The 144,179-nt window shown below is 40.3% G+C and overlaps 1 protein-coding gene across 1 annotated transcript; it reads right to left on the bottom strand.

Moving 5' to 3' along the window:
- Window positions 1–23,926: 23,926 nt before the first annotated feature.
- PRDM1 (PR/SET domain 1) lies at window positions 23,927–129,471 on the bottom strand. Its single transcript, XM_074946888.1, has 7 exons — window positions 129,444–129,471; window positions 50,201–50,449; window positions 42,937–43,056; window positions 37,847–38,096; window positions 25,843–26,948; window positions 25,331–25,459; window positions 23,927–25,054 (listed from the first exon to the last, which is right to left on the bottom strand). The coding sequence occupies exons 1-7, from the start codon at window positions 129,459–129,461 to the stop codon at window positions 24,479–24,481; spliced, it is 2,448 nt and encodes an 815-aa protein (XP_074802989.1). The 5' UTR covers window positions 129,462–129,471; the 3' UTR covers window positions 23,927–24,478.
- Between the last annotated feature and the right edge of the window lie 14,708 nt (window positions 129,472–144,179).

The following is a 144,179-nucleotide window of genomic DNA, read 5'->3' as shown; positions in this document are numbered from 1 at the left end:
TAGGGGTTTCTGCCCTGCAGGAAGGGGAATCTAAGGGCCTTAACCCCATGGGGGTGGGGCAGAAGCCCTGTGCTGCGGCAGATGCTGCACCACAGGGCAGGCTGTGTGTGTCTTGTGGCTCTCGAACTTCTGAAGATTATTGTATGTGACTCAGAGAGTCAGTAAGTTTGGCCACTCCTGGTATATGCTGACAGGGACCACCCACAAGTCTGGGTCTTGAAGCACCAACCCTATCATCCTCTTACAGGAGATGGAGGAAGGGCTTGATGGTGATGGCATACAGGTGGCTGGACAGTGGGCCTGATGTACTCCCCAAATGAAGGTGATAGGTTCAGTCAAGGTCCAGTTGAGCTTCATCAGACACTCTGCACAGGTGTACAGCATCTGGAGAACCCCTACAAAGTGGGAACCCAAGCCAAATGCCTGAAGAGTGCCCATGAGATACCCATGATCCACCCTGTTGAACGTCTTCTCCCAGTCGAGGAACAGGAGGGTGAGTGACAGACCATCCCTATATGCTATCTGGAGAGGGTCCCAGACCAGACAGAGATTATCAAGATGGTCTGGACTGGGATGATAAAGGTTTGGTCAGCTGCAGCTAGTTGGCTTTCACTATGACTGAGATGGCCAGTACTATGTGCCGAGGATCAATACTGGGTGCCAATTCCTCAGAATGCAGCAGGGTAAGCACAGCCCACCTGCACAACAGAGGTAATATCCCATTCCCAAAGGACTAGGTCCACATAGGGGCATGGTCTGGATGAAGGATGTCCCAGAATGTGCAGGAGAACTCCAGGGTCAGCCTGTTTATCCCCAGAGATTTGTTGGTGGGCAACCAAAAACTCAGCCTGAGTGAGGGGATGCTCTAGTTCAGAGGTGGGCAAACTACAGCCTGTGGGCCACATCTGGCCTGCGGGACCCGCTGGCCCGGCCCCTGAGCTCCTGGCCCTGGAGGTTAGCCCCTGGCCCCTCCTCCTGTGTTCCCCCTCCCGGGCAGCCTCACCTCACTGCGCCACAGGCGCAATGCTCTGGGGGGGGGGAGGGCTGCGAGCTCCTGGAGCAGCGCAGCTGCAGAGCCTGGCCTGACCCGGTGCTCTGTGCTGCACGGCGCGGTTGTAGCACCACCAGCCACTGGCGCTCCAGGCAGCGTGGTAAGGGGGCTGTTGGGGGTTGGATAGAGGGCAGGGGAGTTCAAGCGGGTGATCAGGGGCTGGGGGTGTGGATAGGTTCAGGGCGGTCAGGGGGCATGAAACAGGAGGGTTGTATGGGGGTAGGGGTCCCGGGAGGGCAGTCAGGAAGGAGAGGAGGGGTTGGATGGGGCGGTGGGGGGCAGTCGGGGCGGGGAGTCTGGAGCGGTCAGGGGATAGGGAGCAGGGGGTGTTGGATGGGGTAGAAATCCTGGGGGGGGGCCGTCAGGGAGCGAGAAGGGGGGGGTCGGATAGAGGTCTGGGGCCAGGCCATGCCTGGCTGTTTGGGGAGGCATAGCCTCCCCAACTAGCCTTCCATACAATTTTGGAAACTCGATGTGTCCCTCAGGCCAAAAAAGTTTGCCCACCCCTGCTCTAGTTGGTCCCAGACACCCACATTGACCTTATGGAGTTCATCCCACAGGACTTTGCCCACTTCAGTGTCAGTCAGGTCTGGAGAGAAGAGGCTGGAGTAGAAAGCCTTGGCCCTTTCCCACATCGCCACTGGATCCGTAAGAGGTGTGCCATCTGCTTCCAAGAAGCAAGTAATGTGCTTTTTGGCACCCCTCTTTTTCTCTGCCTCTGCCAGGTCAGCCAGAACTCTTGGAAAGACACCACAAAGCCCACATCCTCCAATCAGCTGCTGTTAAAATGCCAGTAGGCCAGCCCGGGCCGCTCGGGCATCAATGAGACTGTTGTGGTCACCAGGTGGTGGTTAGATAATGGGTATGGGCTGATGATGGAGGAGTGCACCAGCAAAATGCTAAATTGAGAAATGCTGAGTGTGGCATGACTGAGTGTCTTCCACCTGGATGTAAATAAACGTGGCAGAGTCATCTAGGGGGTGGCCATGCCAGATGTTCACCAGGGAGTGATGGTCCAGTGATCTCCCTGAGGACATCTGCAGCAGCCTGGCACTTCTCTCTCCCAATGCCGTCCCGCATGTTCAGGATGGTGTTTAAGTCCTTGTACAGGACTAGGCACTTGTGGGGATCCAAGATGCTTAGGAAGGCATATACCTGCCATTAGAACTTCATCCACTCTGGGCCTGGTATTGGGACATAGATGTTAAAAGGGTAAAGGATCAGCCTGTCCACACAGATCTAGCGGTGCAGCCAGCGACCAGGCACAAGCTCAGCAACCTTTGGTACTTCGGGCCATAGGTCCAGGGAGAACAGGGTCGCCACTCTGCCCAAGAACTCAGTGATGTGGCTGAAGTACATCCAGTCCCCCGACTCCAGCCACCAGCTGGCTTCAATGGCCTGGATTGGAGTGAGTCTTCTGCAGGAAGATCACAGAGTATCCCTCCACCCTAAGGAAGGAGGGTACCTGGCATCTGCAGAGACTCACTTTAAAGCTGCTGATGTTTTGAGATACACTGGTGGTAGGTCTCACTTGGGGTTTGACAATCCTCCCAGCTGGTGACAGCGCCACTCACCCCAGCAAGCCATGGTCGATCCCAAAGTTGACAAGGGAATTGTGGAAGCTGTGAGCCCATTGATAGGCTGCGGAACACCACCCGTGGGTCTCTTTTTCCTTCCACAAAAAAGTCCTCCCACCCTGGAGGATGAGATCAAAATCCCCCACTGCTGGAGAGCAAGTTTCACCTTCCTTCTGAAGCCTCAAGAGTCATCCAGGAACTGGCACAGCTCATCCCACAGTGCAGTGTGGGCCAAAAGGGCCATAGACTTGAATGAGCCCACAGGCTCCCAGGCATCCTCCAGCTGGCCTCCATCAGCATCCCCATGGCCTTTGGGCAGGGGTGTAGTTTCCTCTCTTTCAACGGTGACAGAACCCTGGTGCAGCACGACCCACTTTCCATGGTTTACTTTTCCCCCAATAGAGGAGTGAGCGGCAGAAGGAGCATAGCAGCCCCTGATGGAGCAGGGAAGGGAAACACAAATACCACCTCCTGAGGGTCACCGCATCAGGAAGGGAGGATGACAGCCCCAGTGGTTGGAAGGGGAAAAAGGAGGGGTTGGGAGTGGTATTAGCATCCACAGTGACTGAGCTGCCAAGGTGCAGCACTATCTCATGGGTCGAATGGGCAGGGGACCTCTTGATAATGCTGGACTTGGGCACCAAGTTGGGCTCGGCACTCCTAGCCTTGAAATCAGACAGAAGATTGAGGGTGTTGGGTGTCCCCCAAAAGCTCGAGGAACTACAGCTCCATTACAGGTGGGGGCACCCCAGAAAGCTTTGAGCCCAGATGCTTGGCTCTGGCCTTTGCCTCAATGGACTCAGCACCTTTGAACTTGGCACCATCCACAGCTGGGGAGGATGGAAAGGGCATGGGCACCCTAGAAGTAAGAGCAGCAGCAGCAGCATCCCAGGCAGTAGGCTGGGAAAGGGAATGAGGAAAAGGGGGAGCTGTGATGGACTGGCAAAGCATCATTCTCCCCTGGGCTAGAGGGATCACTCTCAGGGCCTTAGTCTCCACGAAGATGGCTGGAAAGCCTACACCTTCTGAAATGGGCACCCTGCAGAGCTTGTGGTGGGGACAGCAGAAGGAGCCTTGTGGGCAGGGCTCTTGCCCTTTTTCCTGCCTTGGCCCTTTTTGCTGACTGAACGGGGTACGTTGGCAGTGGTTGGAGACTTGGCAGCAAAGTCCCTACCTATGCCTTTTGCTACTGCCCTAGTGGGGGTGCTGAGCTGCCAGCAGAGGTGTTGGTAGCTATGGGGATGGATGAAGGAGAAAGCTGAGCTGGGGTGACGACAGCGGCTGGGGATCCTTCTCCTTCAGTGTCCCTTCCCTTTTCCTCATGGAAAAAGCTGTTGGAGAAGAAGCCTAGCAAGCGGCTGGGTTGGGGGGTCTGCCATCGAGGGCTGGTGATGCGGACAGCCACAAGAGGAGCCTGGTGTAGGGGATAGAAATGATAAAGGGGTGGGGGGAAAGAGAGGCTAACCATAACCATTCTTACCCTCTGGGCTGTGTGTGTGGGGGGAAGAGGGTGTAAACAGAAACTGAGGAGAATTAATGGAGCAAATAAAGGAAGGTGGGGAGTCCCAGGAGGCAGTTTTTTTTGGGGGGGGGGAACTACCTCCTTCACTTGCACTGGGATTGAGGGACCGATATAAGTGTGCGTGGCGGGGGAGGTGCAGTGAATGGTGGATCAGACGAAATGGCGGGATCAAAAGTGCAAGGAGTACGCAGGTGCACGGCGCAAGTGGGGCCAGGCAGGGCAGAGGAGGCAAGCAACAAGCAGTGAAGGGGAGGGGCCCCGGCTGGGCAGGAGATGCAGGCAACAAACAGCAAGGGGGAAGGCAGGGGAATCAGGCAAGGAACAATGAGGGAGGGCAGGCAGAGGAGGGGAGGCAGGCAACAAATACAAAGGAAGGGGTCCTTGGGAGGGGCAGAGGAGACAGGTAACAACCAACCAGGGGGAAGCTCCGCTGCAGCAAGGGAAGCAGGTGACAAAATATAGGAATGAGGATAATGAGGGGACCACATGAAACAGGGGAAGAGCAATAACCTGCAAGGGAGTGGGGGGACCACATTAAATGGGTGAAGCAGCGAACTGCAAAAGAGAGGCAGACCAGGCAAGACTGGTGGGGAGTTAGGAGTGGTGAACTGTAAGGGAAAGGGGGACCAGGCAAAGCTATGAGGGACAGCAAACTGCAAGGGAAAGGGGAGGTGGTCTACCAGTCCAATGCAAACTGAGGGGAAGAGGAAGGAAAGCCCAAGGGGGTATATGTATCCACATATGCTTGTGGTAGAATGCAGCTGCAATCCCCAAGTGGGCAGGTGGAGGCAGGCAGCCTACCAGGCCAAAGGCAGGTGAATAGTTACGAGCAACAAGAAGTCCTGGCAACAGAGTCAGAGGTATCAGGGAAGGGAACTGTAGGAAGTAAAAATCAGGGTCACATGGTTAAGGCAGCTGAACGCTGTCCTGGAGGATTGGATTCTGTCCCTGCTTCTGTTGAAGAGTTCCTATTTGATATTGTCATAAATATAAAGGGAAGGGTAAACACCTTTAAATCCCTCCTGGCCAGAGGAAAAACCTTTTCACCTGTAAAGGGTTAAGAAGCTAAGATAACCTTGCTGGCACCTGACCAAAATGACCAATGAGGAGACAAGATACTTTCAAAGCGGGGGAGGGGACAAAGGGTTCTCTCTGTCTGTGTGATGCTTTTGCTGGGACCAGAGCAAGAATGCAGGTCAGAACTCCAGTAAAGAGTTAGTAACCAATCTAGTTAGATATGCGTTGGACTCTGTTTTGTTTAAATGGCTGATAAAATAAGTTGTGCTGAATGGGATGTATATTCTTGTTTTTGTGTCTTTTTGTAACTTAAGGTTTTGTCTTGAGGGATTCTCTATGTTTTGAATCTGATTACCCTGCAAGGTATTTACCATCCTGATTTTACAGAGGTGATTCTTTTACTTTTTCTTTAATTAAAATTCTCTTTTAAGAACCTGATTGCTTTTTCATTGTTCTTAAGATCCAAGGGTTTGGGTCTGTGTTCACCTATGCAAATTGGTGAGGATTTTTATCAAGCCTTCCCCAGGAAAGGGGGTGTAGTGCTTGGGGGAATATTTTTTGGGGGGAGACGTTTCCAAGTGGGTACTTCCCCTGTTCTTTGTGTAACACTTTGGTGGTGGCAGCGTTTAACCTAAGCTGGTAAGAATAAGTTTTGGGGGTCTTTCATGCAGGTCCCCACACCTGTACCATAGAGTTCAGAGTGAGGAAGGAACCTTGATAGATGTTCCAAAAGTAACTTAAACCAAACTTTTCATGGGTGTTTTCTAATTTTCTGGGTGCCTGCATTAAGATGGGGGTGGTGGTGGTGGTGGTCTGATTTGCACCAGTTGAGCACCTGTAACTGTAACTGCAGTCAGTGGGAGCTGTGCTTTGAACATATAAAGTGCTGCATAATAATAAATATTTATTCTTAATCTCTGGACTTCAGTTTCCCAAATGTATAATGTGGATAATACCACCACTTCACCCCACGGGGGTGTTGGGAAGATAAATTAATTCATGTCTGTGAAGCATTCAGGCAAGGTGGATTGATTTTAATCATGATTTAAATTGGCAAGCAGGAAACCTTTATTTTAATACAAGCTTTTTATCTTGTTTTGTGTTTGTATTTTTTAGTTCTTTTCCTAAAGAAAGGTTGATTGTCATTGGTAAGTGACCACTAAAACATGTTGGTTTGCAACTAAATGTAGCTTTTACACTGTTTGGTTAGTCTTTTTGCTAGCCAGGAGGATACACTATATCTCTTCATTTATTTTAGCAATTATTATATGTCTTAATTTACATTTATTCAGATTCCTAATATTTATAACTTTTATTGTTAGAAAATGAGTGATGCATTTCTTATTTAGTAGCTTAAATTTTAAAATTCTGAATTGTGTCAAGGTCTATGTGGATGGAAATTCAAATTTAGTTAAAATGCACAAAACTATCAATTAAAATATTTTATTAGGTTTTATTTAACTATCTTAACTGTGCTGGAAAAGGGAAAAATTATCAGAAAGTTTATCACAACATGTATTGCATTTAAAACTCATAGATTTATTAAATAGAGAAAGTATCTGTAGTTAGTGAATTGAACAGATTGTTTCTGGTTACCATGTCCTTCAAGATTTTAGAACTAGTAGATCTCACTTTCTCACAAATTTTTATTTTGCAATTGGAAGAGAAAAACAAGCTTTTCTGCTTTTTCAAGTCCCATTGGCTTCTTAACTTTGAATCAACTAGTCACTGAACTGAACTAGTTGAATAAACTCAAATGAAGAAAATATCTCTCTGCACCTGCAGAAGAAGCTATTGCTATCCAAAGCTGATTTAGCATTTCAGCAAACTCTGGTTCCAGGTGCTTAGCCAGCGACTTCCACTGGGTGGGTGGTTTCAATTTCCTTAAAACTTGGCAGCAAACATGTACTGCTTAATATTATTTTTTTATTTAAGTCAAATGATTTTAATAGATAATAAATTTAGGACTTAACATAGGTTGTCATCATTTCAAATTTAATTTTTTTAAAAATAAACCTGTGTTTAATTTAATTTAAATTTAAAAAAAATCAATGTAGATAAAAAATGTGATATAAATTATTTTTTTAAAAGCCAGCATTCTTTTTATCTATATCTATCCATCCTGCATTCAGATACTATAGTGATGAATGGGCCATAGAAAAGCTCAAGAGGAAATGAACAATTCTGTCTTCAAAAAAGGTTTGAATAGTGTGCCATAAATAAAGCTTAAGGCCAAGCACTGAACAATGAGGATAAAACAAAATATTGAATAGCTCCCTCTGTTTTGTGCACTAAATGAGGCAGGGATCCTGGGGTGGAAAATAGTATTTGTTCATATAATTAAAAACTATATCATAATGCATATGCACAGGCAACCTTAACTCTGGCATTTTCTGATTATTGAGTGCTTGATTTTTCAACCTTATGTTCTTTTAACTGTGTGTGTGTGTAACAATTTTCGCTCTCTGCATTCGATATCTAGAGAGGAACATCTTTTCCAGTGTCAGTTTGCTTCTAAGCTAAGTGAAGTGACGGCCCACTCAGTTTTAGCACATTTTCTGGGGGCCCAGCCTTTCAATAGTGTGTAATATTTCTGGCAACAGATGAGAGATAATATATTATGTTTAAAGCTGGGATTAGTTGTTGACCAGCTGTAGTTTATATGAAAAGATATTGAATGCTTTTCTTTAGATAATGTCAGTTTTTGCCTGGAACCCACATGTAGATCAGACCAAAGAAGATGAACACTATACTATCAGTCCAGTCCCACAAAACTATAAATCTCTTGTAATGTTTGTTACTATCATCCTCTAACAGGAGACTGTATTTAAAAGGTTCAAAAAATTCTAGTGGAGTCTGTTCAGTACTGAGCTTTCATTGTTTTTATAAAAAGATAAAAACTGAACTGCCATTTCTTACCTTCTATCTGCATTTAAGTTGTAGATTAGTTAAGCTCCTGCAGAAGTTATTTGCATGCAGCCTAAGTGGTAAATGTTGTTTGAGCTGCAGAAAAGGAAACTGCTCTCCACAACTTATTAGTTTCTGCAAAAGCAAAGATATCTCTTTAGCTTCCCACACCATCAACATGAGTCCTAAGTAGATATGGGCAAATACCACCAAAAAAAAAAAGTCCTGTAAGTATTCTTTTGAAATTTACATTAATCTCCATGAACTGGACTTATGTCCCTCCTATGTTTCAAAACTGCAGGCCAGAACAATTAATTAATCAGGCAAGATCTGACTGTCTTTGCAACTGGAAGTGTTACCTCATACAAAATAACTTTTGGGGAATGTGAGGAGAGAAAATTGATATTTAAGCTCTGCACCCAGCCAATGGATTTTTCAGTACCCTATTTTTGCTAGGAATAGTAAAACTATTTGCAATTACGTGGCATATTACATCAGAGGATCTCAAAGCCTGGTTAGTTTAGCCTCACACTAGAACTTGCATGAATCGTCATACCCATGCTACAGAGGAGTACAGTAATGCACAGGGAAATTAATTGACTTGTTCAAGACTACACCGCAAGTTAATGGTGTTGCTGATGACAGAACCTAGCCGTCATGAGTGTTTCCTCCTGACCCCTGTCTTACCTCTAATTATTGAATTTTCCATTAAAATGTTTAAGCCTATAAATCCACAATATTGTACAAATTTGGACTACAGGTATACTCAGATGTAATCAGTAAATTACTGCATAAATGTTCCGGTTCAGTGGTGATGTGAACTAGAGATAGCACTGACTGAAAATCCCAGATCTGAACTCTCTAACCTTTGGGGAAATTCAGATCTGGATCTGAACTTTGTGGCTTGGGGCTGTGCCTACTAGTATTTATGGATTTAAAGTTCTCACGTGTTTGAGATGTTCCCTTTTTCATGTTTAGAACCTTTTACAAAGTGTGAGTGTGTGGGAGGGAGGCTGATCCTGTTAACAAGGTACCAAAGTAGGACTTGGGACAGCTATGTTTAACTGGAGGCTTTACCACAGACTTCTTGGGTGAATGTAGGCAAGTGATTTAGGCTGGTATTTTCAAAGGAGCCGAAAGGTGTTCGGTGGCTGGGTATCTGTGAATTTGAATGTGTTTTGGGCATCAAAATCCCAGCCTTAACCTCTGCCTGAGTTCCTCCTCTGCAAAGTTGGGGATATTTGTCCCCTACTTAACAAGGGTGTTGTGATGGTAAATTCATTTCTATAGCTGAAGAGCTCAGATGGTGTACTGACAGAGCCCATATAAATACATACGGAGACTGTGTTTGTTGGGGGAAAACAATAACTGAATGCTCGATACAATTCTCCAGGAAGCACAGGCAACAAAAGCGATTGTTCAGCAAATCATATGTCAGTTCTGACCTCTTTTTTTTTTGGCAGCAGGATGGGGGAACTTCAACTAACTCTATCTAAATCAGGGGTGGACAAACTTTTTGGCCCGAGGGCCACATCAGGGTTGCGGAAAGGTATGGAGGGCCGGGTAGGGAAGGCTGTGCCTCCACAAACAGCCTGGCCCCCGCCCCCTCCCACTTCCCAGCCCCTGACTGCCCACCTCAGAACCCCCAATCCATCCAACCCCCCCCCACTCCTTGTCCCCTGACCGCCCCCTCCCAGAACCCCCTGTCCCCTGACTGCCCTGACCCCTATCCACACACCTGCCCCCTGACAGGCCCCCAGGGACCCCCAACCCCTCCACACACACCCCCACTTCTTGTCCCCTGACTGCTCCCTCCCAGGACCCCACCCCTTATCGGACCCCCCCCTGCTCCCTGTCTCCTGGCCGCTTCCCTCCCTGAACCTCCACCCCATCTGACTGTCCCCTGACTGCCCCCTGGGACCTCCTTCCCCCCACCCCCTTACCATGCTGCTCAGAGTGGCAGGACAGGCTTATTGGAAAGCCTGGGAGGTGGGTGGGCGCAAGCCGTGCTGCCCGCATGGCTGCGGAGGAGGGGGGACAGCGGGGGAGGGGTCTGGGGCCAGCCTCCCCAGCTGGGAGCTCAGGAGCCTGGCAGGATGGTCCCATGGACTGGATGTGGCCCATGGGCCATAGTTTGCCCACCTCTGATCTAAATATTGCTGTTAGCTGTTGATTTTTATTTCTATGAAGTGTGCATTTTTACTTGAGAAAGAACATATTTTATTAGTGGGCCTCCTGATGTATTACAATATCTGGCATTAAAGACCTAAAGTCAAGTCAGGTAGAATATGGGAGAAAAAATCCCCATAGATTTTGGTTAAATCCCCTCAGTCTGCTGCAGATTGTGGAGGAAATTCCCTGAAGATTTCTATCATCCCTACATAAAACTGCTCTGGGCCCTCCTTCAACGTGGCACTTAGTTCCCATTGACGTTAATGGGACTACAGATGGAAGTAACGGTTTCCAGTCTTGAGCTCTTTTACTGTAAACACTTCAGGGTAGGGACCTTTCATTTCAAGAGTCAAGCTCATATATGCAGGAAACAGAGCTTTCTCAAAGGTGACTGGAATCAAGTCCCACAGGAACAAAGGACCATTCCAAACCTCACCACCTTCCGCTCCAAGTGCAAGATGTGTGTCTTCCTCCTTGCCTTCTCTAACCTAAACATAGCGAAGCATGTACAGTTAACCCCCCCCAAACCGTATAATAACAGAAGACTCCTCTGCACACAGAGTTCTCCCCCTAGGGAGTGTGAGTGAATGAACCACTTTTGACAGATGCTAGTCACACCACATAATGCACGGCTGGAAGGCACTCTGTGATCTGCTTGTGATGATGAGGGTGGTACAATAGTTTACAAAAAGAGGTTAGTATTTCCATAAAGCACTATGCATACCTCTAGTGCTATATTTTAAAAATGTAGTTTATTTTGGATACAAATATATAAGCAGAGAGCTAACGTTTGGGATAATAAAACCCTGGAGATGGATTGTGCCAGGCCCTGAAGAGAGTGGAAGTGTGCGCAAGAGCCCCTCTCCCCCTCCCCCGACATTCCCTGCACAGAGGCCAGATATCCTTTCAGTTCCTGTAATCTCCCAAGTGCCAGGACTGCTCCAGGCTAGCATCTGTAGGTGGAGTGACACACTCTCTCTCTCTCTCACAAGGGGGTGAGGAGATGCATGAGCCTTCCTCCTCTTGTTCTGGTCTACAGGGTTTCCTCTCCTTGCAAATGGCACCTGAGCTCCTCAGGTCTAATGTCTCCTGGAGAACCCATTGCACCCATGCAAAGCTATGGCTTAAAGCCACAATTTATCCCTTGATTGCTCTGGGAATTCATGACAGGAAAGTATCTGGTTTCCCTTGCCATTGGCTTGGAGTGGCCTGCCAGGAAATTTCTTGGGAGGCCCACAAACTCCACCTAACCATGGCAGTCTAAACAAAGATCCTATTTCTCTGTGGATCCTAACTGGCAGGGGCTAAAATGCTCAACAGAACACAGATCCACCACACAGCCTCCACTGCTGGGGAAAAAAAGAGCTCAGGAGGAGGTGGGGCTGGTGTCCTCTTTCCCCTCTTGTGTCTGAATTTAGCAAACTACTGTGCTATGCATCATGAGGTGGGATCTGAGACACCATACTACATTCAAACCCAAACTGCAGCAAACAGTTGGAAGGCAGCAGGCCAAGTGTAGACATACCCTCAGTGTTTGGCCTGCTGCCTTCCAACTGTTTGCTGCAGTTTGGGTTTGAATGTAGTATGGTGTCTCAGATTCCACCGCATGATGCATAGTACTGGCTCAGGAGAATCACAGTGAAAAGCGGCAGTAATGCATTTCTAACTCCTTTATTTGAAGGGAGAAAAGACCAATTCTGGCTCCTGGGGAAGGTGGTGGGGAGTTAAAGCATAGATCACTGCTGCCCTGCCCTCCTTTGGCGGCTCCTCTTCTCTGCTCTTCCTAGAGCTCTTCCCTCCCAGTGCAGCATTGCCCAGCTATCTTTTATGTTTAGGTGGCTCTTCTCCTCAGATGTACACATGGCTATTGTGAGGTTTCCTGTGGGGATGTAAAGTAGAACTGAAATGTCATTGGTGGAGACAGAAGGATCTTTCAGATCCTGAACGGAGAAATTGGAAGGAAGACCTTTAAATATTGGTAAGTGTAAGTTATAATTTCTGATCCCCTGGGTGGGGGGAAGGGGAGGGGCGGCGGGAAGAGAAACAGTTTGGTTGTTACTTGGGTCACTTTTATGTTTAAAGAGAGTTGTATCTGTTTTGCAGTGTCAATAGGCAGGGTACGTTATAAAGTCATGCTATTTGTGTTCTGAAGTGATAAGACAAGTGCAGAATGCCCCCACATCTTTCTGAAAGAGAATCAAATTGAAACTTACCAGTAAAGTAGAAAATACATAACACCCACAGCTACAGACGTGTACTAATTGTTGCAATATAGGTTAGATGAGGAGCCTCATTCTGCAGCTCTTGGGTCCCATGAACAAAAAGATTTCTCTAAATGACTTGAAGCCCATGCGCTTTTTCCCTCTCGAACACTCAACTAATTTTTAACAGCTTAGTTAAAAGACGAATTTTCACTTTTCATGTATCTGTGCCCCTTTCACACCTGGTTACAGTTTCCACAGAATGTTTAACTTTTTTTTTTTTATCATCAGATGCAAATAAAGTGAAAAACACCACCATCATTAGGAAGCCTCCTGCCTTAAGTGACTTCCCCAAACGTACCCAGAACACGATGAACAGAAATCTTACTTTTTACTAAAGGTCCATCTTTATTAATGATTATTAATTGTAGTATGGTTGGGGCCTCAAGGCCCCAACTGAGATAGGGGCCTCTTTGTGCTAGTCCCTGTGAACACACAGAGTGAGAGAGAGAATCTGTCCCAAAGAGCATATAGTCTACGTTCACAAGACAGGCAAAGGGTGGGAGACAACAAGTATTATCCCTATTTTAAAGCTGGGGAATCGAGGCACAGAATGCTTTGCTGACTTGCTTAAAGTCATACAGAAAGTCTGTGGTAAAGTTGGGAACTGAACCCAGCTCTCTAGAGTCCGGTGCTCAGCCTTAACCACCACCTTCTCATTGCTAAGAAACTGCTTGCTGTTAGTCCCTTGAATGCTCATTTAAGCAAGGTTTCGATATACTTAAATACATCATCATATCTGGCAAATGCACTGCATGCTGCAAAGATTAAAGGCATAACCTTTCCTAGCTAAATTTTGTGCTCTATTTCTAAACCCTGTGTCCCATTGCTACAACTAATTCCCAGCCCCGTAGCCACTAATGGATTGGAATGCTGTAAGGAATCTCACTCAGTACTTGGATGAGGAAATTAAGCAAGGCTATTCACAATTAATGGAAAAAGACACAGAGCCCTGGGTTCAGGTTCCATAGTGGGATGCCTTTTCTACTCATTGCACAAAAAGGAAGTCCTACTGGTTTGGCTTCCTTAGGAATGATTATTTGGTCACACCTAGTTAGGTGGCCTGGAATCCCAACTATCTTCCCAAGTCCAACAAAAGAATGAGGGGAAGAGAGACTGCTCCTTGCTTGAGGTCTTCCTGCCTCTGTCCTAGAGGTGAAGACTCCTACCACAAGTGTGAAGTTGCAACACCCAGCTTCCTTGTAAAAAAGGCCAGTCCAGACAAAATCACCTTGATCCTCAAAACAAAACAGTTTAGGAAAGGAAGTGAAGAAGAATGGTGTATCCAACTGAAATTACATGCAGGTACTTAGGGAGACAGAATTACAGACACTGGAATTTGGCCAGAACCCCGGGAGTAACAGCTCTACTCCTCAAGCAAGTGCCACAGGACTTGTATAGTTATGATCCCAAGTGGTCAGGACCTTGATTTGACAGAAAGAACCTTCAGCAGCACAGTGACCCAAACACCAACCTAGTGCTTTAATTTAGTGGGCAGTGAAGTACTGTATCTACCAGTGAATACTGCGTGCAGATGTGGTCGCCCCATCTCAAAAAAGATCTATTGGAATTGGAAAAGGTACAGAAAAGGGCAACAAAAATAATTAGGGGTATGGAACAGCTGCCATATGAGGAGAGATTAATAATACTGGGACTTTTCAGATTGGAAAAAAAGACGACTAAGAGCAGATATGACAGAGGTCTATAAAATCATGACTGGATTGGAGAAAGTAAATAAGGAAGTGTTATTTACTCCTTCTCATAACACAAGAACTAGGGGTCACCAAATGAAATTAATAGGCAGCAGTATTTAAAACAAACAAAAGGAAGTATTTTTTTCACACAATGCACAGTCAACCTGTGGAACTCCTTGCCAGAAGATGTGGTGAAGGCCAAGACTATAACAGGGTTCAAAAAAGAACTAGATAAGTTCATGGAGGATAGGTCCATCAATGGCTATTAGCCAGGATGGGCAGAGATGGTGTCCCTAGCCTCAGTTTGCCAGAAGCTGGGAATGGGCAACAGGGGATGGATCACTTGATGATTACCTGTTCTGTTCATTCCCTCTGGGGCACCTGGCATTGGCCACTGTTGGAAGACAGGATACTGGGCTATATGGACCTTTGGCCTGACCCAGTATGGCCATTCTTATGCTCTTACCAAATTAACACCAAACTTCCTGAAGTACACAGAGTTTCCCATCCAAACACTGACCGGCCCTGACCCTGCTTAAGTTCTGTTAAAAGTCATAGGCCCAAGTGGCATTACTAAGACGATTTACAGAAGCACAGATATACCGATACAGCTGTTCTGCTGTCATAGCGCTCATGTAGCTATGGTATGTCTCCCATCGACATAATAAAACCAGCTCAATGAACAGTGGTACACATGAGCGTTTATGCTGGCAAAACTTATGTCAGAGGGGTGTTTTTTTTCACACCCCTGAGTGACAAAAGTTTTGCCGACATAAGTGCTAGTGTAGACGTGGCCTTATTCTCTTTGGAGAAATAAACATCCAGAAAGTTTCAATTTTTTCCTACTTCGTTTTTAAACTCACCCGACAAAGGTTTATTATATATCAGAAAACCATAGACTAGGGCTTCAGTTGTTTTTTCCAATAACTAGTTTCCATAATTGCGGAGTCATTTTGCTTTCATGTTATTTTTTTAATCCAGTTTATGATTTCCTCATCCACACTCTTGATAAATACAATTGGAAAGGAACTAATGGCTTTGCCCAATGCACCACAGGAACAATAGCATGTATTATTGAGTCACCCTTATTTTTATTGATGTTTTCTCTCTTATTTTTAAGAGATTTTAATGGTACTGAAAGCAGATAGACAGCCCTGGAAAATGAAGTCTTCTCTTAATCCAGGGGCAGCAGTAATGCAAGATTCCTACCACATTCCACCTCTAGGTGGTGACAGGGTAGTTTATGTTCTGTGCCACTTAGGTCACTTGCCTCTCTGCTGAGCCCAGGTATAATAATTTGTGGATGGCCTCCCTTGAGCAAAACTGGGAGTGGTCCCCTCCCCATCCTTAGAACACACAACTTCAAGGTGCCCTTTCCTACATTCTGCTCTCTCTCAGTGAAGATAAGTGTTTTCTTTCTTTAATTCGGTCACAGGAAGCCAGGCAGGAGAAGAGCAAGGTTCTAGGCTGAAGCTCTACAGCTAAATGGAAAGAGAGAATTTTAGGAATAATCTTTTCCTTATTATAGGTGGAACAGGCAGCAACACCTATAGTTAAGGATGCTTTCCAGTATAAGACCCTGTTTTCAGTTTAACCAATTGGACTGATATTTTCCATGCTGGGTGTCTGTCTCAGGCTGCATTTTTTATGGAAAATTTCAGCTGAAATAGTTCTGGGAATGAGGTTGTATTTCATGCTGAAAAATTGACACCCACTTTAATGAGAAGCTCTAGCAACTCTGTGCTATAAAGCAGAGACTTGAAATTTGCCAGGGGATTCTCCTGGTGTCAGGGATGTGCCTTTTTAACATTGCCATGGAAAACTAGCCACATTTTGCCAACTTATATGCCTTTGAAAAATCTCAGTTTGTACAAGCTCAGTAGAGACTTGTTAGAGATAAGCAGCTAAATTCTCTGAAGATTCCATTTACACTGAGCATGCTGCACTGAGGACTTCCACTGTGGTTGCCCCTCCTGATAACCAAGGGCTGTTGTGGCAGAGAGACTGACTCGCCTATGCCCTCAATATTCCCACTCCTCGTGGCCAGGCAGCAAAGAGGAGGTGGAAAAAACAGTCTGATTGGAGTGCAGAGGAGTGAGGAGCAGAGGTGGGCGAGGGAGATGATGGGTGCAGAAGATAACTGCGCAGGGGATGCGGTAGGGACAGGGTGTGTGGGTAGTATTTCATAGAATGAGGCAGCGGTCCTGTGGAAAATATAGTATGTTATCATTTAAATAAGCCCTGCATCATTATCCATATGCACAAGAGGGCTGAATTAAGGTCACACAGGCAACCTTAATAATGGCATTTCTTAACTTCAATACTTGACTTGGCAACCTTATCGTTCTTTTAACACAGTTTCTATTCATGTCATTCTAATAAAAGTATCTTCCTTGTTCAGTGACTGAAGAAAAGTGACTTTCTGATATTGCCATTATTATTATTATCACCATCATCATCACAGTGATACTTCCTGTCATCTCTCCCCTCTTCAGAATTAAAAATGGGTACATTACATTAAAGGTTGAAAGGAGGGGCACACGTGGTACCTCTTCATGCCTGCTTACTGTTTTGCCCAGTTCTTTTGTTGTATCGTCTTGCGGGCCACCTACTTTCTTTTAAAAGAAAAACTTCTCTGTCCCATACCCCCATCCTTCCAACTTCTAAGTGTGCCTTGGGGAAGAGGAAACAACCCCCAAATGAAAACATCAACTCCCTAGCCTCACCAACCAAGCCAAGATCCCATTATCGAAGCTATGCTCTAATTGCTTGGCATTAGTCCCAGTAGAAGCTCTGTTTTGCTCCATCTCTTGGGCTTCCCTGTGCTTCTCAGTTTCACTTCTCACCTCCCCGCTTCCCAACTGCAGGTCTTTCTCTGATTTTTCTCACTTGGTTGATGGCTTGAGGGATATTTTCCTTCTCTCTTTCCACACTCCCTGCTGTATGTCTGGCTCTTTTAGAGGTGGGAGGTGCTCAGATGACCTGCAGAGAAGTAACGTGTAGCTCCTTGCATAAAGGGAGACTGCAGCATTGGGTGGCAGCAGTTGTGCCTAAGAATGGCTTGGCTCCAACTTTGTCTTCTGTCAAAAGCACTAACTAGTAATCCTCCCTAGCCCTAATGTCATTCTCATGGCTCTTGTTGCCCAGCAGCCAATCCAGTTTCTTCCTCCCATTTGGTTGGTAAAGTTAACCGAGGCAGGCACTCGGTGCCTTTTATGAAATCACCAGTTTGAGCCAGCGGCCTTCTGAGTAGCAGAAACATGAGGCATGGTTGAGTAGTTAGAACTGTGCTTAGAGTCTGACATCTGGCTTCTATACCATTCTGCCTCTGATTTGCAGTTTAACCATGGGCAAGTCACTTCACCTCTCAGGGCTTCAGTTCCCCATTGTAAGAATGAGTATAATTACGCTAACCAGCTATGCTAAAGGAACTGCTAACAACATCCAGTATGCTCTTTTGAAGGACTTTTCCCTTAGCCTGGTGTACACACAGTTTTTGTACTGCTTTACAGGTCAGGTTCTTTTGAAACAGTTAATACTTTTGTTTAATTCCTAGTTTCTCAATGCTCTGGCCCTTATATTTGTCCACACTCTGGTCAAGGGAAATGGCACTTATGTAAAATTGCAGGCAAAATTGTAGCACACAATTGCTCCCCTCTTTAAAATGGCTTCAGTTCCTCTTTCAGCTAGCCCCTTCGTAGGCCCCACTATGGCTACCAAAAAATGGTTCTCTCCAGCCTCAGTCGCTGAGTAGACGAGTGTTTATAGTAATCTCTCTCTTCAGCAGAGAGCATACTTAGGCCTGCACTAGGGTCACCAGATGCCCTGATTTTATAGGGGCAGTCCCGATATTCAGGGCTTTTTCTTATATAGGTGCCTATTACCCCCCACCTCCTGTTCTGATTTGTCACTAGGGTTGCCAACTTTATACTCGCACAAAACCGAACACCCTTGCTCTGCCCTTTCTCTGAGGCCCCACCCCTGCTCACTCCATCCCCCCTCCCTCTGTCGCTCGCTCTCCTCACCCTCACTCATTTTCACCAGGCTGGCTCAGGGGGTTGGGGTGTGGGCTCCGGCTGGGGGTGCAGGCTCTGGGGTGGGGCTGGGGATGAGGGGTTTAGGGTGCAGGAGGGGGCTCTGGGCTGAGGCTGAGAGGTTTGAGGTACAGGAGGAGGCTCCGGGCTGGGGCAGGGGTTTGGGGTGAGGGGGGGCAGTGTGAGGGCTCCAGCTGGAGGTGCAGACTCTGGGGTGGGGTTGAGACTGAGAGGTTTGGGGTGCAGGAGGGTGATCTGAGCTGGGACTGAGGGGTTTGGAAGATGGGAGGGGGATTAGGGCTGGGGCAGGGGATTGGGGTGCAGGAGTGGGGCAAGGGTGCAGGCTCCGGGTAGCGCTTAATTCAGGATGCTCCTGGAAGCAACGGCATGTCCCTCCTCCGATCCCTATGCAGAGGCACAGCCAGGCAGCTCTGCACACTGTCCCATCTGCAGGCGCCACCCCCGCAGCTCCCATTGGTCATGGTTCCTGGCCAATGGGAGCTGCGAAGCTGGCACTGGGGGCAGGGCATTGCACGGTACATCGAGCCCCCCTGACTGCCCCTATGTGTAGGAGCCAGAGAGGGGATATGCTGCTGCTTCTGGGAGCTGTGCAACACAAAGGCAGGCAGAGAACTTGCCTTAGCACCACTGTGCCACCAGCTTGACTTTTAAAGGCCCGGTCAGCAGTGCTGACCGAAGCCACCAGGGTCCCTTTTTGATTGGGTGTTCTGGTCAAAAACCAGACACCTGGAAACTCTATTTGTCACGCTTGCTATCTGGTCACCCTGGCCTCCACCCCACAACTGCTACTGTTCTGATCTGTCATCTACTGGCTTTCAATCAACCATAGCAACTCACAGCAAAGGATGGTCTAGAGAGAGCAAGTGGTCTCCAGCATGGGGGAGGTGAGGCCAGCTGTGACTTGTTCCTTTTTCCAGTGCACATTTCCTTGTACTTGCCTATATTTATCTTCACCTGTGTTTGGGTTACTCAATTTCCTGGGTATTTAGGACCTTCTAGAGTTCCTCACAGCCTTGACCTACAACCGTGCCATCACTGTATTTTGCTACTTAGCAATTCACTTCCTCTTGCAAGTTGTAAAATATTGAACCCCACCCCTCCCTTCTTTCCACATTAGGAATTAGCCAATCATTCTTTATATTTTCCCCATCTCCTACTCATTTTAAGAGCCATCACTAGACCTTATCACAGCACAGTTGTATTTCCCTCATTGTCTCTTGTGCCTTGTATTATAATTATTTTATTATTCTGTGATTCTAAATAAATTAATCATGGAGCAAGGACAATACATTGATATGTGTTTGATTTTTTAAGCATTCTAGCAAGTTATAGAGACACAATTTACCTGTATAGCCTCCATTCTGGTTTATCATACGCAGTACTGAGCTGAATGTTTCATGGCTAAAAATAATTAGATAGTTTTATATACATAAAAAAAACTATTTTCCACTTTAATGCCTCTAAACAACAATCCTGGAATGACCACTGTGCCTGTGGACCCCCTATATCTGCATGGTGGCCCACTGACTTCAAACTAATAACTTACACCTGAAAGGCTTTATAGCCTAATGATAACTCATGGGGTCACTCTTCCCTTTTTCATTTCTCTAGTTCAGCATTGCCAGCAGTAGAGGATTAATTCATTTCTGTCCTAGAGTCTAGCCCTAAACTACAAGTCTCTACAACTCAGTAGTGATGGAAAATACTTTTTAAGGATTTATTTGGATTGATTTTAGATATAGTTTGCTCTTGTGTCAAGCATTACGGAGTTAGGTGCCTAAATCTAACTTAGACATGTCTGAGATCCTTAAAATCACTGCTCAACTGCTGCCTAACTGTAGGCCCCTGAAGTACCTCGGCATCTACATTTTTGCCATCCGGGCCCCTAAGCACCTACTTTTTGGTGGCCGGCCATGTGGACAGCTGCCTCAGTCCTGCTTCCACCCAGCAGCTTAGCGCCTGCCTTACTGCTTAGACCCAGCAGCCCCTCCAACTAGGCAGTGCCTCATCTACCCTGTCTACAGGGCATGAGCTAGTGGGTGTGCTCAGAGCAAGCTTCCCTTGCCACACAGGAGAAGGTGGCTTCTTCCCTTACAGCCTTTAACCCGGTAGGTTGGGTACTTACCTCAGATGTGGGAGACCCTGGTTCAATTCTTCCCTCTGCCTGATGTGGAGCAGGCATTTGAACATGGGTCTCCCCTCTCCCAGGTTGCAAGGCCTATGTTCTTTCGTGGTGTTAGCCCAAGACCAGCTGGCAAAACCATTGGAAATCAGAGTTTTTTCCTCCTATAATATTTAAAATTGAATTTCAAATTAAGCCTTCTGTAAGGACTTTAACTAAGAACGTACAGTAAACAAGCATCCCACTTCTTCAGTGGGAGTTGTAGGTACTGAGCATCTTGCTAGGAAGCACTAAATACCTTGCAGGATTGGGTCCCTATGAAGCAATAGGAAGGAAAAATGTCTTACCTGCACAGTTTGCTTCTTACACAGTTAATAACCCCATTTTTTTTTTTTTAAAGCCCGTTGTATTTCTGGTCACAATATGCTCTCTTTAATGCCTGCTAACTAGCTTCAGTTTCACCAAAACCAAATGCAACAGCTGCTGACTTCAGGCTAATGAGGCTGCGAGGTATAATGTGCATTGTCTTTTTATGTAATGTGGTTTATTAAACATCTTCTAAAGCTTACCAGTGTCCCCAGGACATAACTCTCCCGCACAAAGCAATGCCTTGCCAAGTAATGAACTATGATTTATGGTGGTAACGGTTATCCTACTTTAAAAAAAAAATTACAGCAATTGCTCTGTAGAATAAAAGAGTATAACATGCACCATTTGGCACATTTATGACAACAGTGCTCTGGTTTTCTTAACTCCACAGTTCGCTGTTGGCAATATTTCAAATTCTTGAGACAGATGTTTAAATGAATTTAAAGAGGACAGTGAAATACTTTTAAAACATCATACAGTGTTGAGTGTAAGGAACATTATTTCTTTAACGTTCAGGTAAGAAAGGACGCCACATGGCCTATTCTGTTTTAGATCTAATAGTGGATGATGTAAGTAGCAAACACGGAATTCACTTTGTGAAGGATCCCCCTGTTGTTGTTCAGTTTTGGCTGAGCGAGCTCAAACTTTTTCTAGAATTAGCTCATAAGCACATCTATTTTGTGAGATCCACATTTGTTTTGAATGTAGTTCCTACCATCTTAATACAGGATTAAGTGGTCTCACGCAAACAGTGTGATTGTCTCATTGTGGTCCCAGTGGTTACAGTTTCAGGCCAGAAATGATAAGCATTTGGAAAAAAATGTAATATTAAAACCCTGGTCATGTCTCCGAAAGGCAGATATTGTAAAAATGTTTTCATCATAACTTGTGAAATTCTAAAGAAAAGAAAGACAGTGTTATAGGCTAAAAACCAAGAGAGTGATTTAGTTAAGAAAATACTAAATTCAACCCTGGCATTGTTATATGTTGCATTTGAATTATAGAAAGAAAAACTCACAAAAGGCAGAAGTCAGTATTCTTCACAACATGATAGTTGTCAGTCTGCAATGTGTTTGTGGCCAAGGGTGGGAATGTAGTCTGAAAATCAGTTGCGTGTGCAGACAGTGTAAGACATCGAAGACAAGTGAAGCATTAATAAAGCAATGAACATTTATATTTAATTTACATTTTGACAATTCGCACATAAATAACGATGTAAACCAGTACGTAAACATAAGATAGTTTGTTGCTCTAGCAAAGTAAAAAGCTTGTTAACTTTGGTCAGAGTCTTTCTTAAAAGAGAAAAAACACTGTTGATTGTTGCTACATTCACATGTAAAAGTTCTAAGGGAAGTGGAAAAAAACAGTAAAGAGCAGTAACAATTCTTAAAGCTGATGCATATATATCTTTGTAAAATTTGTAACAAATACAAAGAAAGCAGTACAGGCAAATAAAAAGAGAAGTGTGTGCCCAGTGACAGTAGTGATACTTTGGTTTGTCCTACAGTTAAGTACTATTTTTGAGAACCATTGCTACATTAAAAGATGTCAGCCTCACAATTTATAGGAATAGAAATGTAATGAACGTATAACTGTAGTCCTTCAAAAGCTGTATTTTCTTGGATTTTCTTAGGTTTGGGGTTTATTTATTAATAGAAGGCATCAGAATGACATTTAAAAATAAAAGTTCCCCAAACCCCGGCTTTATGAAGTGGTCTATTAAAATCTATAATTTATAAGAAGATAAGTAGATAGAAAGATAGAATGTATACAGTGGTAAAGGGTGTAATAATGCCATTTATTTTTCTGCAAGTTGAAGGTGACCACATAACTCTTAAGGGACAGAGCAAAATGGGACATTAGGGTCATCCTAAATAACCCACATTACTTTAAATAGTTCATTCCACTCTTCACCATTGTGTATTATATTTATACCATACATGGTTGAGATTTTGATTTCTGTTGGTTTATTTTCAGGTTTTTTTCAGGTAAGCTTTCTGGTTATTTGGTTATTCAAAAAAACCAATCAACCGGCAAAGATATGAGGAGATCCAAGACCCAGTCCTGCAAACACTATGAAGTGTGTAATCCCACTGAATTCTGTGAGACTGCACGTCAGTAAAGTTATTAATGTAAGTGTTTGCAAGATCAAGCCTCAAGTGAGCAACTGTGCATGTGTACTAGCAAGTGATAAATGCCTTAACGCAGCATTCTGATGTTGGGTTCATCAGATGATATGCAAAGTTGGATAACATTTGATCTTCACACTTAGATGAAAAATAGGTTTTATTACATGGTTTGGCTCACAACTTAAGTGGTATAAATATATATCTATATACATATATGGTATAGTGGTATAAATATATCTATAAATATACATGTGTTCTTTGCTACACCTCCAATGCCAACATGATATCTTTGGGCTTAGCAAAACAAAAAGATAAAAGAACGTGCATTCTATCTTTTCTGTGAACATTTGGTTTCTTCTCGAAAGTAGCAAAGCATTAGATAAAACAGCATTTTCTGCACCACTGGACACACGCAATGAGGTAATTGTTGTTCAACAACTTTGCCAATGCCCTTTTCATCTTTAATTAAATTAACCACAAAATGTACAAACACAAATACTGAAGAAACTCTGAATCGTACAGGAAGCGCAAAAAAAAAAAAAAAAAAAAAAAGTGCCAGGAAAGGACTTCATTATCCCCTTCTGCCCAAGGAAACTGGGTGGGGAATAAAAACAAAAAACCTTATTTCTCAAGGAATCTGACCATCTTCTGATCCCCAGAAGACTCTGGAAATAAAATCTCAGCCAAATACTCCTTATAGGCAGCACATTTGGGATATCTATACGTTTAAACTTTTTGCAAAAACAGCTTAAAAGTCAATCATCATTTTTAGTAACAGCCACTTTTTCACATTCATGCATTGCTTTGGGTTACAAAGTTGCAGAATGTAATGTGTCTACTATTGTTTTCTAAAAGCCTGTCTGTTGTATTATTTATGTGAGGCTGGGTATTTGTTATTCCACATCTGTTATGGGTAGTGCTGCAGGTAGAAAAATCTCTTTACAACTCACAGATAGGCAGGTATGGTATTCTTTTCCCTGTTTACTGCTAGTCACTTTTTTTTTTCAGGGGGTGGGGGGAGAGGGGAAATGATTTTGCACATCTACCTGCTCCATGAAAGTACACAGCACTTTTCAAACCATTCAACATGTCAAATACCCACCTTTTGGCAATACAAAAACCTCATTTTCAAAAACGCTGGTACATAGACACATTTACTGAAGTAATGTTCCCCCCCGCAATCTTAGGTTTTTAAAATAGATGTGCACAGAAAAAAAAATTATCTACAAAGAATGGCCACAAGATAAAAATATAAAGATTTATATTCAAAATTACAACTAATTTTCTGGTCATTGTAAACGTTTGCTAATTATTGCTTTTAGAATGGTAAATTGCATAATAAATTATGAAGTACTGTCATTGAAAAGGTAATTATGGATTGGTGATTGTTTTTTAGTAAGTGGGGAAGCAATACATAGTCCTTGCCTCTTTTCATGCCCTGAGAATACAGTAACTTTGGAGTTCCTTCTTTCAACTGGAGGACGAGGGAAACTACTGTAAGCCAAGATTGCTTTGCAGCATAGAAACTATGTACAAGTGCTACAGGCACCCTGACTTGCCAAGTCATAAATAAAAATCACTTCTTTGGGGGGGAAAAAAGTCTTAAGGGTCCATTGGTTCAACTGTTTCTTGCTTGACCTTTATAGGTAACAGAGGTAGTGGATGACCATGAGGCAACTTCATAATTGACATGTCTGAAGATTCATAAAGGTTACATCCTGAGGAGATAAGTCCATTTCCCAAGTTCCTCTGCAAAGATACTTTAAGACTAGCTCCTTCTAGCTCTCTTCTGAGCATGGTCAGTATTTCTTTTTCGACAATGGATGCCATATCGATATTGTCCTCCACATCTTCCAGCCTGTCAGCACTGTCACTGATGTCGAACTTCTCAATCTCTTCATTGATGCGATTCAGGTCCTCCATTGAGAGGCCAGAGGCAGGGGCTACAGGGCAGTTGCCTTTCAGATGGACTTTGAGGCTGCAGAGGTGAATATAGCTCTTGTGGCAGTGGACACACTTGTGTGGCCGTTCCCTGGTATGGAGACGCTTGTGCAACTTCAGATGCACAAACTGGGTGAATTTAGCGGGGCACAGCTTGCACTGATAAGGCTTTTCTCCAGAGTGGAGTCGCAGATGGGTCTTTAGATTGCTAGTGCTGCTGAATCGTTTATGGCAAACCTAATTTTGGAGGCGACAGGAAAAAAAAACAAAACCAGTGAGTGAGTGGGAGGGTTGTTTTTGTTTGTTTGTAATTGCAGATAAATAGGAAAGCCTGGCATGTTGAAAAAGCCGCTTGCCATCACTGCATCTTTAGACTTTCACATTTAAAACAACCACCACCAAATTAACTTTTTAATCTTGCCGAGTAGCATTTGGCCTACAGCTTGTCTGGCAGATGCTGTAGCAGGCAAAAAGTGAAGCTGATGATCTCGCTGTGCATGGAACACTACATACCTGACACTCATGAGGCTTTTCTCCTGTGTGTACCAGATAGTGCTTCTGTAGATGAGCCAGCTGAGTGAACCCTTTATTGCAAGTCTGACATTTGAATGGTCTCTCTCCACTATGTACTCTGAGGTGGACCTAATGAGAAACAAAACATTTACTATAGTTTCTAGTACTTTAAAAACAAAACCCGCAAACATTTGCAAAGTTACTAGAGACATCCCACAGGCAGAACACATTGCATGGAAATCATCAAGTTACTTTTTTTAGGCCACTTCAAGATTAAAAAAAAAAAAACATTTAAAAAAAAATTAAACCATCACGTTTACTACCATGATAGCATGGTGATAAGTATAGTATGAAACCTAGATGAATTGGTTGTCTCTTAAAAGAAAGAAAGCATGGGTGCTAGGTAAGTTACAGAAAAAAATATAAGCCTTCCAACCATGATGGAAACTTAATATATTTTGTTAAAGATGGGAATGTTTTCCTTATAATTAGGCTGTCGCCTTAATGCCTACCTTCAGATTGGAGAGCTGGCCAAAGGTCTTGGAGCAAACATTGCATTCATACTTGATCTTCCCATTCTGCTTCTTCAGTGGATATGGAAGGGTTTTGTAACCAGTCACGTTCCTCTTACTTTTAATGAGATTCATGGCTTCTTCACTGGTGGCAGCCAACACTGCTGAGGTAGGTTTAGGTTGCATTATGTGTTCTGAAGTGGCTGCTGTGCCAGCTGTGGGGGACCCACTGGTGGGGCTGCATGGTTTGTCTTTCATGCTGGCAGCAGCACCTGTGATGGAAAAGGCACTGTTAGGTGCTGGTATGAGAAAGTCTCTTGGATGATCGGGTTGTAGCAATCTACGGCCTCCTTCAGGTGGCAATGAACTTGGAAGAGGAGCTGGGTTCAGCATGTGATGGGAAAGGCTTCCTCCACTGAGTAGGTTGCTATAGAGAGGATACATCCCTGGGAACAGATTGAAATTGTTGATGCCATTGATATTGTTCAAACCACTCAGGTTATTACAGCTCATGCTGTACGGAGGTAACAGGAATTTTGGATAGTGGGAATTATAAGAGGATAAAAAGGCTGGTGAGAGATGGCTGGGGGGTGCATATCCAGGATAAGACCCCAATCCTTCTGAGCCATAGGGTCCATTCAAGTATGGGTAAGATTCTCTGTGTTCTTGAGAAGTAGGTGCCAGAGGTGAAACTGTAACCCCTGGACTGCTGTGAGGGCTTGAGCTTTTTAAGCTTTGGTCTGGGCTGCTCCTTGCTGAAGGACTTGGTGTGGTAGAAGACTGGATGGGTGAGTGAGTAATGTAGCTAGGTCTTTCCATCCCATAAAGTAGGGAAGTTTTCAAATAATCTTCTGGAATGTGAGGTCGGATTGGATAGACAACACGAGGAAAGAAAGACCTTTCCGGGCTACAGTTTTTTCTCAAGTCATCCAAGTGTTTTTCTGGAGTAACTGGTGAAATGTTAGTCTGGAATAAGTCCTTTCCTTTTGAATGGTTGGGTTCAGTTTTCAGGATTTCTTTCACACTGTGCTCTCTCTTTGGGATACTTTTCTGATAAAACTCATTTTTATCAGTGCTTTGCTGCTTTGGATTAACGTGGCTTTGTGCTGAAAGACAAAGACAAGGCAATGATTATTTAACAAGTCAATATGAAACAACATTCCTCATTTTTAAGTACAATCTACCTCTACAAGCTTAACAAGAAGGTCAGAAGAACAGGTGACTCTTGACAAGTACATCCAAAAAAGTTAGCTTCTGTGCAAAGGAGGACTACTTTGGGATGTAAAGAGTTAACAAAAAGCAAGTCAGATATACACCATTAATATAAGGGATATCAGCAAGTGTACACAGAGCTAGAGCAGTCTGATGATGATTCGTTCGGAGAGTGGCAGTCGTTTATGTTCAAACTGATTTATCCCCCCTCCCCATGAATTTGAGTAGATCCGCTATAAATTCCCTACATACAATAGATTTCTAATAACTGGGATAAACAAGTATTGTTAATAATATAGGTTTAACAGAAAGCCTTTGGAGAGCTTGAGCTCTCAGAAACGCTTTTCCTTGGAATAGCAAGGCATGGCAAATCAACCTTTGCCAACCCACAACAGGCACTTCACCAGCTAGTTCAATTACTGACAGTACTAAAAAATATGGGACTGGCTACAATGAAAGCCTTCTTCAGAAAGAAGGTATTCTACATCAGTAAACAGACCATTAGTCATTCAATATACTGCCTAGTAACATCTACAACAAAGCAGGCTATTTACTGCAGATTTTCTATGGCTTTCGGTGTGTGCAAAACTCCTTTACTTCCAGCTGTACTTTATAAAGACTTCACCAAATTAGAGCAAAGGAAAGCAAGATTCATGGCTCCAGCCTAAGTCAATTTTTTTCCCTACAGAAATCTACCTTTTGAAACAAAATACTTGCTAGTGTCCATTTAAATTTGTTCAGAACAGCCATTTTAGATTATCTGTCAGAATCTCTTTATACTTGTCCAGACACATGTGATATAAAAATTACCATAAAAGGTATCTTTAGTAGAAAGAATTTTGCTTTAGCTAATCTCCTAAAGTTAGTAGTTATATAACCATACAGTGATTGTTTGTAAGATGTTTTATTACAGGATAAACCACAAGAGAAGCTTTATACAATCATGACTAGGGCTACTAGGTACTATAGTAATACAAATAATAATGATGATTATATTCACAACTGTTTGTATCTACGTTTTTGCATATCCAATGGTAAATTGCTATCAGTTGACACGAGGAAGCAGTGCTATTTGATAGTATAGCAGAGTTTCTACTTATTGACTTTTTTTCTTAACTGAGCTGGTCAGTAAAAAAAACTACTTATTTTTGGTGGATCAACTAAAACCACTAGGCAATATACTAAGAGCCAGTAAGCACTGTCCCTTTTGTCATAGGTTTGTTGTCTGAACACTGAGAATCATTCAGTGAATCTATAATTTGCAGTATTACACTGAGGCAAAAAATGATCCTTTACTTAAAAATACTGGGGTTAAAAAGAAGACCTTTCAAAGTCTTATTCCACTTAGAACAATTAATTCTCAAAGTCAAATCTTCATCAAGTGGCAAGAGACTAGCATCAGGAATAGATATGGGGTTTTCAATGACAATTCCAAAAACATGAGCAGCTTTTATACCTTAAATTTATTGAAAGTATAGAGATGTCCATATGCTTAAGCATCAAATGCTTTAAATTGGAATACTATCTAGAAAGCACAAACAGAAGTACAGAGAGTACTTTACAATCAACCAACTTCCCAATTGCCTTTCTAGATACCAGTCCTCACAACTTCCTTAATAACTAATAATAATAATAATAATAATAAAATAAACAAGGAACTCTCAACACTTCACTCTTTAAAGGTGTACCTTGCAGTTGTGTGAGAGTTAGTGGATCTTCAATAAGGCCTCCATTTTTTATTTTTTTAAGGGTCTCATCTATTAGGTGAGGACTTTTAACAGCCCAGGACACTTTTCATAACAGCATGAATTTTCCTTTTTCTCCTTGGCCAACATTTCTGGGAAATGTCTCAGGCAACAAAGAGCCTGGCTTACCCCTGTAAACAGCTGGAGACAGCTTTATTTATTTATTTTTAAAGTCACAAAATCTGTTTTACTTGAAATGTTGCCTGTCTTTGTGAACTAGTAATCAATTATATATAATTTTAAGTCTTAATATCAATATATTAGTTTGCCGGGTTCAAGAGCTCCCATGTCTCCCTAGTGGAGTTCTAGGAGAATGTTATCTCTGTCTTATTATCAGTTGCTCCTTGCTGAGCCAGCAGCACAGAGCAAACATTCAGAGTGACACTATCAGAAAAGATACTGATCAGGGGTTATTGAAAGCCGGTAGAGGAGAAGGGCTTGTGAAGCCACTAGACAAAAAATAAATATCAGCTTATCAGGCCCATATCAGTAAGGCCTGTCAAGCAGGAAGTTCAAATTGCCACTTCTGTTTTTTAAAGAAAAAAGGTAGAGGGAGAAGAAGAGACAGCTCTGCTGGAAAAATGACATAGGAACCCAGACTGTCTCAGCTGAAGGAATGAGTCTTCCTGTGTGATGAGATTAAACAATTAGGGTGTGGAAGGTACGTTTGTTATGTGTAGGAGTGAGCTACAAGAAAGATTATTCAAAGAATGTAATTTTCTTTGCACAATAGTCCAACATTGCCACTTGACAGACTGAACTTAATTGCCATTTTCCTTCAGGGATCTCAATAATACTTTCCCTCCTACTAATTTCAGTGTGTAGACAGGAGCCTCAACTATTTAAGGAGTATTTTTAAGTATAATCATGCCAGACTTCTTCAATTTGCATGTTATCTCTCTCTCATAAATCCTTATTTGCCGTTTCTCCTTGTATATGCTAATCTCACCTGAGCACACCACTGTAGTGGGAGATATCTGACAGATGAAACTCTGAAACCATAAATATCATCAGTATGGTGCAGGGATTGGAAACCTCTGGCAAGTGGCACACCAGGGTAAGCCCCCTGGCAGGCCGGGCGGTTTGTTTACCTGCCGTGTCCGCAGGTTCAGCCGCGGTTCACTGCTGCAGGCCAACGGGGGCTTCGGGAAGCGGCGTGGGCCGAAGGATGTGCTGGGCGCGGCTTCCTGCAGGCCCCATTGGCCTGGAGCGGCGAAACGCGGCCAGTGGGAGCTGCAATCAGCTGAACCTGCGGACGTGGCAGGTAAACAAACTGGCCCGGACTGCCAGGGGGTCCGCGGGCCAAAGGTTGTCGATCCCTGGTATAGTGTCAAACTAGTGTAATGTGGGGAACTACATAAGAACGGCCATACAGGATCAGACTAATGGTCCATCTAGCCCAGTGTCCTGTCTTCAGACAGTGGCCAATGCCAGGTGCTTCAGAGGGAATTAACAAAACTAGTAATAGTCAAGTGATCCATCCCCTGTCACTCATTCCCAGCTTCTGGCAAATTGAGGCTAAGGACACTTCAGAGCATGGCTGTGCATCCCTGCCCTTCCTGGCTAATAGCCATTGGTGGACCTATCCTCCATGAACTTATCTAGTTCTTTTTTGAACCCTGTTATAGTCTTGGCCTTCACCACATCTTCTGGCAAGGAGTTCCACAGGTTGACTGTGCATTGTGTGAAAAAAATACTTCCTTTTGTTTGTTTAAAACCTGCTGCCTATTAATTTCATTTGGTGACCCCTAGTTCTTGTGTTATGAGAAGGAGTAAATAACACTTCCTTATTTACTTTCTCCACACTAGTCATGATTTTATAGACCTCTATCATATCCCCCTTAGTAGTCTCTTTTCCAAGATGAAAAGTCTTAGTCTTATTTATCTCTCCTCATATGGCAGCCGTTCCATACCCCTAATAATTTTTGTTGCCCTTTTCTGTACCTTTTCCAATGCCAATATATCTTTGAGATAGGGTGACCAGATCTGCATGCAGTATTCAAGATGTGGGTGTACCATGGATTTATATAGAGGCAATATGATATTTTCTGTCTTATTATCTATCCCTTTCTTAATGATTCCCAACATTCTGTTTGCTATTTGACTGCTGCTGCGCATTAAGTGGATGTTTTCAGAGAACTATCCACAATGACTCCAAGATCTTTTTCTTGAGTGGTAACAGCTAATTTAAACTTTATAATTTTATATGTATAGTTGGGATATGTTTTCCAATGTGCATTACTTTGCATTTATCAACATTGAATTTCATCGGCTATTTTGTTGTTCCATCACACAGTTTTATGAGATCTTTGTTACTCTTCGCAGTCTGCTTTGGTTTTAAATATTTTGAGTAGTTTTCTATCATCTGCAAATTTTGCCACCTCACTATTTATCCCTTTTTTGCAGATCATTTGTGAATATGTTGAACAGTACAGACCCTTGAGAGACACCACTATTTACCTCTCTCCATTCTGAAAACTGACCATTTATTCCTACCCTTTGTTTCCTATCTTTTAACCAGTTACTGATCCATGTGGACCTTCCCTCTTATCCCATGACCGCTTACTTTGCTTAAGAGCCATTGGTGAGGGACCTTGTCAAAGGCTTTCTGAAAATTTAAGTATCCACTGGATTATACTTTTCCACATGCTAGTTGGCCCCCTCAAAGAATTCTAATAGATTGATGAGGCATGGTTTTCCTTTACAAAAACCATGCTGACTCTTCCCCAATGAATTGTGTTCATCTATGTGTCAGATAATTCTGTTCTATACTACACTTTCAAGCAATTTTTCCTGATACTGAAGTTAGGTTTACCAGCCTGTAATTTCTGAGATCACTTCTGGAATCTTTTTTTTTTTTTAAATTGTCATCATATTAGCTATCCTCTAGTCATCTGGTACAGAAGCTGATGTAAATGATTGATTATATTCCATAGTTAGTAGCTCTACAATTTCACATTTGAGTTCCTTAGAACTCTTGGGTAAATACCATCTGTTCCTGGTGACTTATTACTATTTAACTTATCAGTTTGTTCCAAAACCACCTCTAATGCACCTCAATTTGGGACAGTTCCAGAGATTTGTCACCTTAAAAAAAAAAAAAAAAAAAGGCTCAGGTTTGGGAATCTCCCTCACATCCTCAGCTATGAAGACAGATGCAAAGAATTTCTCTGCAATGGCCTTATCGTCCTGGAGTGCTCCTATAGCATCTCTATCGTCCAGTGGACCCACTGGTTGTTTAGCAGGCTTCCTGCTTCTGATGTACTCCAAAAAATTTTTTTTGCTGTTACTTTTTGAGTCTTTGGCTAGCTGTTCTTCAAATTCATTTTTGGCCTTCCTAATTATATTTTTACACTTCACTTGCCAAAGTTAATGCTCCTTTTTATTTTCCTCAATAGAATTTAACTTCCACTTTTTAAAGATGCTTTTTTGTCTCTAACTATTTCTTTTACTTTGTTGTTTAGCCACAGTGGCATTTTTTTGGTCCTCTTACTAGGTTTTTTAATTTGAGGTATACATTTAAATTGAGTCTCTATTAAGGTGTCTTTAAAAAGTTTCCATGCAACTTGCAGAGATTTCACTTTTGGCACTGTACCTTTTAATTTCTGTTTAACTAACTTTTTTTTGGGTAGTTGCCCTTCTGAAATTAAATGGTATGGTGTTGGGCTGCTTTGGTTTGTTTCCTCTCCCTCCCCACCCCGATGTTAAATTTTATTCTGTTATGGACACTATTACCAAGCAGTTCAGCTATATTCACCTCTTGGACCAGCTCCTGTGCACCACTTAGGACTAAATCAAGAATTGCCTCTCCTCTTGTGGGTTCCAGGACTAGCTGCTCCAAGAAGCAGTCATTTAAGATGCCAAGAAACTTTATCTCTGCATCTTGTCCTGAGGTGACGTGTACCCATTCAACATGGGGATAGTTGAAATCATCCATTATTATTGAGTTTTTTATTTTTATAGCCTCTCTAATTTCCCTGAGCATTTCACAGTGACTATCACCATCCTGGTCAGGTGGTTGGTAGTATTCCCCTACAGAAAGGCTCCTATGTCATACTGGGCAAGCTGGATTGAAACTTGGGTTGAAGTTGATTTGGAGGTTTGTAATTTTTATTCTTGAAAGTACCTATAAATTGAATTATTCCTTACCAAAGTGGGTTTTTTCCTTTAAGCATTGGTGATATAATAACACCTATTGTACACATACACTATCGCACATCTGGTCTGAGACAAAATAGTTGATAGGTTTGTGACAAACAGGAACCATAGGATTGCATCATTAAGTTACTGAACTGACAAAAAGATGCTCCTCTTACAGGGGCCTGAGCTAGCTCCCACTGAAGTCAGTGGAAAGACTCCAACCTCCAAGACTTCAATGGATATTGGATCAGGCTTTAGAAGAGTAAGAGAGAGATGCAAAACACTTGTTCCTCAAAAGTTTTAATACAATGTTTAAGAAAGGCTCTGTCTGAAGCCCCTCAGCCCCTTCCAGTTTATGGATTTGGGGGCCTATTTTCACAACGAGCTGAATAGCTGTCAGTTCTTTTTGTTCTCATTTACGCCTCTCCTAGCTGTAGCTTCAGATAGTTAACAAAAACAAAAGATCTGTTTTTTTTCTAAAAACTTGAAAAACCGTTGTAGGCGGGTAGAGTCATTTCAAGAGTAAAATGCTACTCAACACTTCGAGTGGTGAAGTTTAATTGTGCCGATTCACATTTTCGATCTAAATTAAGAACCTCCTTTGCTAGTAGAAAGAGAACCTAGAAGTTCTGAAGTAGGCAAAACAAAGAACGTTTCCACTCAAACCGAGAATGGAGACCAACATTTACAAGTATATAATTTGATCATCTGTTTTCTAAATGGGTCCAAGACTGTGTGACTTGATTTTTTTAAAAAATGTTTTGCATAAGGAAGGTCTTTGAAAGAGGCCTTAACTTAATTCTCAACGTTTTAAAGGGGCACTATAAAGTCAAATTTAGCCCCAAATTTAGGTCTCTTACAAAACCTATATAAAATCTTTCCATGACCTTTTTAAGATTCCAATTTTTTTTTACTATTTCCTGCCAACCCAAACATTGTAGCATTGTCCAACTACATTAAAACCAGAAAGTGAAACTGACCATAAACAAATGGGAAAATAACTAGCCTATTTTAACTGTTTTAAGCAAAGAAGTACAAAATGTAAGAGAGCCAGGATAAAGAATGAAAATTAGATTAGAGTTTTTAAAAAATGTTTTGTTCAAAAGTTAACATAGATAGCACAGGTATTGATTTCTTTTTAACCCAGCCAGTGTCCCTTTAACATTTTTCTCTGTTGAAAAGGCTTTTGTTAGGTCTGCAAATTATTTTCCCAAACCTTTCACACAGGTTTATCAAAATAGGGTGTCACCTTCCTGTATTTGTCTGATGGGACAGACTTGTTAGGACAGCAGGCTGTTGCATCATCTTATGATGCAATGAAAGACACTGTATCACACAGTCATGTCCTGATTCAACATGATTCTATTTGGGAGAAGTTAACAAAAAAACAAAAACAAAAAACAACCTCAACATAACTCTAAAATTGAGGTGCTCCACAGAACATGAGGGACCACAATCAATTTCCTGAGTCTAAGCCAGTTATATTAAAACATGATAGGCTTTAGACTATTAGTGACTGTCAGGATTCATGTGGAATCGTTATTCAGTAAGTGCAGCAGGTTTGAAATAGTGGAAATTATTTTCTCGGTCCACAGAATGTAGAAATCGTGTGTCACCACACCTAAAACATGTATTGCACAACGGGTAATACAGGAACTATTTGAAGGTGATTTTCTTTGTTGTTATTACTCAAATCTTGATTCAAAACAATGTCAATAGATTAAGAAAAAAGGAAGACAGAAATATGTAAATGGTAAGATTATACTTCCTTCCCCTAAGACAAATCAGGGCCCTGATCCTACAAACACCTTGTATCTCCTTGCAAACACTTATGCATATGATCAACTTTACTAAAATGAGTAGTCAGTCCCACTGTGCATAAATGTTTGCAGAACATGGGCCTCAGGCTTGATTCAGGAAAGCACTAAAGCTCATAATTAAGCAGGTGCTTAAATGCTGTCCTGAATACATACTCTTTCCTGAATTGGAGCCTAAATGAACTAACTTGAAAGGTTATATTTAAAGTTAAAAATTTGTCCTCATGGAGGCAAGTGCGTGTGTCTGTGTGTGTGTTCTATGTAGTGGTTCTGATAACTTCCTTCAATTAAGGGCTTCAGTTAAGCTAGAGGAAATTCTTTGATTATTTTATCGATGGAAAGTCTAAAAAGTCTAAAACCTACAGCTTGTGCAGGGTCTTAACAGTCCAGGACAAGGCCTTTTGGATTTTTTCCTAGCTTGGAGACTGCCACTGAGGTGTCTCTGGAAGGTTGGAGAAATTGGTGGGTATCTGCTAATTTTAACTCGTAAGAGCTGGTGCTGAGGAAAGCTAAAGCTGGTATAGTAGTATCTCTGATCTTAGTGCTGGTATGGTATCAGGGGGTAGCCGTGTTAGTCTGTATCCAAACAACAACAAGGAGTCCGGTGGCACCTTAAAGACTAACAGATTTATTTGGGTATGGTTCTAGCCCACGAAAGCTTATACCCAAATAAATCTGTTAGTCTTTAAGGTGCCACCGGACTCCTTGTTGTTTTTCCTGGTACAGTAGTATCTCTAATATTAAATCTGGAGAAATATCGGTGCTGGATCTAGGGGTGCTCCTGCACCCCCTGGTTTGAAGTAGGAATAACAACCCAAATACATGGTTTCTGCCTTCAGCACCCCCACTACAAAAATTGTTCCAGCACCACTGTATGAATTGCAATGCTACATTATACCTTCAATGAACAGACCACAAATGTCTGATGGTCCAATGGGATTTTTCTAAGAGTTTGTGAGAAAAGTTGTTGGAGCTTCCAACGACAGCTCTATACCTATTGTGAAGATTTTATTGCCAGACTGTAGGCCTCATTGCCCAAAACATATTTGTCACAGGGATATGGGAGGGGAGGGGGGCGGGCGGGCGGGAAGGGGAAGAGTGTGGACAAGATTTGCTTTAACAGGGGAGGGCCAGTGCTAACAGTGGAAGGAAGCCCATTTAAAAAACTAAAGGACTTATGCTCATTTCTCTGTATTGTCCTTGCCTTGCACATCTGCAGTTTAGCAATCTCTAATTTAAATATAATTAATAAAAATGATAGGTCTCTTCCACTTCTGATTTTTGACATTCCTTATAAACTCTCTATCAGTCTCTATGTCCATCCACATGCCAATATAGGATGTTCTCTGTAGTCTATTTTCAAGTACACAAAACTGTTAGGAAACAGTACACTTCCTTACACTGCTAGTGGCTCCAATCCAGGTCTGAAACCTACTTTTACAGAATAGTTTCATAAAGATACAGATGCTGAATGCTTCCAGACACACACAGTGATCTGGACAATAGTCAGAATATTTGTCAGTACTTTACAAATATCTTGCTGTATCAGTGGGGAGTACAGGTAACACAAAAAGCCAGCAGAGATGGAAAAAAATGGATGCATAGATAAATTTTGAAATGTGACTAATTATATGTTTGCAAACTACTTGTACACGTGAACCAATGAACCTCTAATGTTGTTGACATGTCCCACTCATGTCACATGGATAGGCCTGCACAGTTTAGGCGTAACAGGAGACCAAATTGCATGGTAACTAATGAAATGACATTTGAGATAAGGTTATAGTCAGCAAATCAATGTTGTTTGAGTAAGGAACCTAGGAACTTCAGATCCTTAGTACCTAAATAAGCATTTCTAGTGTTTCAAAAGAGTAAACAGACTTTGTAATCACTAAGGGGGTGGGAAGCAACTAATGAAAGTACAAAGGAGGAGAAATGTGTATTGGCAATTCCTGAGCAGTATGTGCTGTATACAAAGATGGGGACTGCATTTTTATCTTGATCCACCCCCAAACTAATACTGACATTTGATAACCCATTCTCCATCACTAGATAGGAGTAAATCCCATTTCATATAAAAATAAATGCATTACAATTTTTGTTTCCAACTCCTACATATATATATAGGCATATTATAAGGCTAACAGAAAATTGAATCTAAGGCTCTGATTAAAGCCAATTGGAGTCTTTCTGCTGCTTTCAGTTAACGCTGGATGAGACCCTAATAGTGTATCAAATCTAGGGATAAAAGTCTAAAGTTGGAGATTGTCAGAAACCATGGCAGAACATACAGCTAAAAAAAAAAAAAAAGGAATGCATCTTCACACCATTAGCAATTTTGACACACATGGAAAGAAATTAAAAAAACAACATTGTGTTAAACTACACTATAACTGATTCGAGAGAGAATTGAGCTTCGTTGTTATCAGAAATGAAGTTAGACATAAAGGTTTGGAAGACATGCACATGGCCTGGGTCCAGTTCTTTGCACAGTAAGGACAGTCCATTTGGAACCCAAATATACATCCCTATGTAAAAAGAACAGGAGTACTTGTGGCACCTTAGAGACTAACAAATATATTTGAGCATAAACTTTCGTGAGCTACAGCTCACTTCATCGGATGCATGCAAAAAAGCTTATGCTCAAATAAATTTGTTAGTCTCTAAGGTGCCACAAGTACTCCTGTTCTTTTTGTGGATACAGACTAACACGCCTGCTACTCTGAAACATCCCTTTGTGAACATTTTCAAAGCAGAATTTTTTTAAATAGACCCATGAAACCTGGAATCTCTAAAGTCTCAGCATGCAGCAATGTCAATTATTTTTAAGGGAGGGGAGAGGGAGAGGAATGGTCTGTGTAGGATTTCATCAGATAATTCTCAGATTATAAACCAATAACTTTAAATTTTTAATCATCTGTTTGTATTTAAACAGCACAAGAAACTGTTTTTAAATTCCTTCTTTCTACTCCAAACCACCTACTGTGACACAACAGATGATTCAGCTATATAATTATACAATATATTATTAGATCACATAGGCAGAAGAGACATTACTAGCATTCTTTGTTTATGCTGTAATCCACTTACTGAGATTCATCATCAGCTCTCTGGAGGAAGGATAGTGCAGTCTCTCTGCAAAGTCCGGACAATACCACACAAGTAGTTCTTGGTTGGCAGGGATGGGCTTGATAGTGTAGAAATAGATGTTCATTCCATTCTGACAAGCTGCCAAATTCTGTTCCTGAACAGAATGGGCTGGGTTCACATAGCGCATCCAATTGCTCTTGTCCTCATTAAATCCGTCAATGAAGTGGTGAAGTTCACCCCTGGAATAGATCTAAATGAGGGCAGAATATTATGAATATATATGTATAGTGTATACACACACACACACACACAGAGTACATATGGCAAACAAGAGATTACTTTAAAAAAAAAAAAAAAAAAACCACGATCAACCAAATAACCAACAAAATAAATACAGAAATGGGTGTCCCCTTTCCAAATAAGACATTCTCAGCATTAAGAGTAATAAAGCTCACTCTTGATTAGGTACATTCTCCCAGTTACCTTTTCCATTTATGTTTAGTCAACGTTTTGCTCTATTAATGTGCACACATGAAAGCCACAGAACATGAAGAGTTGTCTGAAGTAAGTCTACCTTAGAGGTCTTTTTCTGCTGCTATGATCCAACAAGTGTGGGATACTGTTGACTTCAGGTTTGAGTGTGTGCTTGCATTAATGCTTTGAGTCACCTGTGTATAAGACTGACTAGCTAGGCTACGTCAAACACAGTCTCTTTCTCCGTTTTATTCTATGGCCTCTGTACTTGCAGTTTCCTACCACCTCCGCCCAAAGGTTTAAACTATGCAAACATCCTCCACCCCCGACAGTCCTAAAGTAACACTTGCTCACTCTTGGAATGTAGCTTTTTTCTGGAAAAGCTGGGTGGGGCTAAGGTGAACTTCACCTGCCATAACTGAAGACCTGGCAACGGGCCAGCATTTGACAGTATGAAAGTCACGTTTCCTCTCAATAGACATGTTTAGGCATATACTTAAAAAAAAAAAAAAAAAAAAAAAAAACCAACCATATAAAACTGCTTGGCAACATGCACAAGAAAAAAAACCCAATTCAATGAGTGAAGATGTCATTTGACAAAGTTATGAGAATATAAAAATTAATTGAAAATCTAATGAACTCAACAAATATGTCCTTTAGAATTAAGATAGCTTATTTGTGGAAATAATTAGTTCAGCCACTACTTGATGAAATAAGCCATTTAAGAATGCCTGAGTTTCACAATAAGTTATTGGGTAAAAGTTAGTCTTAGACTGTGAGCCATTTGGATTTTAGATTGGAATCTCTTTGAGGCAGGAACTCTCTCTTTCTAAAGAACAGACCTAATATGTTTGATCTCATCAGTGAAATACATCTCTGTCTCTATGCTCATACTACTTTCTTTTTCATTTGAACAGTAACTGCAAGAGTCAACTGAGAAGAAAAAAAAAAAAAAAGGGAAAAAGACAGGCTGGCCCTTTAATGCAGGCAGTAAACACCAGAATCACTTTCTTTTAAGAGTAACTTCCTGTAAATTGAGAAGGGGGAAATACATGTGGCTTCATCAAAGAAGCTAGTGAGAGATTTTGCGGTGTGTTTGTTATGAGAAAATGGAACAGAGCCGGGTGAATTCTGCTATCAAGAGGAGTTTTCAAGTTTCTTTGTTTACTCCGATTTGCAAACTTCCAGGAACTTGGGGTTCCATTGCTGTGCACTTCTACTAGAGACGGAAGCTGCTTTCTAAAGCTACATTGAAGGTCTTCCAGTTACCCTTCCATAGATAGTACAATTTACTGTACTTCTTTTAAAAAAAGAAAATATCAGTATCATGAGGTCACATACACACCCCCACAAAACCTTATTCTGCCATCTCACCAGATTTCCATATATTATCAAGAAGATTAAAAATGTGCTGACTCATAGTACAGTTACAAGAAATGATGTCACTCTGAGGTTTGCACAGCCCGCATGTCCCCCTTCTCCTATCCGTGTGTGTAATTTGCATGGAACATTTATGTTCACACAGAGCAGATGTTCCTGTTCCTGCCAGCAAAATCAGGATGCCTTTTATAGCATGTGGGAAGTTATCTCCCACAGCTTCCTTTGCATGTGCAAGACTGTTTCAATCCCTGAGGAAGGAATTCATTTGAGTTACGGCAGTGTGTCTGTACTGAATCAAGAGATTATAATAGTAAGTTTAATGACCCTTAGAAGACTCCTATATTATTTCCAAGAAGCTTTACATTAAAACAAAGTAACATCACAAAAATGAGGTCATCTTTCTTACAGCAATATATAACTAAAATCCTAGAAAATAGTTAAAAACCATCTTTGAATATTTGCTGAATTATTCCCCACAGGTAATGTTACACAAACGTTATTATTCTTTTCTCCTGGTGTTGGACTTAGCCCCACAAAGGCACCTAAGTCCAACACTTAGCTCCTCAAATCACCCAGTCAGCTACCAAGTAAACATATAGGCACCCAAATTCCTCACATGCCTGACTTTCTGCTGGCAATGTCTCTGCTGGCAACTAAGTTTCTGCTGCTGGGCATGTGCAAAATTGCTGAAAGCCTGATGCTCCTAAGCTGTGTGGCACCCTACCTCATGCCTAAGTCAAAAACCAGGCACTTCCCCATCTGTGGGGCCAGATAGGCATTTTCAGACCATGCCTACTGGACTGGGCCTGGCACAAAAAGCCAGCCAGCAGTGACCAGATGGGGAATTTTTGTGGCTGGCTGGTGTGCGGGTGTCCTAGAATGCCCAATAGTTTGGTGGTTAGAGTACTTACCCAGGATGTGGGAGACCTGCTTTCAAATTCCCATCCTGCCCAATTTGAGCAGAGACTTGACTCCAGGTCTCCCATATTCCAAGTGCATACCCTGACCACCAGACTGTTGGCTCTTCTGGAGTGAGAAGTGCTCAATCTCCTCTTGGAGCTGTTCCACTTGGTATTAAATATTAGTTCAGAAAGAGAGCAAATTTACTCCATAGGCTGGTGTTCAAGTTCAAGGCCCTGCTCCAAACCAGGCACAGCAGGTATCTGCAAACAGGTGTTCCATGGCCCAGGTGAGTGCTCTAACCACTGGACTACTGGCTATAATGGTATAGGGTGGGTGACTGTCTCTATCTCTATTTTTTTCGTGAGAAAGGGCTTACCTGGCTTAGGTGCCTAACTCCAGAAGAAGCCTGAGTGGAGATAGACACCTAAAATACCTTCCCTCTCCTCAGCATTTCCTATGGGCTAGTTTAGGCAACTCCTCATTCAACTCGCTTGCATCTGTGAAACCCTTGTTTTAGCACCTAACTCTTCCCATGCATTGCACAAGGAGCCTGGACACCTAATTCAGGGTTGAGAGGATTCCACTGGACAGCAGGGCATCTAAAAGTTAGGTGTGGCAATGCTGAGTGTTGCAACACCTAAGTCCCTTCTGGGACCTCGACTCTGGTAATTAAGTACAAGATCTTTGTCTCACAAGAGTAAAAACACTCCTGCACCTTGTGTGAACATTTATGTTAATTATTATCCATGTGCCAATGAGTAAAATTGTGTGGGAGAAAGTATAAGAAAACCCAAATGAGGTAATTACTTAACTTAGTTTTTCCTTAGAGGCCCCAAAAAGAGCTATAGAAAAGCTCACTAAGGCTATGTCTACACTTAGGGCGGCATGTAGAATATGTATCCTGCATGCCCCCCAGCACAGGTAAAAATAGCAATGTAGTTGACAAGGCACTGCTTAGGTGAGTAAAGACACTCCAGAACATTAGGGTATGTACCGTACATGGCTCCCTACGTGCCCAAGTCGTGCCTCCCATGTCTACACTGTCAGAAGCTTTCTCCACTGCCTTCTCGTGCTAGAGCTGACACTGTCGCATGTAGCAGTGTGGAAGCAGCCCGCTTTCTACTGAAGTGTGTAGCTACACATATCATATACACCACTGCCAGCGTAGACAAGGCCTAAAAGTAAAGTTATGCTTTTATGCACACATAGTGTAGCAGTAGTCTTTCTATATAAAGAATGCAAGCAAGTGCCAGGACAATTAGAGCAAACCTGAGGCTTACTAAAAAGCCATTTGATTAGGCTCCCAGTGGCAAGGCTCAGATACAGAGTACAAAAACTCTCTTCCCACTCACCCATATTTGCATCAAATCCTGTGATAGACCGGCTTAGTGATCTGAGGGCAACAAGTTCAGTTCCATGGAAGAAGATGGAGCAAAATGGATGTATACAGAACTGGTAAAGTGTTTGTGGAGGAAGTTGAGGGGATTAGTTCACTGAGGTTTCTCAATCACCAGGAGAAGGAAGGAAGGAAGGGCTGAATGAAAGGGATGGCAGAAGATAAATGGAGGGGGGAAGGGAAGGAGACTATCCTTACTCCTCCAGGGTGCCTAAGTTATCAACACAGAGTGCTCAGTTAGCACACACAGACTCCTACTCCATACCACGCTGAACTACCTTATGAGCAGTAAACATCACATTAACATTTCTGCCTGCTGTTAGTGGGGTACATGGACACGATGAGGCAGCCAGTTTGGCAACATTTTCTCAACTGGCCCTAGAAATGTCTGTTCATTTAAAATACACATATTGAAGAGATAAACACTGTTTTACAATAGTTGAATTTGAAACATGCTTAAAAAGTTATTCAGATTTTAATAATTCCAGCATAAAAGATTATATAATTATATAATACATCCTACTCACTCTCAAGTATGTATTAGCTAGAAATCAAGAATACACGACATTCTTAGTCTTAAAGAAGGACTTAGTACTATTTCCTTGTGTAGAAATGCAAATCAACCTACCCTGGCAGCAAGTAGCAGAGCTATTTCTTTATATGATCAAGCACTGATGTGTTGCAGAAGACAGAGCCAAGAGCTGTTGTGCATTTCCCTCACTCTCCACCCACACTGTCCCCATTTCCAAGAGGGCCAGAGGTTTACTCAGCTTAGTTCACCACTGTTCTCTCAGAATTCTGTTCATATATGGCAGAGTAAAGAAGTTGCCCCCTGCACTCACACAGGTCTGAAACAGGAAGTGACCCAGCTTTTCAGCTGTACTCATTTAGTGATCTGATTACTGCATCAACATGGAGCTGTTTTTTTCCTGCTTACCCGCCAAAAGTATTTTCTGTTTGCGTTCTTGGGAACTGTATCGTTGGTATAGATCTCTCCTACCAGCGGTCCAAAACGTGTTCCTTTCGGGATGTACTCTTTACTTACAACTCCAGTAACCTGCAAGGAGAAGAACAAATGATCAGCCCATCTTCAATAGAAAACAAAAGTCACTCCTGTTCTTACTAAAAACCCCAAGCCCAATATATTTTTGATGAGAGGTCAGAAAAGCAGAAATAAACTAACAGTCACTTTGACATCTGATATGAAAAACTCTGTCAACTTACAGTTTCTTGCTGAAAAATATGGAGGCCAGTAGTGAAAAGAGCTTCAGGTGCATAAATAATGAAAAACTGCCTTACAGAAATTTGTTTGTATTTGTAAGCAGAAACAGAAAGACTCACCGAAAGCAATTTTTTTCTCTTAAAATAAGAGGGTCAGGTGTTTCAGAGTTAAGAAAAGATCAGCAAGTTAAAGAATTCTAACCTACTGATACTAATACCACTCCCAACCACTTACAGATGTAGCTTTTCTTATCAAAGGTGAATGTCAAAATTCTAGTCTCAGAAACTAAAAATATTCAATAGTAAGCACTTCAGTGTGCTGAAACTACCACTCTCTTGTACAAGAGTTTTCTTGTAAAATGGGTTCAGTGCAGTCTCTATTTCTAGATAAAAATAAACCCCTTTTATTGCTCTGGTACCTTGTTGAATGGCTGAAAAAACATCCAAAACCTACAACTCTTCCATTACCATACAATAAAAATCAACAAACAATATGAACTGACTTTGGGAAAGTGTACTCACAGATTACTGTCTTTAAAAGAGACAGAGGTTCCTGTAATATGTGTTACGTGGGTCTGGTCAAGGAAGTGTAGGTTTTTGGTGAAAATGCTCTGCTGTACCAAGTTTAAGATACATATTGTAGCTGTTCAGCTTCCTCCTTGACAGTAATTACACTAAAAAAGTCACTGACCACAAATCAGGAAGCAATTCATCATTATTCAGAAGAACGTGCCTTTGAGTAACCCTTTACAACACATGGCTGAGTTCTTGGTTTTGTCCTTCCCTGTTCTCCACCAGTCCTCTGAATTTTTGTGTATTTAAACAATGTGTTATAAGCAGAATAATTTTGTAAACCAAAAATCAGGACTTTGCAAGACTGCTTAAGAAGCAGGGAGGAGAAATAAAACAGGCTGTTGGCTTGGTAACCTTACTGAACTTTCATAGTAAAGCCAATTAAATATAGTCCTCTCATACACCTTACTAGGTAATACTTCTCATTGTGCCATAGAACTACAGCAGAGCCTTGCTGATTGGCACTAATAATTGGAACCCCATTGTTGATTCCTGAATTCTGCAAATTCACAAATAAACACAGTTAACCAAATAAATTAAGGATCATCACAATTATGTACTTTGTTCAGATGAGTAAGCATTTAGGTTTACTTGAAGCACTTCACAGTGCTCTAGCAAATGTTCTGCATTGTACATGGTATTTTGTAAAAGTGACTATGCATTATAACATGAAACCCAACCACCGTTTCTGCTATTAAATCTTTGCTGAAAAATGGGGCTATGCTGGTTTTGTTTGGGTGTGTGTGAGAGAGAGCGCGTTATTGGTTTGTGTATTAGTGAAATGAGAATTAGTAAGGTTCTATTGTACATTGTCGATGGATAAATATTCTGATTTGACTTCTTGACTGGAAATGCAAACAAATAATTAACGCTTAGCAAAGTTTTATGTGAAATGGGAAACAAATGAACAAGAGCTACTGAGGAATCAAGCATATAGTCCATTGGGAAGTGGATTGGTGATTATGTGGTAGATGGTAATGCTGTCTTGCAAGTGTTTTGGTGTGTGTGTGTGCGCGTGCGCACACACACACACACAGATTTGTGCATCTGGACTGGAGAGTGAGAGAAAAAGGGACTTCCAGAAATTTTCCTACACCTACCACAAGTTGAAACATGTTCAGTGGCCCAGTTTTATTTTTATCCTTCTTGTACATTTCTCGTAGAGAGTTGAAAAAGGCAGATGTTCTCTCTCATCTTCCCCATCTACCTTCATTTACATCCATCTGCCCTTTCTAGAACAGTTCATAGCAGTTTAACTGTAAAGTATATTTTAGCTCTTTCACAGTTTTAAAATGTCTTGGTCTTAATTAAAATATCTAATGAAATTCTCAGAATGTCTAGAAATCACTACTGCTTGAAGTAGTCAATTTGAAACATTTACTATATTGGCTTCTCTGACACAGCAGATCCTTTTTTTTATATAAGTACAGCATTTGATTCTTTCCCAATATATAAAACATTAATATGGTTTATCATCCAATAATTAATGGAAGATATTTTGGCATAATATTTTTTAGAAGTGTGCGTGCACACATGCGTGTCTAAACACACTTTTTTGTTTTGTTAACTATCTGATTAAACTTGCTCATCTACTTTTTGCCACCTGTGGTTTCTGATCAGAGTGTATAGTATAAATTATGTCTCTAAAAGCTCAACTGTAATGAACAAGTAGCATTAAACTCAAAATCACAAGCCAGCAGAGGAACATTGATGACACCAAGACAACTCTGGGTTCTAGATCTCATGCCAGACAGGAGGCTGGTCCTGTGCCATAATCAAGATCAAAGAGACTCTTGCCATGCCATAGTGTAGTGGGATGTAGTTACTGTACTTCGTTGGTAATCAAGGTTGCCAAGGACTGTAGACAAATCAGAAAAAATGCTACGGATCAAAAGCAGAAAGGAAGTTGGGCCTTAGTTGCCAAAAGCAGATACAGAGCAAACATTTCAAACTTCTGTCCACAAGGTGTCCTTCAGCACACTCCTTGTGAACTGTGAGGATACTGTCTGAAGCTACCACATCTTGTGGATGAACATGAGTCTGATAATGACTCTCACAAGTAAGCTACTACTAAAAACGTTAAGGCTTTAAGGATTTTTCTAAAATCTTTGGATTTAAAATTTTAAACTTTGCAACAAAACAAAAATCTGTTTTCAAAATGTTTTTTGAAATAATGTTTCTCTCTTTTAAAGCTATAGACACTTCAAATCTCTTAATACTGCCACAAACACTTATCATTAATTCCATTATCAGAAAAACAATATTTCTACAATAAAAAACATTTTCTCATGTTAGACTTGTGATCTGAAATATCTTCTGTGATGTATATAAGCTATGCTCCTTACTAAAGTAAGTTAAGACACTTTCACCCCACTTTGTGTGTGATAGGATGAACACAATGCTTGCGTGCTAAGATAACCAGGTGCCAGCATTTAGAAGAGCAGACAGCTGCCTCGTTGCGAACAACAAGCTGCAGAATCTTCAATGATCCTGTCCGACACTGTCTGCAAGGAAAGCACTGCTGTGTTTTGATTGGTGCATTATATGTAGATGTTAAATAATTGCTTTTTATACTCTGCTTGAACTCAGGTTTGTTCAAAAGGCCATTTAAATGACAGTGTTCACCTAACCCAGGAAGGAAACACCGTTGGAACTGACCAGGGTCCTAATGAATTACTGCTGGGGCAGGCTGCTGTATGCCTTCTATAAACACATCAGTGAGAAGTTGAAAAGCTTCAACACTTTCATGCTTCATCTACCCCCACAGAAGCCATTCCACTAGATACTTTATGGCCAGCACCGACCTCCCTGCCATTTCAGCATATCCATCTTTGTCAATGGATTGGGTCACAGAGCACATCCTGACAAGTCATGGCTCCCAGACAAAAAACAGTATTCCTTAGATTCTCATTTTGATATTTTAAAAAATTGAGGAGCATTTACACTCCTTTGTTTGGGGTAGGGGCCGTGAGTTAACCAATAACACATTAGTTGTGAGAGAAGGGGATGCTTTTAAATAAATCTGATAAATAGTATGGTTTTTTCACCCCTGGTTCAATTTATTACAGTATATTTTCATAATAATTGTAAATGTAAATCTGGAATGGTGGTTCGGTTAGCATTTTGTTTTGAAACATACAAACATTTTTATTAAATTGACTGGAAGAAAACTGCAGCTGAACCAAGACCTGCAGCTTGCGATTTATTTTTTAGAAGTGGTAAAGTGAGAGGAAATGCTTTCTGGTTATATCCTCCTTAATTATCTAAGATAGAAATAAAACACAGCTTCGGTGAATTATCTGTAAAAGGGCAAGTGCATGAGGTTAGTGAGGTGTATATTTAAAGCAGTTTATAATAGACTTGGTCAAAACAGCTCGGCATCCAGTACTAATCCCTTTGAAGAGTAGCCTTATTATAGAAAGTACTGCATTAAGGATCTTATGCTACAGGTAATGGATTCTGTAAACTCCTCATAATTTATCCTTTTCCAGATTCAGTAAAAACAACAGGATAAATGGTGTGTTGATGGTCCCAAACTTCTAACTGATATTTTATACTAAGAAATGCGGGGGTGGGGGGAGTGTGTTAAGATTGAGGCAGAAGGAAATTTCCTGAAAAACCGTTTTAAAATTTCAGAGTGGTAGCTGTGTTAGTCTGTATCAGCAAAAACAACGAGGAGTCCTTGTGGCACCTTAGAGACTAACAAATTTATTTGGGCATAAGCTTTCGTGGGCTACAACTCACATCTTTTCATGTATTTATATCTGCTCCTGTATTTTCCACTCCATGCATCTGATGACGTGGGTTCTAGCCCACGAAAGCTTATGCCTCAATAAATTTGTTAGTCTCTAAGGTGCCACAAGGGCTCTGCGTTGTTTTAAAATTGTTATCTTAAAAAGATTAGTCACATGTAATATTGCAAAGTATATCACTTTAGTCTTCATTAATTGCTAAAGTGGAGAAAAGAGCTAACTGCCACATAAAAATATACAGCTGTCTTCATGTAAATCTAACAACTCCAAATGTTAAGAGCAGAAACAATTCATTTTAAAAAGATACTGACATATATCATGAGTTCATAGTGAAAAACGTGTCCTTCAAAAAAAAAAAAAATCCCCGGGCAAGGTCCAAGAATAAACAGAAGTATGATGTGTCATGGAATCTCTTGACATTTCAATAAAAGTCTTTAAGGGATGCATGAAAAGGAAAAATAACCCGCAAAAAACAGCCTTCCCCCCCTGCAAATAAACTAACCAAACAACCCAAACAAACAAACAAAGCCATCCAAGTCTGCACATACAACACTGTCGTATTCCTAGTCCCTTAGGACATATGTTATAAAATACAGATCTGATTATGAGAGCTTTAATATTTCATAAACCATGTACTGTATGGTTTTGTCAATAAATTGGCTCAGTGCTCACATCCTTCCTCAAGATAAATATGCAATCTTTTCCCAAAGTTTACAGTGAAGACAACTCAGTCACAAAATCCATAGATCCGTGTTCACATGCACGCGCGTGCGCGCGCGCACGCACACACACAGAGCCCAATTTGTACCTCCACCCTTTGCAATTCAGGAATAACATTTAGAGTCATTAGAGTTACACTGATGTGGCACCCGGGGTAAGATCAGAATCAAGCTCCCTTTATCTTCCCTTCTCACTGCCTCTATAAGGGTCTGATCCTTCAAACACTTATGCACAAAAACCAGGTTACTAAAATTGAGGGCAGAAGAGCAAAACAAAACCTTAAAATCAATCGGAAAAAGAAATGTTTAGAGCCAAATTAATAAGAGGTACTATGATGAAAGTGACCGACGCGATCTGCAACTATTTCACTACGTTGACAAGTGACTAGTGGATCGCAAGCCTATAAATGAAGTACTATAGCTTTAATAGAAGGCGATAATCAGATTGGCTCTTTCATTCAGAGCTATGGAATAAAACGAGAGGAATCAAAAGTTCCTTTTGTTTCTTACTCTATGTGCTGCTCAGCACAAGCCAAGTACAATGGGGAACTTTGGTAAACAAAAAAAGGATGTTCTGTATTCAGACTCCCTGTAGTAAAAGGATCCCAGTTGGACATATTTTATAAGAAAGAATTGGAAAAACTTTTCAACAACTTAAAAAAAAAATTAAAACTCAGAATGATCCCAAACTGCATATTCATGTCAGCAACCCAGAATGAATATGGAAATGTGTTAATCTCCCAAACCACAAAAATATTTAACTAAAAAACAAAACAAAAAAACCCCCACAAACAAGGAGCAATTTTTGGCTTTTTTGCTTTTCTGGTTTTAAGCTTCCTTTTCCCCTTCAGATTTCTAGAGGATACCTTTTTCCCTCCCACTTGATATTTAGCCTTAACCTCTTGCCAAACCACTATGCATTCTAGCCTGCCCTGTAGGGCCGAATTCTGCTGCATCAGTTTATTTCAGTTGAGGATCTGGCCCTATTTCTATACACAGGATTAAACAAGCGAACGCATTTCCATGGTACTTGTTTTGGGAGGACACGTTTGATAGTTAGAAGAGAATGAATTTACATCCCTTTTTAGCTCTGTGGTCAGTATATTTAGCCATAGTAGTAACACAGGTAATAGCTGCTCCACCACAAGTCGCAGGACAAGGAGAAATTAAGGGTTGTCCCTAGGATTATTATGCTGTTGAACATCACACCTAGCGATAATAGCTAGTATATATGGAGTAAACACACGACCAATTGCTCATCCAGGCTCATTTTTTCCCAGCCCTTCTGAAACAACAACAACAACAAAGAATGTACCCACTTCAGAGATAAGAATACTTGCATGTCTAGCTACAAGTAAAAGTACTGCCCCAGATAAACAATAGTTAATTTAAGGCATGCAGACACAGCACAGTATTGCAATAGTTTTACCAACACTTCATTAATAGGTAGGCCAGAGTTTTGAGAATTTAGGAAGTTGAAAATAAAGCAAGTTCATTAAAAGAATAAAGCAATTTCATAAAAGAAGAGACAAACGATTAAACACATTTCCAGGAATTATATTTTTTTCCTTTTCAAAGCTATTGTACAACTGAGGCACTTTAATCTCTAGGCCAGAGGCAATGAATGGACTGGCCGACAGCAGCCTAGAAACTGGGACACAACCCACACTTTAAACGTGCTTATGCAGTTGCCTGAAGATTTAACTGTTTGCTAATTGGTACAGAACCAATTTGAGGGATGTGTGACTTAGCCATGGAAGTGTTAAGTGATGGATTATTTGTTTACAGTTCCTTAAAGAATTATAAGGATTTGTCTAAAATGCCAGTGGCATTTTTTAAGGTGGTTAGCGTGCGGAAGCATAATGAACCGGTCACTTTCCAAAGCACTGTGATTTGGCTGTTGGGATCCAACATTCCCCAGCAGATGGCTGCTTACCTCTTTGCAGTTCAATGTATATTTGAAAGTCAAGTTCCTTGGCAAGGACGCCTCTGCCTGAGTTATGGTGCTTCCATCATCGCTGGGATCCCAGGGGTGATCATTTACAATGTATGTGCACTTCTCTTCAAAATCAGCCTCTGTCCACAGAGTCATGTCAGCATCCTCCATGTCCATTTTCATTGCCCACTCCGTCCCTTTCACCAGCGTTTGGAAACTCACAACGTCCAAGCTACACTGTGTGGCAGCCTGGAAAAGAAGAAAAAAAATCTTTTAATCCTCATTGTCCTTCAGTTTCTGTGGTTTCCTTTGAGACAGTGTGACTAATACAGCAGTCTGTGGCACTTTAAAAGCGTATGCAGTACAGTTGGTACAGTTGAGTAATAGCCAAAAAAAAAAAAGGCAGCATAAAACTATGTTGCCTTTACTGAAGCAATGTCTTAAAATGCCAGCCTTGGTAATAATAATAATTATTAATAATAATTAATAATAAGGGAACCAAAAGAATGGGGGGAAATCCCTAAGATCAGCATCTGCATTACCTTTCTCAGATCCTTTTCTTAACACCTCACAGAAGAAATTCTGCAAGGCCAGTACTGTGCCCAAGAATATCTGGGGTCATGGCCGCAAGACCACTCAGTGCCTGTGGAAAAGCTGCCTCAGAAAAAGTGTCACAAACAAGGAGAGGAAGAGGAAGGAGCTGCTGTCTGCGTCTGAGTGAAGCTAAAAATGGAAAGCGCATGTTGGAAGAGCGGAACCCAGCCTAGCCTTTTCCAAATGGAGGAGCCTGAACTTTCCCACCGGCTTCCAACACACAAACAACTCTCAAAACAACCTGGCTCCCTTCTGACGTCCTCTTATCCTTTGGCGTGGAAGGCTGAAAAAGCCGACATCCTGCCAACAGCGTTGCAGCAAAAGCTTTTCATAAGTTACTGGAATACATTCACTTGGACCAAAACGAAAAAGAAAAAAAAATCCTTATGTTTCTTTGTCTTGATGACATCTTACAGAATTATACGCTTAAGGCACTAGATAGAATCCTTGTGAGAAAATTCCATCAAGTCTTTGACTGCCTATTTCTATTTAGGACAGATACAATACCAAATTGTCAGATTGGTATTACAACATCATCTTTCTGCAAGATAAAGTAGAACCAAAGAATGCAGTTGCTGTTTAAACTGGTAGTTGTAAATGGTTTTCAAATCCAAGATCAAAAACTCATTTTTCCTTTAAAAATATTCAACCATTATGGAATTTCCTCCGTTCACTCCTCTACCTCCCTCTCCCAACCCAAAAATGAAAAAATAGATTACAAGATAAAAAGAAACATTTTGGGGGGGAAAGGATAGAGAACTTATCCCTGTCAATCTCTGACTCCTAGTTAAAATAAAACATCCAGTAACCACACCAAGACTTTCTTTCTGGATAATGTAGATCCATTTAAAAAAAACATTCTACACAAAGTTTACCTCATTTATGCTGCATCACAACATTTAATTTTTGACATATATTTACAATAATGCCTCCCACTAGCTTTATAGGGTAGAAGAAACTGGTTCTTTACATTTTGGTCTAATTTATAGCCAAATCAAATCATCAGCTAAATATTTACTGACTGTGAATATCAAGATGAAAATAAAGACTAATATTGAAACTCCAGTGAACTGACAGTTACATCTAGAAGTGAAAGGGTTAATATCTAGGTCTTCCAAATCAACGCAGAAAAGGCTAACAAGAAACATTTGCTATTTATTCTAAGTGTTTAGATTAATATATTGATTAACACAGCACTAAAATGTCAATAATAGATCCGGGGATGGGGGGGGGGAACGAATCAAGTTCCTTACCAAGGTAGAGTCCACAAATGTTTCCAAACAGAAGCTCCACGTTTAAGATAAGTCTCGCTCATATCTACCGAGTAAACATTTCTTCTTCCTTCCACTGGGTATGTTCGAGTAAGACTGACTCACACCTAGAGAGTTAACTCCTTTTGCTTGTGCCTCTCTCTCTCTCTCTGTCAGACAGGTGCTGCTGCACTTACTGCTTTTGCCTCTCAGAAACACTGGAGGGCTGAGTGTTACAATACTTTCAGTCTCTGTGTTAACTAAGCAGCCTGTTCCTTTCCCCTCCCTGTTTCAGCCACTCATTTGATTTACTCACAGTCATGGCTGCCAAAAGCAGGGGGTGGGGCTATACCTGTAACTCATATGGAGATTAGCCAAGGGGAATTTTTTTCCTTCTGACAACATTTCACAGAGTTTTTCCTCTTACTACATATGGATATTAGCATTCCCTTGGAGCCAGCCTTACTTCCACATGGAGCACACATATGACTTTCGTATTATTATGGCTGTCTCGTTGAGTTTCTACTAGAAATTTACCCCACTATTTTGAACTGTGAGGTCTGAAGGACACAGCTAATTTTCCCATTAATTAAAAAAAAAGAGGTGCCATTAAACTAACAATTAAAAAGTCCTTTCCAGGTTAGAGAATATAAAAATATCATTTAAAGCTTCCAACAAATAAATCTAAACAACTATGGTATTTTATTTGATACAATTCAGGAGTCTCGGAATTTAAATGATTTCTTACAAAACGTGAGGGCTACAAGTTAATTCTACGTTTAAATCTGTTTACATTGATATTTAGTAAGGAAGTTAGGAAAAATACATCAATTTAAAAAAAGATAGCGGCTTCCTCCACCCTAAGTAATAAATGGGGAAGCTTATTAAATACCTACAAAACAACACATAGTAAAAAAACATTCATGCACCAAATTTTAAGTACAATATGTAAAAAAAAAAAAAAAAAAAAGTCAGCACTAAGCTTGTATGAGACAGTATTCGACGGGAGTGTGCTGCTAGTGGAAGAAGGATTGGTATAGTCATTAGTGGGCCCTGAGCCCTAGTCAATTTTTTCCTTCTCTCCAAGTCAATGTGTGACTGAAGGAAGGACATCCTGTGATGATGGCATACAATGTCCTGTTTGTTTATTATTAAGAGCATTCCTGCTTCTCATTACAAAACAACCAGATGCCTTACTTCCTTCAAGTGGTCCTGTCTCTTCAGTGAGGAATCCTCCAGATTGGAGAAACAATGATGCACAATTCCATTTATAGTCAGCCACCCTATTACAAACACCAGTTGGCTCACTGAAGGGCAAGTCTCCTACTTTTCCTTCTTGCCTCACATCTGCAGACATATTTATAATTTCTTTCCTCTTACTAAGGATGTAGCATGTTTTACTTCCCCCTCCCCCACAAACACACATTTATAAGTTTAGGCCTATGCAGATGTTTCATATTTCTTTTCAGAAAAATACTGTTTTGTGAAATCAGATGGCTAGCTCTCTCAAGTGTGTACACACCTCCCTTTCACCCTCACCCCAACCCATTCCTGCTGATAAAAAGAAGGGTGGAAAGGATTATTTGCCTCTCTAGGTTTTGCAATGCTGAGAATAGTATATCTGTGTAAAGACCTTCCGCATGTTCTAATGCAGAAGGGCTCATGCCACTGGATGTAAGTAGGGCAACTGCTGCGAGCGAGTGTCCTGGCTTAACTGCTACCAGTGTGTAATTCCACAAGAAAGTGGCAAGGGCACTGGTGCTGATGGGTATAAATGTAATTGGATATATAGGGTATAACCAAGGCACATCCAAAATGAGGTCTAGGAAAGCTCTGAAACAGGAAGAAGAGAAATCCGGCCTACTTGATTGGGTTAATTAACTGATGCTGAGTCACACCACATAGAGCAGAAAAACAATGTAGTCATACTGAAGTGGTTCTTTTGCACACGCACACAAAATAGTCTCACTCTGAGATGCAGATGTTTCAGTGTTTTCACTTCCTTATCTGCATAAAAAAAAAACCAAACCCCTGTGTGTTACAAGGTAACCCACACACAATTCAAGGGCTGATCAACTTAAAGTAAAAGAAAACTGGGGACAGGTAAGTCTGCCTCAAGGAAATGGGGCTACTTTTTCAGTGAGGAAGAGGAAGGAGATTGTTTGAATCAAACCAAATATTTATTTGGATGATAGGAGGATGCCACCAATCCAACTCAGTTTTAATCCATCTTCAGAGATGATGGAGCAGGCTGGAATTTATGGAGCGTACGCACTTCAAATAGTTTTGTGGCACTCAGCAAAGCAACCCTGAAATTAGCTCCAGGTGTTTTAGTAGAGCTAAGAAAGGCCTGAGAGCAGAACTACAGTAGTTTAGGAGATGGGATTTCACTTTCATGTAGGTCTTGTTCTAATGATCGGGAATAAAACTAAATAAGCTTCTCATGTTAAGGAAAGCAGAGATGGACATAAAGACGAACAGTAAAGATTCTGTATTAAAGTAGCAAGCATGAGGAAACTTTACCATGAAAAAAAAAAAATAGACACTGACCTTCTGACCTTCCTCCCTACAGAGACACATAAAAAGACATCTTATTCGACTGGCAGTTTGCTGCTTTTGTATAGAAATCGTTCATAGCAGTAGCTGCTGCTATTGTCTGGAATTTGCAATCTCAAAATGTTCATTTCAAAAAGAACATTTTTAGTCATATTTTCATTTTTTCCCCCTCTCGCTCATAGAAAACCTCAATTACCTTATTAATCAGCATTTCTCAGGCAGATCTCTCTTGCAGCCTCTCTCAGCCTGGCAACAAATCATGAATGGTCCTAACAGCTCTGATCTCAGAAATCCCCATCCATTTCCTTTGATGCTATCACCACTTCAGCTCAACAACAAACTGATGCTACTCAGCTTCAGCTGCTGCGTTATTTTCTCTATGCCTGTGAGATTGTGTAAGTGTAGAGGAAAGAAGGAGGAAGGGGAGAATGAGTCTGAGAAGCTGGCTCCAGTGGAATAAACTTCTTTAGGAAGTTGGATAGGAGATAATAATGCACACAAGAGATTAAAGCACAGTCTCATTTTCACATCTTCCCCTTCCTTACCCAAACAAGGTCAGGGGCAGATTGACCACATCAATAGTAATAATCAGACCCAACCCCATTTCCCACTTCCTGTATATAGACATCTTCACACCAGTAAACATTTGGGGACCAATTGTGGCCATTACTCTGAAGAAAATAACTGGGGTCTTTGGACCACTACACATTTCTTAGTAATCACTTCAGAAGTAAGGCCCAAAGAAGGATTTTTTCCATATTCAAGTTGCTGTTCCTCTTAGTTTTCCCACTCAGTTTTACCTGCATTTTTGAAAACCTGATCAGAAGCTGATACAAAGAAAAGAGAAGTGGTCACCATGCAGTGAAATTTGCAGTCATTAACATTAAAACCTGGTGCTCACACTGCATACTGTCCTGACCTTGCAGAAGCACACTTATAGGCTTTAAATAGGATCTAAAAGAGGCTCTTTCTATGTCCTAGACTACTTCAGTGTGATGCTGCCTACAAGGAGATAAATTAAATTTAATTTAAATCTACATGGAGTGTTTTTGCCAGGAAGTTTAGGGTGGTGTGTATTGTAGCTGGGAGGCTTTTGAATTAATATATACAGCTTTCAGGGATGGCCTTTAATTACAGAGCACCTTGGTCATTACCTTGTAAGGCTTCCAAATTCCTTCCCCTTTATTTCTGACTCTGCAGTGCAATAGAGAAGCACTATTGGGTATGCTCTCAGTTGTAGCTTGGTGCAAGATTGAATCTCTCTTTATTTCAGTGTTCTTCCACCTGTTTTTAAAAATCCCCCTTAAAAAAATTAAAATATTTTATTATTTTTTTATTTTATTATTTTATTATTTTTTGTTCTCACTTGGGCTTTATTAAAACCAAATATTGTGCAGATTACTTAGGATCAAGTCAAAACAACTCTCATCAACCACTTATGGGAAAGGTCTCTCTCTTGAAGCAGAAAAAAGCCAGAATCAATGCCTCAGGGACCTTCAGTGGAGGAAAGATCAGCCTGAATGGGGCTACCTTTGTACATCTCTTTCCTAGTGGAGGGAAAGAATTAGCTGTGAAAGGCAACCCCTTTGTGTCTATCTGATGTGGGTGCACTGGAAGGGCAAGAAGATGACCTGGAAGAGACTATCCCCCTCTCTAGTTTTCCCTTCTGCAGACTAGGGTGAGGGTGTTGGGGAAGAAATCTCAGGGGAAACCATGCCATATGACATCTCTTTTAGTTTTAGGGTGGGTAGAGGGAAATAGAATTCTGGGTGGTGAGGGAGAGAAGGAGGAGAAAAAGGACTGAATGAAAGGACCCACCTCCATATCCCATAAGGGAGGGAAGATGTATCACAGAGGAGGCATCATACATGTGGGAGCTTCTCAGAGGGAGCACATATACTGGGGGACGACTGTCTTGGGAGAGTAGGCATAAGGCATATGCTAAACCCAGCAAGGCTTTTTTCCTAACGTTAAGCTTATGATTTTTTTCAGGATCCATCCCACACAGCTCCCAGTAAGTAAGTAAGTAAGAGTGACCTGAACCAGTGTGACAGACCCTAGTTTTCCTTCCTGCTCAATTTTGCTTTTATTTAAACTAGTGCTTAGGCAGCCAGATACTGTGGGGACAGACACATTAGAGAAAAAAAGCCAGATCCATTCTTCTTGCAGTGAATAGAGCTATGCTAGTTTATACAGCTGTGGATCTGGCCCACAGAGTATGTTTCAAAACAGGTTAATAAAACAAAAAATACACACCATAAAGGAGCTTAAAGTAGAAATAAACTCATTTGTGGCTGAAGGGATCTGAAGTTGCAACTATATGCTAAAAATTGAATGGCAACTAGGGCTCTGAAAAAGATGGACTTGCACTTGCTATTCACTATAAAGCATATAGTTGCCTCTTCGTAGCCAACAGTGGTAAAGTGACAGTCCTTTCATTCTTGTCTACTTGATGTGTGCAGGGTGGGGAGGGAAGAAGAATTCATCTTGTATTAAACACAACAAATAGTTGACACCTTATCCTTCTTTAAATGTTGTAATGTTTACTTTGCAAAACCCAGGAAAGCTTTTAGAATAGAGAGAGCAGAGAGACTCTTAAGCCGTGTGTCCTTGCTTATCTGCTCTTTATCAACAGGCTATTGTTTCCTGACGGGACCCTTCGAAGTAAGTGGAACAAGGGGGTTAATGTTCAGTAGGTGTCTCTCAGTTCCCCTAAAGGAATACTGCTGCTGACAGAACAGCAACACGAGGCTCTCAGCTATTTCCTGCAGAATGCAACGAATCAAAGAGAAAAGCCAAGGGCTGAAGCTATGTTTTTTTAAAAAAAACAAGCACTAGTTTTAAAGAAAGACATTGTCCTTAGGAGAGATAATCCCACAATAGCGAGTCCATTAGAGGTATTAAGGCATTGGCTGCGGCCTGATCTACAAGGGCTCTGTCCTGACAATAGACAATTAAAGCCGATAAATCTGCACTACTTGTTGCTGTTCTAATTCCTCGTAATTGTATGCTACTTGTCCCTGCCTCCTGCACACAGGGATGAAGCATGCTTCTTTAATCTCCAGAGTACCTGACCTAGTTCCTATGTGGTCTTTTCAGGACCTGTTTTCTTCCCATCTGGACCTCTTTCCTCCTCCTCCTCCTCCGCTTCCCCTGCTCTAAACACTGAGGAGGGTTAGTGTAGAGGGCAAGGAAAACATCAGAACACAGCACCCAGATCAATAATTCTGAAGCTCCAGACAATGCACTAATCTGCAATAACAGCTAATCATGCTCAATTTGGCACACCCATGATTAAACTCTACTTTTCATTAGGCTCAACAAACGGAGCAGACGCACACTGACAATTCAAATCACCATATCAATCTTAGCTGCCAAACTTGTGGGTATTTATGTGGGCTTCAGAGATGCTCTTTGTATCTACTATCTTGCTTATTTTGTTGTCATTACCAGACAATGCCTTGCCTAGACTATTCTTTTCCTCTGAAATAGATGGTACAACTCCTGTCTCAGTTTCAAAAAAAAAAAAAAAAAAAAAGAGAGATGTTCTTGTTGGACTAGATGCAGGAATGACTGAATAAAATCTACGTCCTGCATTCTGCAGGAAGTCGGACTATGATCAGAATGGTCCTTTCACAGTGTTGCCAACTCTCACAATTTAATCATGAGTCTCATGATATTTGGCATTTTGCTTAAAGCCCCATATCATGTTAGTACACGAGACTCTTAGATATTTTTTTAAGTATGCTTCTAGCCCTCCTGTGGCAGAGCAAAGTTTGAAAATGTGAATGCTAATGACTCAAAGAAGAATGTTGAAAGACCCCCACATAAAAACAAAACAAAACCAACCCTTAAGAGTTTTCAGCCAATCTCATGAGTTCTTTTAGGCCCTGACATGGTTTTTGAACACTCGAAGTTGGCAATATTATTTCTGTCTTTAGAACATTCAAGGTTAGCATCCCTTAAAATCATTTTGATAATGATCTTTCACTCACCCACACAGAGCTGGTTTCTACCCCACAACAATTTCATCTGGTAAAATATCTAGCAGATCCTCTCTCCTACCTCTTCACAAACTGCCCTTTACCGAAAGTTTATGCTCAAATAAACTGGAATCTCTAAGGTGCCACAAGTACTCCTTTTCTTTTTGCCCTGAAGGCCTCACTCAAGATTTTCCACACTCTATAGGTAAAATATAACACTAAATTCCAGAACTCTTAGAGGCCGACCTCACAAACTCAGGGGTCTCTGTCTGTTTAACTTTAGCTTATCGTCCTTGTATTAATGTGAATAAGTGTTAAAACTGGAATCTAGGTTACCCTTTACAAAACAAAACAAAACCTAGAGTGTGGATTGTATCAGCTGAATGCAGGAAACAGCTACCCCATTAATATTAATTAATTCCTAAAGCATTTGGAGCCAACTTGAAATAAGTCAGTAGAGTCCCTCTCCTGACAGCCCTTCCTTAGGCAACTTCTACTTTTAAGATGCTGATGCTTTCCCTTTTGCTTGTAATCTTATACCTAGTTCAAAACATATCAGAGGCCCCCTACAAAATAATTTATGTCATCCTAAACAAACAAAGCCTTTGAGATTGCAGTTTAAGATATTGCACAAGTCCACTCAGTTTTTCATTTTAGCATATGTAACTGTAACAAAAAAACAAAACACCCCACCAAAAAGGGGGACAGCAGCAGATTGCAATACAGAAAGCTCTCAATCTTTTGTTGCCCTGTACAATAACAATTGGGCTTTGCAGAGAAAGATGACAGACTCTTCTTATGGAGACTAAATCAGTCCTTACACTAGGGGCCTGCCAACTGCAAGACTGGAAACAAAATATTACAGATAATTCACTTTTCATGATAAAGCATAAACAGGCAGGCATGCAGCACCCAGCAGGGGCTCAACTGATAAAACTGTGTCAAACACGAGCCATTTGTCAACCACGGAGGGAAGGGGAGCAAGCTGAAAGATGGACTCAGGAAATAGATTTATCTGATGCAACACATTAACTAGTATAAATACTAAGAAAAAAGTAAACACATTTGCCCACCAGTATCTCCAGCAAGCAAAGAAAAGCCTCTGCGTTCCAAACCTACTCCAGCCACCCAACCACTAAGCTGTCCTAGCTACAACAGTAGCATTTTCTTCTCCTGTATTATTAGAATACCATTGAATTCATGTCACTTAAAGAGTTTATTAAAAGCATACATTATGATTAAACAAAACAAGTGTGTGACTCCTCTGCTGTTCTAGTCTCCTCCCTTCACCCAATAATGCCGCCTGGCAGCAAACAAGTATGGTAACATACCCTAAGAACAACACATAATTGTTATATAATAGTTTACTTACAGTTTTGCTCACTGGGACAGCCTTATCAGATACAGTGCTTTTACCCATGAAGGTCCCAGGGGAAAATGTAGTCCTACAATACTATTCAAGCATACTTCAGAACTCCTCTACCAGTGTAATACATGACATTCAAACTAATCAATACAATATCAAGCACTACAGACTTTTTGGAAGTTACTTTTCATTATACTCATTCTAAATAATTACAATTATTTAATGAAGTGTCTCTTTGCTACAGTAACGGTGATAAGGAAAAATGGTTAAAGGAAATATGTAATGCCAATATAGATCAAAAGCTACATATAAATCAAACTAATCCCAACAACTCAGCAATATCAAGAGTTAATATCACAGCACATCATTTAACAGGCCTAACCCGAAACTAATCATGAAACTAAGAAACTAACATTAAAATAGGTAGTCATAATGCTACACGCTATTAGTTAACGCACAAAGACAAATACAGCACATTTCCTTGTTTAGCAGTATCTCCATGTATCTACCTAGAACAGGTTCCCAGTCTCCAATTCGTACATCCCAGGATTTTAGTCCCTATGGAATGTCTGTCACTCACTCACATGCACACCCACATACACACCACACCCGCGCTCCCACTCTTGCACACGCATTCTCATCTAGCCCTCCCTCAGACAGCTCTTAGGACTTTAGAATTTCCTCTTGCTAGCAGATTTCCCCTCCCCTTCACATCTACTCCACCCCATGCAGTAATTAGGCTTAGCAAGAGCAATTAACAAAACAAACTCCTCGCATCCCGGTGGCCTGATAATTCTGATTGTCATGTTTTAAGATATGCAAGAGGGTTTCAAATGAAGGTAAATTAAAACATTGCACAATACCCTTTTGGCACCTAATTGCCCCCATTGTTTTATATGAACAATAGGTTTTATTCCATACTTAAAAATACCTACTCTGAATTTAGAGCTTAAAAATGTCTTTGTTGGCTCAACTGTCTCATACTATTGTTTTCACTGATATATTAGTGTACAGTTGCTTGACTATTATGCACACTAATACACATATGCTACTTATAATTTTTTCCTGTATTTGAACTATCCGGTGACCCAAAGAATATAATGTGAGATGTAAAATATGGGTTGCAGTTTGAGTAGCTGTCCTTTTCCCTACCTGTTGACCTATGGCTCAGAACTGATGGCTAATGCCTCAAAAATTGTTGTGCTGGGTTTGCACCTGCTTTCCATTCACTTTCCACTAATACTTTAGTTGGATGAGTTGACTGTCAGGAATGTCACAAAAACATCAACTAGCGACTGATGCCCAGTGAAATTGATGAAAACCCCTCCTTTGATTTCCTTGGGTTCTGGATCAGGCTCATGGAGAATATTTGCCCAGAACAAATCTTGAATTGGTAAATGTGTATTTGAATTAAAACAAAATTCTAGAAGTGACACTAATGCAATCAGGGAACAGAAACAACATATCAGTGTGTCTAACCAAAACTAACTAACACAGTTCAGATTTTTAATATATGCAACAAACTGTTCACAAATACCAGCAGACCAAATGAATTATTGTTAAAGTTATTTAGCTAAATTTTTGAATAAATGTGTGAAAACTAATCTGCTCAAGGAGAATTCATGAGCAGAAAGAAAGACCAGAATTGAATAAGTGGTCTGTTATGTGACATTTTCACAACTCCAATTTTATATAACCTGAATGAAGTAGCTATCTTTTAAGATGCAGTCTCACAAATTATTTAAACTACAGCAACAACTGAGATAAAAAAAATTTTAAAAGAACAGAAAGCTAAAGTTCTTTTATAAAAGATTTATTACTACACTCATTGCAGCAACTGTGCAATGAGCTTCTAATTCGGTAGGTATATTTCTCTAATTCACTGATTTAATTTCCACTGGAAGTCAACAATATTTGCACAAAGGTATTTTTCTGAGCAGACAGACAACAAATGTGATTTCAAAAGGTTTCAAAATAGAGCACATTGCACAAACACAGGGAAAGTTTCAACTTCCAGCAGTTAATTTTTCTACTTCTTCCACATTCTTGCCTTGAGTCAATGTTCTATAAAGACTTGTAATGAGCCATCAGATTTGTAAAACAATAGCCTAATATAAAAAGCCATGTTACATAATAATATTACACAAAAAACTACCTTAAAAAGGACATTAAGGTTGCTAAGCACTCAAAAGTTAGGAAATGCCAGATATACAGCTGCATGTGTAATCTTAATTCTTTGCATATATGTACATGATAGTGCTCAATTAATCAGCAGCTCTTCAATATTTTATTTTCTCCTTGTAGCTCAATGTGTGGCCTTATTTAACTGCACACTATTCAAACCATGCTATGAAGATATAATTATAAATTTCCTTCTGAGCTTTTTTATGACACTCGTCACTACTGTGGTTGAGTGCATCAAAAACATCAATGAATTTATTTTCCCAACATACCTGTGAAATGAGGGAATATTATGAATTATTAATTGAGCAAGGATACAGAGATTAAGGTCAAAAGTATCCATTAACGTTGGGTGCCCAATCTGAGATGCTTAAAACCTGATTTTTCAGAGTACTTAGCAATATGTAACACTTCATATGTTCAAAGCACAACTCTCACTCACTCCATTAGCAGCTGTGAGTGCTCAGCACTTCAGCAAATCAGACAACCATTCCCAGTTTCCCCTTCCTCACCTACAAGCTCCTTGTCCCCTGTCTTCTTGCCTGGCCACTCCCAAGTACCCCCCTCTCCACCCCGGCTCCTCATCTAATCAATTTCTCTGCCGCATGCTGATCTTCAGCTGTCCTCCCCACTCACTGTTCCACATCCCTCTGGACTCCCAATCTTCCTCCCGGGGCTCTTCCTCCAATCCCAGTGATCCTCCCTTTCAGCTCATTGCCTCAGTCTCTTTGTTTGGACTGTCCCAGTTTCCCCCTCACACCCTGGCTCTCTCTCAGATTTGTCTTCCCTCTCCCTCACCTCCTTTCCTCTGCTCCATTGGTTCTCAGTCTCCTCACCCAGCCAGTCCATGTTTCCCCTGGCACCTCATGCAATCTCAGTCTTTCCCTGATCCCCTCCTCACCCCACTACTAGCTTTCAGTGCCCCCTCCCCCCCCAGCTCCTAGTTTCAGTCTCCTTGCCCAGCCAGTTGGAGTTCTCCTCCTGGCTCCCAGTCCCAGTTTCTGTCCCCAGTACTCAGTGCCAGTCTCCATGCCCACCCAAACTCAGTGTCTTCCCAACTCCCAGGTCCCTCTCCCCGAGCCTGCCAGTCTCCTGTCCCAATTTCCATCTCTCCAACCCCCTGGCTCCTTGTCCTAATGTATTCCCCCCCCCACACACATCTGGCTCTTTTCTCCTCTTCATTTGAATCAGGCAGCTTCCTCCTCCTCCACACTGCCTGGCCCTAATGAGAGTTACTGATAGGACAGAACAGTGCTCCTTACTCTCTGTTCAGGTGCCCGGACCCAGACCCGACATAGTCCGTATCAGCACAGAGGTGCAATTGCAGGGAAAGTCCTGGTCAGCACTGTGCTGGAGAACACTGTACCTGATGCAGACAGAATCTCTGAGGAATTTTGCTGCTAAAATCTAAGAAGTTGCCACTGGGCATGAGTGAACTGCAATTTTTCAAAGGCTTATACAATTTGGCCAAATTTGGGTGGATTTTCAGGGGGGTGTCAAAAGGCACATCCCTGACACCATGGCCACCTCCCTGTCAAGTACCTGCTCCAAAGCATGGATACAATGTGCTTTTCTTTAGCCTTGCTCTCAGAAATGATTGAACCAGTTTGGCTGAAATATTCCCACCACAAACCCATCAGCTTGAGGCAGACTCCGAGCATGGAAACTTTCAGACCAAATGGTTAAATATTAACAAAGTTATAAACAGCTGAAAGCAGGGTCTTACAATGGGAAGTGCTTGGAAATCTTAATAGGTGGTGCTACCAGCCCTGTCTACAACATAGCATGTTTCAGATTATTTCCCCACCACCACACCCACAATTCTCTTTTTTATGTGAATGACAATATGAGCAGAATATACAGATCACATATAAGGACTTGGATATAGACAAATCTAGTTTCCTCAGGCTGCTATTCTTCTTTCTGTAGTTCCACTTAAACACACTAGAATTAGATGAAATTAATGCTAAAGTACCACATGGTTCTATACATAGATATAGTAGATGAAGCTCTCTGCCCCAAGGAGTTTGCAATTTAGCCTTACAATCCTATAATGACTATTGTGGACTCGTGCACAGCCCCATTGCTCAGCATGGGCATTAGAACCAACTTGCATGAATCACATTGCAGAATTGAGGCCTTAGTAATTCAACCTTCAGTTAATAGTCATAAAGTGTAGTCATGCACTAATTTCTGCTTTCTTGTTTCACCAAAAATGTTTAAATATGAATTTTAAAATTTTTCTTCTGTGTCCAAGCCAGAGGATTCCCAAAATACACCTAAAACAGTAATATTTAGAAAAATTAGTGTCCCTGAACTGATCACAGAGGAAGGAGGTGCAGTCAAAGTGCTCATGTTAGTAAAGTAAGATAATACATTTCTTGAAATGAATGAAAATCCAGTAGCACACATCTGTTTTGGTAAACCAGTGTCCTAAAATGCCCAATTTTGCCATTAAAATGATCAATTAAAATGAGTTTCAAAAGTTTAGTCTGAGATAGGAAATTCCTCCTACAAAATTCTCAACATTATTTTCCCACAAATCAAACAATTGGGAGTAAGGAAAGCTAGCATCCAGTCCTCATTTCTTCCTTCCCTCTTAGCCCACCGCCACAAGATGGCTACTTCCTTTCCACAATCCATTTCAGTCAAATCTGTACACAAAACAGGACACATCTTCTGGGCAAGCTCAAGTCTTTACGTGCAGAAAGCTCCCTTCAAAGCATCACTAAGAATCTGTGTGGGAAGTGTATGAAATATTAAAACCGTCCTGTATTTTTTTTTAATTCTAAATTTGCCCCACAACTTCTCTGTTCTCATTTATTTTGGGTTAACATAACCTTTTTGACTCTTGAAGTAGATGCACAAATATAAGCAGAACCACAAATGCAAAAAAACAATAAGATGATCTGCAAGTGCCTCCCAAGAGGACAGTTCTGACCCAAAATGTGATTTTTATTTTAGATTAATACGCTTCTCCTACTTTAGCAATTGGAGACAGGGAGGGCAAAGGAGAAAACAATGCATTGAGTCCCCAGGAAAATAAAGATAAACTTTTAGGTGTTTTCCCAAATCTGAATTTCTTTGGTTTTCTTTGGATGAAGACCCCACCTCCAGCCTTGTCTTCCTTTCTTAACTATACAACTTCAAACATGTCCATACCCCTTTATTCAAGTCATAAATTTACTCCTTAAATAATCCAGAGCTAAATATTTTCTACACTGCCCATCACTGTAGTAACTGTGCCCTATCCTTCCTATTATGGGGTCCAGCAGATCAGACAGAATGTTTGCTGGTTCTTGCCTTTATGCTCCTCACGTGAGCGTCACACACTCTGACCATCTCTAGTTAGATCCATGCTTGTCCACCTCCTCAGCAGGGTTAGTCACAGAGCACCCCTGCTTTGTATCATCCATTAGCTGCCAGTTCCGTTCTGATGCCAATTTAAGGCCATCAATAGATTACAATCCAGCAATATCAGAGGATGGCTCTCCATCCTTGGTTAGCCAAGAAGCTTCTGTCTTCTTGGACAAGGCAGGTAGCAAAACCGAGGGCAAAGCATGTGAGATCTGAAAATTCAGCACTCTCAGTTAAGTAGGTCAACTTGTGAAATGGGCTATCAAGCCTTGTCTAGACTAGGATTTGGTAGGTGTTATCTCACACATGTTAACAACCTAGTGTAGACAAGGCAGTATGCCTTTTACATGTGTTAAACCAATCATATGTTAACTCTCTATGTTAGTTAACACCTTCCAAATCTAATCTAGATGAGGCCTAGGAGAACTACACTCACCCAAGGCTAATTGCTTTTACAGCATGCTGCAATATTCATCATTTGCTAAAATTTTCCCATAATAGTCAAAATAATTACTTGAGGGTGGGGGATGGGGAAGAGAATGAGCAGAGAGCTTTTTGGAATTTGGAAAGGGTAGACTGCAGAATCCACTATGGACTATCACCACACAGGCCTAATTTATAGGATAAGCACCTAGAATGCTGATGTGAATGTTACTGTATGACCACAGATATACAGATAGGTACATACATAACAGATACAATGAACTCTAGGACAATGCAAGATGTAAAGGGAGCTAGTTTTATGCTAGCCTGCCATATTACTAGATCTTATGATGGAAGGGTTAAAAGCCAAAGAGATCTGCTTGATATGGGTTGATAGAAAGAGGAAGAGGCAAGGCAGGTGGAGAGAACTGGAGAAAGGAAACTTTGTGGATCTCTTTTTCTCTCGATCAGGATACAAAGTGAAAGGGAGAATTAAAACAAAACTTCAAAAGCTTGTCTAAAACCAACAAACTACTTTGGTGGTTCAGCTGAAGGTTGAGTTTCACCAGTCATTATCAATACAGTAGACACAGAGGAAAGTATTTAAAACTGGCAAAACAACCAACTGGCATGTAGAACTTGTCTAAACACAAAATGATATTGGTATCCTTAAAGCAATACAACTTCCCTAGTGTGGATGCAGTTATTCCAGGGTAAAGGTTCTTCTTCCACAAGGAGCTGTACCAATATAAAGCACCTTTCTACTGATATATCTGTATACACACTAGGGGTTGAACTGATTTAACCAGTTTTGTAAAAATCACACCCCTAACTAAGATAGTTTAATTGGTACAAAATCTGTATGTAGATCAGTCCTAAGTGAGGGCATGCTTTCACGCTAATCATCTGAATTTCTCTCATGTTTTGTCTGTTTCTGGCAGTTAAATTCACTATTTTTCCAGCCATCAGTATAGACAACTGGCTCCTTCTGGAAAAGATGGCAGCAGCAGTGGTTATCAATCAAACCATGGACGCCCTGTGCACTAATGCAGCCTTGTTAGCATTTTCTCTTAAATGTCTGTACTTGCTATCTTTGAGGTATGCTTAGACACTAGTGCGTCAGATCCTCAGCTGGAGTAAAAGGACACAGCTCCATTGACTTTAAAGGACATTAGCTGAGGCTCCAGCCTTACGGGCAGTAAGAGAATCCAGATTAGGTTCTGGAGCTAGGTTTTCCAGTGGTGTATGCTGTAAAGTGAACTGGTTTACCAACCTCATTATTAAGTCCAATCACTGTACAAGGATCTAAAGACAACTGAATATCAAACTCAGAGTATATGCTGATTGCTGAAATACAATCCTGTCCCCTCCTCCCCAAAAAGTAATTTTTCAGATAAACTTACATAAAAACTCTGTACTCCCTCCTCACGCAATTTACAGCACAGAATATTCTGCAAATCACTGCATCTAGTAACTTTTTACAAAAACATAATAGCTTAAAGGGGCACATTTATTAAAAATGCTTCAGCAACAATAGTATTAAAGTCCATGCTTCCAATTATATTCTTTTCTTCAATTAGTCTTAAAGAAACTAACACCTCTATTAATCATTTCAATTAACTGCAAGTAACACATGACACCGGCATCAGCAGTCCATATGTTGTGTTCCAATCATCCAAATATTAAAGCCTTTTTAATTGATTTATCTAAAGAACATTCAACAGACTCAAGGTGGCAGCCAGCCAGGAAATCCCAAAAGAAGATGACAAAAAAGGTGGGGGGCGCTAAACCAGTTTCCCAATTTGTTTTTTTCCTCTTCCTCCAGGGTTCACTAAGTTAATCCAATCAGCCCATAAAGACCCTTTTTAATAAAATAAATAAATAGATAAGAGAACACACATGTCGGCTCTCGCGGTGCTTTCCCTGTGGAGAAGCCCCTTCTGCTACAGTAGACAGTCACCCTGTTAAGAGAATGCTGCATACAAGAGTGCATTTTTTATCCAGCAGAAATATTTAGCTTGGCTGCCTGCCAGGGAATGCTGGAAGAATAGACTGAATTAGGGGATTTACCTTCCACGTGTTTGGCACGTGTCATTGGGCTCTGAAGAGCTTGTGTCTCTCTCTCCCGCCCCCCCCACCCCATCAAAGCTTTCCTACAGAGGATAAAGTATGACCTATAAGAACAGTTGATGGGTTGCATTACTAAGTGTTGGCACCGTGACTTTGTTCTGCTGAAAAAGAAAACTTTTGCCTAATTTCAGATGATCATTTGTTTCCCTACCCAGGTAGGGGGTACATAGTTTGAAATTATTCTTTTGAACAGGTATATTTTTCTTTTTGGTTTTTAAAACACATGGGGTACGTTTTCTGTAGGCAGACTTAACTCGGAGAGAAAGTGATTTAAAAATAAATCTCCAACCACAGAACATTTTAGGGACTTACTGAAAAAAAGTAGCTTCGTAGATATAAGCAAAGTAGATCATTTTGCCATTTGATTTCTATATGTTGACGTGGACTTTCCTTATTTTAGAAAGCACTCCCTAATGTAAATAGTTCAGTCCTGCCAATATCTATTAAGACTAACAATCAGAACAACATATAACAAAGACTAACAATCAGAGTTTAAGATTAAGTACCATGTAACTCAACTGCACTCCTAATTTGAGAAGGGGGGTGTCTTTGTTATAATTTGACTGCTGCTGCCATCACATGTATTTAGAAAAAGAAAATAGAGTTTCCTTGTGAATTAAAGCTGGAAAGTCTTTCAACTGCATTTAATTCAGTATATTGGATGTGTGTCTGACACCTGCATTGGTTGTGTTTACATCAGAGAATTTTACCAAACAATTCCCATTGGTGCTAATACCAATTCATTTAAATCAGTGTTGGTGCTGGTGAGAAACCTAGTGAAGACAGATCTCTGGCAGCTTCTAGTGGTTTTATCTTTGTGTTAGTTGAGCTTAGCCTTTGTCTGCACAGTTTTTTATTAACTAAATTGGTTTAAATTGGTTTGACTAAAATTGGTGTAACCCCTTTGTGCGAACACTTTTATTTAGATCAAGTCAGTTTCTGAACTTCATCTAAACTGCTGTAGTTTACTCTACAGAATTTTCATGGAGACAAGGCCTTATTCTAAGCAGATCTGGTTGACATGGTGGTAAAAACCCCTGAGCCCTCCAGTCCCTACATTATTAGTAGCAATGGGTTTAGCTAAACCATTTCTGGAGACAGTTTAGCTGCAAGGGTAGACATGACCAAAACATGCTTTTCTCCCAGCTATAATTCCACTTAGTTCAGCCATAAGCTTGTGGCATCTGAGTGAGTGTGACATTAGAAGACCCAGTTTACCTTACTCCAAGAAAGACTCAACCATTGTTTCTGAAATGGTGCTGAACATGGTTTGATCCTGTAAACACGTACACATAAAACTGCTTTCAGTTCTGGTTCAGCTGTGCCTGTTGTCGTCTATGGATAAAATTCCCTAGTTCAGGCAAGGGCTCAGATACTCAGGCTACAGTACTGTTTTCCAGACCTTTTATAGCAGCTACAATGAGACCTGGTTTCATTTATAGTGTAAAAGGGCCTTACCAGGGGCTACTGAAAATTAACATAGCAGTTAACTCAAGTTAGGTTTCAACTTCAGGAAAGTCACACAAAGTCAGCACCAAATTTAGCAAGATTTGTAGGTCCAGATTCTCTGGTGGGGTAAATCAGCATCATTCTGTTGATTTTATTGAAGCTACTCCAGTTAACATGAGCTAAGGATATGAGGCCAGATTTTTAGAAGTATTTATTAGGCACCTTGCCTTTAAAAGTCTAGCCCTTGGTCCACAAAATGTTTAAATTCTTAAATAAATAATGTAATCCACATTCAGGTTAAAGTACTGCAAGGTGAGTGTCTTTGGATGGAAAGTGAGAATCAAAGTTTCCACCCCTGCAATGACAAGCCCAACCAGGCTTTCGTTATCTCCTCCTCCTCCTCCTCCTCCTCCATGTTCCTCACACATGTAACTAGACTCAGACAATACTACATTTACAAAAAACCTACATGGGCCAGATCCTCGACTGGTATAAATTGGCATAGCTCTGCTGATTTCAGGGTCTGAGAATCTGGACAGTATATTTTTAATTCTATATAGAGGCTATTTGATAAGTTTCCCCATCTTTCCATAAAAGATGGTAACCTTTGTGGTAATACAAGTAACTGTTCTTTCGTTTTTTTACACTTAGTGTTTAGAAAATTTGTTTATCACTATGCAAAGCTTTCAAATAAATTACAGTAAGTAACTCTGCTGTTGACATGCATGTTTGGCAATATACTGCAGTGAGATTAAATAGTTACTGAATCTCTGCTTTACATTTTCAGTTTAAAATCTTTGCAGTTAATTGAATTTTTGAATGACTCTGACCACTCAGTACTCTAGCACTGCCCTCAGGTAGAAGCAGCATCTGTTATACATAACCTACCAATGGCTGCTTTTAAATTATTAGAAAATGGAGTTAACTGTTCTTGAGTACTAGTCTAGACTTAGGTAGGCATACTATGGAAAGACTAAAATTTCAGTTGAAATGAAGCCTGAATCAGTGTACTGTACAGTGAATATTACATACTTGAAGCTTACTAAAAAGCACACAAAAATAGCAAGAATGCTGTTGGTATTTTTCATTGTAAACATGTAAGCAAAATCCCCTCCCTCCCCCAACTCCATATAGGATTAATTTCCTGACAAAATATTGGTGAACACAGAAAGTCCATTTCTTCATCTTTGGCCTTGCTTCTGTACTCATCACAGCAATACTGTGGCGCCCAAATCTGGAACTGGAAATTGCCCATTTGGTTTGTCTCTGAAAACAGTGATGCCAAGTTTACATTGATACTATGACTAATATTCCAGAAAGCTAATCCAAAAAGCAAAGACTAACATGCTGCTGTGTATGGGTCTGATGGCAAATGATTGCTTGGTGCTTTTGTCATCATTGTAACACACTTGTTATTTTTAAACGGTTTGCTTACACTTTTACAGAAAATATGGCATTTTTAGTAGTAGAAATAAACCTTGGTAGTAGAAATAAACCTTTTCTATATCTTGTCCAACCCAGTTTTCAGTTAAAAATCACAAACAAACAAAATCTAGGCACCCCTATTTTTTTATTTTTATTTTTTTTGGTTTGGTATACTATTCTGCAATGCCAGGGGAGAAAATGAACCTTTATATGTTAGTGAATCACAATGCATTAAATTCTCTTTCACAAACCTGCCTTCTTCATTAAAATCTTATTTTCTTGGTAATCTCCTTTGATCACTAAAGTTATAAGAAGCCCCCTCCTCTCCTTTTGATACTATCAGTGTAGCTTTTGACCAGAGAGCGTGATGAATTAAATGTATGACAGATATGACAGGTGAGGAGTGCTTGGAGGGGGCTTAAACAGCAGGGATAAGACAAAGTCCCCATTTAAGAACAAAACCCCCACCCAATGGCTAGCCCGTTAATGACCAACCACAGAATCACTATTTGTCCTGTTGGCTGAGGAGCAAGCTGATACTATAGAAAAAGCTTTGTTAGCCATGGGGCTGTTCTTCAATCAGGCCACACAACCAACTAATTGAAAAGGCTGTTTTTTTCCAGAGTATCTGAAATACAAGCTAGGACTTTCGTAGGTATACTAAGGTCTTTCCTATAATGTTGTATTAATTTAGCCGCCACAAATTTACAGCTGGACTAAGTGGTATTACAGCATATAAACCTGAAAATCTATCTGCAGGGATCCAGCTAAGCCCTGGAGAGAGGCAAGTCCAGCAGTACAAATCCAAGGAATTTTGGAAGTCAATCCATTAGGATTACTAGGGCAGGCCTTTGATTTTGGAAGTCATAGGCTCAAAATATGGAAGCAATTGACTCTCAATCTTCCTTTATTTTAACCTCTTATCCGAGGTCTTATTGACCCAGTTTCTATTCAAATAAAATGATAAATATAGATGAATTACTGGGTGAGAAGAGATTATTGGGTGAGAAGCCCAGTAAAATATATGCTTTTCATGAGTAATTAAAAAGATGCATTTCAAAAATTGTTTCCAAATCTAATAGGACCTTATGATATATAATTGGATGACAAACATTAAAGAAACTGACAACCTAATCACCTTTCACTGTTAGTTAACAGCCTCCAGCCTCCCCGCCCTCCCTTTTAAAAGCAGTCAGTACTTGTTAATTTAGGTATGTACAGCATACTGTGCTGAACCTAAATTAAGAGTCCCAGGTTCCAAGGTTCTAAACACCCAGCAACCTCCTTGAGGTGAAGAAATCTCTGAACCCCCTGCAGACAAGGATTATATTCTCAGTGGGCATTCTCAGATTTTATCCTTCCAATCTGTGGGTAGCAGAAGGCTAGCAGTTTCCCAGCAGAGGTAGGTGCCGAACTGGTATTCACAGACAAGCCCAACTGTTTTGAAAAAATTAGCACTAGGCTGTATTGGTACACATGAGAGTTCTCGTGCAGCTTTTCATCAGGTTTAATGAGAGAGTGTAAAACCACTCACACAAATAACAATGGGTCTTTACTTTTGCATTTAATAGGCACCCTACTGTAAATATTTTAAAATATAACAGGAGGGAGCAGAGTCTAGTGTTTCAATCATAGACCCTGGAGTCAGCAGATCTGGGATCTATGCTCAGCTCTGCCACAAGATTCCGGTGTGGTTTTTGTTGTGTCACTTAATCTCCCCGTGCCTCAGTTTCCTCACATATAAAATGGGAATAATCTTACCTAACTCAAAAAGGTATTGTGGTCTAGTGGTTTAAAACCAGGCCTAGGAATCCTAATGTTTTAATCTGAGTACCAACACTGATTTTTTCCTGTGGCTTTTGAGAAAGTTACTTAACCTCACTACGATCCAGTGTCCCCATCTACAAAATAGGAGTATTTATACTTCCTTGCCTCAGAGGGTGGTTGCAAAGATTAATCAGGTAACATTTAAATACTTTAATATGAAAAGTGCTTTGCAAGTGCTACATATTAATGTTTATAAAGCACTAGGATGTCCTTTAGAGAGAAAGTACTACAGAAAGCTTAAGTAGTATAATCACCGTATATAAAAAAGTCTGTGCCAGTTACCTGTGTGCTGGAATACTGGGAGGCACACAAGGAAAAGAATGGTATTTGTACTGAAAACAAAATACACATTTAAAAAATATGTAAGAGTCTTAACTAGAAAATGGAAAAAGCTTAACTAATTTATCTTTCCCTGGGCTTTAATTCTGCAGATCCACACCTGACGAGGGATTGCTAGAGAGGCTTTTCAATATCCCCATTAGATATAACATTATAGTCTTATTACACATGTTGCCTACTAGATGTGTTCTGACTTTTATAGACTTCAGCTCCATTTCTTAATTTAAACCCATTTGTCTCATGGAATCTCTGAGCCACTGGGTTAGAGTTTTAGCCAAAGAGGTGAGGCAGATTGTATCCAATATGGAGTCATAAAATCCTCCAGTGCTACATCTCCAAAAGCTCCTGCTGCCCTGTGAATAGGCCTGGATTATGTCTGTCTGCAGCTCAGCACCCAGAGAGGACATTTTACAGAAGTGCTGAGTGGACATCCAGGAAAACGGCTTTCAGGACCTTATCTGAAGGACAATACTTAACTTTCACCACTGGGCCTGGCCTCCCAGAGGAAACAGTCACACTTAATTATTGTGTCTTTTTAGATAATTACTGTTTAATCAAACCTCCAGCTGATATTAACTGGTGGAAAAAGACTATTTTTAGTCAGGACAGTGATTCTCCCTCACTCCTTTCATCTATGAGTAATGTATTTCCTTTTCTTCTCTGTACCACAAACCAGTCCACACCAGATGCTCAGTATTAGGTAAAATTAAAAATGTGGGCATCATATCCTTTGAGAGATGCTTTGAACTCAAATTAATATACCTAAATCAACTTTTTAAATGAAAAAAATCCTATGTTGCCACTGTGTATTTTCCTCTTTTACCAAAAGGGCATTTTAGTCCATTTAAAGTTCTTTTTAGTTCAACTCCACAGGCTATGCTTTGACTTAACAACAAGTTATAATTTCCTTTTAACCCCAAGAATAAAGGAAATGTACAGAATCAACACCAGAACCTCGTCAGCCTCTCTTACTTCCACCCATAAATAATTTGCCAAGGATATGTGAAGTCTAAGATTTTGTAAGCTTTTATCTGAAAAAGTTTAGTTAATGAAATACTTTTATTGGAAACACAAGAAAATATTTTTGAAAGTGTCTATTGATCTATTCACATATATAATACATACACATGCCAAAAAGTGTTACTTACAGGGACAGAGTAGACTGTGAACAGCAGAATTTGCTGTAGATTTCAAACCTTGTGCTTCAGAATCTAAACTTTTCCAATTCTTTTGTTTAGAATCCAAGTTTATATTGTAACAAGTTAGGCTTTTAGCCTTCCTGGTCGTGGTATGTGACCCAGGAGCAAACCCATGCAGCAATATCCACCTTCAGCTCCATTTAGACAGGGTCTTCCAACATATTGAAAAGAAAAAAATGTGGGAGCAGTGTAAAGTAAACAGAAATCAACATAAAAAGTAATGGAGTACTGTGTATTGTTTCTAACATTCATTTTCATATTTATTTATTTTTATTTGAATTTTATTTTATTTGAATGAAGCTACTCTATTTCCAGCCTGCAACAAGAGAGCTGGGTCTGGTTTGCCACAGAATACATAGATGGGACTTTCATTATATAGACAGGCATCAGACATACCACAAGTAATTTCTAATCTTGATTTCACAGTTTTACACTCTACATTTTAACTATCTATATTTTCTGCTGACAGCACAATGTAGCATGATATTCATCTCCTTTACACACTCTGGATTCTGGGCAGCTGTAGAGGTTATGGCAACCTCTTCAAGGCTGTCTATGGCCTTGCACAGCTGCTTACAATATCTCTAGTATTAGGCACTATATGCTGCCGTTGATACACTGGCCTGGCATGCTGCCTAGGCTGGGGTTGCAAGAGTGCAGGGTATGCTGCTCCTGCTCCTCCCCTACCCCTGTGCAGCTCTGCCCCCGTGCAGAGCTCTGCAGCGGGACTTGGATCCTGTGGGTGCCACAGGACTCATTGCCATAATAGCAGGAGCTGGTAAAATGTACTTTGTTGTGAGTGCTGGGCAGGATTGGATGGGCAAAAAAACCAGACTGCAGTAATTTGCTGGGGCGGGGGGGGGGGGGAGAAGGGAGGAATGCAAATTTAGCTACACCTGATGTTTAAGTTGACCTTATTATCAATCATTTAGTTTGAGCCTCTTTCTAAAATTTATTTCTATCAAGAACCTAGTGCTGTGAGCAGTTTTTCTGTTAAATGTTTTTCAAAAAGCAATAATAATCCTGACATATAAATAACGTGAATGGTATGTTTCAAAGTTCTAAAACGGTGCTGAAGCAGTTTTTAAAAATTCCAGGGTTTTTAAAAAACTTACTTTTTATAATCATTTCAAAAATATGCACCTTTTAAAGCAAACCTGTGGTGCAATTTGTTTTGGCATTCTGTGTGATATGCACGATAGTTTGTCATAAATAGAATTTCAACAATGTAAAGCAAGTTTCTCTTTATTTAATAAATAAAGGTTTTAATACTTAAATTTAAGCGAGGTATAGGAAGAGAGCTGATGTCTATTACAATAGGAGTTGAAGTTTTTTTTACATGCTTTAAGCAAGATTGGTTTTATTTTTTCAGTGCTAAAAATTGTGTCTGAATTCCATTTACACATATATATTAACTGACTTTTTTTTTTTTAAAGTAGCATGGAGAAATCTGTCTCTCTTGTGGGATTTGCAAGATCTAAGGTTTTTGCAGGTGGGACCAGCATAAAAATGCAAGAAACAATGTGGGAGCAGAGTGGGAATGGGATTAAAAAAGTCCTGCCCCGGGCTCTACCCCCTTGTATCATCATGGAAGCCCCTAAGGACTGCAATGGAGGCCAGAACTGGCCCCAGAGTTTCAAAGGGATAAACTAAAGAAAAGAAATCTACTCAAGCTTTAAAAGAGAAAAACAAAAACATGAAGTTGGGAGAAACCAAATCAATTTTGGATCAGCCTTTTTGGAGAACCAAAAAATCACTACACCACAGGCCCCTAGTGTTAAAAAAAAACTCCACAAAACTTTATTTTGAAAAGCATTCAAATAACTGGATCTGAACTATCAAAGTGCCTTTGAGACATGGTGATATTAAATGGTTTATTCCCTAGAGCTTTCTCTCCCTCTGAGGTGTTGAGTCAACTTGCAGTGACCTCTGACTGACCGACACAGCATTTGTAAGTGCTGTGCAGCAGTCACAGTCAGGAAGCACTCCTCTGAAACACTGCCCTTTCAAAACACCACTATGAAAAGCAACAGCTGAGGTGCCCCCAGGAGTCAGTCGTCCATCCTTGTCCACTGTGGAGGAGATCTCCTTCACCCTTTTGGGGTTTCATCCATCTTCATTTGCTTTTCCTTGTTGTCATTTCCTCTGACTTTTCAAACTCAGGACAGTGGTAGCTATTATTCATTCTCTTGCTTCTTTGCAGTTGCCTTGCAAGGAGCTGCAGCTTTCTATGACTACTATGTTACTATTTAGATAACATTTTATTTTGATCAACGATTTTCTGCTCAGGTGGCAGAAGCCGGAGTGTACTGTTAATGAGTAAGAGCAGGAAAGGGTGGTTTTTTTTCCCATCATCATTATTACTTTTTAAAGTTGTAAGAGAAAAAACACATTAATGCAATTTTGAAATGTAGGTTCTGAAATAACTTGCAAATACAGAAGTTTTGAATAGGAATGAAAACACAATCAAATTATGATTAAAAACTACATAAACTCCTTGGGGTTAAGCAAAAGGCAACAAAGGTCTTCATTGTGCTCCATTTTTTGTATATAAAAGAGTAGGTACGGGAAAGCAACATAATGTAGTATATTCCTACCAGTGACAATTGCACACAGTTCAGTTTTCAGCTTTAACAGGCCCTTTATTCAGTGCTAGGTAATTCAGACAATGTAAGTCACCAACTTGCAAAATTGAATAATTTTTACTCAGTTTTGAGATCAAATTGACCCATTTGGTTCCCACAACCAGGGCCGGATTAACTCATTACTTGGCCCTAGGCAAACGTTCGCTTCTGGCCCCTGCCTTCTAAGATGGACAACAAAAAACAGCCATAGAGTACACACGCTGCAGCCAGGCTGTGGAGCTACTCTACACCTAAAAAGGGAGCAGATCTCTTTCCTTTATTCACCCACCTTCCCACACTTGTAAGAAATATCATAGAAGTCTAGACTGTGTTTCATCCTTCTGGAAGTATCATTAACATGCTCCTCAGAAGAATAAAAATTATAGAGGTTCCCAACCTTATTGGCAAAGAAAGCCTCAGCTGACTATGAAGTACATACTCTGCATATTCTCAATATCAAGACCATCTTCAAGCAATTTCTCACACTTATACTGCATTCATTTTATATAAAACAGATGCATGTCTTTGGGGTAGGCTTTGTCTTTTATTCTTGTATTGTGAAAGTCCTTTCTAATTAAAACAGGAAATACAAATTTCCTTGTCTAGTTCTAAGGATAAAGCTCACTTAGCACAGCTGTCTGGAGATTCAGATGGAACTCTTTTAGCAATTCATAATGAATGTTTTGCTGAACTCAGGGGCCCAGATCCATTGAGCTACATACGCTGCAAAGGAGCTATACTGAGTTACAGCAGATGGGGATCTAGCCCAAGTTTCTCAAGCACTTCTTGAATCCAAATATCAGAAGCCTATTAATTGTCACTATTTAATAGTTGTATTGTGGCTGAGCCTAGAAGGCCATTATACCTCAGCAGTGTGCCCAGCATGAGGTGGGATGAAGAAAAATTAAACGCAAAAATAAACAAGCAATGAAAGCTGGGGAAGAGAGTGGGTCTATAGAATGAATAGAAAATCCGTTCTATTACAGCTGTAATTGATAGAAAATCCGTTCTATCAATTACAGCTTGAATTTTAATTCAGAATAGTTCTGACCCATCCTTCTAATTAAAAAAAAAAACAAAGAAGGAAGCAAACATTTCCTTTACTGACAGTGGAACTGACAGCAAGTATTCTGGATGTATTAAGCCTACTTCCTTCCCATCAATTTCTCGCGTTATGTTGTGCAAGTCAAATGTGATTGAAAAAATGGGCTATTCTTCAGTTCTGACACATTAAACCCCATGCAAGTTTATAATCACAACTGGGGGAGCCTGACGCAGATATGGTATCTATTGAGTGGGCTAGAAGAAACTAATTTTCACACTTGTCAGGGCTAGATTAATATCCTTGCTAATTGCACGTTAGGAACGGCCAATTAGTTCTAGTTAAACAGCTTTCATTTGGAAGTGGGAGAAGCAGCCTGTTGTCATCATCAGGACTCATTGTTCCACTGAACAGATCTGTGTTCAAAACTGCATGTGCCTCGGACGTTTCATGGGAATCCCTGCTGTATGGCACAGCAATAATGTCATTCTCCTACCTACGAGCCTGCTTTAATGATGATGGAGATAACAGAAGTGACAATGCTTGAATAAGGAAAATGAACTGCTACATGAAGACTGTATGGACTAAAACTAGTTTTCCAACAATAAGCAGTTTCAGCTTTTTCTAAAAGAAACCCCACCAGTCTCCAGAGCAGCAAAAGGGATTTTCACTGTTTTTGTAACTAAAATCTCCTTTTTGTGCTACAAAGGATAGTCCGCCATCTATAATACAATACCTCCACCCCTGCAAAAACAAGCCAATAACTTTGCTGAATTTGCAAAATGGGATTAAGTAAAGTTCTGACCTTGGAGTAACAACTTTGAATTCTGACAACTGAAATGTCAATAATACCTATGGAACATTTAAAAACAAAAGTCAGGGGCCAAGGGTTATTCCCATGATTCATCAGTAAACATGACAGGAAGGCTAGTTAATAAACACCAACTAACCCCTTCAATTACAGCAATAAATTGTTCAATTGGTTAAATGTCCACAAGTTCTGCTCCATACACCACTGTGAGCTGTTTAATTAGCAAACTGTTGCATCACTCAACAAACAGATATTGGCAAGCACTGGGGGACACAAGGTCCTTTAAGAATTAGGAGTGCTGATGTGCCATTCTGCTTGCTTTCTGCAGGACTTATATTCACAGAATTGAATGAATAACTATAGATTAGAGGTATGTAAGAAACTGGTGTTTAAGAGTCTCTGTAAGAGCTAATCATTCATTAATGCTTGCGTTACAAAATGGTGTTAAAATAATGAGAGCTAAGTATTATAAAAGCCTCCTTCTACAGCAATTTTCCATGTTTGGTTAAGACATGCTGCAAATTAAGCTCCCCAACTGCAACAAAACTAGATTTACACACAAACTGTCCTTCATATGCCAATTTATACTGCTCAGCGGACATATCTGGGAATTGCATGTTCAATTTACAAACATGTACAAAATAAACCTTTAATTTAAAACCGATGAGCCCAATCCTGTAAGGCGCTTAGGAATCATTTTGGTGAGGGTACTCAGGACGTTCAAGGATTGAGACATATGTTCATAGAGGAATCCTCAATTATAATTTACTACTAAGGGACAGATTTAATAGTTGGTCACTCAAGGCCTTTTCCTAAAGCCCATTGAAGTCAATGACTTCAGTGGGCTTTGGATCAGGACCATATGATGTTACAAACACCAGGTGATTAACTACTGACTGTTAAAAAAAGTGTTAGCTGCTGTACAGATATTGCTGTTGTCAAATAGCTTGCTTTAGAACTTTATATCGAATTAATTTCAGTTAATTTCCCTCCTCCCCACCCCAACAAAATAGAAAAGGGAGATGAATAATATGTATTATGCTATAAACTGAAAGGATATGCTGTTCCTCCACTCAGGTTTTTTTTATAAAAATTTTACCAGACATAAGTTTATATTCTGTAGCATTAAAAAATGGGTGCAGAAGATATGATACAGAAGTTTGAATGCTTGTGGCAAACAGCAAATGCACTCATAAAACTGTTTATACAGAACTAAGGAAATTGATTACTCTCGCTGAGTCGAAAAGCTCCTTTGAAAGAGGGCTTTCCAAATAGATGTACACTTAAGCCTAGATTTTTAAAAATGTGTTTAGTCACCCAAGGATCCAGATAGCTGCCTAACGGGATGTTCAAAAATGCCTAGGGCCCAGGTCCTCAAAGGTAGTTAGGTGCCTAACTCCCATTGAAATCAATGGAGCCCAAGGCACTTTTGAAAGTGGGACTTAGGTGTCTAAATCCCCTACAGTGGAAAAGTGCTTAGGCACTTTTGGAAATCCCACTGTTAGGTCTTGTGATGGTGAACAGAGCAATGCCTAAATGCCTTCAAAAATCTGGGCCTTACGCCCCATCTAAATCCAATTCGTATCAATGGAAGTCTTTCTACTGACTGATGCGCACTTGATGAGGCCCATATACAGTACCCAGAATATATTTGTTACTCTTCATGGTGTTAAGCCCAATAAAGAAAATGTTGTAAAGGGATGCTCTATTATAGATCAGTATCATCAGCCATCTCATATTTATTCTTATTCTTTTACACCCAGCAAGGTACTTCAGCACATGCAATCTCATTTGGGGTGAGGTGCAGGGGACAGCTCAAACCCAGTAATGATGTTCTCTTGCTGTGATGGCTCAAATGGGCTTTTATTCTGGAGATATTTTACAAGCAGTACATAACCTTTGTACTCCAGACAGTCTTTAGGACCTACACTCTGTTCTGTGAAGGTTAAAGATTTCAGATGAACTTTCCACCCAGGGAAAGCATTATAAATATTTGGCAGGTACACTGCAACTGATAAAATTGCCATAAAACAAATGTTAGTAAAGACTCTTATATTAAAAAAGTATTTTTCCATAAGAATCTAGACTTTATTCTTTTTAATCAGAGTAAGATGGCCTAACACAGAACAGTATTCAAGATAGCTGTGCTTAATAAGATGCACTTCCAAGCTAAATAGCAAAAAATAGGATCAGAATTCAGGATAGATTTTTGTTTAATAAACAAATAGAAATAAATATTTAGTCCAAAGACATTCTCTTATTTCAGATTCTTAATCTCAGACTTGCTTGAGATAGTTTAATTTCACGCCTTATCCTTTGTATACAAATTCACTTAAACTAAATTTGAAACTCATAAAATAATACATCAGAATAGCCAGTGTGTGACTATATTTCCTGAATGTAGTGTGTCTTCCTCCTAAATTAAGCAAAAATCACTTCGAATTTACAAAACAAAAATCAGTCATGTTTTAGCACTGGCAAAATTCTTGTTTGATCCATTTCAAATACACACATTTGCTTTTATTTCATTCTCTATTTTACATCAATTCCATGCTTTTAATAATCATATTAAATAAATAGTCATGTATGAATAGTCTGTCAAGATAACACGATACTACCATAATTTTGGGTCCCAAATTTAGGTTTTGCTTTCTAAAAGTGATTTTAAAAAACATAATAAGAACACAACTGTCCCAATACATTTCCTTTTAAATTCAGTGAAAATTTGTTTAGACATTCACTGTGAGCACTGTAGCTTCAATAACATGACAACTAGAGAGTAAAACTATTAACAATAGTGAAACCGACCAGTCTAGTTTCATTGTGCAACCTGAGTGAAATGAAGTATACTGTAAACAAACAGCATAAATTGTGAAAAGTACGTTAGATTTTTTTTAATTCTCTTAGGACTTGATCATTTTCTCACTAACAGCAGTCAGGAGTAACTCCATTGAATTAAATATAGTTATATCAGTAGTCTAAATGAGAAAAGACTATAGCATACTAACAGACAAGGATTTTTTATCTTGATAGTAAAAATAGCTTTAACTTGTCAAATTCCAATTACATTTTAAAGTTTTCTTCCTAACAGCTGCTTCTGTTGCCAGTTGTGGAGGCTACATAGTTATAATTTTATTACTTTATTCAGAGCTAAGCAATTTCATTTGTTTGTAGGGCAAATATTTGCAGATGTCATCAAAGAAAAAAGAGCTATACGGCCTAAAGTCAGGAAGTCATAAGCAAAGAGGGAGTAGTTTGCAGGCTTGCTGATCTCTATCCTATACCACTACCCAAGGTCACAAACCTGGAATACCAAGTGGCTTTAATTAAAAAAAGAGTGAAATACACTGATTCTAGCCTAGACATGATTTAAAACCAACAGTGATATTCTGCGTTGAATTTCAGCCATTTACATGTAGAAAGTAAGAGTTTGGAAACAGTAAGCAAGAACCATAATTACTTATTTAATGTGTGTAAAACTGATTTACTACTCTATTTTAAAAATAAGTTTAAATAAAAGATGGCCCAGAACTGTAACAATTAGATCCAGATCGAAAGTTTCCCCAAAGTTTGAGGGCTGTTCAGACTGGGATTTTGGTGCAGACCTACCCCTAATCTAAGCCTTTTACGCTGAGCAGGGTGGTAATGCAATGCTATTGTTGTTCAAAAATGTGGAGACTTCTTCTTGTGGGAAGTCTCTCTTGCAGCAGAGTTCTAAAGTTTTGCCATCATATATAGTAAGTTCAAGAAACATGATTGTTATCTGATGATCAGCACACAGTCTCTCATTGTTTTCATGGCAGAGTGCAGCTTTAAGTTTCACAGACCTTCCACTTACCTGACCTATATATATATAGAAAGTGCGGAGCTTAATCACTATATTGCCCCTTCAATCACTGTGCAGAATATCTCCACATAGTCACTTCCTGTGCAAAGCATGTTTTTGCTTTTTTTCTTTCCCCTTTTCTTGAAGTGTGAAAGCAAAGTTATGCCAGCTATCTCAATCAGTCTTACACTGCATTGGGCACCTGTTCAGACACCAGTCAGTTAAACAAGCAAAATAACAGCTGAGTGAGGTCAGTTACCCTGTGAACTTCAGGACAGATCGGAGACCCTAGCACACCCATCCCTCCAGTCTTTATTTGAAAATAGCAATTCTAGACACATGATGACTTCCTTTCCTGTTTGAAGAGGCAGTGAAAGCCCTCCTGCTGTCTTCTCCTATTCGCTTAAGAGGAAAGCCCCAGTCTCACAGCCTTGCTAAGCTCTGTCTGGGATGCAGGGAGGGGGAAAAAGCAGCTCATCCCACACGAGTAGTGTTTAAGGAGCACAGGTTCAGCAGGGACAGCTAACCATTAACAAAACCCCACAGAGATCTAATTACACTCGCCATTGGTGCTTATTAACATATTTTTACACTCGTGCAGTTTAGGGCAATCATTTTTGTTACTCAGAATGGCAGCACCTAAACGAATTGGCACAACACAAGAGAAAATCATAAGTGCCTAAAAGTGAAAATCACAAACAACAACACTGCAAACAACATGTACTACACTAAGCTTGGACACCAGCTTCTTGTTTGTGCACGTGGTAGTTAAACCTAAATACTGAAGAAGAGCTTCTCGGTGTAAGCTCAAAGGCTTGTCTCTTTCACCAGCAGAAGTTGGTCCAATAAAAGATATTACATCACCCACCTTGTTTTTGTTACGTATATTGAAAACTGATCACAATTACATAGACAAACATTAAAAATTCAACCTAGAGGGATGCATATTTTAACAAAGACCATAAAAGCAGTCAGTATAAAGAGGTCATTCTCCCCTCCTCTGATAAATTTGCTGAAGAGCATATTGATATTCAGAAAAGTCTAATTTTCATACGCTTAAGTAGCAGCAGTCAATTTATAAATTGTGAGCTTACCACATTTCTACAAATTCTACATTTTTACAACTTTTTGTAGTCTTATAAAAGTTACTCGGAACTGTAATTCTGAACACTATTTGATGCTGCCATTATTTTGTTTCAATGAAAAATATGAATAAGTCTTTAGTTGCAAGTGATTTGTAGTCATATCACAAAAATTATTTTGCTTAGTCCAAACTTCTAGACAACCATGTACTCAATGCTAGCAAAAAGGCTTTGCAATTAAACTAAAACAAAATTGTTCTAACAACCCTCTTTGGGCTCACTAATCTGTCTCAAGGAGCTTACAAGTCTACTAAGAGAAGACAGATAAAGGGTGAAGAATGGAAATGTTATTGTGTCCATTTTACAGATAGAGAACAGAGGCATAGGGAACTTCCCCAATCCTACAATTTTGGATTTAGCAAAACAGTTTTTAACTGCATTGAGACTTTTTGTGGGTGCTAGCATTCACTTGTGCAGATAAAGGTTCAGTACTGGAACATAGGTGACTTGTCAAAAGTCATTCAGTAAGTCTGAAACAGAGCCAGGAATTGAGACCATATCACCTCCCGTCCCTTTACCGCAAGCCTATGCTTCCTTTTACACCATTTTTACATCCATGTAACTCCATTCATGTCAATTTATTCATGTCCTCATTTATTTCACTGTAAGATCAAAATCAGGTCCTTAGTTTTTTGCAACTTTCTAGCACAGAAATTTCTTCATTTTAGGGCAAATAACTTACAGCACATACTTAAGTCCATCCTTGCTCAGCAAAGTACTTATTTATGTGCTTAATTCTTATTTAATTAAATGAGACATGAACATGTGCTTAAAGTTAAGCCCTTTGCTGAAGTGGGGTCTAAATGGGGCCAAGGACCAAGGAGAAAAAAATTAGAGCTACACTATATCTAGTGCAATTTCTCCACAGATTTTAGGTTAAGACACAAAAAGGGAAAATGGAACACTATTTTAATTCATAATTTGCAATGACTTTTTGGGAATAGGACAAATAAAAAAAAAGATGTCAATAATATTAAAAAAAATAAGTCTCTTTTCCCAACACATTCATCCCTAGTAAGCTGTGTAATACCAGTGTTCAGGGCCAAGGATTCATTCTCTGTTATGTGAAGTGATATTTTCTAGGCCTTGGGGAAGCCTTTGGCTTTCTCAAGATAGGTACTTGAAGGATTAAATTTGACAATGTAAAAGAAAATATTTGATAAGTAAACTAAATTATAATTTAATTGTATATCATCTTAAGACAAAAATTAATGGAGAAGTGTGGATACTTTCAGGAAAGAGAATATACAGTAAAAAATGAGCGTGCAGTGAGCATACCATACTTCAGGACTTTGGCAGTGTGCCTGCAATAGCTGATGCAAAGGGAGTCCAATGAGAACAAGCTCCTCGTGCCATGGCATAGCCATCATCAGGAGACATCACTGAAGATAGTGTCTACTAAATCCCCTACGGTGCAATGAGTTCCTAGTGGGTGGACCCCTGTGCCCACACAGAGCTCATTGCAGGATCAGGGCCGCAGAGAGACTCCGAGATTTCCCAGCATGGCAGAAAGACAGTATTATATAGCAGAGAAGAGAAAATAATGCAATATTTTATAAATACATTTGCCAATTTCTTTACTTTCTGTGGCATTTGTCTGCCCTTCTGACCCTCATGTGTTCAATAAAACATGTTTCCCCAGTGATAAGACCTTACCCTGACCAAACATACTCTCTTTACTGCAGGGTTCACTGTTCAAATTAAAGCTACCTTGCCTGTTTCAAGGATATCCATATCAATTGGACGGCCACTGCCATAAAGCTGGAAAGTTAGGAGTCAGGGACTATAGCCACAGGTGACATGTAGACATGTTTCTGCTTTCTTTGCCAACAATGCAGCTGTAGAATTATATCGACAAGAAGTTTGTTTAAACCCAAGTACTAAAGGTATTCATGTTTCTATCAAACACTTGAGCATCCTTTCACTATACTACATGCCTTGGATGCATCGGACTGGACAGCTTCCACTTTCACACAAATGGCATTTCTGGTCATTAAAGTTCTAAAAGTCATTCCAACAAATAATTACCACACATGTATAGATTACTGGCCACTTCCTAAATATCAACTTCCACCATTCTTACCCTTGTCAGAAAGTGCTGGTTTTCTATAAATAAAGTAAATTGGTACTCAGTAGAATGATTTCATCTACCTTTTGATTTTTTACTGAATAGGAATACTACTATTTAGTCGCTACAATCCCATCCTGCAAAGGCTAACGCATGTGCTTAATTTTATGAGCTATGAGTAGTTCCATTGAAGCTGATGGAATTATTTACAGTACATAAAGTTAAAACACAAGTCCTGGTAGAATCAGGGCCCCAAATCTGAACAGCAACTAGCCATATCCTTTTGATGAATCTAGCCCATAACTGTGGATATAAAATGTTTACAAACTGCTTTGAAGATGAAAAATGTAATGTAAGTGCATAAGTGTGGATGTTGGACAAGGGGGGTGGAAGGAGAGAAGAGGGAGAGAAGGGTAGAAAAACTGATTGTATTGACGGGCCTGATGTTTGCCATGGAAACTACAACTCACTATTAGCAGCTGTAGGATTGTGAAGCTTTGTGTACTGGAGGAAGTACCTGACATTTTCAGTAGACAAGCTCAATCCAATATTAAAGGATGCAACTTCTCAACTTCAAGCTCAGTTCAGTCTCTGAAATTAAGATAAACAATTCCCCATACGCATGAAGTATTTCCAGTGGTGGACAGCTCTGATATATACACACTTGCAACAACTTTCAGAGTAGCAGCCATGTTAGTCTGTATCCACAAAAAGAACAGGAGTACTTGTGGCATCCTGAGACTAACAAATTTATTAGAGCTTATTTATTTATTTTATTATTATTAATAAATTTGTTAGTCTCAAAGATGCCACAAGTACTCCTGTTCTTTTTGCAACAACTTGTGTATGAAAAAAACCTGAGAAGCACAAAGGGTGTTCCTTAAACTGTTAAATTATTTCTCCATTTTGCATAATTGTAATATCTCCCATCCTCCCTATCAATGCATTAAATAAGTAAATAAAATAACAGTTTAGAATTAAACTTTCCCTCGTATACATTAAGTAAGAAGGGTAGATTTCTCTAATCAGATTAATACTTTAAATGTCTTTAAAGCAGAACAATCTAGCAATATTCCCCAAAACATCCTAATTTCATTTATACTCTAGTTGTCCTAACATTTTTAGCATTATGCATTTTAGCAAATGTAGACATCTCAATCAGACAGACTGTTATATGGAAGTATGTATTCTTAGGGAAAACATCAGTTTTTTTCAGCATTTAACTTGTGTGTCCCCTACTTACTTGAACTCCATAATGTATTTCTGATCTACTAGAAAGCAAAGAAAATTTGCAAGCTCAAATGTACTGATTTGGTACTGCTTGATTATCATCATTATTAGGAGTAAAAAATGTTTCACTACAATAGTGGATTACAGAAATCAGTCAGGATACAGCAGAAAGTTGTTAGTCTGGATTATCCCCTTCAATAAATAGAAAATTCACTCTCCTCCCTCCTCCTTCCCACTTGTCTTTTGTCATTGATGGAAAAAGAACATTGCCCACTGTCAGATGTATACTCACTTTTCCCCTCAAGAAGCTTCTAATAGTATTTGATCTCCAGAGCATTCAGGAGAGTGCTGCACTTGAGCAATGCTTTCCCTCTTCACAGCAGAGAAGTCACTCACTGCACTGCCACTCTAAAATGTGGATCTCAAAGCCTTCTGTGTCAATAGTAATCGCTGAAGGGGTCACATGACATGGCCTTTGTCTCTTTCCTGCAAGTGTGGCAGTGGTCATGGCCAATGATTAAGACAGGGGATCGCAAAGGGATGAAAAATGTTTAATCTGTATTCCAGCTGTCAAAGGGGTAAGAAAGGCCACCCCACTCTTTCCTTCAGTCATAATCAGAGCTGGGTACCTGCCACTACCTGAACTGTTGGTCCTGTTGAATTATAGAATATTCTCTAACAAAAAGAAACTGGATTTTCTATGCCTGGGGGAACCATAACATTTATTCCAATGGTAATGAAAGATAGAGTGCTTTGATCACTTTAGCGACTATCTATCTTTAACTGCTGAAAGCAAGCCCACTTCAACAGCAGCGGCAACAGAAGCACCATCCAGAAGCCCACTTCCTCCATCTATGTCTAGATGTCAAGCTAATCAGTTTGATCTGACAGATTTTAATTAAATTAATTAAGTCTTTTCTGAATGGACTTGATTAGCATTCGACAGAGGAATCAGTTGTAAAAAGAAACCCTGCCAGCAGGATCCGCACTAATACTTTTTTCTCTTCTCACAATGAGGAATATTTATTGTTATTTTTACTATGAATCTTTATTTTATAAAGGATTGGTATTTAGGCACAAGATTGTTTATTTAAGGCTACAGTTACTGGGTGCTAAAAACAAACAAAAACATTTCCAAGATTTTCTGTAAGCCATTTTTCTACTCTGAAATTACTTCCTTCATACCAACTTTACATAAAAGATCTAATGCTGTAAACTATGCATGCACACAAAAAATGCAAGAACAAGTTGCACAAATCCTGGTCACTTCCCGTCAGGTTTCCCAGCTTTCTCAGACTGGCTACTTGCGAAAATTTAGGAGATGTACAATTGAAGACATGTTATCAGTGAATAATGCTATGTTTTAACGCTGTGAGAAGGTGAGCCGGCAATAACATTTCACTTTCTTCTCATTCATCTGAAGCAGAGCAAAAATAATTTGTGATCAATAAGGATTTGACTGATATAATGTGCTGGCCAATTTAGGGCCATAGACAACCCTAAGGCTATGCAGCTCTTGAGGGTTGCATGTATGCACTAAGGGCAGCATATCCTTACTACCTAAGGCCAGTGCTTAATTTGTGCCAAAGCTTGCCAGGGCTAAGTATCAGCACCTCTAGGTTTGGCAGTCACAGCCCCGGCACCTCTGGGCTTGCTGCATCATTTAGGAGTGTAAAAAAATTGCTTGAGCCCCAGCACCTCTTTCATTACAAATTAAGCACTGCCTAAGGCCACAGTATTGCAACTGAGTTCACATGAGTGGACCTCTATGCCTGTGCAGAGACCCATCGACTTCTAAAGGGCTCCATGCAGGCACAAAGCTTCATCAGTGCAGATTCAATTGTAGGACTGGTCCCAAGAGACCACCTTTCTTCCCATGCCACACTGCCATCTGTGATCCACAAAAGTGGATCCACAAAAGTCCCTTCAGCTGGAGCTCCCCTTATACAAATGAGATGGCAAATTCTGGCTGGGAGTTCTCTATGAGGGATCATTCACTTCGGAATTCATTCTCCCCTGGGTCTGCCAGAGCTTAGAATTGTTACCCTTATGATCTCATTGCAAAACCCATCTTTCTTCTTCAAGCTTTTAGGGAGAGGACAGGCTGAGGGTTGGTGGGTTTGTTATGTATACTACGAGTTCATTTTATTATTGTATTTGCTGGTAGATATGTTTTCATTTATACTTTAAGGTGGGATGAGTAGACCTTTTTAGCAGACTTTTTTGTATGACTTTTCTACTACGTATGTGCTAATATACATAATAGGTGCCGAGAGGATGAGAAGGTCACCCACTGAGTTTTTCCACTGGAAAATGCTGTTTCATCTAAACAAAAATTTCCCGTGGGATGTATCAATTTCAACAAAATTTCATTTTGGATTTTTTTTTTTAAAACAAATAATGCATGTTGATAAAGCCAAAACATTTTGTTTTGACATTTTTTGGAATGGAATATTTCCATTTTTAGTTTCAAAATAACTTTTCATTAGAAATTTTATTATACATTTAAATTTTTTAAAATGTCAACATTGAAGTGAATTGTTTAGACTGACCCAAAACTAAATGTAAGACTTTTTGTTGTTCAGGAAATTTTGAAATTCTTTATTTTTGTGCCAATTTAGAACTAAATTTGAAATCACAGAATTTCCCACAAAACAGAAATTCTAGTTCCTGCCCAGTTCGGCTTCTATCTCAGACACTGTGGTGTGGTAACTGTTGGTGAATGTTGACCTTTGAAATGACCACCGCTGTACTAGAGTTGGGAAATTTGTGTGAGAGTCAACAGCCTATTTAAAAAAACTAAGTGAAATTCTAAATGATAGCCTTTTGGGAACAGCTATTTTTAAAGAGTTTACATGGGGGAGGCAACCCTTGACTACACATTAACCACAGTGATAAAAAACAGACAAGTCTTATATAGTTAATTTTTTCACCCCTTTAGTCCCTCTGTCCCTACTGCAGGTTGTATAAAAGAGATTCCTTCGGGAATAGGTCTGAATCTTTACTTAACCACTGACCTTGAAAAAATAAACTCACCTCTAAACTCTTCCCAGCTTTCCCTGCATCTCAGGAAGAAAGTGGCCTTCTCCACCCACTTCTCTCACCTCCTGTCTTTCCCCTGCAAAATAGCTTTTAGCTTTAATTTGGTAGGAAGAGAGCTGACCCTGAAGCTGTACGAGATTCCTGATCTAGCTTCATCAGAAGTAGCAGGGCTTCCTGCTGCAACTGAAGTGATACTGGGAGTTATGCACTGAATGACCGCTGCTTTTGTCTTTCCAACATTTCTCTTCCTTCTGGTCACTAGTGTACTTCTTAAAAAAAAAAAAAATCAAGCTAAAGAGCTTTCTAGGAAGAAGTGGAAACCAAATGGAAGAAGAGACGGAGCAACAAGAGGAGGCTGAAAGAAGAAAAGCGGGGAAGGAAGGAAAGAGGAGAGCAAGGAGCCAAGGAGAGAAGAGGGTTTGGGGGAGGAGAGTTAATGAGGGAGAAGAAGAGGTAAGGCTGTTGACTTCCAGAGAAACAAGGGATCCGGAAAAAGAGAAAGTAGAGTTAACAAACATATTTTTTAAACACCCAAACTAGGAAAGCAAGAAGGGGATATATTGAAGGAAAGAGACAAGGTTACCTTACATCATTATTTACCCAACTGTTGTTAAGAACCCCTATTAAATAGAATCACAGTGTTTTAAAGGTCACTAGAAAATCTTGTATTTTGTCTGGTCAGCAGCCATTAGTTGTGGAGGTCACTTGTGATGTGGCTCATAAACAAAAGTTGACCCAGCTATTGACCAATAGGATTACCTAATGCCATTTTATGCTGTTAGTTTGAACAGAATCTCCTGATTTACTTTTACTCAAATGAGGGGTTCATCACTTAGAATTTTTACTATGTAGTTAAGTTACACAGGGGGTAAAAAGTATTTTTTGAGGTTTGTGGGTGTGTGCAGCTGATGAATGTAGTTGATTTTCAGATGCATGCACATCAGACCAAATTCTGCAGTCAGGTACATGTGCAGCAGCCAGTGCAGTCAGTGAAAGTTTTATTCTTATACCTAAATAAAGATAGGAATTTAAAGCTATCAGGCTAGAAGTGTGATTTTGGTTAGCTACTTCTAGGGACATATTTTGACTATGGGGAGCTTCTAGTCTGGAATGTTTTGTGTATACTGGGAGAAAAGAAAAGAAACATAAACCAAGAGCAAAATCATTCACCTTTCAGTATATATGAAACAAAAAGAGCTCTGTTAAATGAATGATATTAAATCAATATCTGTTACAATAAAAATTGAGGGTTAGGGAGAGGAATTCAGTATGATTGACCTTCATGTTCCCTCTACTCTTTCATTAACTTCACTGAGGTGATGATCTCTGTCCAAATACGGGCAATTTGGAGCCTGTCATAGAATTACAAGATGAATTAGGGACTGCTGCCACAAATTTATAGCTACCAAGGCCTTTGCTGATTAAATTTTCCAGACTTGAAAGTAATTTCAGTGGCAATGCTCTTAATTTAACCCAAGATCATCAGCATCATGACAAATGAGGAAGAGGATAACACTCTTCCCTTCACATTATCACATAATTTGATCATCACTATTTTCTTCCCAGCTTGAATGATAAGCAAATAAATGTAACTTCAGATAAGCTAAATCAGCTTGACAGTTATTCCAGACACAAAAGAAAATCACCAGAAGTAGTCTGCCTGCAGACTGTCAAGCTAAAAAAAGATCACATGGTCCTCAACTTGCTTAAGGAAGAGAAGCTACTATATTTTAAATTTCAAATCCCAAATCATAACATTTCTTAAATATGTTATAAACAACCAGATTACTGAACCTCAAATAAATTAAAAATTAATGTAGTTGAGGCTGTGTACTGTATATGAACACTCCTTAAGGGCTGGATCCTGCATACACTTATGCATGTGAATAACTTTACATACGTGAAAAGAAAAGGAGTACTCTACTGTACTAAGAACAGGAGGACTTGTGGCACCTTAGAGACTAACCAATTTATTTGAGCATAAGCTTTTGTGAGCTACACACATCGGATGCATTCAGTGAGCTGTAGCTCACGAAAGCTTATGCTCAAATAAATTGATTAGTCTCTAAGGTGCCACAAGTCCTCCTTTTCTTTTTGCAGATACAGACTAACACGGCTGCTACTCTAAAACTTTACATACATGAGTAGTCTCATTGAATTCAAAGGGACTACTGACATATAAATGCTTGCAGAATCAGAGCCTTGGACTGTAAAGTCTTTGAAGCAGAAACAAGGTCTTAACTATCTGTAAGGCACCTTCCACCAATGTTTGACTCTATATACATTAATTATCATTAAGATACCTTTACTGAATTTTGCCAGCGCTCGAATTCCCCTCCACCCCAAATGCTGTATGTCTTCCCAGAGTGATATTTTTGTACATAGGATGTTGTAAAATTTACTTTGATATTTAATTAATCTGGGATTTAACATTTGACAGTTTAAAGTATTTTAATCCAAACTAGATAGAATGTAAAACATTTTAAAAGCTTCTAAGTCTCAGTTCTTGGGTAGGGTAGGGTAGGGGAAAGAAGTAAAAATTTCACAGGATTCAAATCCTGAATCATTCTGACCTTTCAACTGAACCTTCCCACCTCCATTTTTTAGGTTTAAGATAAATTCAGGAAACAAAAATTTCACCAATGAGTTTGATATATAATCAGTTAAACTACTGAATAAGTAGTGAAGCACTTTTTTCTTTGAAAATCCCTATGCAATTTTGTGAGGAAAGACTGATTCAGTACTTTAGATGTGAAGGTAATAGAAATATGATGCAAAATACGCTTTCTCAGATTTTAATTAACAAGAAAAAACAGGTTTTTTGTTGTAGTTTTTTAAAACCCAGTTGTGAAATAACTGTTTCGAGATAAGAAACTCTGACTAGGATGACTTTTGGTCATCTCAGAAAAACACTGGTCCCCCTCCTTAATTACTTCAGTCTGATTGCTTCAATTTGGTAATCTTACATTTCAATAGCTTTTTACTGCTGATTCTTGGGAAGCTATAGGATTAAATGGGAGACACAGAGAACATTGCAGATTTTGATCAGTTATTAGTTTGGCCTAAAATAATGTTTTTAATAGATTGCAATCCACAATGACTCTTTTTAAAATCCTCCCTCTTTCAATTCATCTCACCTAAAATGTTAACAGATAGAAGATTCACTTTGTAGACACTCTGCAAACAAATGCAAGAAATGATTATAAACAAGATGAGTTAAATATAGTGTAATCCAGTTCTTTACTTTCCTTGTGATAAAAAACCAAATGATTCCACTGGATTATTTTGCAAAGCTACTATTAAACAGATCGTATTCATCTGGCCATCTTTTACTCACCTATTAATATTCAGTGCTACTCTCTTTTCCTGCCTCCACTTTCTCTTCTGCTATCTAGTGTTTGCTAATGAGCTACTCATAGGGGTCCTTCAAATGAGCACTAAGTTTTGCAATGGGTGGTCAAACCCTCAACAGGCTGAAATTGAACTGAAACGGAAGAATCAAAAAAGGAGTAGACTCTTCACTCATTCATTTATATAAGACAAAAGCCCTAAATCACTAATCACACGCCAGCACAGACATTAATTTAAAATGTAGTTACAAAAATACAGATTAAATGATGTGTTTCAGAAAAAGGCGGTCTCATTAAAAGGCAAAAAAAGAAAGATGCATGTTTTTCATTCTGGTCTGAGGCTCACTTGGACACACACACACACACAAGGTCTTGATCTGCTACCTTATGACACCACAACTTAAAAACAATTTTGTTCTTTATTTGTTCCAATTCCAAACCACAAGAACTTAGATGTCTGCTTTTGATAATACATATTTTTTAAAAAAATTTGTAACTGAGTAAATGGAAAAAAATATTTGATCTAATAATGTCTTCTTACTCACATTTATCACTTTCAAGAAGGCACTATGGTGCAAAATTAAAAAGGTAAGAATAAGCAGCATGGATTAGTTTGGTTCAAAACAAAGAAAAGCAGAAGCATTCTGCTAGGCCACAGAAAAATATAAATGGAAGAGGGTAAGATTTGTTATGGTATGTCACAAACACAGTTACAAAGATCAAAGTGTTTGTAAAAATACAAACAAAGCCATCCAGGATAAATTGTAAGAGATACTTCAAATCTTTCTCGCTCTTACTGGTCATGTTATATAATGGTGAACAGAGTATACCTAACGACATAACCTCAAATATAAATGGAGGAATCTGATCATCCAAAATATACTGAAATTTGTTTTTAATAAGCTGTGTACATTTTTAAACAAAGGCAGTTTTACCCTTCGAAGCTTGTAAAAAGGAAAATTGACACTTGGTTATGTAAACACAATTTTTTAATCCTATCATTTACTGAAGGGAGAGGGACTGTCTAAAAGCAAAACTTCTTTGTCAAAAAGTAAGTCTTGGTAACATCTACTTTCTTACAACTTTTTCTTCAAAGTGAAAACAAACTGTAAACCTCACCTTCAACAACAGAGCTCAGGCCATGCGCTGCAGTCTACTGGACAGTTTCTACTACATGTGTGAACAGGGGCAGATTGCTTTCACACACAGCCCCATGCAAGCCTGTGAGAGTCTTGATCAAGTGAGAAAGTAGAGTAGACGCTATGAGTACATCTTTTAAGCAGGATATTTAGGAGCTTCTTCAATCCTTTTACCAGACACACAAAGGCAACCTGACTTTTTTTTTTTTAATCTCTAAAAATACTAACCCTTCTACTGAACTAGTGGGACAGGTCTTAGAAAGGGGTGGCGTTCGAGAAATCAGTCCAACAGGTCACCTTTCAACCACCTATGACATCAGCCCGCTGCCCTGATTCCTTCATTAATACCTTTGAGCTGAAAACAATGGGCCTGCCATTAAGCACTGCACAGTTCAAGATAAGAAAGCCTTAAGTAGATAATAATCAGTGCATTTAGCTGGATTTCAAACATTCAGCTGCTTAATCATTTCTTCCTCACTGCATGCTGCCCAAACATACAGGGAATGCTTTGGATGCTTTGGGCTAAGGGGTAGAGGAAGGGGTAGAGGGATGGAGAGAACAAGCGCAAGGGGGGGGAGGGACGACAGGGGGATTTCATTGGCAATCCTCTCTCTGTAAAATGAAAACATTTCTTAATTGCCATTAGGGAAATAGGTTAAATACAGGCTTGGTAAGCTGCTAAGACTGGCTAACAGATTAGGAGGGATGGCAGTTGAAGTATACTCATTTCCATTCTATGACAGAGCAGGGAATTTTTATCTTCTTACAGCCTTTAGAAACTGATTTAGCTCACAGTTCTTGTCATGTGTTACTAAATATATCAGGTGTGAAGTCACTGGTTAGATTTTAACCAATCAACTTCCAGGTGATGAAATGAGGCCAAATCACTGGTCCAAGTGGCTGCCTTGAACTCTTATGCAAGAAAATGGAAACTGTGGGTAAGGGTGTGTTTTAGAAGGCAGATATTGTAACATCTGAACTGTTTTGATAATACAAATAATCATGAGTAATCATAGAAATTAGTGATGTGATCTATCCTACCCTGGTACGCCAAGAAGTAGAGCCAAGTGTTCAATATAGGAAACAATTGCAGTCTGAGAACTGCACCAGGAAGTGATGAGCATGTAGACTGAGCTTTGCATAGAAACAACCCATCCACGTCTCACTTGCCTCCAGTGCTTAATTTGCAATGAAAAAGGTGCTGGGGTTCAAGCAATTATTTTTACATACATAACTGATGCAGCAAGTCCATAGGTGCTGTGGCTATGAACTGCTATGCCTAATGTGCTGGGACTAAGTCCTTGCAAGCCCTGGCACAAATTAAGCACTCTTTGCCTCACAGTCACAGGACAGTGGGTATGTATGGAAAACTCGATTGCCTTTGCTCAAGTTGAAGACCTCTCCAGTGCTGTCATCCACAAGCAACATTTTTGGGGGGCCCTTTTTGATTCTAAATCTAGAAGGATTTTTTCAAAAGCATTCATCATTGACCCAACTCTGCTACCATTGAAGTCAGTAATAAAACTCTCACTGAATGCCATGGGAGCACAGTTAGTCCAGCATGGTGTGCTTTTGAAAATCCCACTCGGAATGTACACAGTCTTAAGAGTCATACAGAAAGCTACAAAATAGTTGCTGGCAGTACATGTCACAAAGATGGGGGCCCTATCCTGTAATCTTTCATCTTGCAACACTCCCTTGGGCATCAGTAGGATTATTATCTGAGTAAGGACAGACCTGGGGTTTTTAGGGAGAGCTTTTGTTCCAGGGCTCACTGAGGCCAATATTCTGAATTACTCAAGTAATCTCTGTTGGCAGTGGCATTTTCAAGCCATCCACTTTAAATTTTGTTAACTGGATATTTGGAAATACCTAAATTTTCTAGAATCACATCTTTAGTCTCAAGTAGTTCTCTGTGCAGGACAAAGCCCAGAAGTAGCTATTGGGGCCTGCCAATTCCCCACCCTCCTTGTTTTGGGGAACATATAAGGATGACTTGCTGTTTTTCTTTTTAAAATACTAGTCAGTTTTCTAAGCCCGTTTCCTGGGAAGAGAGCCTTGAAAATGTAAACCAAAGCAAACAAAATAGATAGCAGTGAAAACATGGTGTCATTGCTTTGCAAAGATCACAGGTTATTAACACTTTCCCCTGTTCAGGGCTGGCCTTTGCAGTCAATAGAAACCATGGCCTGAGAACCCTCAATACTTGGGACAACAATGACATATGGTTTGACAGTGCCCTCTCACACTCCTGAAATGGCTGTTCAGCTGAAAATAAATTCAGATTATGAGGCTATTTCTTAGCCCTAGTCTACACTACAGAGTTAGGTCAATGCAAGGCAGCTTATATTGACGTAACTATAGAAGTGCCTACACTTAAATTTGGCTGCCACCGATGTAACTGACCTGCTATGCCAACTTAATAACTCCACCTCCGCGAGCAGCATTGAGTGAAGGTTGATGTAGATTGGTCAATACAGTGTCAGTGTAGACACTGCATTGCTTATGTTGACTGTTATGGGTTTTCAGGAGCCGTCCCACAATGCCCCAGGCTGACAGTACAATTGATTAAAGCACTCCTGGTGAGGGCATGCACTGCCAACATAAGGAGCAAAGTGTAGACACATACAAGTAATGTAATTACTGCAGAGGCAGTAAGCTGACATAAGTTAGGTCGCCTTAATTTTGTAGTGTAGACATGGCCTTAGTAAATGTATGTGTTTCCTGTAGCCAGCTCAATATGCAATATCTAGTATTTGAAGAAATTAATCATCAAGTTATGAAAGCCAGAAGCACTATAGGACAGAGAAAAAGGAACTAGTGCACTCAGTTTTTATAAGGCAAAGTAAGTTAAAGCACCCATGACCAATAGAAATGTTAATTTAATTTTTTTTTAAATCAGGCCTTTTGTGAAAAGGAAGTTGAAGGTTTTTCCACTGAGACTTGTTTCTATCTCACATCTGAGTGGACTATAGTAACTCCCAGCCTCCCCCTACCCCTACCCCTGCTGCTCTAACCACAAAACACCATTCTTCTCTCTGAGCCAGGAATAGAGCTGAGGAACCCTAAGTCCCACCGCCCGCATCCCGCTCTAACCTATGAGCTCCCACTCCCCTCCCAGAGCAGAGGATGGAGCCCAGGAGTCCTGGCTTCCAGCCCCCCTTGCTCTAACCACTAGCCCTCACTCCCCTCCCAGAGCCAGGGAGAGAACCCAGGAGTTCAGACTCCCAGCTCCCCCCCGCCTGCTCCTCCAGGCACCCAACACTGAGGCAAGCGACGGTCCCAAACACCCCGTTTGGGTATGTGGAACTGGGGGCAGAAAGCTGCTCGCTTCCATATGGGGAACTTGCCCCGCTGTTTGCAGCCCCCTCCTCCCCCTCCCAGCAGCTCTCACCACTCGCCCTGGCTGGCTCCAGAAAACATACATGGAAATATTAATTCCAGGGTCTCCGGCAAGCAGAGTGGGGCCAGGGGCTGCTCTCCAAACAGCTCCTCACCCAACATTTGCGCCCCACAGGTAGCAGGCTGACCCCGTCCTTCCTACGGCCTCTCCGGCATGCTTGGAGCTTGCCCTCCCCTTGCCCACTCTGCCCGCCGTGTCAGTGTGAACCTGTGGGTGCTCCTCTTCCTCAGCCCCAGGCTGGCCCCCTTCTCAGCCAGAGCCACCTCCCTGGGCTACAAGAGCCCCCCTGTAACCACCACAGAGGCTATCCATCAGCAGCTGACCAGCTGCTGGTCTTCCTGCCCTCTCAGCAGGGAGGCTGATCATGGTTACTCAGTAACTGAACTTTTAGTGTCTGGTCAGCAGTCAGCAGTGCTGACCAGACTTTTATCAGGTCCCCTTTTCAACCAGACTTTCTGGTCAAAAAACAGACACCCGGCAACCCCAGTTTAGCACCAAGCTGTATGTAGTGTAGCCTAGTAGACAGAACACTGACTTGGGACTCAGAAGACCTGGGTTCTATACCTGGTTCTGCCATTAGGTCACCTTGTACAAGTCACATTGCTTCTCTGTACCTCAGTTTCTCCCACTGTAAAACAAGGATAGTGATACTGACCTCTTGTACAGTGGTGTTCAAATCTATGGATGAAAAGCGCTATAGAGGAGCTGGGTATTATTACACAAATTTCACATGGCTGTTGAGACTTTTTTATGAACGCAGCACGAATTAAACACTGTTGAGGACACTGTATACCACTTTTCTGCAAAAAAAGTTTTCAAAACTTTGGGGCAAGAAAGGAGGAAAATAGTAAAACTCATAAATGGTTTTAATCTGCTGGACAAAGTTTCCTCCAGGATGGGTGCAATACGAGACAGTGGGTGCCCTTTAAAATATTTACAGCTGGTCATCAAAGCACAAGCCTTTTTGAACTCAGTAGTAGTAGGAAAGGATTCTACTCTTTAACTCACAGAAGAATATTTTTATTCTTGTCTGGGAGCTGACTATTAATATTCAGATACCTCCTATGAAGGCATAATACCCTAATCTACTAATGCTCTGGTTCCCAAATAATAAGGAGGATGCTGTTTTAAATGTAAAAAGGTAAGTAGCGTCCTTTTCTACCATTAAAATGTGGATTTTGCTTTGCAGTACCCCTGTAGTCCTAAAGGAAAGGACATGTGGTGCTTTCTGTCTCAAGGAGTACTTTCTGTGAAAACATAAACAGTACACAGATAGGCTTTTTTTTTTTCAGTAAGTTACAACAAATCCAATTACTATGAACCTACTTTTGATCTGAGGCTCTTGTATTCTCATTTCCACTCCTTAAATCTTCTAGTACAGACATTCCTATATTAGGAAAAAATCTTTGTTTTTCCTCATTACACAAACAATTATAAGAATTATATATTTTCAAATGGATATTCCTGGGGTATTGTTATGGTGTCAGAGTGTTGTCCTATGAGTGGTATAAAGCTACCAAGCTCAACTGGAGTGACAGCTACACTGCAAACAACTGGATACTCAATAAGAGGTCTCCTGAATGCCATATACTAGTTATAAATCATTCTCAGTTTTTTTCCCTCCAGAGTTAGTTGTTTTTTACAATTTTTTTCCATATATCCTGTATAATTAAGGAGAGCATCTCTGTTATAATGCAGTGTTCTATTAGAAGGAAAACTAACCTCATCAGCCAATCTGGAATCCCCAGCATTGCAAATTATGTGTAGAAAATCACATTTAGCAGACCAAGAATGCTCTGAGGAATTAAGGACACCAGTAGTTGGACAACAGTTTACTTATAATGATGAAAATATTTTGTACTGGTAAATACGTTACATGTAACTTAATTATTAAGGACATGCCATTAATCATCAATGCACTATATATAATAAACTACTATGCTCTAAAGTAAAATGAATAGTAAATGATGGAATGGCCCAAATTCTCTTCTCTGTTATACTGGAGCAATTCTGCTGAAGTCTAATGGCTAAAAGCCAAAGCTAGATAAACTTACACTAGAAATAAAGGGGCAAATTTTTTATCATGAGGGTAATTAACCATTGGAACAACTTGCTAAAGGATATGTGGGTTCTGTATCACTGAAGTCTTTAAATGAAGACTGGATGTCTTTCTAAAAAATAAGCTCTGGCTCAATCACAAGACATGATCTTGTTGCAGGAATTATGGGGTGAAATTATATGGCCTATGTTATGCAGGAGATCAGACTAGATGACCCTAATGATTCCTTCTGGCCTTCAAATCTATACATTTATGAAAGGAATAAGACTTTGAACCACTGTGCCCACAATGTGCCAAAACAGTGGAAAATGCTTATCTAATTATTTAAGTGGAAAAGAAACTTATTTTTAGAGACTATCAATATAATGTCTAATTATCATATACAGATTCTCTCCCCCCCCCCCGCTTGTATAATCAAAATATAAATAAACATATCTAAAGATTGTATAATGATAAATCAATATGGGACTTATTCTGTGCTTTAAAGAAGAAAAAAAGTCCAAGTTCTTATAAACCTTTCAAACTTTCATTCCCCACCCCCCCAATTTGCATAGAGGAGTCTATTTTACAACTTATCCATGTAATGATCCTGCAGACTTCTCCCTCATGCCAAAATTTCTCTTTGAAGTTTGCCCTCCCATTAGTGCTTCAGTGTTGGTATTTAAGCTGATCACACAAGCCCAGCAGAACTCCACAACTGTCCATGTTCTGTGGGATACAGTTGTTTCATGTTGCCTGTGATTTACAGTCTTAATTAATGCTCAAAAGAAGAAGAGCACATCTTTGGTGGAGCTTTCCACCCCCCTTCTTTTTGCAAAACAGTGCTCTCAGGGTTTTGTTGGACATTGTGCAGAATGGCTTTGCCAAACAGAATGGAACACACTTAGTACTTTTCCTTTATAACCTTTGCAATAAATCAGCTGCCACTCCGTTTGCACAAGTGCAGCCATTAGTGTCCTGTACCCTCCCCCAGCACTTCCCGAATTTTAAACAAAGTAGGAATAAACTGAAACTGAGCAGAGCCAGCGAGCCTAGTAAATCAGTTTAATGAGAACTGAATCAATCGCATGAAGTCCATTGCTGAACAAATACAGTGGAGAGCAGAAGTTGGGCTTTGGAAGAAGGGATGGGGTGAGGGGAAATGGGGAAGCAATGTTGGTGTATTTGATGTTCAGCTGTGATGCATGTCTGCTGTGAACACTGTGTTCTTTATAATCACGTTCACTGCAAATCACTGCTGCAACTCATTGTTTAGATTCATCATTTTCTTTCCTGTTTGTGGTTTTGCTCCATGTTTTCTCACAGAAGAGAGTTTTCTGTTTATCCCTTCTCACGACTTATCTCCTACATGATTATCTTGATCTTCATTTACCTTCTTAGGCCTCCCTTGTGTCTGCATTTATTATCAATAACTACACACAAATGCAAACTCCTGCTTTATAGAAACAAATAATCCTGTGTTTTGAGGAAGCTTAAGTTTTAAGGAATTGATGTTAATATTACTGTAACATAGCAAGCTGGTATCCAACATCTAGAGGCAAAAAGACCTTTTTAAAAACACATTTGCCATTAATCAGGAATGGATTCACAATCATCGCAAGAGGCAGGGAAATCACTCCAGATGTCATGTTTAGTTACCATGGTGATAGGAGCACTATAGGAGCCAATACACGCACACACACACACACACAGGCAAGAGGCAGGTGTAAGGCTGATGTGGTACTGTGGTCTGGCACATTTGATCTAGGGGGAAAAACAGAATTGATCAAATGCTATTTTGGGAGTTTGGGAAAAACTGGATACCCCCCAACCCCACAGCCCCTGCCACCATCGGGCAGTGATTTATACAAACCCAGTGTTACAATAAAATCTCAAGAGTTTGCAAGTCTTTGTGATTTTTGGCATTTTTTTGTAAAGTCCATGGTTCTTGGAGCCATGTGATTATGTGGGAATTTCAGCTTCCATTAAAAAAGTAAGTTTCTAGCCCTCCCTCATGGCTGTGGAGAAAAGCTTGAAAACGTGATCTCTAGTGCTCAAAAAACAGAAAGCTAATAAAAAGAACCCAAAGTTTATGATTTTTAAGCAAGTCTCATGACTGGGGAACTGATTTAGAATTTTTAAATGTTTAGGGGTGGTGATACAGCAGATGGGCTTCTAAAACAAAGGTTCTGTTTTCTTTGCTTTGACTTTAAAACTCTGCTCTAACAAAAACGTCATGAGTGGTTTATTCAGATACCCGAGCTCAGAATGATTTCCCTCCTCAAAACTTTTGTGACTGTGCTCAGTGCTAGTTGTCTGTTGCCCCATACCATCTCAGGGTATATCTATACTACCTGCCAGATCGGCAGGCAGCGATCGATCCAGCGGGGGTCGATTTATTGCATCTAGTTTAGATGCGATAAATTGACCCCCAAGCGCTCTCCCGTTGACTCCTGTACTCCACCACTGCGAGATGTGCAGGCAGAGTCGATGGGGGAGCATCAGCTGTCGACTCACCACAGTGAAGACGCCGCGGTGAGCAGATCTAAGTACATCGACTTCAACTACGTTATTCACATAGCTGAAGTTGCGTAACTTAGATCAATCTCCCCCATGGCCTCAGAGATGGCTGTGGTTTTGTGGCAAACCAAGTGTAGTATGTATTTATTATATTTTGTAAAAATTTGGCTGCAAGGTGTTAAGTAAATAATATCAAATTTCTATATTGCACTATTGTGTTAGAAGACTTGCTCTATTAATATTAATATATTAAACAATTTCATTAGGCAAGCTTCACATTTCATATACACTCTCTCCTTGAATTCGGTAAGTTTATACTGACTGTGAAGACCTAGAGAGCTCAGAGGACCAGAGTAACTGAGATAATCAAAGAAGAAAATGAAAAGCATCAGAAGTCCTTGGCATTGTTACTCACTACTCTCATTCTAAGTGGTTGCAAATATCTACAATATTTGTAACAGAAAAAAAAGTACTTGGCATTCAAGGTAAAATTACAACCCCAACCAGTCTTAGAGAAAGTGCTGTAATATCATACGCTTTGGAGAAGGGGAGAGATTTCATCACAAATGCAACTGAAGGTTCAAATGTTGCTTTTATTGGCTTCCTCCTCCCCTCCTCCCCATCCTCACCAAGACCTGAAAGCTTACAAGCAGATTTTGAAACAGGACTTAAAAAAAAAAAAAGAAAAAAGTGCTGTGCCAGAACCAGCATTTTGTTATTTATTACTATGCGCATGATTCAAAGCTCACAAAAGTCAAAAGAAATTCTCTCAATTGGCTCTGCATCAGGCCAAATATTTGTACATTTTTTCAAGGAGCAGTTTTCCAAATAAGCTGGGATTCCTGGGGCTAAGTGACCCTCTCAGGTGTGTATGTGCATTCTAGTGACCTTTAGTAGCTAGCTCTCCCTTTTCACATGAAAGAAGCTGGAGGAGGGAAGAGGAAATTCCCTGAGATTCTCCAAGGAATTTTCTCTGATCTTTCAGAATTTGCCATGACCTTTCCCCCTCCCCAGCTCTCGGGAAATAAGCAAGAAGGATCAGCAACATAACAGCCAACCACCCCTCTGATGACGAAGTCCTAGCTCCTCTCAGCTGGTTGTCATTTTCTTGAGAAAGCCTACTGAACTACTAACCCATAGTGCATGGGTTTGTGTGTGAAGGTACTAGTTGCTCTCACATCCACAGTCCTACAGAGGCCCAGATAAGTATTCTTTAAGACTACTTTACATCACTCTGATGGCACAGCTACTACCCCAAAGTGACAGGTGGGAATTCCCCTGCCCTACAAAAAATTTCCTTTATGATACAAAACCAGCATAGCCAGTCCGTTTCTACCTGCTCTCACATAAGGGGTATGTCAAGAGTGTAGCCAGAGCATGCTGACAATCCTATGCCATGGAAACAGTCCTGTAGGGACCTGATTTTTCGTGCTGATGAGTGCTTGCTTCTCCTACTGAGGTCATTTGAAGGTGTGGATGCTCCAGCACTTCTGAAAATTAAGTTAAAAGGACTGTTCCAGTTGGTATAATTTGGAACCGCCCTGTGTCTGCTCTAACTTGCACAGAGGACTTAACTAGTTCCCAGCGTGGCAGCTGTAAAGACTGGGTAATATCACCTCTGCCTCCCTCCATCTCTGGTGCATTAGGTGGAGCTCTGGAGCACCAGGGGATCCATCCTGTAATATTTTGTATGATTGCATAGAAAAGTTAGTACTATATTGTTGCATTTTATTTATACCATTGCATCGGAGAGAAAGACAATCCCAGGTCTCACCACCTTCAAAGAATATGTAAAGACATTTCATTGCATTTCATCATCATTATGACAAATCCAAAGGGATGTGGCCTCCTTGCAAATTGAGTGCCACCCAGATTGACCTCTGGTAAAGTGCTTAAGGTGCTATTTAAAGTTTATGTCAATCACTGACAATCTAAGTGTAAAAAGAAAAGGAGTACTTGTGGCACCTTAGAGACTAACCAATTTATTTGAGCATGAGCTTTCGTGAGGAGGTATTGTTTCATGGTGTCTGTGTATATAATGTCTTCTGCAATTTCCACAGTATGCATCCGATGAAGTGAGCTGTAGCTCACGAAAGCTCATGCTCAAATAAATTGGTTAGTCTCTAAGGTGCCACAAGTACTCCTTTTCTTTTTGCGAATACAGACTAACACGGCTGTTACTCTGAAATCTAAGTGTACTTGCCTCCCCAAAATAATATTATCATCAGAATGACCTGGTGACATTCCTCTCAAGAGAGAAAGCAAAAATGAAACATCCTTTCCTTTTACATTCATGAGGCATAATTAGAGGGAGGACTGAAGAATAGAAGTCCCTCTCACTGAACTTTGAACATATTTCTTTTAGCACTCAGATACCACAGTAATGTGGGCAAAATAAGTACCTAGATACACAGATGATGCTAAAGTTGTGTCAAGAATTTCTTTATAATCCTCTGGGACCTACCCCAGCCAATATTCAATTTCATGGCTATTCCAGGTATATAGTTTACATAGCTAAAACAAGTTAGTCCAAAATATTACGCAGTCTGAGAATGTATAGTTTTTCAGAAGTACTTTTGCCCAGATGCAGTAATTCTATGATTTGGTCTAGTAATCTAATACTATACCAGTGAAGACAAGACAGCTTTTTAATTTGTTACATTTTTAAACTCTACAGTCTAGTTTTTCTTTAGTGAACAAGGGAAAGGTCTGTCTCGTTTTATTAGTTTACTCTTTAGTAACTTTTTACAGTGTATTTAAGTGTACTATATGTATTTAAAGGAACTCGTTTCTAAGAAGTCAAAGGGAAAAGAACCACAGCAGACTCAAGCTAGATTTGCCCCACCATCAAGTTTAAACTAGCGTGCACTTTAAGAAAAATTACCTAGGTTCAAGATGAGCAGATTGTATAAATCTGCTCTCTCACTTTTGGATTCTGACTACCCTTTGTAACCACTTCTGTGAATTCAAAGTACATTTTAAAAATAAAGAAAATCAGAGTATCTAGTGTCAGCAAGCCTGTAAAGTCCATACATGTTTACACTTGGCATCAGATTACACACATTTGACTACTTGATTTAGTATGCACACTTGTGTTTTCCCTTCTTTTGTCAGAACTAAAATACATCCATTCATAAGAGACACTTTGGTTTTTAAAGACCTAATTTGTACTGTATGTTCAGAAAGTTCACTAATTTCCCTAGTCCCTACCCAGACAGACAGACAAATAATATCCAAAGAAATGTAGAATTTACAGAGACTAATTTGGTAACTCCAATGTCTAAGTGCAGGGAAAAAAAAAAAAAAAAAGGCAGAGTCCTCAGTTATTTTTTGCTTTGTCACAAGAATAAAGCTGAAATCATATTTGGAAGATCAACTGAGTAAAAAAGAGAAATGCAGTTCTTAAATTATTTTGTACTTTCCATGTACGGAGGAACAGTCAGAACTGTATGGGGTTTTACGCCTTCTTGGTAGTTTATAAAACAGCGTAGCTAACAGTCCCTTTCTATAGGAAAAAGAGCACTTTGTGAACTTTAGTCGTATTGCTAGCATCTTGAGATTAAGGGAATTGAAGAATTTTTGTGACTATTCTTCCCAAATAAGCTCCTTTTCTAATTATCTATTTGATGGCAGATAACTGATAAGCTATAAAATTATAAAATATACAAAAGCAAATACTATAAAACATTCAAATATAAATATTAGAATAACTTTATTGGAGGAAGTCAGGAATAAAGGAAACAGTTTGCACAAGGAAGGGATGCACTAGATGATCTAATAGTTCTTTTCCGTCCCTAATTTCTATAGTTTTCTGTCAGGAATATTAAACTAACAGGAAACATGGAAGATACTTTATTTGTAAAATGTATGCTAACAAGCAGAACATTGAGGCATTCTGAAACTATGCTGCCAGAGTAGCTAAACAACAAACTCTATAATAATGTTTTCTTATGTTAGGCCTCAATCGTGGAAATACTTACACACTTGCTTAATTTTGCTACTGTGAGCAGTTCCATTAATTTCAGTGGGGCCAAAGTCGGTAGTGAAGTTAAGCATGTGCATAAGTGTTTGCAGGATGGGTGCCATAAATATATCAATAGTCACAACAAAAGAGAATAATTAGGTGATACCTGAAATTCTCAGCATGAATTTTTATGGATATGTACATTTTAAAAAAAAGGAAACCAGCCGAAATTTAACTACCAAGTCAAAGACAAACCCCTATTTGCTTGTGTAATGCCAACAGAGCCCAGTTGTTGGCAGGTGGGATCAAACTGGTAACCTCTGGAGTTTAGTGCATGAGTCTCTACCACATGAGCTAAAAGTCAACTGGTTGTTAGCTAAGGCTGTAGAGCAGACTCATTTTATCTCTCCCGCTAAGTGGTCTCGATGCCACTACATGGGACAGAATACCACACCCAGGAGGTGTGTGGGTTAGACTTGCTGAAGTTGATTTTGAAATTAACACATTATACTGTAGATCATGATGTAAATACAAAAAAAGTTAGACCAACTACCATTTGTGCCAATTAATAATTTCCAGCCAAAAGCATAATCCAAGCCATGTTTTTCCAAGTGTAACCAAACTGTTCTTATCTCAGAACATAGGTTAGTGGCATCCATGTATATCCAACACAGAATCAGAGAACCCAAAATATACCATTTGGGGGCAAAAAAGAAACAGTTATGAATGATGCCATCTATTATACTAATGTCCCAGTCCTGCAAACATGAAGATGCTTAACTTTGCTACATGAGTAACTGCATTAACTGTTTACAGGATTGGGGCCTACCTTATGTTTAGCTAAAAGTAACATTTTAACCTGGATAGAAGAACACAGTGCTGCTCTAAGATATGCAGTTCATAAACCCACTCCCCCACCCAGTGCATTATTCATACAAATTCTGTTATTGCCCCCACTGATGTAAGGAGCTGTGGGTCTAAAACCCAGAGTTGAGAAATCCTGAGTAACTAGTGCCTCCACATTGCCGCTATGTGGAGTAGCACTCACTAACTATTGGAAGGATAAACACATCAGGAAGTATCACCCAAAGAGGCCAGAACAACAGAATCCTGCAGACACTTGATTGGTCCACACCAATTATTTAATCCAAGAATTTGGCCCAGGGAGCTGCATGAGCAACAATGCAAGTTCTGGCTTGTATTGCTATAGACCTTGCCTGTCCGCTCCCAACTCCTACCTTTGACCTTGGCCCAGCTTGACCTTGATACCCATCTCCTGACTTGGCTTGCTAACTAGTTCTGACTATTGCCCTCTATCCCAGCCCAGCGGATGCTACTGGGTTGGCTGCCTATACCCTTGCTGTTACAACTAAGGAAAGAAATACAGCTTTAAATTGCATAGTACTTTATAAATTTATCTCGTTAAACATAGAATTTAACAGAGCAGAGAAAAATGAGAATATATACATATTTTTGGTACACGCTGTGCTGAACTACTGTGAGTGTGTATAATTAAACATGGACCCTCATAAAACTTGGCTTCTTTGAGGTTTTGTCACAAAGTCCAAACTTTGATCATATTTGAAGAAAAGATTTGATAAAGCTGGTGACTCTTTCAAACAAACCTTGGGCTAATATACGTTTTTGTACTGAAATCACATGGAATTCGTGGTTTCAACACAAAACCAGGTTAAAACTTTACAGTTCTGCTTTGAGATTTTGTATTTTTTAGACCTCCCAAACTCAGAACAAAGCTTGGTAAGGTTGGGGGCATATCACAAATCCACACAGCTCAAAACTAAGTGAAATATTTGTATACCCACCAAAAACAAACTTTTGACTTTCTTTTCAACTGAGATTTGAAATGACATGGCTCTGTGGTTAAGGCACTGGACTGGACTTGGGAGATCCGAGTTTAATTTCCAGACTTCCTGTGTCACCTTGAGCAAGACACTTAGGGCCAGAGTCTCTGGGCATGTCTATACTGCCCACTTTATAGCACGGGCATGGCAGTGCTATGACGTGGGCAGTGTAGTCATGCTTTATCGCCGGGGAGAGCTCTCCTGGCAATTAAAAAAAGCCCACCCTGAATGAGGGGTGGTAGCTTTACTGCTGGGAGCACAGCTCCCGGTGATAAAGCGCTGTCTATACTGGTGCTTTTCTGCACTAAAACTTTTGACACTTGGGGGGAGGTTTCACACTCCTGAACAATTAAAGTTTTAGCGCTGAAAGTGGCAGTGTAAACACAGCCTTACACAGCAAAAAGGGGCCTTAAACTGGCTGGAGGATTGCCCTGGTGAAGGCATAGTCTCTGCTGATGTAGCCACTTCTTATGTCAGCCACTCATTGTATGAGGGGAAGTTAGGAATATGGCAGAATTTAGCTCTACTATGCCTTATCCTCTGCTGGCATAAGAGACTTTACACCAGCAGCGTAATGTGAGAAGAGCTTGTGTGACTATACAGATTTATTTAAAATTTATTTTTTTAAACAGGTTTCATCTTGATGACTTTAAGGTAACTGTTCTCTATCAAGATTTAGATTTCAGAGAATAAGCTGTCTGGAATAGCCAAATTCCAAAATAGGAAGGTTACTGGAATTACCTTGTTTGCAAAACAAATAAAAATATTTGACTGTTAGATTAGCAGAGGAGAAAATGGAGATGATGAAATTGATTGTGTCTGAATTTATTTTTATCTTGCTGATGAATGAATATTTGAATGCCGGGTTTTCCTGTGCTATGATTTTTCCATTAGTTATTTTTACAGGGAGTTATACTGAATTTCTGGTGAAAAGTTTATACTGAAAAACTGGCTACATAATATTGTTTTTTCTAAAAAACATTTGACTCAGATGAGACCATGCCAGCTTCCTCAAAAGTGGTTTTATTTTTCTGAGGAGGGGGGAAAGACCAAGGCCCAGATTTATTAAATGTATTTAGGCATTGCTCCTGTTTATGGAATTTACTCCTAAATTCCTAAATACATTTTGAAAATTAGACTTAGGCATTGTAATGCTGAGTTACCTTTAAAAAATATGGGACCCAGTCTCTATGATATGGAAAATAACAAATGGCTAGATTAAGGGGGACTCTTTCAAGTTGATGCTTGCTAAGGATGACTTAATTCCAATTTGATTGGACTGAATTGCATGGCTCCAAGATATGCCTCACACTTGATTTGTCCAAAGACCTTGGAGGAAGGTACTGCAAAGCAAAACAAATAAAATTCATAAACTATATTTTCAACGGTAATGCCTTTCAGTCAACAAGCCATTTGAGGGAAGAGGAGGTAATGAAATCAACAACCAGGTCACTCCAGGCTCTGACCAATCTCTCCTTGCACCCAAAGGGGGCCTGCTATAAAGAAATGCTATGCTAGCAGATCACTGACATCTGGCTGACTGTTTGTAAGTTCCAGCTCCTACTCTATGAGATTTCAGAAAACTTCAAAAGCTGAAGAATTTATGAACTCCCTATCATTTTAAGTATCTTATTTTTCCTTCTCTATTTTTGTTGTTGTTATAATTGGCTCTGAGGTTGTGGTTCGGATATCAAACAATTCAAATTCAATAGTAAGCTACTTCACCAGCTTCAAATTATACATTTGATTGACCTTTGTAAAATTCTTTAGTGGGAATTTATAACCAAACAGCCACCTTATTAGACTTAGCTCAGATAATATATTTTATTTTCTTTTGTTTAGAAGTGTTATGCTATGCTGCGACTACATAAGCTATGTCAAAGCGCTGCTGTGGCAGCGCTTTAATGTTGCCAGTGAAGATGTGCCCTTACTCAGATCGTGAGCTTCTTGGGACAGGGACGGTTTGGACAGTGTCTAGCATAATGGTCACCAATCTCATCTGGCACCACTGTAATAAAGAATGGTAATGAGGTGGGAAAATACAGTAATAAATAAAATTGCAATTTAAGGAAAACGTTGTTGCAGTTTAGAATGTCTCTACTAGATATAATTTAAAAAGAAAGAACAATAAAAGATTTAGACATAATTAGCAATTGTAAAGAAAGGCTTCATCATGACAGTGTGATGACAATGAGACACAGGAAATGCATGGCAGTATCTGAGAAAATGAGAAAGATAGGAGACTTTCAGAAGTCTGACTGTGATTTCCAGTATTTTGTATTGCTCAAACACTTTACAGCACCAGAAATACAAAGTAAGGAACCCCTTATAAACATAAAGTATTACAGGAAATATGCAGTTTTCTGACTTTAGGGAATTGGTTGCTGGGTTTGTTTAAAGAATCAAGCATCTGTAAGAGTGAACTTTTCCCTTTCCACTATTTTTATAAATAATCTCTTTACTCATCTATAAAATAAGATTCAGGAATGTCGCTCTGTGCGTCACTCTGAAGCCTAAAATGTCCATTGAGTAAGTGAGAAGCAATGGAAGCAGCTACATGCTTTTTTGACATTTTTTTTTGTTCAGATTATCACCAGGTTGAATCATTGCCGAGTTTCACAGTCTGTTACTGTCCAATTTTTAAGTTATCAGACATTTTGACTCTATGAATTATACACGTGTGGTGCACAGCTACAGTGAGGCATGTATCTATGCTATGCCAAAAGTCCTAGACCATTGTGATATCAGAGATAACTCAACCTATCACCACTCTTACTTTACTAATTTGCATGAAAATTGTATTGGTTGTATAAGGTGGTATGGCCCAGCTGCCTCAACCATATACCCAGTGGCAACTTGCTCAAATAAACATGAATCTCACAACACAACCAGCACCCACAATTACCTTAAACATGCATAGCCCCTCACCACAACACAGACCCCTCATTCACCAACTGCAAACTCCAAAAGTTTCAGGCACAGTTACATAAGGGCTCAAACTGAATCACTACGCATCAGTAAAGCATTCTGTCACTTATTCCTTCCATCTCCTGCTCACATGGTATGCGCCTCTTTGGTAGCCTGCTCTTTCACTATGCAGGACAGTCCAGGAATTTCCATAAAGGCCGTGAAACTGTTTCTCTCCACTCCCTCCATCTTCTGTTCCATTGCAAAATCCCGTGACTCTCCCTGTGCTATTCCATGGGAGTTAGTCTGGGATGTCCCATAATGTACACAGCAACACTGACGTGCAACTGAAAGAAGAAGAGTTGGCCACCACAGAGGAAAGCAATGAATTTGTTCTTGGCTGGATCCAAAGAAAGGGATGAGAGGGTGAGGATGTCTTGGCAGCCTGCAGACAACACACCAATAGCACTGAGACCTAGTAGAGGCAGCTTGACCAAACACCAAAATCCTTTAAACTGAGGGGAGAAGACTGAGAAAACATGGAGCCTGGGTAGGTAAAACTAGGGTATGGTCAGGGAAAGTTGAAAAGTAGAGGCAGAGGAAGGGAAGACATGCTAGAACATGGAGGAAACAGGAAAAGAACGAACAAGGAGTGGAAAAAGCTCACAAAGGATGAGAAAAGAAGAAAACAGAATTATTTTCAAGAATAGAAGCGAGAGGAACAGGAGAGAGATAAGAGAACACTTTAGACACAAAGAAGGAAAAGGAAATGAGAACAACAGGAAAGAGAGAATGAAAGATTAAGATGGAAGGAGGGAAACGAAGACATGAAAAAAGGAGTGAAATTCAGGGAAGACAAAGTTAAGGTCAGTACATTTAATTAGTAAGTAAAATGTCCATGTTTTATTATATTTTCTTTGCAGAAAAGAAGAGTTACAAGAAAGAGTAGAGATTATAATAATCCCCTGGTGAAGAGATAAAGGAGGGGAGAAATCTTCATGTCAGTTGTATCCATGAGAGGACAGGTAAAAGAGTAGCACTTATTTCAGTTTGGATACTGAATTCAAAAATGCAACAGGCACAAAAGAATGGTTCTTCAATGTGCAGAAATCCTTGATTTTTCCAGCAGATTTCTTAAAATATTACCGTGAATCTATAAATTTGTCAGAAAAGCTAATAAATGACACTTCTGTTGACAATTTCCCCCACTGTACCAAGGCAGATCATATTTAATGTAAATAACCTCCTGCTGAACAAGTCTGCAGTCTCGGCAATAAAGGCCCACCACTGCCAGTCTAAATAGAGCTTTAGTAACTATTCAATTTTAACGTATTGAAAATCAAACTTGTTTAGACTTTGACTTGGATTTGTGAGCCAGTAGTCAGGTTTCAGAGTAACAGCCGTGTTAGTCTGTATTCGCAAAAAGAAAAGGAGGATTTGTGGCACCTTAGAGACTAACCAATTTATTTGAGCATGAGCTTTCGTGAGCTACAGCTCACTTCATCGGATGCATACTGTGGAAATTGCAGAAGACATTATATACACAGAGACCATGAAACAATACCTCCTCCCACCCCACTCTCCTGCTGGTAATAGCTTATCTAAAGTGATCATCAAGTTGAGCCATTTCCAGCACAAATCCAGGTTTTCTCACCCTCCGTCCCCCCACAGACAAACTCACTCTCTTGCTGGTAATAGCCCATCAAAAGTGACCACTGTCTTCACAATGTGTATGATAATCACACAATCATGTGTATGATAATCATACACAATGTGTATGATAATCACAATGTGTATGATAATCTCCATGCAGGAGAGTGAGTTTGTGTGTGTATGGGGGTGGGGGAGTGAGAAAACCTGGATTTGTGCTGGAAATGGCCCACTTTGATTTTCATGCAGGTTGTAAGGAGAGTGGTCACTTTGGATAGGCTATTACCAGCAGGAGAGTGAGTTTGTGTGTGTGGTTTTTGGAGGGGGTGAGAGAACCTGGATTTCTGCAGGAAATGGCCCACCTTGATTATCATACACATTGTGAAGAGAGTGGTCACTTTAGATGGGCTATTACCAGCAAGAGAGTGAGTTTGTCTGTGGGGGGGCGGAGGGTGAGAAAACCTGGATTTGTGCTGGAAATGGCCCAACTTGATGATCACTTTAGATAAGCTATTACCAGCAGGAGAGTGGGGTGGGAGGAGGTATTGTTTCATGGTGTCTGTGTATATAATGTCTTCTGCAATTTCCACAGTATGCATCCGATGAAGTGAGCTGTAGCTCACGAAAGCTCATGCTCAAATAAATTGGTTAGTCTCTAAGGTGCCACAAGTCCTCCTTTTCTTTTTGAGCCAGTAGTGGTTCACTTGACCTTTATGAGCATCCTGCAATGTTTGTGAAATGCCCATTTTTTTTTCTGTGTTGAGGTATCTGATCATTTTGAGGCCACTGTTCCTTGGTAAATTTATCATTTTTGCTGGGGAAAAGTCACACACACGTCTATATTTAAGGAGCCTAAATCTATGGGTAGAAGAAACCACAGCACCTATTTTCTCAGATAAGGGCTGTTTTATGGAATGGTGGAAAAAATCAGAATTTTCTTTGTTTTAGCCTATATTTGTTCCATCTTCCTCCAGAAGCAACTGTTGCTGTAGATATCATTCCACCTCCTCTACCACTCTCCTGCCCCCTTCCACATTTATTTATTTTTAATAGTATGAGCATTTCTTTTTATGGTGTTCTCCCCCCAAAAAACCTCTCCTGCCTCCACCCTAAAATCCAATAAGTTCACCAGTCTCACTTCTGGCTCCTCCAAATCCATAAACCAAACCACATCTATAGATTTACAATGAGATTCCAACACTGGAAAATTGGGTTTGTTCAAACCCAAAGCCTTCTGAAGTTCAAGGCCTGCAGATTCATGCAAACTATTTCTAGCTAGCTAGGTAGGCATTTCAAGGCACACCAATGCTTTTTCCCCAAGGAAAAAGTTTGTAAACCCATTTGGAACCAAATTTGAAAGTTCTAATTTAGCTGCACAACTTACTAGTACAGTTCCTCACACTTTCTTGTCAGCTGCTGGAAATGGCCCATCTTGATTATCACTACAGAAGGTTTTTTGTTTTTGTTTTTTTTCCCCCTTCTCTCCTGCTGGTAATAGCTCACCTTAACTGATAACTGCCCCTACTCTACTTGCACTACATTGATGACATCATCATCTGGACCCATGCAAAAGAAGCCCTTGAGGAATTCCACCATGATTTCAACAATTTCCAGCCCCCCATCAACCTCAGCCTGGACTAGTCCACACAAGAGATCCACTTCCTGGACACTATGGTGCTAATAAGTGATGGTCACATAAACACCACCCTATACCGGAAACCTACTTACCGCTATTCCTACCTACATGCCTCCAGCTTTCATGCAGACCACACCACACGATCCATTGTCTACAGCCAAGCTCTATGATACAACTGCATGTGCTCCAATCCCTCAGAGAGACAGAGACAAACACCTACAAGATCTCTATCAAGCATTCTTACAACTACAGTACCCACCTGCAGAAGTGAAGAAATAGATTGACAGAGCCAGAAGAGTACCCAGAAGTCACCTACTATAGAACAGGCCCAACAAAGAAAATAACAGAACGCCACTAGCCATCACCTTCAGTCCCCAACTAAAACCTCTCCAACACATCATCAAGGATCTACAACCTATCCTGAAGGACGACCCATCACTCTCACAGATCTTGGGAGACAGGCCAGTCCTTGCTTACAGACAGCCCCCCAACCTGAAGCAAATACTCACCAACAACCACACACCACACAACAGAACCACTAGCCCAGGAACCTATCCTTGCAACAAAGCCCGTTGCCAACTGTGTCCACATATCTATTCAGGGGACACCATCATAGGGCCTAATCACATCAGCCACACTATCAGAGGCTCGTTCACCTGCACATCTACCAATGTGATATATGCCATCATGTGCCAACAATGCCCCTCTGCTATGTACATTGGTCAAACTGGACAGTCTCTATGTAAAAGAATGAATGGACACAAATCAGACGTTAAGAATTATAACATTCAAAAACCAGTCGGAGAACACTTCAATCTCTTTGGTCACTCGATTACAGACCTAAAAGTGGCAATTCTTCAACAAAAAGACTTCAAAAACAGACTCCAACGAGAGACTGCTGAATTGGAATTAATTTGCAAACTGGATACAATTAACTTAGGCTTGAATAGAGACTGGGAGTGGATGGGTCATTACACAAAGCAAAACTATTTCCCCATGTTTATTCCGCTCCCCACCCCCCACTGTTCCTCAGACGTTCTTGTCAACTGCTGGAAACGGCCCACCTTGATTATCACGACAAAAGGTTTTTTCCCCCCCACCCCCCGCTCTCCTGCTGGTAATAGCTCACCTTAAGTGATCACTCTCGTTACAGTGTGTATGGTAACACCCATTGTTTCATGTTCTCTATGTATATAAATCTCCCCACTGTATTTTCCACTGAATGCATCCGATGAAGTGAGCTGTAGCTCACAAAAGCTTATGCTCAAATAAATTTGTTAGTCTCTAAGGTACCACAAGTACTCCTTTTCTTTTTGCGAATACAGACTAACACAGCTGCTACTCTGAAACCTCTCGTTATAGTGTCTATGGTAATACCCATTGTTTCATGTTCTCTGTATGTATAAATATCTTCTTACTATATGTTCCATTCTATGCATCCGATGACGTGGGCTGTAGCCCACGAAAGCTTATGCTCAAATAAATTTGTTAGTCTCTAAGGTGCCACAAGTACTCCTGTTCTTAGTACAGTAGAGTGGAGGTGTGAAGGAGATTGCAGTTGCTCTCTTCTACCAGATGTCTAATCTAAAATAACCCCTTCCCACCTGCTAGGCCCAGTCAGTATCCTCAGGAGAAGTGGTTTTATGGAGTCGAACCACTGTTTTCTCCTGCTTTAGATCTAGTGACCCAATGCTAATGTCATCCCTTGCTACAACATTATCACACTGATTGACAGGGTCAATCCTTGCTAGATGTCACTAAATCAACATTCCCTTTGGGATCTCTTTCTAAAGAAAGAATAAGTTCCCGTGGATGACCTTCAAAGTTCAAATTGACATGAGCTGAACTGCTGCACCATCTATCACTGTGGAATGAGGGGACATTTGCCCAGGGTCAGAATGGCAAGGGCCTGCCATGAACTTCTCTGCACCCAGCTTCCCCTTGTTCTAAACTTAACTGCTTTCTTGCAATGATTCATTTTGGTGGGGAAAGGATAAAAGGTGAAGTCAGTGAAGCCACAGCAATTACAGGTCAAACCCAAAAGGAAGTTACTGTGTGCTCAAACGCACGTGTGTGCAGGCACATGCGCACACACACACACACACACACACACACACAAACCCCCACCCACCCCCGGCAGGAGTGTTTTCTATTAGCTGGCAGCCATAAATATTACCTTTCAGCTCAAATATTTTGTTTTTAAAATAGCCAAATCCCAGGGACAATGTAAACCCATCAATCTAAAAAGAGAGGAAAGAAATGTTGATGCTTTCTTGATCTGAAAACTAGTTCTAAACAAACAGGTCAGTGCTGCTTTAAAGCTGACAGAGCTGAACTAGCTCCCTCAGCTTCTCATATGGCCTTTAAAGAGATAAGAGACAAAACCCAGATCCATCCATCACTACTTCACATCAGTTTCCACCTATGGTGGATAGGGACTTGTGTGTATGTGTAAGCATGGGATTTAAATAGGTATAATACAGGGATAACATTCTACTGTATACACAAAAATTAAAAAAAAAATCAAAAAGAAAAGATTACAAGAGTTTATGGATTAGTGCAACAATGTGTGAATCTCCTTTTGCAACAGGGCATTATTTCCATCAGCAGCCACGCAATTATTACCTTGTAACAGAAAAGAAGAATTGCAGCCTCCCTCCGCTTGTGTTATCTGTTGCAGTGAGAGGAACACTTGGGAAAACAACTGGTTGACAAGTGACATCGAAGACTAGAACAGAGTTCTGTTCTGCTTAATGCAGACCTCCTTAAGGGTTAGGAGAAATCCACTGCACATAGATCAGGAGGCTGTCTTTTGAACTCCCTGAACCTTTTTCCTATTTTGGTTTCTAAATCATTTACAGCCTCAGCTGTGGAAAGTGACTAAGTCAAAGCACACCTGTTGCCAACATACCAGCCAAGACCGGAAGTCAGGCATGTTATCATTTGACTGTTACTTTGCTCTCACTGTCAAGAGGACTGGAAGGAGAGAGGCCTTTAATCCAATCAGGTTGAAACAGAGCTCTTTGGTTCTAGGTAGCATCAACATCTTTAAGTTCACACTTAAATGAGTGAAGACAAACAAAAACATAAGAAAAGTCCATCTAAGACCCTGGACCTTCACTAATTCATACTAATGGCTGGGAGACATTGCAAATTACTGAGTTTTGTCAATTAGCAAGTGAATGATTAAACACCAAAAAAGCAAAATACCTCGCTAAATGCCTCATAAAACAGACTTTATTCATTGTGAAAGCTGTAGTTGTAATTATTTATAATAATTCTTCAGAATGTATTTTATATGCTAGTAAATAGTTTGTGGTATGTTTTCAAAAATATAATAATGTTAATACCGTGAGACCACAGTACAGCATCTGCATATTGCTCTGCTACCTGGTGTGCTGCCTGGCTCCATAAGCCAGGGGATGGGGATGTGGGGGAAGGGCCAAAAGCACACCTTCTCGCTGCTCCTTTTTCAGCATGTCACTCCCCAAAGGCGTGCAAAAGCTATCAGTTATAAGTTCATTTCCTCTTTTGAGGTCCAAGTGTTGCAGTTTGTTGCCTTAACAGAGCCAGATGACGGTCTTCTGAAGTGTCACTGGGTCCCTACATTAGGGATTAGGCAGTCTGTTATGTGGAATAATTTCTTACAATTAAATTTGAATTCTAAAGAAGTACAGCCGTCTGACTGGCTCTCCTTCTTTCCAGCTGTCTGTTCAGTAGGACATCTCAGAATGTATTGCCCCACGTGTTCCTTTATTGCTCTGTGTGCATATTCCTTTGGCACTCTGTCTTCTGCTGAGGCACTATGGGATAGTTGCCCAGATTTTACTAGAAAGCAGTGATAAAAAGACAAAGGTGAAGCATGGTGAATATGGACACAGAAACAATTATGGTGGCAGAAAGCTGCTCTATGGACCCAAACAGGACCATGCTATTTGTAATTAGTTAAGTTGACCATGTCTCTGTTTACAAAACCACAGTTGTCACTATTATGTAGTTCAGCCCTTAGAGGCAAATGGGAAACTCATACTGCACCTGGCTAGTTGCGCAATGGTGTCTGTGAATGGGTTGTTCTTTCTCAGCACCAGCTGGCACTCTGCGTCTCGCCTGAAGCTTAAGGATTGATAGTCCATGTAACTGTTTAACCTAGCTGGCATAACTGCAAGGATAGTTGTTAGTCATATAAATAGCTAACCTGCTTTTAGAATTTTAGTGAACTATTTTCCTAAGTCAATGGCTCTCAACCAGGGGTTTGGAGCCCCCCCGGGGGGGGAGGGGCAGGGCTGCTAGCAGGTTTCAGGGGGTCTGCCAAGCATGGCTGGTGTTAGACTAACTAGGACCCAGGGAAGAAAGCCAAAGCCCCGCCATGCAGGATTGCCACCCTCAAGCACCACCACCTGGGGTTAAAGCTGAAGCCTGAGCAACTTAGTTTTGTGATGCCCCCTGTGGCATGGGACCCTGGGCAACTGCCCTGCTTGCTACCCCCTAATGCCAACCCTGGCTTTTATATGCAGTAAAAACAGTTGTTGTGGCCCAGCTGGGGCATGGAGTTTTTAATAGCAGGTTGGGGGGTGGGGGGGGGATTCAGAAAGAAAAAGGTTGACAACCCCGTCCTAAGGGATACCACTACCTGGAGCAGAGTGGGGAGAAAGCATAGGTGAAGGGCAAAAGTCGAGAAGTATGACAGGCCACATACCTTGTTTTTAAGGGAGCTGCCCATGCTAAAGCCTCTAAGTGAGTCTCCCCATCACTGACCCACCAGATAACCACACTGCCTACACAAAAGTTGCCCTTGGGCTTTCATGCCAAGTTTTATTTTAATGTATGTTAAAGCTCTTTAATTACAACCTCCCAAAAAAGTTTTACAATAAAAGTGGTCAAGGCATATGCTGTCAAGCTAGATAGGCCAAAAACCCCAGTAATTTCCCCTTAAAGAAAGCTTACAAGGAGCAGAGAGTAGCAGGGAGCGGCTCTGGGGAAAGCAGGGTTGTGTAGGGGGAAAGGAGTTGAGGGGAACTCTCAGGTCCTGGTATGCAGCTAGTACAGGAAGAACAGAAGCTGCTGGGGGCTGGGTTGGAGGCAGTGCTGGGGCTATGAAAGGGCAGAATTTTCTGCAAAGGTGAAGAGGTGCTGGTTGTGGGAGCTCATTGTAAGGGGTAGGGAAAGGCAGAGTTCCTGTTGTAAGAGAGGAAAGTGTTGAGGTTTCTAGGGGGTGAAGCTTGAGGGAGACGGAGTAAAAGGAACTGCTTTGAAGTGGCTTTGCTTTTAATTTATACACACACTGGAACCACAGGGTGATTGTCAACTATTGTTTAATCCACCTGAAGGGCTCTCAAGTGGCATAGTGCAGGGTTCTGTTGCTTCTCCACTCCTGTTCAATGTGTATGTGAGGCCACTATGAGGGTTAGCAAACAATATGGATACTACCCAGCTCTTTAGCACCTCTGCTGCTGCTGCTTCTGTAGTTAGGACACTACAATGGTATTACCCAGTGTCCGATGGTGATTGGGGCTTGAATGATGGCTAGCTGTCTCAGGCTTGAACCACTCAGGATAGAAATCATACTGTTGTATGGGGGAAAGCAACAGGAAGGTATTATATCAGCACTATTAGTTGATGATGCAACCATTATACATGAATTCAGATTGCACGTTAGGGTTCTTATTAGGCCTGAAGCTACTGGATATCTGAAGTGGGCTTTTCACCCACGAAATCTTATGCCCAAATAAATCTATTAGTTTTTTCTATCTGTCAAGTACCAGGGGGTAGCCATGTTAGTCTGTATCCACAAAACCAACAAGGAGTCCGGTGGCACCTTAAAGATTATCTCTTCGATGCAAGTACTATCTATGCTTGTTAAAGTGTGTGTGACCTTGTGTTTCAGATGTGGATTTGCTACACTTAGCCGTGCTATTGACACCTCAGGATTAGGATACTGTCATATGTTGTGCTTGGGCTACACCTTAAGACCATTCAGAAGCTGAAGCAAAATTTAAAATATGGCAGCCTTCTTATTAAGTGGAGCTTTATGCTTATATTGCCTAAATGCTTCCAAGTAGAAATCAAGGCAGTGGTATTGATTTTTAAAGTTTTAAATATAGTTTGGGGTACATGAAAGAGACTGTTTCTCAGTGTCATACTGCCACAAAGAATTCAATGGCACTACACATCTGCATGAAGTTATTTGTTTGCGCAATCAAGGTCTTAATTCTACTTTGGTAATTACTTCACCTGTGGAAGCTCTTCCATGCCCAACATGACTCTAATTATTTTTAATGCTGTTCTCTGGACTGTTTCTATTTCTGGTTGGTCTGTGAGAGGTATCTGTTTTGTATTTTTTAATGTTTTTAACATGAAATAGTTTTACAGGCAACATAACCAGGCAGATGACAGGCTGCTTGCTTGTCTAACAATGAAGTAAAAATACACACAAGACCCATATAAAAAGTTTAAAAACAGACATTGAACATTGCAAGCAAACACATATAAAATTGTAAGTATTGTAGAAAGATACAACTTGTACTTTACTAGTATTCTACAGATGCACTAACATAACTGCTTTCAACCTTGAAGTCCACCAACAGATGTAGTTAATTCAAATATACAAGGGTAAATCTTAGCAAAAATACTACACTCCATTGTAAAATAAACTTAACTCCACTCCTGGAAATAAGTTGACCCAGCACATAGCTCAAGAATCAAGATGAGAGGTGCAATTTATATAATCATAGAATATTTTCTACCTTACATTTTATGGATGGGATCCACAAAGGCACTTAGGTGTTGCAGTGCTGAGCATCACAGCACCTAACTTTTAGGTGCCTAGAAAAATCTCGGGAACACTGATCCACAAAGCCAAGTTAGGCACCTAGGCTCCCTGTACAATGAATAGGGAAGAGATAGGTGCTTAAGCATGTGATGCACAAAAGCCAGCACACTGCGGGGGAGCTACCTAAGCTAACCAATGAGAAATTCCAACCAGAAGGGTGTATGCTAAGCCCCGCCCCCTCTCAAAGATAGGCATCTCAGTCCATGCTGCAGGGAAATGGCCTAGCTCACTTAGTGATCCACAAATGGGAACCTGCTGCCTACAGTCAGCCATCTTAGGCACCTGCCTTGCTTCACGGAAAATGTCTGAGGAGGAGGTGCCGACTGTATAATGTTTAGCCCACTGATTAGAACACTGGCCTGGGATATGGGAGACCCACATTCAATTCCCCTTCTCACGGAGACTAGAAAAAAAGATTTGATTTGGTGCCTCCCACATCCTAGGTGAGTGCCCTAAACACTGGGCTACAGAGTCAGTCATTCTCAGTCTCTTTCTCTTCTCCTCCTCACCCCCTAATCCCTGGCCTAGTAACAGAAGAGAGAAAGAGGGAGAGACTATGGCCCAATGGTTAGGGCACCCATCTATGGAGGTGAAAGACCCAGGATCCAGTCCTTCTTCTCAAATCACTCTTTCATTATTTATCCACAGTGGAACAGATGCAACAGGGGAGATCGAGAGAGCCCCACACAAGAATATTCCATTGCCCTATAGTTAAAATCAGAGATGTGGGGGCCCCCCTAGTTCAGATATCTTTTCTCCCGCTCTGGCAGAGAGTGGGAAATTGAACCTGGATCTCCCACATCTCAGGCAAGTGCTCTAAGCCCTTGTCTTAAAGGTGTAAGATGGGCCCCACTGCCACCTCTGGCCAGATTTTGAATGGGGACTGACCCACTAGGTGGCTTCTGAGCACACCTACTGGGTCAGGCTCCACACATGACTTAGGGCTTGTCTACATTGGCACTTTACAGCGCTGAAACTTGCAGCGCTCAGGGATGTGTTTTTTCACACCCCTGAGTGAGCAAGTTGCAGCGCTGTAAAGTGCCAGTGTAGACAGTGCTGGTAGCTATTCTCCCCATGGAGGTGGTTTTTTTAATAGCTAGTGCTGTGACTATACAGCCATGTTAAAGCACTGCCACGTTGCTAGTGAACACGTGCCCTTAAGTGACTGATTGCCTATCTTTCCCAGTTTGTAAATCATTCTGGGGCTTAGGCAAGATAGAGGCATCTGGATGCCTAGAGGGAGGCAGCAGTGTGCATGCTCAGAGGCCGAAACATAGGCATTTAGGGAACTTTTACTTTGAAAACTTAGACACTGAGTGAGTCTAGGCACCTACAGGGTTCAGCAGCAGGAGTTCTATGGATCACAGTGAAGCCAAAACTGGGACTTTTAAAAAAAGGGGGATAGGCCCAGATCCACAAAGGTACCTAAGTCTGGGGTTTAGGCACCTAAGTACCTTTGCAGATCTGGGCCTATTCCCTTTTTTAAAAGGAATGTTGTGGTGGCAGTCGGTGCAAAGTTTAGATTTTGGGTTAAAACTTTTACAAAATATGAAACGGATTGAAATGTTTTCATACTTTTTTAAAATTCCAGCAGAACCATTTGTAAAGTAAACAACCCCTGCAGTGTTTGCAACCCAAATACTGAAGCATTGTGCTAAGTGTCTGAGGACCAGAAAGTGAAACTGACAAGAATGAAATGCATAGGTTAGCTGCATTATCCAAATTGAGAGAAATGCAAAAAGTAAATTAAACAGCCAACACCAGCAGTAAATTAAATTTTTTAAATGTCCGTTTTTGTAAAATAAGGTGTTATCTGTAAAACAGGTAAGTGCATGAAAGTTAAGGATACGGATTTTATAATTGACAGTGTCCTTTTAATCTAATACAAGATCTTGTTACATATGGATATGTTTTCAGTAAGCTGTCCTTAATGATAATTCTCTCTTGAGTCATTATAACTAATCAGAACCCAGTAGTGTCCAGGAATAATTTTTTTTTTTCAAGTCAGGAGATAGTCCACTAAAACGTTTGTCTTTATTTTCCCCCAGTGTATCACAAGTTCTCTCAAACAGTTTGATATAGAATAATCTGAGTCCATGCTAAGATATTAGACCACATACTCTGTTCTGGTTAAGTTCCACTCAGTGCAGGAAAGGGTGGGCAAAAGTAGCTATGCAGGGGATGGTAGGGTTACTCTAGCTTGTGCCCAGCTGCTTCTGGCCCACAAGGCCATTCTGATAGCCAGAGTTTAGCAGTGCTCTCTAGACACATCCCATTTTACCAGGAATGCTCCTATACTGGGAATGGGGTAGCACAGAGCTGATACACAGGTTCTATACCACTTGTGAATTCCCCCTGCAGAGAGGAATGGGAGGAAGGTGGGAATCTCCCCATACCAGAGGAATTTCCTGGGGACCAGTCTCCTGGGTTTATGGCCTTTTGCACTTAAAAGTGGTGCAAAGGAGCCATAGTGGAATACAGAATTTGTTCGGTTTGTTGAGGGTGAAAATAATGTAAATGGTTCCTTCCAACATGAGTTATCAGGTGCTCCTCACTGATCAAATCTGCTTTAACATGCTGATCACCATTCTTAGTACAGATCCCTACAGCACCCTCTATATTCACCTCCTTCAATGCTGAGAATAGGATAACTGTTACTACTTGCTTCCTATCCCTTACCCTATTTTTAATCCATTACAGGATTTTACCTCTGATCCTGTAGTTACTACATTTATTTAATAGTCTGTTATGAAGAACTATCAGATCTCTGAAAGTCTCAAATTATATTAATTTGTTCCCCTTTTCTTTTTGTTTGTCCTTTTAAATAATCCTAGCATATTAGGGGCATGATTTGCTCTTACAGAAATGCTCATTGTCTCTACTATTACATTCCATCTTTCTACCTACTAGCTGTCTTTAATGATTGGTATTGGAGACTCAGTCAGCTACAGTATAATCATTAGCAAATCTTCAAAAGGTGTACAGTAGAACCTCAGAGTTACAAACACCAGAGTTACGAACTGACCAGTCAACCACACACCTCATTTGGAACCGGAAGTACACAATCATGCAGCAGCAGAGACAAAACAACAAAAAGCAAATACAGGACAGTAATGTGTTAAACGTAAACTACTAAAAAAATAAAGAGAAAGTTTAAAAAAAGATTTGACAAGATAAGGAAACTGTTTTTGTGCTTGTTTCATTTAAATTAAGATGGTTAAAAGCAGCATTTTTATTCTGCATAGTAACATTTCAAACCTATATTAAATCAATTTTTAGTTGTAAACTTGTAAGAACCATAACATTTAGTTCATTCCTGAAGTGTTTGTAACTCTGATGTTCTACTGTATTGTTACTAATTATGTTACCTATTTTGTCAGTAGCTCAGCTATCGAGTTCCTCACTTTCTTTAGAACTCAAATGAGTAAAATCCAGACTTGGATATTGGTTGCCATGTACTTTCTAAAGTTTTCCCTGTTCCTTCTTTTTTCTTGTGAAGGAGGAAAGGGAAATTCATCACTTTCTGCCAATTCACCTTCATAACTGGCAATGAGTAATTCCAGAGTAGTTATTCCCCTCTCCCCCACCCCACATCATCCATTGTGGTAAAGACTGATATAACAGTTCCTAGCGTACTGTTGCTAAGAAAACCCCACTGTTTTCCTCAGTAACTGTGTTAATCTTCATTATAGAGTACTACCAGAACTTGCCACTGGGTTTAGGCCTCGGTCCTATAACATACTGCAGTCAGGTCTTGTTCCAGCAAAGTACTTAAGTATATGCTTAGCTTTAAGTGTGTGAGTAGTCCTATAGATTTCACTGGCACTACTCATGGGAGTAAAGGTACTTAGGTAGATTCTTATGTTTTTGCAGGATCCAAGTCTTACTACTGAACAGGACTATAGTCCTCACCTCATCTGGATTGAAGTCAGTGTTTCAAGAATTTTAAAATTCTTGACTATCATTTGAGTCAGTCAGAAATACACATGCACTTTCAATATCAATGTTTGCCAACACTTAAGCCTTATATTTCCACTTCCTAGTGCAGCGATTCAGATGTACTGTATATTAAGCCTACCATTTATGCTGAGGATTTAACAGTCTACATTAGCTCTGTGGCATGTAAAAATAGCAGAAACGTCAGATTTTCTGCTTATAAAGTTGTTGTTGTAAGAGGTGCCAGAAGAAATCACTTTGAGCCAAGCAGCTGGTTTGATGACTCTACTAATTACAGACCAGTGCTTCTCCTGCTGAGCTGAAGAGGGCCAAGGCTTGTTGTCAAGCAGACTGATTAGCCACTGTTACCCATTAAGACCACCATTTGAGTGTAGACAGAGACATAGAAGGAAACATAAGAAGGCGACGTGCATAACCAAACAGGCTACCTCACTGAAAAGAAACCCCCTAAAGCCACATTCTGTTTCATTAGCACATGAAAATAAGGTAATTTAATACTTCACTCTCCCATCAGGAGCCAAGGTTCATCATTCATGGAAATGGAGTTTTGATAAGGTAGGGTGTTTAAATGAGGCAGGGAGATTTCTTGAATGTGTGTCACTCTACTCTTATTGTCTAATGAGAAAAATCCAACTGTAGGTATTTAAGTCTAAAAATCACTTTTATTGTGCACTCCTTTAGAATATAGCAAAGTCCATGAAAGTGATAAAATAGGCTTGGGTACTTTTTAGCATCATTCTGTTGTATAAAGATGATGCAAGGCTTTGTAAAAGTATTTTCTCCTGGTTTATTTTTATATTAGAAATTCAGGATCGCCCATCTTTTTGTCCCTGGAAGACTCTGAATAAATGGATATTTTGTTGCTTTTTGACATCACAGGTATCAAGGAAGTGAAACCTGAGCAATTGAGAGAGGAAGAAACTCGTAATCAAAATGTTTAAAACTCTGGTTTTCATTTGTCTGGGTTTTTTGGCCACTTATTTAACTCAAACTCCTGATCAAAATAATAACATCTCATTATTAATTAAACATTCAGAATTCCCACCCTGCAGTTACAGACTGAGAAATCTCCCACTTTAGTTCTCTGGTCCTCCACTGACACCTCAGCAAAACCAGGGAAGACAAAACTTAACAGTTTTGTTATTTAAAAGAAACACACAAGCAGAAACTTTTAGATCTTCTTTAGGTCATAAACAAGTTGAAAGGGGCACAGCCCCATGTTTTTTCCCTTTGCTGATTACCATAAGAATGAAAAACAATAAGTAGTACATTCCTCTGGAAGAAAAATGTCACTGTATGTAAATAGTGCAAATAAAGGTCTTGCTTCATCTAAAATGTCTGCTCTGTTATAGCAGTGTTGTGGTAGCCATGTCAGTCCCTGGTATTGCCAAGTCTCTCACAGAAACTGGGAATTGCAGAAGTGTACAGCTAGGCTAACTAAAAGTTTGTTCTTTGGGCTTGTCTAACAAAATTATACTGTATTAACCAGGGCCGGCTCTTCATTTTTTGCCGCCCCAAGCAGCCAAAAAAACCCAAAAAACAAAAAAACCCCACAAACACCTGGTAAATACGCCGCCGCCAGAGAGAACAGGAACATCGGAGGGAGCTGCCGCCGAATTGCCGCCAATGGCGAGTCCCGAGCCAGAAGAGTCGCCACCGAATTGCCGCCGAGGGAAACAATGGAGAGGAGCTGCTGCTGAATTGCCACCAGGGCTGCTGCTGGACTGCTGCCCCAAGAACAGCCAGAGTCCTGCCCCTTCAGCAGCACTGCCCCAGGTACCAGCTTGCTTAGAGCAGGCCCTGGTATTAACCATAGTGGTACAAGCCACCTAGTGTGCATGCAATTATAATGGTATAGCGGTTAGGACGTAAGGAAAGAAGAATAAAGCATAAGACACCTTTACACTGGCATAACTGTGTCCACATAAGGGGATGCACTAGTATAACCATTTTGATTTAAAAAAAGAAAAAAAATCATCCCGTAATCAACATAGTTATAGTGGTACAAGGCCTTGGTCTCTAGCAGTCATAAGGAATTTTAGGAAAACATTTGAGAAGTCAAGAGTTGTTTTGTTTTTACAGAAGCTTTTTTTGTTTGTTTGTTTTTTAAAAAAGGACTTTGTTTGCCTGGGAGTAATTTACAAAGTGCCTCAAAGTGTGTGCTTTATTACAGACACATAATAAAACATTAACACACCACCCTTTAAAAATGTAGGTAAAAACAGTAAAGGTGGGAGAGAGGTTCTAAAAGAGAATGTCAAAAGGGGGAGGAAAAGGTATATTAGTGCCAGAAGTGATTAAACTAGAATTCAATTTTGGAGTAACAAGGTTCTGAGTAATGGAAAAAGATGGAATTAGCTGATGGATTTCTGGGGTGGAATGAGCTAGGGCCCAGCTCAGCAAAGGTTGGCCTCCTGTTCTCAGATACGCTAAACAGGGTGGTGTCTTAACAAACATCCCATCAGACCGGGGCTCAAGAAGCTGTTCTTGAATATAATGTAGCCAGGGCCTACAATATTAAGGGCTTCAAACAAACAAACAAACAAACAAAAAAAACTCAGTAGTTCCAGCTTAAAGTCAACCCACCACTTCATAGGCGGACAATATTGGCATAATAAGATTACAGTAGCTCAAGCCAGTGAACATACATGCTGTTGCGTTCTGAACAATTGAGAAGCCCTGCTGAAAACTCCACTAAATGCGAATTACAATAATCCAGCCTTGTGATCACACCAGCACATGTTGCTGTTGCAAGGTTGTCATGAGCTAGGGACACATACTGTGCACACTGCACAGCTAAAACAAACACTTGCTAATCGTGTCCAACACGTCTTTCCATGGGAAGGGTGTGAACAAAAGTAAGACTAAAATGCTTAATCTGATTCACAATTTCTGAAAGATTCCCTTCAGTAAAAGCATTCTAACATTGCCCCCTATCTACCACCTAGACTCAGATTTTCTGGGCTTGAATGCATCCAGCAGGCAACATTGCCCAGGAATTCATCCGAGCAGAGACTGAACTTGCAGTTCCACGGGGAAAGTCAGACAAAGTTGTGTATCATCAGCACATGGATTAGAAAAGTTGTCAAAAGATCTCATATATATTGAACATGGAAAGTAGGACAGATCCTTGATGAGAACAGCAATTCAAATACCTGAGTGATGATACACACAGCTGTGTAACACCACTGTTTGACTCCTTCCTTTCAGGTATTTCTTGAACCATTTGAGGACAATTCCAGACAGACACACAAGCTGTTTCCCTTAGGCCATGTCTACTCTAGGATTTATTTTCTAAGATTTCTACAATGTTGCCTCTAGTTCAGTTAAACCTGGTAGGAATTCTTTCCTAAAATTTCCTAGTGTTGACAAGGCCCTAGTGCTGTAGCAACAAACCCTGGTCAATCATATCAAAAGCTGCCAAGAAGACCATCATGATCAAAATGGCCAAATGACCCTGATGTAATGCCAAGAGGAAATCACTCATGACTGTGACAAGAGCAACCTCAGTTCTCATGCAAGATATCCATGTCTTATAGAAATCCATTCAGACACACCATCATAGCAAGCAAACATTTGACAGTGAAGTGTAAAACATTAGCTCTGTCTAAATAATAATAATAAATAAAAAATAAATATGTAAAGCCTCTGATTTAAAAAAGTAAGTTTGAGTAGGACAGAGAGAAGTATTGGTCAAACATTTAAAGATTTAAATAGCAGAAATCCAATATAGCTTAGAAATAAAAACAAAAGAAACTAAACAGGGTTATAACCATATTGTCCCAACTCTAATTTAATTTGATTTTGTCAATACTGTACAATGACTCAAAGAATGGAAGGAGAAGTTTTAACGAGTGTCACAATGTCTCCCACGTGATCATCTTTCTCCATTATCCAAGAAAAGAAAAAGAAAAAAAAAAGAAAAAGTGAAAAAGAAAAGAAGCGTTGCAATGACCAGGTTTGTAAGTTGTGATTAATTAAACAACTGTGAAGAACTAAGAAATCCTCTTCCTTTTTGGCATAGGTTCTTTTTAGTTGTAAGTAAACTAGAATACAAGAAGCTAGTTTCTTTCCTCCGTAGCTATTTTGTTTTAACTTGCATATATTTGTGAAAGGTTACTCACCAGCCATTCTAACGTCATTAGTCCCGTGGTAACGTTCATTGCCTCTGAACAAAATGGTTTTAAGTCCTTCTGACAATAGGTCAATGCACTCCGTTGAAAGATTAGGCATCAGTTTCAATATTTGACTAGAGGTTTTTGTTGCTAGTTTTTTTCTTTTAATTACTTACCAGCCCTCAATCTGCCACATCCTGAATTGAATACACATGCATAATAAGCAAATCCCTGAAAGAAAGTCATCCCAAACCAAGCAGAGTTGCGACTGGTTTTCTAGTGAAAACTTGCTAACAATGAGCAAGTTGAAAGGTCACTGTGGGTAAGCTGCGTGGCCCCTTTCCCTTTTCTCACTACAGCAACACCTTGAGGACCTTTGATCTAAATGTCATTGGTGAAAATACACAAACAGATTCTTTCCTATTATACTCACAGGTGTACATTCCTAAAACTGTTACATTCCTTGACCTTCATCTGTACTGAAAATCAGTACTTCAAAAAAAGTAACCCCTTCTCTCCTCAGATCATACCAGTATCAGAAAACAAAGTACCAGTGTAAATATCGTATTCTAAACACATACAGCCTGCCTGATATTACACTGCATAAAGCATCATCCACAAGGATAGGACCAGTCTGTTTTGCTACTTTTACTCACATTGAGTAGTAGCTTATTTTGCAGATAGTCTGGGACTACTCACAGAGTAAGATAGTGAAAAGCATGAGAAAAGAATCTGCTCCTGGGCCAGCCTACTGGATTTTATGTGTTGAGGTGACCTGGGCTCAAGGCTAACTTGACATACTCATGTCTGTTCAGTAAGAGTTGGCAATGGCATGGTTAGCCTCCAGAAATGTGGCACGAGTGCTTTAGCATATGTGAAAATATTCTTTTAGGCACCACAATTCCTAGTTTTCAACAACAGTTTAGACAGTGGGGTAAAAAAGTTGCTTTGCCTCCCTAGCCTTTTTTAAAAATACATTCATATATTGTGTGAGTGTTAAGGATATTCATATCCATCTATTGAGGTGCTTTTACATTACATAGTGTTTTACAGGGCTCTGAAAAGATTAAACACTCTATAAATGTCAAGAGTATAACACACAGAAGAAAATTATTATTTCTACTGTGTCAAAAAGTGCTCTATACGTGCTTCTGACATGCCTCAGTTTCTTATACTCATGCACAGCATATTTGAAAGGAATATTTGAAAGAGTAATTAAAAAGCAACTATCTCAAGTTGGCCCAGCTGTACAATATGCTGTCCCCATCTCCTTCGGCTGGAAAGGATTTTGGAAATGGATACTCAGACTCCTTTCTCTAAAAAATGGCATGGGAAGAAAATACTACTTCCCCAGACCCTCACACACACAAAAAAGAACAGTCTAGAAACAGCATGCAACATATTTTCCAAGACTCATGTAGAAACTACTGCTCTTTTGGGAGGTGGACGTTTAAAAAAAAACAAAAAACTCATAGACAGTGTGCCTACCTTTTAAAGGTCAATCGCCTGTTTGAGTGCTTTATAGTGGAGGCAGGACTTTCCCCTCTTTAAAAACCTCAAATAATAAATGTCAATACAGGAGAGGAGAGAAAAGAGAAAGACCACTAAGAGGAGTCAATAGCCAACTTTCCTCTCCAACAATTTTATTCCATGTTTATCAGCAGTTTGGTATTGTACTCCTACCATTACTCTTTTTGTCTTTTGTTTTTTTAAACAAAAGTTGAATTACAAGTATAAAAGCCACCATCTAAAAACCTGCAGGCATTTTAAGAGCTGCAGAGGTTAGAAGGGTAGCTCCTGACTCTAAACGGCACCTATTGTTCCTTTTCCCCCCTTGAATAACAAAAAGGGAGAAGAAAGCTATTACCTGTTTTTACCTCAGTAAAATCCCAATTCATTTTTTTTTAAATTATAGAACAATGTGATTTTATAGAGCAATTGGGTCAAATATCCTGGTCTTTCCTTTTATTGCATTAATAAATTCCATAGAAGGCATATTAAAACAAGTAAGTAACAGCAGAGAAACACCCAAGTAACATGTTTTAGGATTCTGTCAAAGATAGGACAGATTGATCTAAACGTATTTAAGTTATTTTAAAAACTGTTCTTTTAGGGCCAGGAGCATAAGAAGCTGATGTGCTTTCACTTGGAAATTGTAAGGAAAGAGTTACAAGGCAAGGCTCTGATCCTGCAAACACACCCAAATAACGTTATGGTTGTGCATAGCCCCACTGGGTTCAAATCACACAAGTTAGGCCCTCATCCTACAACTGGATCCATGCTGAAGCACATGATGCCATGCCAAGTATTGGAGCGTTCTACAGATGGAGAAGAAAGGCTGGAACTTGAACCTATAATAGTTGTCCGGAGGCAGTGGCTGCCAAGACCTACCTCACCTGCATGGCCTCCTTCTGTCTGGAGCACCTGAAGCTTCACTGAGAGAGCCTGTCTTTCAGGGGTCACCAGTTGCACCTGCCCATGATGGGCCTTCAGCAGAGGAAGGGCCTGGAGCATGAGCTCCTAGAGTTCTATTGCCAGGAGCACATCAGCCTGGCCAGACACAAGCTGTGCACCACCAGCCCAGTGCAGGAGGCCAAGACAGAAAAGGAGTCACATCTGAAGAACATACTGCCAGAGCTGTATAATCAGGGTGAAAAAGCTTCTCAGACATTGGATGAAGTAAGAATGCAGCAAAGACAAGCCAGGGAGACAGCTGCCCGAAATACGGGTTTTCAGAGAAGTAAATTCTTGGGCTATGTCTACACTAGCAAGCTTACAGCGGTGCAGCTGTACCAATTCAGCTGGGCCATTGTAAACCTTCTAGTATAGCCATTCTATGCTGACAATCCTGTGAATGTAATTAATCCATCCCCAATGAGTGGCAGTAGCTATGTTGGTAGGAGAAGCTCTCCCACTGACATAGCGTTATCCACACCAGTGCTTATGTTGATGTAACTTATGCCGCTCGGGGGGTGGCTTATTCACACCCCTGAGCGACATAAGTTATAACAACATAACTGGTAGTATAGACATAGCCTTGGAAATTAAAGCTTTAACTGAAGAAGAAAATGAGGCAATGAGGAAGGTTGAAGAAGAAGAACAGCGAGTTTGTGAGAAGTTTGATCACATCCATAATGTCCTAGGAAAGAAGAAGAATGGATCCATGTGACTGCACCCTTGCCTTATGCAGATCTGATTAAGAGTGAAATTCTGACCCCGCTGAAATCAATGAGAGTTTTGCTATTGACTACAGTGGGGCCAGGATTTCATTCTGAGTATTTACAAGATGGAGGCATGTGAGTAGGCCTTGCATAGGCTAAAATATGTAAGAACTACTTTATATATGAATGAGTGTGTGGGTATGGGGTGTTACAGAGTCATGCCCTTAGCTTGTAAATTGATATAGGCCTACAAGATCAATCCCTAAATAAATAATTGCAGAAAAAAGCAATCTAGGATTATATGTATAATTTCTTCTGTCACTTTTAAAAAGCAGCTTCAAAAGTTCTTTCGAAAAAAAAAAAAACCTTTCAAAAGTATTCTGCTTGACTGTGGGCAAAATTTACATAAAAGCCTAATCATTTCTAATTTTAATAAATACTATTTTTCTGCAAAAATTCTGTTTTAGTTTTGAAATTTCTTATTCTAGCTCCAAAAAAACCACTATTAATCACAGTGTCTATATCTCCCACATCTCTCTATACTCATGCTGTTTCATAAATTACAAAAAAAAAGTTGCATTCATAATATCATTGTTATACAAATTATTCTCCTTTGCATCAACTACTGTTTTCTTACAGTTACATTCTTAAGGACTGAACACAGACGTGGTTTATCTTATCAGTATACATGTTAAATCCCAAGGCAACCTTTTATAGCCAAAAAGACACATTGTCAGCACAGAAACTTATGATGCAAGTTTATGCCCCTTAATTTATAATCTAATTAGCATGATCTCCTTTAGCTAGAGGATGCCAAATAACATACAGAAGTTCACGAGAATCATGAACATAATAAAGTAACAAGACTTTCACTTTGATGTAAAATTATTTCTTACACCTTTGTGATTTCTAGAAATTTTGTTGGACTAAAATCTGAGGGCCAAATTTGGCCTACAATAAAATGTTCTCTACCCATGCATCATTTTATTGGAAGCATAAGTGCTGGAACTAGGGGTGCTGCAGCACCCCTGACTTGCAGTGGTTTCCATTATATCCAGGGTTTACAGTTTGGTTCAGTGGCTCTCAGCACCCCTGATTGGAAGTGAATGTTAACAGGATTGGACCCTTAGCCATGAAGTACCACATCTTGGGGCAGATCCTCAGCTGGTGTAAATTGTCAGTTCTATTGAAGCCAATGCCCTTAAGAGTAAGTGAGGTAAAAAGTAACACAAAGTGTGTACTGACAAAAAAAAAAAAATAGGCAAGAAAGATTGAAAGCCCCTCTCCCCCTCCGCCGCCAGCAGATATTAAGGACATTGACTTGAAAAGACAGACATTTCTGAAACTGTCCCACTCAAGATCAATTTGACAGCATTACCCTTAAATTTAGAATTTAGTAAGAACATTTTATCTCACTGGCAAACCACATCACCAGGAGAAAACTGAATCTAGACATGCAGTGAAAAGTTTAAAAAAAAGTAATTTTTTTTTGGAAAGGCATCAGCTAGTGGCCTTTTACAGCACAGTTTCTACCCACATTGTTTACTAACTAAAAATGAAAAGGGAAATCTGTACTTGTGCCTGTGACATGTCACACTTGATGGAGGAAAAATATATATATACTGCACATATTATTGGTTATTTATATTTCCATGGGTAGCCAGTTGAAATTTTGTAGTTTCATACATTTCCTGCTTCAATAAAATTAGTGAAATAATAATTAAATTTTGCTAAAATTAATTAAAACTATTTACTATAATATATTTTATAATTCTGATGGAATAGGAATAGGAATTTCCTGTTGGAAAGGGTAAAGTAAATTGCTAGTCAATTAAAAAAGGAAACTCACATCTACTTGGAGCATCTACTATCACAGTGTTTTTATGCACACTCTTTATCTATTTATACCGTACTTATATAGCCCTTCATCACCATTGTATCTGGGCCACCATATCTTAATCTTGTTACACTTTCCCCCTTGAAGTTATTGTTTACAAACCCCAGGAATAACTGGGAGCTGATTTTAAAAATAGATATTTATGCAGTGCCCTTTCTTTGCACTGCTGTTGGTAGAAAAAATGTTTAAAAAGGGGAAGATTTTTTTTTATTACCCCCAGCCCTCTTTTTCACAAACATAAAAAAAAAAAAAATCCTCAAAACTCACTCCACTCTCCAAAACCATGAATTCTGACAACTGTATAAAAACAATGCCTACTTCATATAGTAATACTTCATTTTGCTAAGAAAAATAACTTTTTTGTTTACAGAACTGTTAAAAGAATGTAGGCAGCAATCCGCCAAATTATATTCTACTTTCAAAGGGAAAGTAAACTTTAGTTTGACCCGTTGCAAATGAGCTGTTTTAGTAACAGTGTCCTCACAAATGCTCATTAGCCAGTTGATAAAGAGAAACAATTATTTCTCCACTTTACTGACCAAGCAATGCTTACTATTCTTAATACATAAGATGTACAGATTCAAATGTGTAACTTACTACTATTGATACTGCAGCCTGGTTAAGAAAAGTGTCATGAATTTGGCAAACAGAGTAAAGTCATTTTCGGGGGGAAGTGGGTGTGGGGGCACCCTTTCTAAACTCCTTTACATCAAACAAGTTGATAATAAGAGGGTTGCCAACAACAGTGTTTAGGAACCTTTAATCACAAATGCAGCATCATCAGGAAGCTATTTATAACACACCTACATCTGGTAAGCTAGACAAGACTGGAATGTTTCTAAATATAATAACACTTCTATTCAGGTGTGATTTAAAATGTCTGATTTTAAGGAGGACAAGTACATTTAAGAGCTCTGAGACGGATTACAACATATATGATTAATAAAACATAAATCCTATTATAAGAGAAAAGCCACCAAAGACTGAATGGAGGAGGGAAATGAGGAAAATGTTATTCTGTCTTCATTCTTCCATGCTTCTGGAATGTGGGTAGATCATAGTAAAACTTTAAGTGGCAAGAAGATTAAAGAAAAACTGTTAAAGCCAAGAAGGACACTAACATCATCTGGGGTAAACTGGCACAGTTCCACTGACTTCAATGTATCTATGATGACTTACACCAGCTGAGGATCTAGCCCACTGGCTTTACAGAAAGTATGGTCTATTAAAATTGTGATTAATTTAGAATCAAGGCTCCACAGCAATTAAAGCACATCCTGCCCTAGCTAGAAGCCACATTGTTGCAGTATTTTTCTTTTTGTTTTAAATAGCTTTGTAGGCACATTCCCTAATAAAAGATACAAACCTAAGCACATTATCGACGTTCATTATTTCATAGCATCTTCAGGAGTGCCAGGCACATGACAGAAAACACCTCAAAAACAGGTTTCTGCCCTGCAGATCTTACACTATAAGGACCAATCATTCTGAAAACCCTACCAAGTGTATTGTTTATTATTAAAAATAGTCCCAATGACTTCAGTGGAGTGCCTCACAGTAGCAAGAACTACGTTCGTATAAAGAACAGGAGTACTTGTGGCACCTTAGAGACTAACCAATTTATTTGAGCATAAGCTTTCATGAGCTACAGCTCACTTCATCGGATGCCATATAGTTCATATAGTAAGCTGTAGCAAGTGATGGACTTGGCAAACAAGAGAGGAGACCAAAACAGAAAAACACAACTTACGGAGATATGGTAATATGATTACTCAGTTTAGGCATGCATACATATATTTTTGTGGATCAAAATACATTGTGTGTGTGTTTCTGTGGACTTAGGACACATTTTTCATACATGACGTTGCAGAAGAGGATCTTTAAAGCCTTGTCTTTGGACATTTTTATTGTATTAGAATATGACTATGTCACGAATTCTAATATGACACATTTAGTGAAGATGTGCCCTAAGAGTGACTTGAATAAGATGAAGGAATTAAGAATAGTGGCAAAAATTCTTAATAGCAGCTCCCACATGGTTTCATGCTTAGGCATACATCCCATGCACTGAAAAGTATAACTATAGAAAAAACCATTTTGTCTAATATTTAAAAAATGGCAAAAAATGGAAAAAGATGCCAACTATAAAACTAAATTAGCTGCCAGCACTCAGAGGTTTGCAAAAAATGAAGCCAAATTTCCATGATATTTACTGCAATATTTACTTAAACGCCATAAGGCTAGAAACCATTGTCGTAATTTTAATGCTTCTAGTGAAAAAATAGTAGCAACTTATAATATCCAAAGTTCCAGCTGGAAATGCAGTACCTAAATATTTTCCATTATCTTCCTAAATATCATTTGGGACAACTGAATCAGTAGTGTTAACGACAGAGACAAATAAATATATCTGCTACACAATGCCAGTTACTTTTTTCTGTGCTATTTTCTGGGCTTCAGGTGTTTCAGTGTAATACTTCAACAACTACTTAGTATTTTGTATTTAAATTTTTACAAAGTTAACATTTAGAATGGTACCATTTGTTGTGTCTATGTATGATTGATCAGCTTAATATAAAATGTAAAAAAATGGTAGAGTCTTTCAGCAATACGTAGTTTGTAGAGAAATAATTGATTTATTTTATTAGTTGACAATTGCTGCTTTTAAGACATAGGATAGAACCTTAAGTTGCACTTATCTCCTAGCCACTGGTGTGAATTTTGCAAATTAATAAAACATGAAATCAAGTATACAGCATTACTGAAATGTAGTTCTGTTCATTAATGTTGAAAAAATATAGATGTCTATTTATGACTGTTTCCGAGCATAATAGTAACTGTACTGTAATGTATTTTGTAAAATTAAGGAAGACTTAGAAACATGAGATCTCACACTACAGCACTGTGCTATTATCAGTTTGCTGAGACCATGAGTGATAGATACTGATGCTTTTGGCAAGATTTAGCAGGTTCATGAATCAGCAAATGAGAGTGCGGCTCTTCTGTAATAAATCTTTTCATAAATGTTCATATCTTAAGGATATGCTCATTTACTATTTCTGTATTTTACAGTTAATTAATTTTATTAATACATCCCCTTCCACATATTTTTATGTTGGATTATAATGTTACCTAGTAATTCTACAAGGAAAAATTACATGTTAACATGAGGAGGACTGAAAATTACAGCCCATGTAAGTCTTTTAGAGTTTTTTTAAATGCTTATTATTTGTTAGGATCATACAAAGAAAACTATATATTTCTTTGAAATTTTATTAATTGCTTTCTAGAAATAAATTCACTATTATTTCAGTTGGAAAATTTAACAGTTCTTACACAATACATTTCTAGCTGATTGATGAGGAAAATAAACCCTGTTTGTTTTTTTTAAATATGGATTGTGCAACTAGTTATTCAAAGTGAAGCTGCTATAGTAGATTATATTCATTATCACTTCCAGCTACAACACTTCACAAAAGTTATAGAAATTGTTACACATTTTGGGGTATCTCACATGCTTAAATAATTTTTCCAAACAAAATTATTTGCTCTTTTAATTTTATTTTTTTTGTTAAGTATTAATTTGTGGGATTCAAAAACAACTACCTCTTGCAAATGCAGAAATACGAATTGTTTAGAGGCATAAGCATTGTAAATATGATACAATTAAAAAAAAAATTAAAACAATTTGTCTTATTTGTAAGAAAATCTCCTCAAAATCCTCTCTGTATATTGCAAAGTTTTATAGCTGATGGAATTAAGATTTAGCATTTATCAATTAAAACAGAATTCACTTGGAATAGAGAGTTAAGACTTGAACTAATTTGTCAACCACGATTATCACTTGGAAGGACATTCAGTTTATTAAAGACAACTACTGTGTGATAAGGACAGGATAGATACTAATAACCATGCCGTTTAAATTGCTTGAGTTGGCATTATGCCCAAGTTCTTCAGCTCAGTATATCAACGCACTTGTTGCTGGCAAAGAAAGAGAGGAACTCCCTCAGATCTGAAAATACCATACAAACTTCTCTTTCAAAATAAACGATGAGAATGAACTGTCCTGCTCACTCCTTATGTTTCCGTTTGGCAGAGAGGAGAAAGACAAAACTATCACAGTCCAATAAAAGAAACTATCTTCCTAAATAGTAAAAAATGGGAAAGCATAAAGATGTTAGGGCTCTCATTTTGAAATTAATTTATACATAGTAGTCCTACGTTTCGCTTATGTTAATGCTGCAGTTATAAACAAAGAGTTCCGTTGTCTAATTGACCATTTTCCCCACCCCCCCTCAACCCCCTTAAAAAAAAAAAATCCTTGCTTTCACTTGACTAACCTATGAAAAGTAGAAAACTCCTGGTGAATCCAATGATTTTGTTACAGTTTATTATTACTTTAAAAATAAGTTTATATTAAGCTGCTTCAAAAGAAATAAAACGAACACATTTGTTTCTATTTTAATTTAAATCAAGACAAGATTGATGCTATCACGCAATTTACAATAGCTATAGAAAGTGTTTTCTTGGCCCATTGTAAAGCTGAGATGAAGAAGGTATTTTACGCACAACCATTTCCTTTCAGTTTACACCAAAAGTCAAATTAAGTTTATATTTGAGACACCTTGAGTATTATGTGTGTGAAGTTAGACGTTAATTTCATACGTGGAAAAACAACGAAAACATGTTTTCATCATCTTCTTGTGTCCCTGTTAAAGAAAACGTGTATTCTCTTTGGACAGGAAGAATTCCTCAGCTCTAACTAACATCCCGGTGTATAACTGAAACAAACGACATGTTTGCTAAATACTTTATATTACTCCATTTGTTCAAATAGTGCCTAGTAATGGGTCAGCATTACCCCATTCATCAGGAGTTCAGTTGAACAAATATAGGACTTTTGCTGAGACAATGGGCCTCAGCTGCATGACAAATACACGATATAGCCTTGAATTTTAATCTTTGGTGAAAACGTGTCTTACCTTTTTGCAAATCGTCCTCCAGCGTCTTCAAGTGAATGATCTAGAAAAATAAAAACAAACTCCAAATGTAACAGGGCAGAATTTGAATCCAACCATCCACTTTGCTAGTTTTTGTCCAGACTAGTTCCTCGCCGTTTGAACTACAAACAGCAACTTTCCCGTGACATTTATTTTTACTAGTGAGCAATAAAATCACCCAGTTGTCCAATTAATGTGCACATCAGCGTTTCCATGTGCCTTTCACCATCTTGTACGGGGGGAAATGGAAAGGCAAAGACATAAAATAGCATCAGTGACAAGAGTTTCAACTCATTTATAAATCCAGATAAAAGTTAATAGTTAAACTCCTTCCTCTCTCCTCCACCCTCCCAAGTGCTGATATCCTTTAAGAAATGCACTGTTTTTGTTCTCTTTTACCAGAGGCTAGACAATCTGTCAACATCTCCACTTTATTTACGGGTTGAGCAACAGCAGTTCCTCAAACATCAACATTTTACGTTAATCCTAGAGATAATCCACTTCTCTAAAACTAAGAGATCTGCCAGCATCTGTATTATTTATTTTTAAAAACCAACAGTAAGAGTCTCGATCTATCTTCCCTGCGTTCAGAAACGAGGAGGAAAACTACCCCAGAATCTCTCCACTTTCAGTTCCCTTTCCCCGCCCCTCACCCCAGGCAGCCCCCCACAAAAACATCCCCCAGATTCCCCCACCTGCTCAAGTCTAGGGGGGATTTCACAGGCGGAAACAAAATCTTCCAAGTGGTTCCTTTCGGGCGATTTCTTCAACCCGTCTGGAGGTCTAAACCTGAAAAACAAACACCTCTATTGAATGCAAACGAAGCTTTGGGGGACTGAGTTAATTCTCCAGCAGACAGCTACTCTCAGTGTCTGGTTACACAAACATACCTACAGACAGGTTGGGGAGAAATCCCTTAGAAACCAGAAATAAATGCAAAGGGTGGTGTTGTTTGGGCGGGAGGGGGGAGGGTAATCTGGAGAGGGCAAAGACACCCCCAAGGGAGCATGCCCCGGGCAGCTTTAATGCCGGGACGAGGAGGCAGGAAGGGGTGTGTGGGGGGGGGTATTAAAACAATAGGAACAAGCTGGGAAGGGGCAGATGCTCTAGCAAGTTTGAAAGAGCTCGTGAGAGAGGGGGAGACTTTCCTCTAGCTAGAGGGAGGGGGGTGTTGTTGGGGGAGGGGGAGCAGGGCTCCAGTGCCACCCAGCCCCACCCGCACTCTTGGCCACTGGCCCCCGCGCCGAACTTACCTGCGGTGCCCGCGGGGCGTTGGGGGCAGGCGGAGGCTGCGGCTGCCGGGAGCACGGAGCCCCCTGCCTCATCGCTCCCGGGCACAAAAGGAAGCGGGACGGCCGCCGCACGGAGCCCAGGGCGGGGGGAGCAGGCGCCACCCCAGGAGGGACACAGCCCCCAGAAAGCTGATAAATCCCCGCGGGCGGCCCCGCCCCTCTGCGCCACCGCCTCACAGCGGGGGGCAGCTGCCCGGGGGGCCTCGCGCTCTCATGGTCTCCCCGCGGCGGGCCCGGCTTCCAGGGGCGAGAGACGCGGCGGGGGGCGAGGGCGGGGGGGGGGGCAGTTCACCGGCCTGTTGCCCTGTGGGTTTACTGGGGGGAGGTGTTGCGCGGGAGTAGCACTGGCTGGACCCAGCAGCAGCCGCCGCCGCCGCCGCCTCAGTCACACGCCGCGCTCCTGCCCCGGCTACTTCATTGATCTGGGGGCGGTGTGCGGGGGGGGGGGGGGAATAGCCAGCTCCCCAAATCTCCCCCTTCACCCTGCCCAGACCCCTGTGATTGGGCAGCTTCCCATCTGTCACGTGACACTCCCCCCCCCCCCCGCGGAGCTGCTTCACTTTCACTTCGGTCCCGCAGCGAGGGATCCTGGTGGGGGGGGACAGACTTTGGGAGTGGGGTGCCTGGGAAAGTGACAGTGTCTCCTGGAGAGGGGGCAGGAGGCCGGGTGTAATGGGACTGGGGCAGCAAGGGGATGTGTGTGGGGGGAGAGGGTAGAAAGGTTGCCCCCCAAAGATAGAGGTGATTGATGAGCCCTGAAAACTCCCCTCGCTCCCCAGCTAAGGCTTCCCGCTGTCAGTACAGCTCAAGGCACACGCACTAAGACACACACTCGCCCTCCCCGAGCCTCAGTCCCAGCAGGGGCAGGCGAACAGTCCGGTTGCGTGTGGCTCTGACTTAGCTGTGCTGCCGCCGCAGAGGTTACAGCCCGGGGGCTGGGAGCTCTTGCAGTAAAGCACATTTTCTTACTTTAAATAGAAGGGGGTGGGGGGGTGGGAAGGAAGATGGGTGGACTGGGCGTGGAGACTTATAGGAGCCTGCTGGTGGGAAGCCTCCCGGTGGTGCGCTGGAGGGGGTTTGCGGGGGGCCTTCGTTAATACTCCAGGACCAGATTGAAGGCTGGGTTGGAATGATTTCTTTCCTTTCTGATGGAACTCACACCCACTCTGGAAACTACTTAATCATCTCTGCCGGCGAGGGTTTATCTTAAGGGCTGATAACAATCCAGCTTCAGAGCAAGCGCTCTGCCTTTTGAATAGCAAATCGCATCAGGTATTTTCAAAAGGTTTCCCATGCAAGAATACCTTAGGTCCCTTTTCAAGGTTTTCCACATCTCTCTTCCCCCGCTTTCCCTCCCCCCCACCCCCAGCCATTTGAAATGCTCTGCACACCCAAGATTACTCAAATCCAACAGGATACTACTCTAACAATACACTCAGTGACCCATGTTTATACTAGTGATGAAGCTGGCCCAGTATACATTTTGAGAGCTAAGTGTAAACATTTCCAGCATGTGCACTTTAATACAAGTATGTCAGATGTTGTCTCCTCCCTCCTTGGTTATGATGTAGTGGCTTTGTTAAATGGGAAAAGGAAAGATTAGATTCCCCCTCTTTTCACTGCAAGCAACCTCATAAGAACATAAGAACAGCTATACTGTATCAGACCAAAGATCCACCTAGCCCAATATCCTGTCTTCCAACAGTGGCCAATGCCAGGTGCCCCAGAGGGAATGAACAGAACAGATAATCATCAAGTGATCCATCCCCTGTCACCCATTCCTCTGGCAAACAGAGGCTAGGGACACCATCCCTGCCCATCCTGGCTATATTTCTGGTATACTGAAAAAAGAAAAGGAGTACTTGTGGCACCTTAGAGACTAACCAATTTATTTGAGCATAAGCTTTCATGAGCTACAGCTCACTTCATCGGATGCATACTGTGGAAAGTATACACAAAAAGAAAAGGAGTACTTGTGGCACCTTAGAGACTAACCAATTTATTTGAGCATAAGCTTTCGTGAGCTACAGCTCACTTCATCGGATGCATACTGTGGAAAGTGTAGAAGATCTTTTTATACACATAAAGCATGAAAAAATACCTCCTCTCACCCCACTCTCCTGCTGGTAATAGCTTATCTAAAGTGATATTACCAGCAGGAGAGTGGGGTGGGGGGAGAGAAAACCTTTTGTAGTGGTAAACACCCATTTTTTCATGCTTTGTGTGTATACAAAGATCTTCTACACTTTCCACAGTATGCATCAGATGAAGTGAGCTGTAGCTCACGAAAGCTTATGCTCAAATAAATTGGTTAGTCTCTAAGGTGCCACAAGAACTCCTTTTCTTTTTGCGAATACAGACTAACATGGCTGTTACTCTGAAATCTGGTATACTGAGTTTATCAACTATTAAGGGGGGGAAATTTTCAGAGAGTCCTTTGTTAAACTATTGGCATAATTCAAATGGTAGGCGCCAACTGGGAGGGGTATTCCTCCTCCATTCAACAGTTCTTGCACTTCCTCTGAAATTATGATTACCTGCACTACACTTAAATTGCTAATGGGAGAGGTGGTCAGGTCAGTGACCACATAGCAGAGTGGACAATTACACAAAGATGTGATAGCACTTATTTTATTAATTATTATCTCACATGTAACATTCAGATAAAACATGATGCCTTGTGTGAGTCAATTGGCATTGGCTTTTTAATGCTTTTATTTAAGTTCTTGCTTTCTGTCATTCTATCAGCAGTCGCCAAACATGGAATATCTCACCTTCATCACCTTTAATGAAGTAATCTTCAGCCATATTCTCCTGGGAACTGGCCATAAACACAGCTGTAAAGTTGATGAGCAGTGGCACATGCATGCTGTAAGACACTGGAGTGCATTAAAATTTTGCTCCATATCATATAAGACTACTTGAGAAAGAGCAATCTCTGACAACTTGTAGGTTCCATGAATAGGCAAAATATACCTGGGATCATAATACTGCCAGGAAAAGAATAAAGGCTATATAATATAGATTCCTGTCTATATCTATGGTCAATGACACCGGCTTCAGAAGAAGGTGTAAAATCTCAGATAATATTATAATATTTTACCATAGGAGATTTTTTTTCTAACCCAGTTTATGCCTGGAACCATTAGCCGTGATAGTTTTTGTCATTTTTGTCTTAGTTACTGTAACTGAAAAGGAAACTTGTTCATAAATGTTTATTTCTTGTTTGACTGTATGGTAGTGCCTCAACAGTATGCTGTTGCAGTGAGTTCCACTCATTAATTATGCTTTGTGTAAACAAATATTACCTTTAAACTGTTTTAAACTGAGTCCCTGTTAATTGTAGTATTCTCCAATGTCCTTTTAATATGTGGAACTTTCATTAGGAGTACACA

Source organism: Natator depressus, chromosome 3 (assembly GCF_965152275.1).
Source record: "Natator depressus isolate rNatDep1 chromosome 3, rNatDep2.hap1, whole genome shotgun sequence".
Lineage (NCBI taxonomy): Eukaryota > Metazoa > Chordata > Testudines > Cheloniidae > Natator > Natator depressus.
The sequence above is the reverse complement of the archived record's forward strand: the minus strand, read 5'-3'. Positions and strand labels throughout refer to the sequence as shown.

Excerpts from the sequence above, each read along its gene's own strand:
- PRDM1 (XM_074946888.1), bottom strand. Across the intron at positions 26,949-37,846 it reads AGAGCTGATGATGAATCTCA|CACAAAGCCACGTTAATCCA; the intron begins GTAAGTGGATTA and ends TTTGTCTTTCAG. Across the intron at positions 25,055-25,330 it reads AAAAGCCTCATGAGTGTCAG|GTTTGCCATAAACGATTCAG; the intron begins GTATGTAGTGTT and ends CTCCAAAATTAG.